At 38.4% G+C, this 140684-nt stretch overlaps 3 protein-coding genes across 4 annotated transcripts in view; 1 reads left to right on the top strand and 2 right to left on the bottom strand.

Moving 5' to 3' along the window:
* Positions 1 to 27034: 27034 nt before the first annotated feature.
* Positions 27035 to 98713, top strand: fbn3 (fibrillin 3). The gene is made up of 64 exons (XM_077534658.1): positions 27035 to 27219; positions 38275 to 38357; positions 38448 to 38549; positions 46759 to 46854; positions 48346 to 48441; positions 56551 to 56748; positions 59634 to 59759; positions 63329 to 63454; positions 68591 to 68743; positions 69012 to 69263; positions 69869 to 70012; positions 70173 to 70292; positions 70363 to 70488; positions 70685 to 70807; positions 71839 to 72114; positions 72192 to 72245; positions 72333 to 72458; positions 72642 to 72767; positions 72912 to 73031; positions 74908 to 75045; positions 75135 to 75185; positions 75264 to 75389; positions 75476 to 75700; positions 75996 to 76121; positions 76202 to 76330; positions 76439 to 76564; positions 78698 to 78823; positions 78902 to 79024; positions 79105 to 79230; positions 79343 to 79468; positions 80684 to 80806; positions 80886 to 81008; positions 81083 to 81208; positions 81292 to 81414; positions 81512 to 81634; positions 81947 to 82108; positions 82205 to 82273; positions 82342 to 82467; positions 82557 to 82682; positions 82761 to 82910; positions 83001 to 83072; positions 84148 to 84273; positions 84353 to 84478; positions 84635 to 84760; positions 84847 to 84963; positions 86608 to 86736; positions 86811 to 86930; positions 87025 to 87150; positions 87236 to 87388; positions 88143 to 88208; positions 88311 to 88436; positions 89467 to 89586; positions 89686 to 89808; positions 89913 to 90044; positions 91259 to 91384; positions 91496 to 91702; positions 91840 to 91965; positions 92081 to 92203; positions 93362 to 93478; positions 93555 to 93683; positions 93780 to 93899; positions 93985 to 94216; positions 94329 to 94482; positions 96109 to 98713. The coding sequence occupies exons 1-64, from the start codon at positions 27035 to 27037 to the stop codon at positions 96481 to 96483; spliced, it is 8676 nt and encodes a 2891-aa protein (XP_077390784.1). The 3' UTR covers positions 96484 to 98713.
* A 480-nt stretch (positions 98714 to 99193) lies between these two features.
* On the bottom strand, positions 99194 to 117662 carry LOC144027008 (cortexin-1-like). 2 transcript variants are annotated; one of them, XM_077534235.1, is made up of 3 exons: positions 117566 to 117656; positions 114720 to 114838; positions 99194 to 101884 (listed from the first exon to the last, which is right to left on the bottom strand). In XM_077534235.1, the coding sequence occupies exon 3, from the start codon at positions 101249 to 101251 to the stop codon at positions 100862 to 100864; it is 390 nt and encodes a 129-aa protein (XP_077390361.1). In that variant the 5' UTR covers positions 101252 to 101884; positions 114720 to 114838; positions 117566 to 117656; the 3' UTR covers positions 99194 to 100861. The 2 variants fall into 2 exon arrangements, with proteins under 2 accessions (XP_077390361.1, XP_077390360.1); XM_077534234.1 differs by lacking the exon at positions 114720 to 114838 and having other exon boundaries at positions 117566 to 117662.
* Positions 117663 to 140537: 22875 nt separating this feature from the next.
* The window catches only part of timm44 (translocase of inner mitochondrial membrane 44 homolog (yeast)), a 7852-nt gene continuing 7705 nt past the window's right edge, over positions 140538 to 140684 (bottom strand). Inside the window, exon 13 of the mRNA XM_077535184.1 lies at positions 140538 to 140684. This exon is cut by the window's right edge and continues 2148 nt beyond it. The gene's annotated coding sequence lies outside the window, so the exon portion shown is untranslated.

Below are 140684 nucleotides of genomic sequence, written 5' to 3'. Positions count from 1 at the left end.
TTTTTTTTCAAACGACCATGTATAGTAAGGCCTATTTTTTTTTTTTTCTTCTTTTTTTTTTTTTTTTAAACGACCATGTATAGTAATGCATTCTTTTTTTGTTTTTTTGTTTTTTCAAACGACCATTTATAGTATGGCGTTTTTTTTTTTTTTTTAAAAAGACGACCATGTATACTTAGGCTTTTTTTTTTTTTAAACGGCCATGTATAGTATGGCATTTTTTTTTTTTTTAAACGACCATGTATAGTAAGGCGTTTTTGTTTTTTTTGCTTTTTTTTCAAACGACCATGTATAGTAAGGCCTATTTTTTTTATTTTTTATTTTTTATTTTTTTTTATTTATTTTTTTTTCCCCAAAGACCAGCTCAGTGGTCAAGTGGTAGAGTGTCTACCCTGAGACTGGGAGGTTGTGGGTTCAATCCCCGGCTGGCTCACACCAAAGACTCTAAAAATAAATAGCATTTTTTAAAAAAAAAATTCTTTAAAAACGACCATGTATAGTACGCCGCTTTTTTTTGTTTTTGTTCTTTTTTAAAAACGACCATGTATAGTATGCCGTTTTTTGTTTTTTTTAAAACGACCATGTATACTAAGGCGTTTTTTTTTTTTTTTAAACGACCATAGTATGGCGTTTTTTTTTTTTTTTTTAAATGACCATGTATAGTAAGGCGTTTGTTTTTTTTTGTGCTTTTTTTTCAAACGACCATGTATAGTAAGGCCTTTTTTTTTTCTTTTTTTTTCTTTTTTTTTAAAACTGACCATGTATAGTCAGGCTTTTTTTTTGTTTTTTTGTTTTTTCAAAGACCAGCTCAGTGGTCAAGTGGTAGAGTGTCCACCATGAGACTGGGAGGTTGTGGGTTCAATCCCCGTCCGGGTCCCACCAAAGACTCTAAAAATAAATGACCATGGATATAATAAGCCTTTTTTTTTTTTTTTTTTTAAACGACCATGTATACTAAGGCGTTTTTTTTTGTTTTTTTTTGTTTTTTAAATGATCATGTATAGTAAGGCGTTTTTTTTTTTTGTTTTTTTTTAAATGACCATGTGTAAGGCGTTTTTGTTTTGTTTTGTTTTTTTCAAACGACCATGTATAGTAAGGCATTTTTTTTTTTTTCCAAATGACCATGTAAAGTATGGTGTTTTTTTTTAAAAACGACCATGTATAGTATGGCGTTTTTTTTTGTTTTTTTTTAAAAAACGACCATGTATACTCAGGCGTTTTTTTTTTTTTTTTTTTTTTTAAACGACCATGTATAGTATGGCATTTTTTTTTTTTTTTTTTTCCAAACGACCATGTAAAGTATGGTGTTTTTTTTTTTTTTATAAAAAATGACCATGTATACTAAGGCGTTTTTTTTTTTTTTTTTAATTGACCATGTATAGTACGCCGTTTTTTGTTTTTTGTTTTTTTTTAAAACGACCATGTATACTAAGGCGTTTTTTGTTTTTTGTTTTTTTTTGTTTTTAAACGACCATGTATAGTAAGGCGTTTTTTTTTTTTTTGCTTTTTTTTTTCAAACGACCATGTATATTAAGGCATTTATTTATTTTTTTTTCCAAACGACCATGTAAAGTATGGTGTTTTTTTGAAAAAATAACCATGTATACTAAGGCGTTTTTTTTTTTTTTTTTTTTTTTTTTTAAATGACCATGTATAGCACGCCATTTTTTTTTTTTTTTTTTAAAGAACGCACAATGTATAGTATAGCCTTTTTTTTTTTCTTTTTTTTTTAAAACGACCATGTATATACTATGGCGTTTTTTTTTTTTTTAAACGACCATGTATAGTAAGGCGTTTTTTCTTTGTTTTGTTTTTTTCAAACGACCATGTATAGTCAGGCATTTTTTTTTTTTTTCCAAATGACCATGTAAAGTATGGTGTTTTTTTTTTTAAAACGACCATGTATAGTATGGCGTTTTTTTTTGTTTTTTTTTAAAAAAACGACCATGTATACTCAGGCGTTTTTTTTGTTTTTGTTTTTAAACGACCATGTATAGTATGGCATTTTTTTTTTTTTTTTTCCCAAACGACCATGTAAAGTATGGTGTTTTTTTTTTTTTTTTATAAAAAATGACCATGTATACTAAGGCGTTTTTTATTTTTTTTAATTGACCATGTATAGTACGCCGTTTTTTTTTTTTTTTTTTTTTTTAAAACGACCATGTATACTAAGGCGTTTTTTTTTTTTGCTTTTTTTTTCAAACGACCATGTATAGTAAGGCATTTTTATTTTATTTTTTCCAAACGTGTTTTTTTGAAAAAATAACCATGTATACTAAGGCGTTTTTTTTGTTTTTTTTTAAAATGACCATGTATAGCACGCCATTTATTTTTTATTTTTTTAAAGAACGCACAATGTATAGTATAGCCTTTTTTTTTAATTTTTTTTTTAAAAACGACCATGTATATACTAAGGCGTTTTTTAGTTTTTATTTTTCCAAACGACCATGTAAAGTATGGTGTTGTTTTAAAAAAAAACACACAAAAAAAACGACCATGTATAGTAATGCGGTTTTTTTTGTTTTTGTTTTTAACGACCATGTATAGTATGGCCTTTTAAAAAAAAAAAAAAAAAAAAAAAAAAAAAAAACGTACCATGTATAGTAATGCATTTTTTTTTTTTTTCCAAACGACCATGTAAAGTATGGTGTTTTTTTTTTTTTTTATAAAACAAATGACCATGTATACTAAGGCGTTTTTTTTTTTTTTTAATTGACCATGTATAGTACGCCGTTTTTTTTTTTTTTTAAAACGACCATGTATACTAAGGCGTTTTTTTTTTGTTTTTTTGTTTTTTTTAAACGACCATGTATAGTAAGGCGTTTTTTTTTTTTCTTTTTTTTTCAAACGACCATGTATAGTAAGGCATTTTTATTTTATTTTTTCCAAACGACCATGTAAAGTATGGTGTTTTTTTGAAAAAATAACCATGTATACTAAGGCGTTTTTTTATTTTTTTTAAATGACCATGTATAGCACGCCATTTATTTATTTATTTTTTTAAAGAACGCACAATGTATAGTATAGCCTTTTTTTTAATTTTTTTTTTTAAAAACGACCATGTATATACTAAGGCGTTTTTTTGTTTTTATTTTTCCAAACGACCATGTAAAGTATGGTGTTGTTTTAAAAAAAAACAAAAAAAAAAACGACCATGTATAGTAATGCATTTTTTTTTGTTTTTTTTTAACGACCATGTATAGTATGGCCTTTTTTTTAAAAAAAAACAAAAAACAAAAAAAAAAACGACCATGTATAGTAATGCATTTTTTTTTTTTTTTTTCAAACGACCATGTATAGTATGGCGTTTTTTTTTTTAAAAAAGACGAAAAGACGACCATGTATACTTAGGCATTTTTTTTTTTAAACGGCCATGTATAGTATGGCATTTTTTTTTTTTTTTAAAACGACCATGTATAGTAAGGAGTTTTTTTTTTTTGTGCTTTTTTTTCAAACGACCATGTATAGTAAGGGATTTTTTTTTTCTTTTTTTCTTTTTTTTTTTTTTAACTGACTATGTATAGTCAGGCTTTTTTTTTTGTTTTTTTTTGTTTTTTCAAAGACCAGCTCAGTGGTCAAGTGGTAGAGTGTCTACCCTTAGACTGGGAGGTTGTGGGTTCAATCCCCGGCTGGGTCACACCAAAGACTCTAAAAATAAATGGCGTTTCTTTAAAAAAATTTTTTTAAAAACGACCATGTATAGTAAGACGTTTTTTTTTTTTTTTTTTTTTTTTTTTTTTTTTTTTTTTAAATGACCATGTATAGTACGCCGTTTTTTTTGTGTTTTTCTTTTTAAAAACGACCATGTATAGTATGCCGTTTTTTTGTTTTTTTTTAAAAAAGGACCATGTATAGTAAGGCCTTTTTTTTTTTTTTTTTTTTTTTTTTTTTTTTAAACTGACCATGTATAGTCAGGCTTTTTTTTTTTTTTTTTTTTTTTTTTTTTTTTTTCTTTTTTTTTTTTTTTTTTTTTTTTTTTCTTCCAAAGACCAGCTCAGTGGTCAAGTCGTAGAGTGTCTACCCTGAGACTGGGAGGTTGTGGGTTCAATCCCCGGCCGGGTCACACCAAAGACTCTAAAAATAAATGGCACTTTAAAAAAAAAAATTTTTTTTAAACGACCATGTATAGTAAGACGTTTTTTTTTTGTTTTAAGTCCGCCATTTTGAATTTATTGTGGGAATTGCGCACCATCTTTGGCCTTTTGATAAAACTTTTCACACACAAGGCTTGTCAAAAACATTTTAGATGGTCCTTGTCCTATTTGACAGTACCCCGACGTGCAAGTACCCCAACGTGGCCCAGGTTGCGAGGGCCCTTTATAGCTGCTCGCAGTTGTATTTTTGTTTTTGTTTTTTTGAAATCATAGTCAACCATTTTATTTATTTTTTATTTTTTTAAGTCTACTTTTAGTCGACTATAAATCTAGCATTTTAGTCTTTATTTTAGTCCAAGAAAACACAATTTTATTCATCTAGTTGTAGTCTATAAAAAGTAGCTAGTTTTAGTCAGGACAATAATTTTCCGCCTTTATCATTCTTGTCAGCAGACTATGTTGAACATTTCGGATCTAAAACTATTTCTCATTAAATTTACAATATATCAACAAGTGGCTACTATGGCTCCATGCTATGAGCAAGTATTGTTGGAATGTTATAGCCACTGTAGTAATGTTACATTATCACTATAATTTACTTTTTTTTTCTTTTTTTTTTAAATCTTTCACTGTGAATCCACCTCCTGTCTATTGCATGTGTTCGTGCATGTTGCACTAGCTAGCTGCAGATTTGAAAAGGGGTGTGGCACTGTGTGTCACATGACAGTGTCACAGTGAGAGATTAGATTAAAATCATGTAATTTTCATCTCGTTTTTTGTTCATGAACTAAAATGTCCATAGATTGTAGTCCGGTTTTTATTAAGTGAAGTACATTTTAGTCTCGTCTTCATTAGTGGATGAAAATGTATACTGATTTAGTCCCAGGTATTGTTTATTAATGAGGGTTTCAGACTAATCTCCTCTAGTTTTAGTCCGGTGAAAAATGTGCGTTGACAAAATTATTTTTGTTTCGTTCTCGTTGATACTACAGTAGAGTAATAAAAATACATCTTTGGTACGTATCCAGAGGTAGCCTACACATTGAATTTAATTTACAGTTGAATTTATGTCAAAATTGATATATATTGTAAAAATGCATAGAAAACTGAACCAAAATGTGGTCCTAATTTTCTTCCTTGAATGCATTCACTTTCAATTTCAATAGAATTCCTGCAAAAGCCACGTTTTCCTTCCAGCAACTACGCAAACGTTTTTCATGGATGTTTTTTTGTTTTTTTTAGGTGCGCCAAGATAATAATAGTTGTTAGATAGATTCCTGCTGTGGAAGCAACAAAAGAGGTTGCCTCATGCAACAACCAGCTGTGAGGTCCTCCTCACATTGTGTGGTTGTAGACATGTGTTTGTCTACTTGGTCAAAAGGTACATTTCCATCCTTGGAAGGCGACCAGAACATGCAAACACATGCAAGTAAAGCTGTTTGATTGTCAAGTGGAAAGTTAGCAACAAAGCCTCTCTCACCCACACGTTTACAACCTTAACAGGTAAACTTCAAGTCGGGCGGGGGTTATGGCATCACTCTTGCCTGGCTGGTGGGCTCAGACTCTCATGGCTTCACCCTGAAAGAATGTGGAGACTCTGAGGTCATAGGGTACAGGATAAAGTAGATTTAATGTGGATCAGGCCTTCCCGTGTAGAGTTTGCATTTCGCGTTAGTCGAAGACTAAATTGTCCGCAAGTGTGAATATGCGTCAGCCCATGTTGGTAAGACCTTGACATTTTGTTCCCTCCATAGTTACGCTTCAGTGGTGCTCAAGTCGAGATCCCCTCTCCGAGTTCCCCCCCTTGAATCATATGATCAGGATTGTTATCAGGCTTCTGCAAAGCGTGTTGATGAGTTGCTCATTTGATTCAGGTGTGATGAAGGAGGGAGACATCTAAAACAGACTAGATAGGGGCTCTCGAGGGCCGGATTTAGGCACCCCTGTGCGAAGCTAAATACTAGCAGGTGGGGTTTTTGTGGTCCTTTGTTAGTGCCCTTTGTGCTCTATTTTCTCCTTGTTTATGTCCACGTTATGCAACCATTTTCCAACAGGTGTTGTTGTTCTCTTTTCTGATTATCTCTTGCCATTTTTGTACGTTTCAGAATAATAACGAAGTAGATCGTCTTTTGTTTGTTGACTGTGCCGCTACGTCATGATTTTATTTTGGCAAACTTTTCATACAACTCCCAACTAAATTCCTATGAGAACACATTGGATTTTTCACGGGTATATCATTTTTGTCACGCTTCATGACATGGATTTTATGAAACGCACAATACAATGTGATCCATGAAATCATCATCGTGAAATACATCATCATTTGCACATTAATGCACACTTAATCAGACAGATAAAGTCAAACCTCAGGACAGGAAATGATTCTGATCAAAGATATTTACAAGAGGGACGAGCCAAAGTTGCTCATGCCAGCATTTCAATTGGTTTTGAGAAGTTTGTTTGATGCTCTACGTCTTTTAACAAAGAACAAGGCTACAGACATGTTATTGATAAATAAAGATATCAAATTAAAGCTCGGCCACAGTGATGAACCTGTCTGCGGTTCCTCTTCATCCCAGCTGCTTTACAGGTCGGCACGCGCACGTGTGCCCGCCGCCGCCGCCGCCGCCTCCTCCTCTGACCACCACCAAATCTTGTCATTGTCTCCGTCTGACATCATCAAATTACACTCAGCATCTGTCCTCATCATTTCAGTAATGATTATCATTATCGTGCCGCCATTACGGTCTAAAGTCGGACTGAATCATATTTGGCCAACTCTTTGGGTCGGCAAGGGAAAGGGCGGGTTGGATCAGACATAGTTGTGATTGAAGGACTCTATTTCTACAAATGATCACACTGACTTGATGGGAAAGGTGGAACAAAATGAGCTTAAATGAAAGACTATGAGCAGCTCTTTACACCTGGCGTTCTTTTATCATTACTCTATCAAAGAAACACGGCCTCGCCTCTCTGGCTGATGCTTTGATTCTTCGGTAAACGTCTCAAATATGTTGCATCATCTCACGTGTTGCCAACGTGCTTCTTTAATGGCCGTTGATGATGGGAATGGTTACCCAGCAGCAACGGCGGCCTTATGTTGCATCAGCATTGACAGCTGGGAATGTGTCAGCGCCTACAAGCCCGTTATATTGTCTTCATGTTCCCCGCTACATGTTATATATGTTAGCAAGAGGGTGGGGTTGCCATGGCTTCCTGTTATGGCAATGTGCTGCTTGAGTGCATGGTAAAATAATGCATTGGTTAATATCTGCGTGTTAATAATAAAATGCAACCTTTTATTCTCCAAATGATCTAAATTGTTAGATTTAATCTCGCACTGAATGCTTTTTGCAATGTCTCAACTCCCTCTCTCTATGTTATAGCAAAGGAGCAGCCTAAACCCTGAAATCTTCTCTGAGGTCTTACTTAAACAAGCCCTTAGAGCAGTGGTGTCCAAACTACGGCCCGGGGGCCATTTGCGGCTCGCCGTCCATTTTTCAGTGGCCCGCAGGTGCCATTAAAGACTATTTTAAGCTAATGAAAAAACTAAAACTAACATTCAAAAAACAATATTGTTACCGAAATAAAATAAAAGCGAAAATGCTTTTTAAAAAACAAAAACTAACTGAAACTACATTTTATGTTTACAAAACTAACTAAAACTAACTATAATTACAGCAAACATGTCCTTCGTTTTAGTCTTTTGTAATTAATTTAATGCATGAGCCTTTGGGGATGATTTTAAATGTGATTTTTTAGTAAGGTTTATTTTGGTATAAACCGGAAACATTATGTTTGAAAGTATGTCACACAGAAGTGACGTCATCTAGCAGCAGCCAATAGAAAAGCACCAAAAGATGACATAGCTCCCATGGTGTTTTTTAAATATTGCACATACACATTTTTTTTTTTTTAAACAAATACAGTACTAAGACTGAAACTAACAAACTAAACTAAAACTAAGCTTAAAAAAAAATAAAAAAAATAAAAAATAATACAAACTAACAGAACCACCCTGAAAAGTAATAAAAACTAACTAAAAATAAATTGGTTTAATTTACAGTAGCATTTTTCTAAATTTGCAAAAACACAAATAAATTATTTGTACAATTTTTAGGACTAAACATAATTTCTTTTCATAACATGATGTGGCCCTTGCATCCTTCTGATTTTCTGTATGTGGCCCTCAAATGAAAAAGTTTGGACACCCCTTAGAGGTTTTAAGCCCTGGTAACGTTCACTGGTAACGTTTGTTTGGTTTGTTCTTCTGCTAAGATTCCCCCAGAAACATCCTTGTTTGGTCTTCTAAATGGATCTTCTCATTCTTTCGCTTCGCTCAATCTGGACTATGCTGACGCTCTGGGGTGATGACGTTTACTGGAATGGAGGTCAATCTCTCCCACAAGTAAGGCAGACGTACATTGATGGCGCGTCAATTGTTTTCCTCTCTCGTGCACCCCTCAAATCTTGTGGAATCTGCAAGTCTTTTACCTGGAAGCATGGTCAGAAGCTGTGTTCCCAGCTCTCTGCGGGGATATTACAAGATTCTATGTCCCACTTCCAGACGTCCTTCATACCAAGGAGGGTCTTCCATTGCGTCTGGTGTCTCTAAATCTGTAGGAAGATCCAAATCACATTATTGATAGTCAAAATACACTTAGATTGCTCTGCTTTTTTTTTTTTTTTTTTTACTCCACACAGCTTTCATTTGGTCAATGTCATCTTATTCTTTGCCTTAATTCCAGCATCTTATCTCCGTATCTTTCCCCTTTGTACAACCAACCAGTCATCGCTTCTGGACTGCCAACTCCTGCTGTGGATATGAAACTTGACTGATGCCGCTCAGGAATTTGCCCTACATTGCCAGAGCTGGGGCCCGCAGCTGTAAATCACATTTGGGAATGACCATAACGAAGACGGACGGCTGGAATGGGAACTGACAGTGGGAGTTGCATTCCTGAGGTCAGTTGTCTGATTACAGTCATGACAGACGCATTCATTAAATTCCCATGCAATGTTAAAGTATGTTGAGAGTCCTCGATTTGAAGTATAATCGCATGTTATGTCACAAATAGAACATTTTCACTGACCTCATTATTAACCCGCACAAATGATTAGTGCCCATTTGTGTTCCTCTATCTACGTACTTTAATGTAGCCTACTGCATTGGACTGATTATTCATCGCCAACTTATTTTATTTCAGTCTACTGTTGATAAAGCAATGTAGAATAAAATGCCCTTTTTTCATCGTACCATCGTTCCATTGCACTTTATTGAGACCGTACTGTAACAAATAGAACTGTTCCTCAGAAACTCTTCCACCGTAGTTCTAAAACGTAAGCCGAGGAGGACCGTTATGTCACTGTCATCTGATTGGTTGACAGATGCCGGCATTTTAATGTGGAAAGGAACTCCACTGCACAAGCCCATTTCCTTGTTTTAAGTGAGTAAAAAAGCCGGCTGCCACTAAGTCATAAAAATTCTGTATATTGTACACAGTACAGTACATATACACAGTAGATTATTATTTTTTTTTTTAATTTACACTGTAAAAAATAATGATTAACATTTACATGAAAAAAAAAACATAGGAAAGTTTTTCAATAAAAAAATTCAAATTAAATTTTACAAGGAGAGTGTTGAGTACATTTTTATCAGTTTATTAAAAAAACAACAACAACAAAAAAACAACTCAATATAGTTGAGGAACATACCCTTTCGGTTGGGTGACAGCCACTCTACCACCTGAGCTAAGCCGCACCTGTTGTGTGGTAATATATTGCTGGCGTCAGGTGGAATCCTCGTACCTCCATGAGCCATTTTTGGTCTCATTTTGGACACACCAGATTACATTGCATTATAGTGGCAAACAGCAGAGTGGCATGGCTCAGGTGGTAGAGTGGCTGTCTCCCAATCTGGAGGCTATGAGTTTGTTTCTTTCTTAAATAAACTGGTAGAATGTACCCCAAACTTTTCTTGTAAAATTTACTTCGCATTTCTGAGTGATAAAACAAACAAACAAACTATAGGACAACTTGTTTTTTTCAATACAGTATCATCACCCCCAACCCCCCCCCCCCCCCCCCCGTTTTTTTTTTTTTTTTTTTTTTTACAGTGTATGTACCAACAACTGAATGAGAGCGAGCACCGTCTTTCAATTTATTTAAAATTTTTAAATTTATATTTAATTTATTTTGACTAATATTTAGTTGTTTCTCTGAGTTTTAGAGTTGAGGGAGCGAAGAGAAGCAGCTAGCGCTACATTTGAGTAGTTTCTACAGTACATGTGCAAGCTTTACTTTATTCTGTGACGCAGAATTGAGAAGAACAATCGAGTGAAACACCAAACAATGCGGGGGATTTTCACAATCACATGCCAGCCTCCAACAAGCAGCAGATGCTGGAGACACCACGCACGTTTTCAATGCTAAGATCTTTCATTTGAAAGCCACTTCAGAGGACGTTTCGACAAATGGGATGACCGAGCTGACGCTATATTCCGGGTGTGGATAAAGAGTGTTCCACTCTGAGGGGAAAGAGAAGACGATGAAGTGACATCTCGGTGACCTCATAAGATGCCTGTGGCATTCACGCGGTCTATCAATGAAGACACTCAAAGTACAACAACAAATATTGACTCAGACAGATCTGGTGTCCTTGCTGGCACACCACACAGCTGGAATTGCTACAAAATCAGCTTTTATTCCTTTACCCAAATACTTCATTTAGTTCTTAATTATCTGGTTGCAATTATAGAAACCATCAATCTAGAAATCATCAATACTATACAAAAATGTAATTTAACAGTGCTATCATGGTGAACATTTCAGAATCAAGATTCATCTATTGTAATAATATGACAAAATATAGCATGATCCGAAACTGAAACCTCATAGCATTAAGAAAAAGGCCTAGATAGCAGTGTTAATTTTGACAAGAAATTTTAATTTAGTTTTACTCTTGACTAAAATGAATTAAAGCTCTAGTCATAATTCAATCCAATTTTAGTAGACGAATTTGACAATTTAGTCAATGTTTTCCTTCAGCATACATTTTAACTTTTATACAGAAAATATTAACACACCTATTTGTAATTTAATTTATACAGAAGACACATAGAACACAATGGTGTTTTTTTTTTTTTTAAATAAAACTTTATTTCAATGAAACATGTTGAAGTGACAATAATTTGTCATAAAATGTAGTTTTCACCTGAATAAAAAAAAAAGTGCATAGATGTCTGAGCTTAATCTTACAGCTGCACAATGATTGTAAACATATTTGAACATTAATTAATGTGCAGTGAGCAGTTTCTGAGTGGTTCTTTTCTTTTACCCGAGTTTCATTCCTTCTTTTGTTTGGATTTTGTGAATTTTCGTCACTGTGTTTTCGTTTTAGTCACTGGCGAAATTGTCAGTCAATTTTAGTTATCGTCATCCTCTCAATGAATGGTTTCTATTTTAGTTTTCGTTTCATTTTCATCTGAACAATTTTTTTTCGCAATCAAAATATGACAGCAATAGTGTTTAGGTTATAGTACACTTGACAGCACTATTGTAGATAAGTGCTTGCGCTAGCGTTCAGGTCAGCAAAGAAAGCCTTGCTAGCTCCAATGGCTCATCACCGCCATAAATTGTTAAAATTGACACATAAGTCAAATTCAGAGTGACCAAATGAGTTTGTTTTCAAGTGCGAAGCCTTTAAGAATTGTCAGATTTGTCGGAATTCGATATCATAATTTTGAAAGTTGTTTCTATCACTTTGCCTAGAACACATTCATTTTTGCATGCATCATACGTAAGTGCACCAACATTAGCTGTTCATCATTGTGTGTGGTTTGTGTACAAACGTGTCAAAAGACCATTTGTGTACATTAGCAGTTCAGAGTGTGAAAAGTGACTCATCAAGTCTTTTAGATCTCCACTCTTCGCCCTACATATGTCCTTCTCTGTGATTCCAGACAAAACGCCTTTCCTTTTTTGGTTTGTGCAAGACTCCTGGGTGGTCCATTGATGAGCACTTGCACTCGGGCCTCCGGGCATATGCGGACCTGACAGCATTCGATGTTTGACCCTAAACAAACGTGTCGCAGACAGTTGCAAGGAACAACAGGATCGGTTTGTGTTGATAGCGGGACGTGAATCCCGTTTCCCACCACCGACATGGTAAGAAGCAGCTTTCTGGATTTGTTTGATCAGAACCTCAAAAGTTTGTGTTGAATTTCTTCACAAAATGATGGCTTTGCTCAAGAATCCATTGCTTGATATCGTTTTCATAGTGTGAATTAACCAATGCTTCCAACAGCTGCATCCCAAAATGAGGCGTGTGTGGGAGGGATCTAAGAGACACATGAAAGGTGGCCGGAATGCTGATAGGCAGGTATCGTTAAGAGGAAGTTCCGAGTATCTCCGCATGTGTTATCCAAACCTGTAATAATCACCACAAGCGGATCGGGTTAGGCAGCGGGGTTCCCGTCAGCTGCACATCCTGTTCTTCCATTTGTCCACCTGCTTTACTAGACTTTCATACTCATAAAACTTTTTTGTGAATTTTCCAACTCTCACACAGCCGCACGCACACACATACGCAAAAGATGACTTGTGCAATGTCATTGATGTCAGACAAAGTGAGGTAGACATCACAAAACAGTTCGGGATGCTTTTAATTTCCGATTGCTTCAAGGGAATCAGATGATGTTTAGTTTGGCCTTGACTGCCATATACGGGCTTTCCAGATGACTATTTGCTAAGAAATGTAAGCACAATAAATGACTGAAAAAGAAAAGAAAAAATAAATAAATTAGTCAATTATACAAAATGAAAAGAACGTTTCAGGGCCAAACTTATAGTGGAAGTCAACCTTTAATATTTCTTGACAATAATATGTTATATGAGACTAGTCTAGACATTTTTATCCATGTCAGGGGGCAGCCATTTTGCCACTTGCTGTCGACTGAAGATGACATCACAGTTGCTCAGGCTCAGGCAATGACCAATCACAGCTCACCTGTTTTCTGAAGCTGAGCTGTGATTGGTTGTTCCCTGAGACCTGACCAACTGTGATATCATCTTCAGTCGACAGCAGGTGGCAAAATGGCCGCCCACTGAGATGGGTAAAAACGGTTGGATTTTGCTGCTTAACTCATATTTCACAAATGTAATATTAATCAGAATGTCATGCTTAGACTAGTGAGGTCACATTTAATATATTATTGTCAAGAATTATTTTGGGGGTTTTGACTTCCCCTTTAACAGTTAACTGTAAATTTTAAAGTAACATTTTTAAATTCTTATTGGTCATCAAATTTAAACTGATATTAAAAATTTGACACAAGACTCCCATTTAGAACGTCCGCCTCCCAGTACTGAGGACCCGGGTTTGAGTCCAGGGTCCGGCCTTCCTGGGTGGAGTTTGCATGTTCTCCCCGTGCCCGCGTGGGTCTTCTCCGGGTACTCCGGTCTCCTCCCACATTCCAAAGACATGCATGGCATGGTTAATTGGGTGCTCCGAATTGTCTCTAGGTGTGCTTGTGGATGGTTGTTCGTCTCTGTGTGCTATGTGATTGGCTGGCAACCAGTTCAGGATGTACCCTGCCCAAAGCCAGCTGAGATAGGCTCCAGCACTCCCCGCGACCCTTGTGAGGAATAAGCGGTCAAGAAAATGGATGGATGGATGAATTAAATTAAAAGATCAAATCAAGTAAATGAGGAGTTCAAATGCAAAAATTCTCTTTCTTATTAAGTAAGAATCTAATTTGGGAAAAAAATGTAATTTTTACTGAAAATGTCTTTTAAAGAGGTCTTTGACTGAAACATTTTCAACCATCCTTAATCCTAACTCTTCGGCAAACTTAATCGATTGCACAGTCAGTTACTTCTTCGTTGCTGCTATCTGATTGTGAAGGTGCAAGTTTCGTCATCGAATTTACGGACATCTTCACGAACACCATAGTGATATGAATTTCGGCTTTTTTTCAACAACTTTAGACTTGACTCTCTAAAAACATAATTACAGGTTGAAATGTCTAAATATAGTGTTCAAGGAATTTCTAAGCATTATGAGAGTACAGTCCAAGTCCAACGCCAATTGACTATAATACAGAATGCCTGTTAAAGCTTAGCTGCTGTCAGACAGATGTGATGTGCATGTGGCAAAAATGCTTTCCCTCTCCCTTGCTTGAATCAACTTTACATATGGGGAAAGCGATGACCTCACCCCTTCCAACTCCCAGCTCCCCCAAGGTCTGGACAGGAAATAGTGGAGAGCACCACCCCCCACCCAGCTTGCTTGCACCCCCAAAAGAAGACATCAAAGTCTATAGAATGTAAGAAATAAAAGATGGTTTCAGAATGTATACACACACATTAATGTAAAATACATAAAACTCTCAACACGAGAGATGTTTAGTTGTTGGTGAATTTTCACCCTGTCAATTCCAGCCGTTGTTTGGATTCCTCTTTGAGGGAATGTTTTATGCGCCTTGGAAAAAGCACAAAAAAAAAGCACATCTGAAAGCCATTAGGCCCTCAAACTGTTAGCAAGCATTCGGTGGATTCTTTCCGCTCTCTTGGCATCTCGCTACATCTCTTTCGTTGCCTTATTTCTCATCTGACCGCCTTCGACCTCTTTCTCTTTTTCAGCAACAAGGCTTACTTAAGTCAAAACTCTGCTCCAGAAAGTTTCCACTACGGCCCACTGAAGGAAACATCTCTCAATCTTGGGTCACATCAGACACATGAGCCTCCATCGCTCTTCCCCTCCTGTGTATGTTTTAACAGTCACTTCCCTGTAGTCAGATTTACAATGTCACTGGGGAAGAGGATCACGTGTATGAGCATCTCTTCGTCTCATAGCAGGCCCCTCCTCCCTCCTGCTCCTCACCCTTTGCTGCCTAACCTCTCAGAAACGCACCAATCTGTTTGTGCGCTGTTTTATGAGATCACATTATTCTCATCCCCTCCGCCCCGCCCATGAACACCGCCATTCTTTGTCTGCGCTCTCGTAATACTTTGAAGTTCTGCATTCCAGTCTCAATGCATCACCAAGACTGCACAGCTGCACAAAGGCCCGTCCGTTCTTGACCGAGCCGAGCAGGTGAGCAGGTAAGGTGAGGCAACAAATGTCTGTGCTGTAGGCAAGTGATGGAAAGAGGCAGGGGGAGACAGGGGGAGGGAAAAATCAAAACAGTAGACATGGGCGGAGGACGCCGAAAAACGATAAAATTAATGATGATGACGTGATGGTGACAAAGGTGTAAAAAAAAAAAAAAAAAGTGATTCCTGATTCTCACGCTTCAATCTTTAATGTTGAAAACAAATGACCGGTGGACACTTCTGTCGTTGATGGATGCCCATCTTTTGGCGAGTTCTTTATGATGCGAAGGCTCGAAAAACTACACAAGACTGTGCATCGACTGAAGCAGATTTTCGTCAGTTGATCCAGGACAGTACAAGTGTTTTTTCTGAGTCTGTGTATTTTTTCAAGGCTTTGTGTCATAAAGCACGAGTTGAAAACGACGGGCGATGACAGCCGGAAGTACCCACATCTGCCAGTGACAACGTATAGTGATAGAGAAGTCTCTTGCAATAGCAAAAAAATACAAATAAAAAATAGCCAATTTGGAAATGATGCTCATGCTGTTTCCCGACTCAAATACTTGTAGATGAGCAACTGGTTGGATGGATGTTTGTATAATAAGTCTCACAAATCATTTACCACAATACACTTGACAGGGAGAAGACTTTGTAATTGCAATGTGCCGTAGTAACCAGATAAGCTAACTGTTAGCTAACAGTTAGCGTAAGCTAACCAATCACACTGACTTGGTGTCATGATTTTTACATACTAACACTAATAATGCACGATTTAGTGTTGGTTATCAGGAAAAGCAGGCAGGAAAAACAAATACATCGACTCGACCTTGCTAAGCATGCTAAGGCAGAGAAAATGTATAGCTAATGCGTGATCACAACACGGTGCGGTTACACTAGTCAAGCAATCCAAACTTTAGGTGTAACATGTTGTGGAAAACATTTCCATCACATACACATACATCACATGTGCCCAAGCATGGTGTGGATTGTTAAAAAAAGCCAAAGAAAAAGCAAAACACGTGCAACAAAACAGGTGCTTAACGGAGGTCAACTGGCAACTCTGAAGTTTTGTGACTTTTGGGGCATATTGTTTAATATCTAGGTCAAATGATGAGGGTCATGTGACTGTCGGTAGAATGATGGTTTAGCTGCCTCACAGTTCTGCGGATTGGATTTTGGATCTCTGTTCGGGACCTTTTGTTTTCCCCGGTTCCTGGGTGGGTTTTCTTGTATACTCATGACACCCCCAAACCCACATACACACTTGATGAACAAAATGACCCCGCAGGGTGAGACCAGCATGACTCTATAAAAAAGCCAAAGTCAAAACCCTTAAAGCACCTCAACAAATTCTCAGTCCTCCTGACCCACTGACCAAAGATTAACCTTTTCCCAATTATAGTAGAGTACATGAGTTGGACACACAAAATTAATTGTTGGAAAAAGAAGAAATGGAAAAAAATCTTATTGGTGTTGAGTGAAGCAGAACTAATCACCAGCTTCAATTTACATGGATTGATTTGACTTTCTTTTTTTCCCCGCACCTGGATGTTTTTCAGCTGATGTGACCTACATATGCACCGGTTCACCCCACTGGGCAAGCAGTACAGTATGACTAATCCTGCTCATTAATCTCCTCCTGCTGAGAATCGGTGGTGGAAGTGAATTTGGCAGCGAGACTGCTTCCCTTGATGGGCCAAACACACTCTGGAAACCGCCACAAGGCTCTGGTGGTCTCTTGTACGATCTCGTACAACGTACGATTTTTATTGCTCAACACAAACTGTGCCACCTTTAACGTAATCCGTCGGCATGACTACAAGAATGCAACGTACACTATACAGTGTTTTTACTTCTTCCTACTCCTTTTTGAACATGTAAAATGTGCTTAATGATGACCATGTATGTAAAAAAAACAACAACTTTTCTTTTAAATCTTTTTATTTTAATTTCAGTATTTCTGTTGCTGGTTTTTATGTTCAATAAAAAATAAAAAATAAAATAAAGCAAGACCCACAGACACTGAAAGATATTTCTTGACAAAGCATTCAATAACTTAATGTAGAAGGAATCCTTTTATATTCCTTATAATCCTTTTTATATTAAAAAGTAGGGTTAAACCCCTTATTATTAATAATTACTTTAGTTAGTCAATTAACAAAGAATTTATCATAAAATTAATTTCTTTTACCAATTAATTTAATTTCTCAGTAATTTTAAATTATTATTTTTTTCTTTTTTCCACCAGTGTTTCAAAGTTGCATCTTACAGTTTATTCCCTTAAATATCAAACAAATATTTGTGAAATTAAGATTCATTTGTGAACATATTTTAACAATAAATATATGTATTTCTAATGTGTTTTTTAGGGTAAAAAAACAGAATTAGTGTTTGTTTTCATAGCTACAGTGATTGCATGTTATTTTACATTCAGTATATAAGATTACAGTATATTTTTTAAAATTAAATGATATTTTAAAAATTTAGGAAAAATCTGGAAATTAAATTTAAATAAATATCAAAATTGTGTTATTTTAGGATTATTATTATTGTTTATTTTTTTAATTTTTTTTTTTTTTTTACTGTGTATGCATACTGTAGAAGAAGGCTGTCATTACTTTTACAGGTTTCTTAATGACTAAAATAGTTTGACAGCCTGTGAATGATGACTGAGTTTGTTTAAAATGGTGTTTGGTGTGACCTGGCATAAAGAAAATATATACAATATTGTATTAAAAATAGCTCTTTAAATATGACTGATGTCTTGGCTGTGTTAAAGGCTTTCGCTAGTCGTGGGATTTTTTGGGAGCCTGTCACCACAGTGCTTGTTCATGCTGAGATCTGTCCTAATCCTCTATTTGAAAATCACCTTCAAAGAATAATAATTGTGTTGTGAATTGACCCTACATGAACAGTACTGAAATGAACTGGGCGCCCATGAGAGCACATAATTTAGTGACACAAAAATAAAAAATAAATAAAAAACTAATGTCAATTATCTTATGATGTGGGCAGTAGCAAACAAGCTCCTTATATTGTTCCCTTTCTACCGGGCAACGTAACAACAATACAGTCTGGTCTGCGTTCAACAAACAGCTCAATGACTAGACATCACAACGCCCAAAACAAGTGTGACTAATACCATCTTTTAATGGGCTAACCCAATTAAAGCTAACAATAGCGGCGTGTCTTGCTAGCACATGCTCAAGTTGCGTGTTTGCTCGCCCTCTTCACTTGAATCCAGTGTAAACAAAACGTCTTTGACTGCGATTGGGGGGAAAACCCTGCCGATTTTGGTGGCTGAGGCACACTGCTCGTCAAAAGCGTATTTACCTCAGGTCGACATATGGTGTGCCTGTGTGTGTGAGTGTTTACATACGTGTAAACAAATGCGTGTGCTGGGGGAAAAGGAGGAAAGGGAGGGAGAGATTGAGAGGCAAACAGAGAACCTGGTAAAAGTATGCATCCGAGTACTCTCTCGGATGGAATAGCTTAGTTAGCGTGTACAATGGTAACTTGATGTACCGTCTGTACTTTTAAGGTACGAGCAAGTGTCAGATATGATGTTGCTCCAGTGAAGTGAAAAAAAAAAATACAAAAAAATGGCACTGTAGTCCACAACTCACTCCCAAGCGCTTACACACATTCTCCAGTTCCTGATGTGAAATAAGCCACACCTCTTGAAGGCACACATCCAACACAAATATATTATTAATGAATAAATAAATGAATAAATAATTAAATAAATAAATAAGCAATAATACTGCGATTGGCTGGCAACCAGTTCAGGGCGTACACCGCCTACTGCCTGAAGCCAGCTGGGATAGGCTCCAGCACCCCCGCGACCCTTGTGAGGAATAAGCGGTTAAGAAAACAGATGGATGGATAAGCAATAATAATTTTATATATAAACAATTACATTTTCTAATGAGATTAATCACCTTTGACAATTCTGATTAATCATGATTACTCACTTAATTAAAAATGCTTTTTATCAACATTGTTTGCACCTGCTATGTGTTAATTCTTTCTACATTTAATATTATGAGGACATCTTCAACATTTTTTTTTTATCCACTGCATCCTCTCACCCTCCTCTTTTTCTAATCAGTTAATTACTTGCATAATTTAAAATGAAAAAAAAAGACCTCAATATTTTGACATGAAAAAATATTGAGAATGTCATACACAAACATTTATTAAATGCTTTACTTAATGCATGTAGTTATATTTATTGCTCAACACAAACTGTGCTACCTAACGTAACCATTCGCTGTCAAACTAAAGGATCATCGATTATTCTTGTGATTAATCAATGAGTTAACACTTTATCTTTGATGAATATTGCTCCTCACAAGGGTTGTGGGGGGTGCTGGAGCCTATCCCAGCTGGCTATGGGTAGCAGGCGGGGTACACCCTGAAACTGGTTGCCAGCCAATCGCAGGGCATATAATTTTGATAAATGTTTTATATAATATAGTATTTTCAGTAATTACTTTTTATGAAGTACAGCAATTTATTGTTTTTTGTTCAAAATGTGGTGTTTTGGGGGAGCTGGAACACATTAATGGCATTTCAATTACTTACTATTGTGAATGATATGTGAATATATTGAGTAATGAACTTGTAATTCAACGTACCACTGTACAATTATTTTTTTATTTTCAGCTACAGACCAGGTCACCTGTCAAGAAATGCATTTTTACCTCTGTTACCTCAAAAATTTCTTTAATTAATGTACAGTAGCTTATGAAAATTTCAATGTATTTCATTATTGTTTGAATCACTTGATGGCAACCAAATAGACTACGAATTTACTGATTAACAACATGTGTGACTCTTCCAAGACAAACCTCAAGCAACATCCTGACAATAAAATCCTTTCCCCGCAATTGTGTCTCCGGAAATCCAATTGCGTTGCTTTCCGCTTTTTGGATTTAGATCATACCGACTCCCGCTGAGACCAAAAGTTTTATTGCTGTAATTACGTAACTTTCCTGACTTAACTTTTTTTTTTTTTTTTTTTTTTTTTTAGTCCTGAAAAGTGGTTTATTGCGCCAACAAAAAACATCATTGCCCTTCTTAGGTACTGGGGAAAATAATTGTCAGTATTTAAAGGTTGATGTCAAGTCTGTATAATAGTCCATTGTCCAAAATGAAGATTTATGACCATGCCAGAACTTTTGTGAGTCTACTGCTCAGCTTGTTGTCCTTAAAGATGCATCCATGGAAAACTATGAATCTTTAGTGGTCCTTCCTGTGTGTGCTTAACAACTCTTATCTTTGACTAAATTGACTTGCATTGAAAAGGACATTATAGCACAACACTTGTTCGTGGTTTTATCAAGATGTAACGCTATGTTGAGGTGAGAAACTGGCTACAGGGCTCCTTGTCAGTGGCTAAAAGATTCCCAGATGGATGGAAACTATTCCTCAAAATGAGCTGCGGTCATACGAGCCAAATAAAGTGAAGGCCGCAGCAGATGTCGGATTTCATGTTCATCATCAAATCATCCAGAGTCTCTTTGCGGTTTCTCCTTTAGTTCATCACCTGCCGACTTATGATTCTATGAAACATCTGGATGTTCTTTTAGCATACCGCCAACCACAATAATAAACATCTTGTTAAATTAGTACCTCCCTGAAGGTGTCAATCAAAATCTGAACATGCAAATTCTTTTGTGACTCTCATTAGATTGCGTGCCTACTGGTAAGGCTTGTGGTTGTACACATCTTGCCAAATGAAATGAAATTCAGTTGCGAAGCACGAAGCAGAGCTGTTTTGCTCAAGTCGCTTTGGCCAAATAGTGTTGACGTGAGCGCAGAAGGTAGCAACATTTGAGATGCGCTCAGCTGTCCTCACCAATTTACCTCCCAGATGGCCTCCGCTTTCGGTGCGAACTTCCTATCAGCACTTGTGGCAACAAAGCACAAGGATGTGTCAATCACAAAGTCTGCTCGGTTAAGGCAGTAAATAGAGAGACGCTTGGAATAGTAAGCGGAAATTTGACACTGTAACTAGGGAGCATATCACTCGAAATCTGTTAATCGTTATACAAAATTAAATCAAATGTAGTGTATATGTGTTTTAAAGTAAAACATGTAAGTTAACTTTCAATACCTTGTTGAGAAATCTCTTATAGTTACAATTACACTTAGTGATACTTGGCTTTGAGTCACATTTGTTTCAATACTTGAGTTTATTTGGCTTATACAATCGACCACTGATTTTGCGGTGATTCAAAATTTTTATTGCCGTTACACACGGTTCAATGTTGCAGATTTAACAATCAGTCAAAATGTGCATTTAATTAAAAATAAAATAAAAATAAATCCAGGTTTAAAGCTAGTAAGACCCAGCGGGCCGCCAGCCCACCATTTTACAACAATACTTAACTATTTCTATAATTTCATATGTACCTGTGAATGAAATAGTAAAGCTTTGATCTCTGTCACCAAAACACGCTCGTGCGATATATGAAGCTCACCGATACAGTTAGCGAATAGGGGCTAGGCACCTCCTCAAAATATCCACACTTTCGACTTAACTCTCGCTCACTTCCTCTCTTTGTAGCAACCAACCTCTTCCTTGACTATCACACTATGGTTTTATAGTTAAATAAGTGATACAGTGGAAGCTCAAACCTCTAAACTGGGTCACAGTTTTTGGTTGCAAAGTGGCAAGAATTGTCATTTTTTTGTGATGGTCTATTTCATTCAGGTCCGGCTTTGTCGAGTCGTGTGCGTCGAGCCAAAAGCTGAGCACGCATGTGAGGGGATGTCATTGGATATTGAACATTTTTTCATAGGAGGTGACGAAGACTCCCTAGGCATGTTTTTATAGCATTAGTATTTGTTTAAGGTCTTTTAACAAACTTTTAAAATAAAATAAACAGTTTTACAGACAGTCAGAGAGAGCAGTAACAATAGATGAGATAAAATGTCGCATGAATCAGTCTGTGTCTACTGTAAACAACCATGTTTTCTAAACTAACAAAGTTATCACCTCACTATATACACGAATAATTACACCAAAAGATATGTACATTATAAATTAGTCTACAACCATCGCTTGTGTGTAGACATAAAAAGCAGGATCACACAGGCTTTAACATTGAATAGTTTCAGCATAAATTACAGGGATGAAGTACTTTACACAGTGTGCTGCTATTTACACCCCAAACCAGGGCTGGACTGGCACAAAACTATGGGCCCTGGCATTTTGACTTAGGCCCGCCGGCCCAACAATTGTCTAACATGTTCTGCCACTGATGTTTATTGATGATGTTTCAGTTTGCTATCTATATTCGAAATTGAATAACTGGTCCCTCTAAATTGTGGGTAAAATTGGGGTAAAATGTAGGAAAATAATACTTAAAAAGCACTACACCGGCCCCAAAAGAGGCCGGCCCACCGGGCGTCTGCCCTCTATGCCAGATCACCAGTCCAGCCCTGCCCCAAACTAATGGCACCCAGAACAAAATACAGGTACAACTCTACAAAAAAAAAAAAAAAATAAATAAAACAAATCTTAAAAAAGCAGTACCCCTAACAGTATTCACAAAAAAAGCAACAATTCATTCTGTTTCTGGAACGTCTTCACATGACGTCGAGCTACTAGCTAGCATTGGCCCCGAGCTGATGGCTAACACCGAACAACAGTGTGATGGAAGATTCCAATAGAGGTCTGACAAGCATGTGAGACACCTTGTGGGGTTGAAAATGACAAAAACAGGGCGGTGAACTTCTCAAGATGATGCAGAGAAAGGTCTAGTTTCTCTTGTTGGAAGTTAACAACTAATGAGCTGCTAATGGCTAGTTGTTGCTCAATATAATGCACAGTAAGTGTCCAACTAAAGGTAGGCAGAACAATTGCGATGTTATTAAAAAATGCAAGTGAAAAATGTGATCAAATGGCTAATAGAATATTAAATAAATAATATTCGCAAACAAGGTTAGATTTAATCTCAAGGAACAACATTTGTACTGTTACTTGGGACTTGCTGCAATAATATGAACTGTACGTGTAACCAAACACAATCACATAATGCTTACTTTACCTATAAGTTGGCTTTTCAACAAGGAAATATGCTTTGTAAGTAGAGCTCTTGTGTAAACAGATATAGAACTGTCTGCGTGTGCTGCAATGTGAGAGTTTAAACTAACATTTTCCTGACTTGGAGTATATTTATGTACTGTCAAACCCCAATCGGGCTCCATTATGACCCCTTTCACCTTCTTTTGTTGATAAAGGTGGGCTCCTTTTCCACAGGCAGATTTGAATGCAAATGCATCTTATCACATGTGTAGAGTCCTGTTGCCCCGGAGGAGGGATGATAGTGACGTTAGAAAACTGCTGGCCCCTGTTAGAACAACTCCAGGAGTCTTCTTGAGGAATGTGGGTTTGTCCTGTAGACCGTTACTACCCCACAACCCCCCTCTTTTTTTTTTTTTTTTTTTTTAACTCCCTCCCCTTATCCCAAACGGGGCAATTCCCGAACTTTTCTGCTCTTTTTTTCCCCCCACTCACAAGCCTATAGTAGTTGAATATTCCATCCTTGGTGCGCATATATTCCTGCCTCTTAATTCCAACAGCGGGCTGCTCGACGTCAAGGCGCTCCGATTGTTTCAAGGTATTGAGCGCATGCTTATTAGTAATCTCGTGACAAAAGAGTGTAATGGGACTGATTCAATGACTTCGAGAGGGTGACTAGTTTCAGCGCAGTGCGCGTTTCACGGCGGATTAACACGAAGTAGATTCACGTCAAATGTGCACGTTGAGATGCTGCAAGTTGGTGCAAAAGTTTGACATTTTGTTCATGTGTGGTTGTTGTTTTTTTTAACCGGCTTTCATTGCCTTGCGTGTATAGGCTATAAAAATATATTAGCGTGACACTATCTTGATTATTTACGCTGGCAAATCAGAATTTCTTATTTGTGGCACTTTTGTTTCACGTCAGTTTTAATGATGCGGGTAGAGGCTGGTGCGTTTATTTCCATTCATAAAGTTTCTGTGAGAACTCAATGCTGCAGCTTTGCGGTATAAAATATATCGTAGTCATCCGACTTGAACACACAAAAAAATAGTTTGATTTTCATACTATTGCATTTTTTCGTTGCTGTTTTTTGTTTTTGTTTTTCAGCAACCTATTTTTTTCCCCAACATTGTAAATCTGTGATAAAAATTTGGCACTAGGCAGCACATGGAGAACTGATTTGCACATCTGCCTCACAGTTCTTTGGTTCAGTGTTCAAACCTTCTCTTCTTTCCAGGTATTTAGTCTGACTGCCACCCACTTTATAAAAGAATGCTTGCATTGAAGAGTTTATTGTCCATAGATGTGAATGTGAATTGTTGTTTATCTATGTGTGCCCTGCGATTGGTTGGTGACCAGTCTTGCTCAAAATCAGTTGGGATAAGCTTCAACCATGTTTTGGATGCTCATTAAGTATGATGGCTGGAGATTGTTGCAGCATTATTTTCAGAACATGTTTTCAAATTTAAACTCCATTTTCCAGAAATTTAAAGTCTGGTCTTTTTGAATGAGTCGGAATGTTGTCATTCAACAGTGAGAACATTTTTGAGCAATAATGCTTTACTCTCTGCATTTAACAGCTAAAATTGGTTTATTGTTCTGCTTAACCGCTTGTGCAGATTTTCTCACGCTGGTGCAGCCTTAAAAATATACATAGAAAAACGCTTTACCCAGCTTTATTTGGACTGCATGTGGTGCAAAATTGCTCTGATCAGCGTTCGTGACTGCTGTAATGAAATGTATCAGGCACAAGATTCTTTTTGTGCCGCCCAACTCTCTTATTACAAGGAGCTCTTTTTTTTTTTTTTTTTTTTTTTTTTTTACCTCAGTGGAAAAGGAGTAAAATGGAGGAACACACATGCTGATTGGAAATCATACTTTCATCTCTGCCAAATACTGTCACATCATCATCCTTGTCTGCTCATCATTCTCGTTGAACATTTTGGATTCCTCCAGAAAGTGATGTGTTTCAGATATCTTTGTCCACACTGTACGATTCTGTGGTAGAGCCATGGTTGTCTGACCAGGGCCCCACAGTTCTTTCTTCAAGCTGTGGTCTATAATGAGGTGGTGAAGAGAAAATAAACCTCAAGGCTGTCCAATCCGGTCGGTCGCAGGGTGTTTTCCAACTGTAACGCACCCCCAAAAAGTCAGAAATGGAAAGACAATCCGGCTCTTGTATGAGGTCAGCTCATTCAAAACGGAATAATTTGGAATATTCCTGTTTGTATAAATGATATAATGAACATAATTGGTCTAGTTGATGAGTAATTTGTCCTCATCTATTAACTGTTCTGACGTCTGCTTTAGGTCACCGGTTGTTTTAGCCTCACCAATTTATTCTCCACATATCAACTGTATGTCTTTGGCTCCTTCTAGACAGGCACAGGGCTTTTAGGGGTTAGCTTCCCTATGTTTAAAGCTTTGAATCCAGGGATAGTCACTATATACCCATAACTCATTGTCAAGGCTCAAATGTGGTTGTGAGTTATATAGTACACACATAAAAAGCTTCTTTCTAAAGGCATGACTTTTCATACAGCTCCTATATTGGCTCTGTCAGTCGAGACTGGTTGGATTTGCTAATTAATAGCACACAAACAAGAAAAAACAAAACAAAACTGTGCAGTACAGTGGAACACGGTCGATACTGATTTACTGGTCAACCTTAACTGTATGGGCAATGCTTTAAATTCTGTGTAAAATGAAAATAAATATTTTGTTAATTTGACACCACAGAGCAGAGTGTAGTTAGCCCTGCCAAATTTAATATTGAAAAAAAAAATTGCATAGAAGTATTATATAAAATGAGGCTTCAAAGTCGTGAAAAATTGGTCTCTTGTTTCTCTCAAATGCTCTGGCTGCTAATAGTGTGAAACCAAAATGGATGTTACTTAGCTTAGCATCTTACTTATGCCTACTTATCACTACATGTTGACATCCACATAAAACCTCCGGTGACTGTAATATATCTCACTGAGTCTTTGCCAGGTTTTCTACGCCATGACAAGCGGTGCTAGCCGTCAGCTAGCTTGCGAGCTAACTCGGATTCCTTAGCGGGCTCGTACATGGTATCACTGCCTCACTTGGTGTCATGGATGTGTGTGGGTCAACATAACAGAGACACTTCACGGAAAGTGGATTGTTAATAAAAAACAAAACAAAACGGTGGTACACTATATGACAGACATTGTCGTACTTTATACACACAATGCATTACGTTCCATACTGTGTAACATACTATGGTAGCCTGCATAATACTTGGGAATTTAAATAACGTCACAGAGCTGTTCTTTTAAATTGTGGTATTCAGGGAATACACCTTTTTTGTGGGTTGGAGATTTGGCTTGCTAGTTAGTATTGTTTTAGCCGTGCCCAAAATTTCAGCAAAACTGAAAAGCTGAAAAACATTTTAATGCAATATCTCTACAATTAAACAGTTCTCAGTTTTGGCATGTTTTCTGTATTTACCTTCAAACATGAACAGTGTATTTAAAAATGTTTTCACGATAAAAACAGCATAAAGTGCCATTCAAGTGTAGAAAAGTTTTAACCACTGTAATGTTAATACGTGGCCCATTCCAAGAGCCAAGACGCTTTCTCAGTGTAAATGTGTTTTCTGTTTTTCTAGACTTTTATCTCATTTCTCTTTTCTTTCCAGTCCCGCCTGTGGAGTGCTCACCAGGACTTGGTCTGGATCCAAGTCTAGATTGTTCTGCTCAGCCTTGGTCCAAAAGGTGATCACAGAGTCTGAGAGGGAACTGCAAAAGGCTTGTGTTTCATTCGGAGGGATCGCCGGCCGGACCAATGGGATCAGGGAAGCTGGCCCAGGTGCTGCTGGGATGGGTGGCGGTGTGTCTTGCACCAGTCCAGGTGGCGTACGCTCAGAACGCAAATGGGAATGGACCGCTCCAGGCTAACCGCTTCACGGCCGCCACAGACCAGAGAGAGGTGCAGCGGGTTCGCCGCCGTGGCCAGGAGACACTGAGAGGGTAGGAATAACTCACTGTATGTTTTTATGCACCACTTTCCCTCTGCCTTTTACAAATTAATAGGTGTACCAGTTGGATAACGATTTATTCGCTTGTACGTTTGGAAAGAACTCACCAAAGGACAGCTTGGAAAAAGCAGTGAAAATGTTGGCTTAGATGGCCTTTTTTGTTTCACTACTTAATGTGGAACATTATAATGAACCAGCTTCATTAGCAGAAGAATGGAAAAGTGCATCGACTTCAGTTTTGCATAAACGACTCAAAACCTTTGCAGACGTTTTCTTTCTGGAGAGGCTTAAAACCATAAATGACTTTACCCCCTCTGATTTCCTGGCAGCTCCCTTTCAACTGCTGTGCTTTCTGGTGCGAGGCCAGACCGCCTTACATCAAATTATGCTGCGGAATACTAGCGCATTGTTTTCCCCAAAACAGCACATGTTTGACCTTAACAAGCTGCCTGGCACGCTGAACTCGCCACGTGTATTTACAGCAAATTGACATTTCGTGGGAAAGGGAGGGGAAAAAAAAGGCAGCTATATGTCCCATGTGGGGTTGATGAGGGAGAGCGTGACCCAAATTCCCGTGTGTGTGTGTTGGTTATAAGCCGGAGAAAGTAGTTCACTGCCGCTGAGGGGTGTGCTAAGTTGAGGCAGCTGATGTAAAGTTAGTGCGCTGCGTTCAGTGTGAGCACTGTGAACAAGTGGTGCACCGTCAGGCCACCTCTGGTGACCTGAACACTAATCAGAAGCACTGACCTACATTTACAAACTAAATTCTAGAATTTCCTCCGTGGAATGGTATTAATTTATTCACAACAGTCTATTCTTTTCATTACGCCGGATTTATCTTGGCTGCAGCGCTTGTAGTGCTTTTTTATTTTTATTTTTTTAAGTAATCAGATTTCGTCCTCACAGGACCATTTTCTGAGTTGTGGTCATGTGATGTTCGCAGGCAGCCGCGATTGGTCGTTACTCAGTCCTGAGCGACTGTGATGTCATTTTCAGTTGACAGCAAGTGGCAACATGGAGAAAAACATAGATATCTATAAGAACACTAGATGTGCTCGAGGTGGAGTCGGCAGAGTTGTCGGTCAGCCATCTTAGGTCAAGGGACTGCTCTGGTGCGCTGTGCTTTCGTCAATAGTAAGGTGGATGTTTTATCCACTTAAATACTCGTAACTCGCTGAATTCTTGACAGATTTACAAACAGATTGGTTTAATAATGCAAACAATATTATCGACAATTCAAGAGAGTTGAGCAATCTACAGTTATTTCAAAGTCCTTGCTCCATTGACTGGAATGTTACAAGTGATCGAGCAGCCCTGTCCCAAGATGGCTGCCCTGTGACGATGTTACTTCTCATTGGCTCATAGCTCATACGAGCTGTCTAGTGTTCTTAAAGCGGCTGTAACCCCCCCCCCCCAAAAAAAAAAGAAAAAAAAAAGACAATTATGTTCTATACAGGCCCATTAGTCTCTATATGGTATTCTGGTTAATATTGTGTTAATGCAATTTTAGTTAAGCAGCAAAATCCAGCAGTTTTTAACAATATCAGAAGGCGGCCATTTTGCCACTTGGTGTCGAGTGAAAATGACATCACAGTTGATCAGGTCTCAGGTAACAACCAATCACAGGTCACCTTCAGAAAACACGTGAGCTGTGATTGGCCGATGCCTGAGCCCTGAGCAACTGTGATGTCATCTTCAGTCAACAGCAAGTAGCAAAATGGCCGACACCCCATGAGATGGATAAATTCGGCTGGATTTTGCTCATAAGTCATATTACACAAACGTAATATTAATTAGAACGTCACGTTTAGTCTAGTGAGGTTACATATGACATATTGTCAAGAAATGTTTAAGGTTGACTTCCTCTTTAAAGATATATATGGGGAAAACCATTTGTTTTTTGCTGCTTAATTCATATTCCACAACCACAATATTAATCAGCATGCAGTGTTTAGACTAGTGAGGGTGCGTTGAACATTATTGGTTTGACTTCCCCTTTAATAAAGGTTCATGATGTCACCAAGTAATTTTTTTTTAATTGTTTTGGAATGTAGACTCAATGGATATTTACCAGCGTCACAAAATGGATTGTGCTCCTTCACATTTTTACATACCATGTACATGTATGAACATGCATGTTTTTAAAGTTGTTGTTTATTTGAGTGTCTATGTAATGAACCTCAGACTCTCAACAGCTACACCCATAGTCTACTACTCCACCCAATAGTTTCATACTGCACTCCGCCGTCATAGTCTTCCACTTTGTGGAGCAGGCAACATCATTTGGCCTTGTGTATTTCGCTGCTATGCTAGAAAAACTCTACAAAACAAGGCACGTTTTGTTTGGCCCCGTTGTCAAAATCAGTTATTCCAATCATGTGCCCAGTATTTGGTTGTCCTTGTGCCAAGCCACAGGAAATGAGGTAGTCCTATCACCCGAAGGACCTATGAAAAGGGACGTTTGTTTCACCGTTATAGGTGACAGAGCAGCAGCAGCACACGACCACATGATGTACACGCATGCTTTTGTGTATTACTATGTTGGGTTAAACTCAAGAACTAGGGTTGACATATTGCTTGTTTATTCTGAAACGGGAATGTGGAGTGATAAAGAAAAGTAGTGGTCCAGTTTAATATAAAGGCAGCTGTCTAAGAGTCTGTGTTTAGGCTGGCTAACTGTGTCGAATAGTTCATCATCTGGATTGTGTTTCCTGACAGATCTCAACTTTTTGTTAAATAAAGTCTGACGGGGGATTCTATTGCCCAAATTAAATATATGACCTGACAGAGTAATAACCCATATTTACAATTTGTCTGGTGGAGTGACCATAAACCAAAGAACATTGTGAAATTGCATATTTTTCCTATCAAATAGTGAGTGATTTTTAATTTTTTTTCAAAACAATGAAAGAGCATTTAAAGCTTGCCGGCTTTCCAGTTATTTTTTTTTTTATGTGTTGAATGAATTAATTACATATACTGACCAACAATAAAATGTCTGCAGTGTGCCACCACCAACTCTTTTGGATATGAAATTTAACTGGCAATTTTATTGGTAGCTGCAACTTTAGTCGTTTTTACTTTCCCCAAGAGCTGCAGTTAGCTGGCCAAAGCAAATATGTGTCTAGTTTATTTTTCATTATGGTTTGTCATTGGCTGAATAATGACTTTTAATAGATTAAAATGTGGACTGTTTTACATTGAGGGAGTACTAACAAAGTGCTGTCCCTTTTATTGAAAGGAAAGAAGACATTCTATATTATAAGACAATGAATGTCTGTGTGTGTGTTTTTCTATTCATCCAGAAGGACATTTGTTAAGTCAAATGTTATTCTGATGTGGTTGAGGCAAGGACTCTTCTGCACCAGATTCATCCAAGGTCACTTTTATGGACTTTGCGTTGTGCATTGGGAACAGAAAAGACTTTCCCAAAACTATTGCTACAATGTTGTAAGCTAGCATACAAGCTGCAAAGACTCAACATTGTGATCGAAGGCGAGGTCTCAAACTCGAGACCAGGGGGCCATTTACAGGATGATATTTTGTGGCCCCCTACTTGGCATCAAAACAATGTGTTGTTGGCCGTTTTTTGTACGTGTGTTTGTGTGTATTGTAATCACTTATGGGCTACTGTAGCTCAGGCTCATGACAGGTTTCAGCGAACCATCAGGCATATAGGGCGGATGCCTGGTGGGCTGGTGCAATTATATGTGCCAGTCCAGTCGTACCTGTCACCCAGTCCCACTCGTGTCTTCTCCGAAACCTGCCATGAAGAAAATTGTTGGCGGCGAGATCAGCCAATTTGAAGAAAAACATTTTTTTTTTTTTTTTGGGTTGAGAGCAGGACCACTTATCTCAGGTGTCTAAGAGGTATATCACAAGGATTTTGTGTATTTAATGTTTGTATATTTATGAAATTTTCGATAAGTCCTAAAGAGCTTGGGGACTTTGAACTTCCTGGTAGGGAAAACTAGTGTTTAACATGAGTTATTAAAGGTCACCGATTCTCCTCAAAGTACAGCGATATGTGATACATTCAAGACCCTGCAGTGCACCCAAATGCTTTCATCCGAGTGTTGTACCGATCACAGTAGACTGTCAGTAACTGTGCGTGTGGCGGATGGAGGGTGGTTAGCGTAATGACGGCCATTATGCCGGCCTTGGGCTAACGTGCAGTGTTTATTTGCTGGCGAGAATTCTATATCCACAAATCTGTCCCTGGTACAGCCGCTAGTGGTGATGCTGACTAGTTTTGACTCACAGGCTCCCACAACACACTGCTGCTTGGTATCAGTCCATTCAGCTTTGTATCTGATCAGACTTTTGGCTTGCTGCCGTGAATGCTTTAATTGAAGTAGGATTTTTGCTTGTGGGAAGGACTGAATGTGTTTTAGATTTGAATGTTCCTTCAAATGCATCGTACAAAAAAAAAGATTATTTATAATGTCAAGGAAAGAGTCCCATAGTTTACTGTAATAACGTGTCAAATAAATGTTGAATATAGCTGATTGAAGAGATTAAATCCTAGCTGAGTTCTTATGTTCTAACGTTGTTTGAGAACCATGGCAGACCATGTATAATAGGATGAAATCTTAAACGGTAAACTAAATCTTTTATGTTGATACTTGATTGAAACACTCCTAATACATTTTCTCTACTCTTCAACTTGGCTTCAATCTACCATTACCACACCCCTCAGAGGCTGCGCTTGATTTAGAAAATTCCTCGAAATAAACTTGGGGGAGCTAACTAGCGAGCTGCCAGGCCTCAGATTCTGTCTCCCTCTGTTGGGAATTGATATAGTTCATGTTTCTCAGATGGGCTGTGACAGTGAAGACAAATTCCTTGTGTGTTTTTACATACTTTGCCAATAAATGCTAAACGTAGCCTTAGCTTGACATTTAGGACTTCCTGGTCTTAACCTAACCATTTGCAGGAATATCTATTTTCTGAATCATACAAATGTAGTCTGTGAATGGAACAGATGTAGTCTGCAGCCACACTTCACTAAGCTGGAGTTCCCACTCAGTATGGTTTGGGCCAATAAACCATAATCGACCTTGTATTTGTGGTATTAATGTAAAAATAGTAGCCCAAAGTAGCATAACCTAAAAGTAGCCTAACGTAGCATAACATGCAAGTGAATTCAACAAAAAAAGAGGAACTTGATTGTTAAAACACATGCTGCCATTAATGGAAAAAGAAAAATACTGAGGCCTTGGTTGCTCCATTGTAATTAACTTTTTTGCTCTAAATATGCCATTATCTTTCCATTCCACTTCCCTTCGCTAACAAAAATTCTTTGTAGACTAATGTAGCGACATGAGTGCATTGGTGCAATAGTCCTGCAGGTGACAAACAAACAAACAAACAAACAAACAAACAAACTACATTATTTGCTGGTTTAAGTGTGTGCAAAAGAAACGAAATATTCTCTTCCCGTTTATGACCACTGTGGCACCTGAATTGTTACTAAATCTTTGGAAAATCTTTCAACCAAACATACTGCTCAGTTGAAAAAGGGCTTTACTTCTCTTTACAGCTGCTTTTTTACTTGGCTGTGAAACATTCCATTGTCATAAAATCATCACATAACCTTGAACGTTTTGGCTCATTTTGGTCGCTACCAAAATGCACGGACAAGAAATCTATGCTGATGTCTTACCGTTACGACAATGATGTCATCACACATGTCAAAGAACTAAACTCACATCTGGAAAACACACGGTAGCCATTTTTTGATCAATATTGCACAAAGCGAAGAATTTACAGCTTTACTTAACCACAATTGCCTCCATTGCAGACCAAAAAGCTCATGAAAGATGCCACATTTTCTCTTTATGAGTCATTTTTATGCTAGCAACGCAGAATTCTGGCAACTATCCTCCTTGTAAACCTGACCCAGCTTTACCAAGCTTTGCTGAGGGGAGACTCTGTGAAAAATCAGTCCCACAGGATAGAATTAGGACAAAATCAATATCTATCTATCTATCTATCTATCTATCTATCTATCTATCTATCTATCTATCTATCTATCTATCTATCTATCTATCTATCTATCTATCTATCTATCTATCTATCTATCTATCTATCTATCTATCTATCTATCTATCTATCTATCTATCCATCCATCCATCCATCCATCCTCTTGACCGCTTATTCCTCACAAGGGTCTCGGGGGGTGCTGGAGCCTATCTCAGCTGGCTTTGGGCAGTAGGCGGGTGACACAAAATCAATATTACCACTAAAATGGCCTGAATGGCGTCTTCTCCTTACAGTCTGGATGAATTTATATTCATGATGAATGTTAAATATTTTTACTGCGGTGAATTGCTAAGTTTCCTTATTTATTAGGATTTTCTCAGCAGTCCTCAATCGTTCTCACTCACATCTCATAGCAAATGTTGCTTCAGGCATTTACAGGGCTTAACTTGCTTCAAATACCAGGCAGATGACTTTTGATCTTTGACCGGGCCACTTTCACAAACACATACAGGCTACACAGACACCTGACCTAAACGTCTGCTCTTCTTTGTCTACATGGAAACAGACTGTAGTCATTCCCCATACCGGGCCTTCGTGCTGGCCGAACAGCCTGCTGTCAACTGCTTTAATCTTTGACCCTGTGGATTCCTGCATGAGTGGACGGGCCCTCAGGCTGTGCCGATGTTGCACTTTCTAATTCTGTAACAGTTTGCTGGAAACTGACAGAAACGTCATCAATGCTTGAAGATGATCAGAACAGCTTTTTTGCTCCCATTTCTCATGAGTTGAAGTCAGAGCTAAGAGTTTTTCTATGTCTATAAATGACCCATTCCTCTCGAATATTGATCACAAATCTTAGTTTTCGTTAGTGAGCACTTCTCCTTTGCCGATATAATGAATCCACCTCACAGGTTGGCATATCAAGACAGCATGACTATTTCATAGGTGTGCCTTAGGCTGCCCGCAATTGGTCTATTATTTAGGTTCAGCCTAAGGCACACCTGTGCAATAATGATTCTGTCTATTCAGTATCTTAAGGTGAGGTGGATGTCTTATCTTGACAAAGTAGAGGTGCTCACCAACACAATTGTGAATAATATTTGAAAGAAATTGTGATTGGGTTCATAGAAAAAAATTTTTTTTCTTTTTTTTTTAGTTCAGCTCATAAAAAATGGGAGCACAAGCAAAACTATTGCATTTAAACTTTGTGCCTCTTACCCTTTGGCTTGATGAGGTATAAAGTAGAAATCATGCCAAGACGTTTTCCTGGTTTAAGGTTATTTGAGTTAGTGTTTGTCATTTGTTTGTCATTTGTCAAGTCGATGCTTTTCTCCTTTTTTTTTTGTTCTGTGCTTCACATTTTCCCCCGGATGAGATGGCAGCCATTTTCCTTTTATTACTATTAATGGCAGTTAACGAGCGATTTACGGGCCAGGAGGCAACTTCAAAGGTTGCAACGTGGAGGCGCAAGAGTTAATCTCCTTTAGATTGAGCCCTGAGAACAGTTGGACATGTCAATATTGAGGAATACCCCAGGATCTTAAGCTTTTTTTTTTTTTTTTTTTTTTTTTTTATGTCTGTCTTTCATTCTGTTTGACTGGAGTCGGCCTTCTAAAGCTCTTGAGAGCAGGCGCTGACCTACAGGAAAGACGAGGATAGAGGGGCAGAGGAAGAATAACAAACGAGAACACCTCAGGGTCAGGCGCATATAATCCGTCATATATTAACATCCTCCCAGTCTCACTGTAACAGTGGAATGGTTTCAGCGCTCTGGAGAAACAAGAGGAGAGAATAAATCAGTCGCTCATTAAGTGATGGAATGCTCACGGCTCACGATGTGTTGCTGAGGTATTTTTGAGACCTAACACTACAGCAGGGGTGTCCAAACTTTTTCCTTTGAGGGCCACATCCAGAAAATCAGAAGGACGCAAGGGCCACATAATGTTATGAAGGGAAATTGTGTTTTGTCCTAAAAATTGTACAAATGATTTATTTGTGCTTTTGCATATTTAGAAAAATGCTACAGTATATAAACCAATTTATTTGTAATATGGCAGTAGGGTTATTATAGTTTTGGAATTTTTCATTTTAGTTTTTATTTTACTTTGTTTTTTTTTTTTAATGTAGTTAGTTTTAATTAGTTTTCAGGGTGGTTCTGTTAGTTTTTGTATTAGTTTTAGTTCTTTAATAAATGCTGAGTTTTAGTTTAGTTAGTTTTAGTATTAGTTTTAGTTTGTTTGTTTTTTAATGTGTATTACTTGTGCGCAATATTTAAAAAACACCATGGGCATGACGTCATTATTCCGGTTTATATCAAAATAAATCTACTAAAAATCACATTTAAAATCATCCCCAAAGGCTCATGCATTAAATTAATTACCAAAGACTAAAACAAAGGACATTTTTGCTATAATTATATAGTTAGTTGTATTTTAGTTAGTTTTGTAAACATAAAATGTAGTTTCAGTTCTTTTTTTAAAAAGCATCTTTGTTTTTATTTTATTTCGTTAACGAAATTGTTTTTTGAATTTTAGTTTTTTCGTTAGTTTTAGTTAACTAAATTAACCTTTAATAGCACCTGTGTTTTTCGACACCTTCCCTTCTTACTTTGACCATCTCCAAACATTTTTGTTTCTATTTTATTTGAACTGAGTTAAATGCCATTTTTAATGTCGTGGGCCACTAATAAATGGACGGCGGGTCGCAAATGGCCCCCGGGCCGTAGTTTGGACACCCCTGCACTACAGTATGTTTAGCTTGTGCCCCAGAAAGTTGACCCAGCACCAAGACTCTGCTCTGGCCTCTCCTTTCCCTATCTCCGTTTTCCACTCCTCCTGCGGCTTCCTCTTCTTCTCAACATCAACTTGTTTTGTTTTCCCTCCCACATATCCCCTGTTCCTTTTCCTTTCCCACCGTCATGTCCTCCCCCAGCCAGATCCTTGTCACTCTCTTCACACTTTCTGACCAGCATGTTGTGGCTTTGGCAGTTGTCCCAAAGAATTCACTACTTCCAACTATCTCCTCTTCCTCTTCTTCATGCTGCTTTCTCTTCTACCACATTGTGCCGTAAATTCCTCTCTATGCCTCTCCACCTGTTTGTCTGTCCTTCTACCACCTTTTGCCATCTGGTAATGTGGTTGAAGGTGGGCTATTAGAGGTTCAATACCCACCTGTCATTGTCACACTGATGAAGGGTCCTCTGTCTCACTTGTCACATCTTGAGTAGAGGTTTAGACTTGATATTAGGGGTGTGAATTTCCCTGCCAATTCGATCTGTATCACGATTCGATTTGATACAGATCAATCCTGATCTGAATTTATAAGTCAATAATTGCGATTTTATTTTTTTACTCAAATTTAGAAAATACTAATCAGTAAACTTATACAAGTACAACACTAAGATTAGTATGAAAATGTATTTATCTGAAACTTAGGCTTATAACTGTGAGTCACTGTATTTAAACAGTTTGCAATCTGTTTCATGTTTCAACAGTATTGAAATAAAATATGAAGTCTTAATGTTCCATTAATATAATATTCCGTTTGTTTTTATGAATATTTCCATCAAAAATTGACGTTTAAACATGGATTCGGCCCATATTGAATTGATACAATGTTATGTTGTTAATGCACGCACACATTGAGTTCCTCCACATATTGACTTGCTTCACAGGCATATTACGTTCCCCTTCATCTGACCATTAGTGTAGATTTTAAACATAGAAGGGCCAAAACAACCCTAATAAAAATATAATTGCACTAAAAAAAAACTAGCCACCAGAGGGTGCTAGAACTGCACAAATGGAAATCAACCTGCCTTTTTTTTTTTTTTTAATAGATGTGTTGCATTTAAATATCGTGAACATGACGACGATATTGTGCCAGTTTTAATATCACGGTATTGCGTTTATCGTTACATCCCTACTTTACATCTGACACTGGTTCCAGAATGATCAATAAAAACGTTTGAAGTATTTCATGAGCAAATGATAACTGACCTTGCGAATGTTGTTTGAGAGCAGTTGACTCATCTAGAAGCAATTGTTAAATAGTAATTTGAGAGAGACAAAAAAAAGCCTTACCACCCTTTTCACAATAAACACAAGTGGTCGGTTTAGGTGAGGTATTTCTGAACTTGTAAAAACAGTTGTAAAATGGCTGTCACTCCGGTGGGAACTCTCCAAAAGCCGCTGTGATGATGTCATCTTGATGATGTCGTAACTATTGACTTAAGCTCTATATAAATATTTGAAAGAAACCCTTTTATAGGGATGACGCATCATGGGGGTAAACATTGGATGGGTAGATGTGATCTCTGAGGCCAATGACTTTACCATTGACATCACGGTGAGTATCTATCCCAATTGACCAGTCTGTGGTTACTAAAATCTTGGTTGTAGTAAATGCAACAAGTGGACCACAACAGAAATGACCACAGATATATTCATCATTATGTGCTTTGAAAGCTCTTGGTGGATATCATTCGTACAAACAGATTGTTGGAATCTTTTCAGATTGCTATGCTGCATTTACTTCTGTATTGCGAGTGGAATTGGGTTTTAGGGTTGATGCATGAGGGGTATTGATTTATTTATTTTTTTTAGTCCAGTAAGCACATGGATGATAAAGAGTCCTCCCCGTACTGGTTTGTAATGTCTCAATGTGTTGGTGTGTGTGTGAGTAATGGCTGTCATTTTCAAATTTGGTTTTGCTGCTTCCTGAAAGGAAAGCTTGTGGCCTAGACCAATCAAACGCTCCATAGACTACGATGACTCTTACATCTGTCAACTAAGCAGACTCAGATCTGATTTTTTTTGGAAACGGTTGGCCAGCGCTGGGCAAAAACTCGAGAACACTCCCATCCGTGATCTCCCCTCTGGGAATCCCGTCATGCATCACTGGGAGAGTTTTGTGTCAATGTGGTTTGTTTACTCTACAAGCATAAACCAAGCAAAGTTTTGGCCAGTTTGGAACCTAACACTCACTGTCTGTTTATTTTGGGGATTCTCTCATATATGCTGCTTGGTTTCTAACTTATTTTCTCTTTCTTTTTATGTGTCAGACCCAACGTGTGTGGCTCTCGCTTCCATTCATACTGTTGCCCCGGCTGGAAGACGCTGCCAGGCGGGAATCAGTGTATTGTTCGTAAGTTCCGCCGTCCGTTAATTAAACAACATTTCTGTTGCTGCTTTACCTGATGTTTAACGACTCGCCCTTTCTCCTTTGACCTAACAGCAATTTGCAGGAACTCCTGTGGTGATGGCTTCTGCTCCAGACCCAACATGTGCACCTGTTCGAACGGGCTGCTCTCTTCCAGCTGCGGGGCTGGAGGAGGAGGTAAGTTGACATCCTACTTATCACAAAAACACCAACCTGTAAAAAGTACACACTAATTGAATCATTTTAACTCTTTTACTGCCACACGTTATTAAAAAAAACAACCCCCAATGGCAGCGGCTTTCGAGCATTTTAACTCATTTTTCGAAGCAAACAGAATATTGTGTTCTTTTGCTGCATAAACAACATGGGTACCACATGAAAGATTGCATTCCATTATTTCATTAGAAAAAAGTATGTTTCTACCTTATTCCCTTCTTTAGTAATCACTATTTGAAAATAGGTCATTTGAGTGACATTGAGCAAAATTGAAAAGAAAAGATACATTTTCTCCACAACAGTGACTTTGATACGAATATTTTTTGTTCAGTGACGCTCCGTCAAATTAGGTTTAATGTTACAAAGGCTTTGATCATTCACGTCAGCCTTGAAAACATTCTATTTCATCAGATTGCGTCATGTTTCATTGTAATTCGCAGCTCTAGTTAGGGCCCGAGTAGCTACCGCTGCCATCTGCTGGCCATAGTTAGTGGGTGTTTTTGATTTCACAACTCATTGCACTTGGACGTTGCACTGACCACTGATATATTCACACACACACAAAAAAAAGTAGTTGACGTCACTTAACGTTTATGGCGGCATACATCGTGATTTTACTAAACGTTATTAAACGTTTTTGGAAGTCAAAAAGTTAATTTCCACAGCATTCCCCAATTGAATATACTGTTTGGCATTTTGCAACTAGTGAGCCTAATGCATTATTGGGAAAGAATGGCAAAAATCTGTTGCACTTTAATGATCTACTTTTTACTTAAGCCTGTATTTCACTGAGGGGCAAATGTTTGCGACACTAACAAATGTTGATTTCACCTCAGATTTCGTTCAAATATTTCCTAAACGTTCTATAAAGTAAGCAATGTGACCGTTTTACAATCAGGAACTAACATGTCTTAGATGCCCATTAAAGGCATACAACCACATATTTTAATTGAGACTTTTTCTGGCCACTAGATTATTTGTTTCATTTTTTTTTAATTCATTTTTATTGTGTGTTCTATACAAAATATGTATTTTTTTTTACGGAAAAAGCTATACAGTATTGGGATATACAGATCTGTCATTGTTTTATTTGATGTATCAAAAGTAAAGAGTGCTATCAGTACTTGGACGGTGATCCCCATCCCCAGAGATAACATTAGCGTCAATATTGTCAGTTTTTAAATAATTTCTTAAAAACAAGTTTTTCTACTTGGCGTTCCTTGACCATGAGAAAAGTTGCCAGCTATGTGTTTTGGTTATAATTTTTTACTGTAGTTTTCAGTTTTGTTGTTTTGACACAAACCATTCCTGGAACAATCTCCAATTTTTTCAGATTTAGAAACTCATTTTCCCAGCATAATTATCTCTCTAAAGGGATTTTTCTGCATGCAACTCAACTGGCCTAGCTACTTCTAAAATAATGCTCTTTCCAACGCTACAATTTTATTTCCCACTGGACACATCACTCTTATTGTGTGAGCAGTTACACATAATCTCTCGCCAGAACTTCAGTCGATCAATTCCAGTTGAGATTCTAGTTGCCTTGACCTATTTAAGGAGGAGTAGATGAATGTGCATGAATTCAAAATAGTCTTAAGGGAATTAGTTCAGGGTTCAACTAATAGTGAAATGAGAAGGGTGTTAGCAAATACTTTAACCCCACTTTGGGAGCGTGTAAAGTACGTGTGGATGTGTGCATTACGTGGCGTGCAGTGTGTTCAGCCTCACTGCTTTAGTAGGCCAAAATCAGCTCATCAGTCATGCCTGGCCTCCCGTCAGACCCTTTGCACATGCTTACATTCCGTGTGAAGCGTGCAAACGCCCAACTCGCACAACTTTACACACGGATGTGCGTTGAATCTTATATCACATGAATTTAAAGCAGAAACAAGAGCTGGGTGCACACACATCAGCGGAGCGAGTGTAAAAGGAAGATCTGTTTAAGACAAAACGAAAGGTGATGTCCTCTGAAGAGGAAGGCCATGGAGGATGGGGCGGGGGCAGCCTCTGACCTATACAGGATGCGCATTGATCTCTTGCAGTGTCAGTGCTTTTGCAAGAGCTATGAAGTCATGCTCCAGAATGGGTCCAAGGGCACAGAAAGATAAATGAAAGCTTAGATGAGCTTCACTGAACTGTCACTCACTCAGACACCCTGAATCCTCGCCATCCCCTCGTGATTTATGGAGCTACTTTATTGGTTTTGTGGGGAGTAGTGGGAAAAATACAGACACCGGTATGATGTGAGCCAATTTAATTTGTCTGTGGTCGTGGTCTGTGTATCATGGTCGCATTATCTTATCAAGCTTCTGAAGCGGTTTGAATGATAGTCAGCGGTCAGGAGAGAATGTTTCCATGTCATCCAGAGGAATCTAGATGCTAATAATCCAAAATTGAATTTTAAGCTAGCCATGTCGATCTTAGGTTAGTTTAGCATTTAGCATGGCTTCCCCATCTTTTCTTGTCTTCCCTTTCTGAGTTTGACACGTCAGAAGTGTATTTTATTTGCCGCCACATAGGAGATGGTTATATTTCGGTGTGACTCCCAAATGTATTTAGGCACACTAGTAGCGAGTCAAAGCTGTCGCTAGCTAGCTGCTTCTGCGTAAGTAGCACAGAGCTTCCCTTAACCTCCAGCTATAATCCGCGGTAGGTGGCGTGAACCCAGCGATGGTTTTTAGACCTGTCTCAGCGATTAGCCTTCTTCTTCTACTTTCTTTTAACTGTTTCCTCTGCGTTTGATTACCAATTTTGTTATTCAGTGTGCTAAAATGTAACACAAAATGTAAATTTTGACTGGCAAAACCACTCATTTCGAGCCTTGAGTGCTTTTAATTAGCAGTTTCTCCAAGGCTTTATACCTAATTGTCATTGGTAGATCTCATTCTCATGTGCTAACAGCCCAAGTCTATCTTTGGACTGAATCCATCATTTAAAAGGGCAATTCACTGCAGTTTAGGGTTACCAATTTTCGCTACCTTCATTATCCACGGCCTCATTTGAGTGAACTGGTTTGCTGAGTCTCAGATAACATCAACATAAAATTGCCTGTGGAGGTTTAAAGAAAACAGCAGCCCATTTAGAGAGGTTTTAATTATAAAAAGACCCCTTTTTTCCAACCATGAGTATGAGTATGAGTCGACGTGATAACCTGGAGCTCGAAGTCAGGCTGTATGTCAGACAGAGAAGTGGCTCAAGCAGCCGCAGTGAACAACGTTGAGGGTCATCTTTGTAGCCATTGCCTCAAAACCATTATTAAGAAATCATGACTACTGACATTCTTGCCTTGATGCAGAGAAACAGCTGTAATCAGACTAACAAGCTTCTGTAGGCTATTAAAAATGGCCACCCGTGGATGCTAGAAAAGCAGAGAAAGACTTTTTTTTTTCTTATATCATTAAGCTGATGTTAACAAAATGCTAAACTCTTATAATGAATTACGTGTTAAGGTATAGCCTAAGATACAGAAGAGAAATGATTGATTATATTAGAATTTGTGTAAGTTTTAGCACCAGGGAAAGTGCGTAAATAAAATGCAATATATAGTTAAGCATATTAGTTATTCAGAATAACTGGCTATAATACAAAATGAATTGCTTTAAAATGTAATTGTTGCACTTGTCTATGTTCGTCCCTTTCCTACAAATGAAACAAAATGCAGGTTAGAATGCATTGTACCGTCTATGCTTTACAATTGTAATTATAATAGCTTTTTTTTTTTTTTTTTTTTTTTTTTAAATAAGAAGGGGTGGATCTATGTGGGAGCCACCACTCTCCAGCCACCCCACTATGTCTAGGGGAATATTTTGATTAACAGGATTCTGTAGTGCAGATAATTAGCTCCGCATTCCTGCTGTTTCCACACGGTCGCTTAAAACTTGCTTTTTACTTGGACTCATTCCTCCTTGAGTGTGCTGGACAAGTATATATGTGTGCATTTTATTTAATGAAAGTCTGACTGTGGTGGATATGGAGGGTATGATAAAAAAAATGACTTAAAAGTCGTGGCGTGCACCTCATTGTCATTTTACATCCATTTGAATGAACTTGTCACTACTGTAAATGTGCCGTCTTTCTTCTTCTTAATAACAAACTATTCAATACATATCTCATAGTAGCATACATTTTATATTCATCTTTATATTAGATCAGTGCAACCAGGGATCGTCATGACAACATTGTCAACACAAATATTGACAGCATTCAGCATATTAATGTATGTCTGTATTATCTGAAAATTAGGGGTGGGACGATACGGGTAAACCACGATTCGATATTGTGATGATATTTGGCTCATGATATCGATAATATCACGATACGCGATATCTATGATTTTTGATATTTTGTCAAAACCAATTTAGCAATATATCACAATATGTGACTGAAAAAGCCAACAAATGCCCATAAAAAGGAAAATGTCTAATTATGCATTTATTCAATATACAATGTACAAGGTTCTGCATAGTGCCTCACTGCCTCTGAGCCTTTTAACTGTAAACATTGCAAAGTGAGACAAGTTAAAGTGCATAAACATTTATAACATAACACTGCACAACTGGACACATTATATCGAAATCTACAGTCAGCATATCGATAATTTATTGCAACAGAGAGCGCAACAAAATATATTGCGATATCGATTTTTTTCTCCCACCCCTACTGAAAATGTAGGCTGCCTTGTCATCAGTCTCTGTGGGCTGTGCTAATCAGAACGCAACACAGCAGTAAAGCTCCCTGGTTTTCCATCACACACACAAACACACACGCATTGACTTCCTGTGTTTCGCAGCCTCTCATAAAAAGCACCCAGATGTGTGCAGCTGAGCGACAACCTTAGCTACAAGACAGAGGTGCATTGTGGTGCTCCACAGCAAACGCCTTAACACACATGCACATCCCCCAGCAGCCCCTTGCTCTGCACGTGCAGCTTTCCAGGCACGGGTCAATGGGGTGAACCGTCTCTCTCCCTCTCTCTTGCGCGAGCTCAACCTGCAGAGGATGCAACGGCACGAGGAGGAGGTGCGAAGAGGCGAAGTAAGCCAGTGAGATCATCTTCTCCTGTCGCCAAATGTACTTGTTTGCTTCTCTCCGCTCCTCCGTGTCCTCCTCCCATCCAGCTCTTGTGACAAAGAAAACATGACACACGCTCCAGCGCTCTCCCATGTCGTGTTTGTATGAGGAGAAAAGATCAGTTTCATGTGCCGGTGAAGGCCAAGACTAGTGTTGTTCCGATAACGATACTGGTATCGGCAGAGGTGCCGATACTGCATTAAAACAGTGGTATTGGCATCGGTGACTACTTACAAGTAACATGGCGATACCATTAATTCCAACGCTAATATAGGATTTTGGATGCAGTATCTTGTGTCTTGATGGTGCACGACATTCACTGGTATGTGACATGTTCACTGCATGCCGATCTAAGATATCCTATTGGCCCTTGAATGCGCTGAACCAATGGCAGGACAGCTTTTTCATGTTGAGGAAAAAAAAACAACGTAAGTATCGGTATGGTATCGGCCGATACTGAAAAGCTGGGTATCGGTATCAGGAGCCAAAAAACGGTATCAGAACAACACTAGCCAAGACTCGGGCCTTGGATCGTGGATCTTAGTTGTGAGTACATCAGAACAATTTTCTGCTTGATTTCTTATCTCCTTGTGTGATCATTTGAGTCAATTCGACGCCAGTGTCACCAACATGGCTGATGTTCGAACCCCGAGAGAAAAACCTGACTGGTTTCCCTTGAGATGAGCTCAACCACAGAGAGCAAAGACAATTGCGCACTCAACTAAAAAGCCAGCCAGAGTCTGAAGCTGTTTGCTTTAATTTATCGCCTTGTCACAAGACACAAACCAGAGCAAAAGCAGCTTATGCCAAGTGCTTTGCACGTGAGAGCTCATCTTGAAACATTAAATGCAGAAAGTAATGAGGGCTTTGTTGACAGGGAATAACACATTTGCTCATAAGACTGAAGGGTGCTTAGCATTTAGCATTTTTAGCTGCAGTCTGCTCTGACTAGTGGGTGGCTCACAATATCTACCTTTGGCACACTGTGTGTGGAGGATCTCATTAGACCAATGGGGGTGTGGGGGGTGGGGATCCCCGACCATTTCCCCTTTGCTGCTGCAAGGCGTCCGCATGCCAGAAATGTTAAAGCAAGAGACATAAACAGATGTTGAAAAAAAAAAAAGAAGAAGAAGACGATGCATGTGGAGCGAGAAAGAGGAAATTAATGTTGAACTTGCGATTAGGATTTTGAAAGCATGAGGGTGAATTCAGGAATGTGGAGGAAGAAAGGAAGACAAACATGCAAGGACTAAAGGACAACCAGCCGTCATCCCGTTAAGCCAACATGAAAGGCAGCGGGGAGTAGGAAAGTATAGAATAGAATGAAGCTTGCAGCTTCTTTAAAGTCCATAGGATATCTCAAATGGAACTCGGTAGAGAAGGACTCACCAGCCTTCTTGAAACTGAAAGCTTCTTCTTGGGTATTGATTAATGTGAAGGAATACCACTTTGATACACACTTCTGAAGTAATTATTTGTATTTGTATTATTTGTATTTCAAATTATTATTTATCTTTATGAGCTTTATTATTTGGTCATGTCATCCAATACTAAGCTTTAAACTAAATACAGTAAGAAAAAGATGTAAACAATATGAAATAAAAATGAAAATGATTTGAAAAGAAAATGAAAACTAACTGAAACTGCATCTTATGTTTCGAAAACTAAGTAAAACTAACTATAATCATAGCGAAAATGTGCCTTGTCAATAATATCATACTTAAGGTTTTCGGGTTTGTTTTAAATGTTTTATTGTTTGTATTGATGTACGTCCGTACAGAAGGAAGGTCAGTCATTTGAGAAGTGTAGTTTGCTTTACTTTATTACACAACACTTAATTACCTTAAAAAAAAAAATTGCACTAGACAAATACATAAAAAAATAACAAAATTAAATAATAATAATAATAATAATAATAATACTAAAAAAAAAAAGAAAATGAAAAACATCAATTATAACCCTATTGCATTTTTACATGCTATGCAAAGCTATCATTCAATCTAAGCAAAACATAGAAGAGTAAATATATCATGGGAATACATACATTTCTATATATTCTGGTGGTAAATTATATGAACATTTCCTATGGTGGACTGTAAACCCCAAAACAAAATTTGGTCCACGAGTCCAAGTCCCAAGGTTTCACTCTAAGTCAATGCTTTTCAATTATTTTCTGTTATGCTCCCTCCAAGGAAGGAAAAAATGTTTGATTTTGGTCCCCTAGCCCAACTCTCTGCCGCGCCTATACATTATAATTTAAATAATAAAATAAAAATTATAATAAAAAAGACATATTACAACAAAGTATAACTTTATTAACATGTTTGTTTGTTCAGTTTGCCTGATTTTAAAATGAAATAAATAATTTAGATCAGAGCTGAAACCTATTGTAGTGGATGTACTGTTATGTGTGCATATTCTTGGATGTTTAAAAAAACAAAAACAAAAAAACCCAAAACAAGTTCCTCAGGTCAGATGGAATTGCACCGCAGGGCCCGCCCCATATTGGAGAAGGATTGCTCAATGTACATGATTAAAGCTGGTGTTTAGCGCAGAGACAGTTTTCGGAAATAAGTTGGTTGAAACTTGGTCACAGAACAAGAGAAACGTCATGAACTGCCCTGCTTCGCATCAAAATAATCATATCTTCTATTTGTCTCTGCTCTTTGTTTTTCCCTTTATTCCTCCTCCCTCGTGGTGCAAATTCCTGAGTGACTGCCGCATACAGCAGGATCTACTTATTGCTGCCTTCTGGTCTGCTTGATAGAATGTAGCCTGAAGGCCTCTGTGTCTCGTCTGTCTGCTGAAGAAACAGCACTGGAGTGTTGTGCATCCTCAATGCTCATTCAGAAACAAGCATAATGGGAATTTAGATTGGGCAAGGGTCAACTTAAACAAACTATAATGTTAAACTACATTAAGAAAAGAAGGCTACAGGGTGCACAGAAAGACGCTGTTTCAGTGCAACTAAAGAAACGTGACTCACAAAGTGTTCAATTGGTTGAAAAAATGGAAGTGAATATAATACTGTATTCTCTCATTATATCTCATTATGTATGTACCTTGTATGCAAACTATTTTTTTCTCTTTCCTATTCCAGTTCAGTCTTGTAATGTCAGATGCATGAATGGAGGCAGTTGCGCTGAGGACTCCTGTACCTGCCCTAAGGGCTTCACAGGCAACCACTGTGGACAGCGTGAGTACAATCTACATCAGTGTTTCCGGGGTCATTAAAAAAAAGCATTAAAAGTCAAGCTGAAATTAAGGTCTTAAATGGCATTTAAAAAAAAACAAAAAAACATTACACAGTAAATACAATGTCCAGAGGCATTCAAATTTTAAATACAGTGAATGTAAAAACATTGTTGTTCATGCTTTATTTTACACATAAAATTGTGAAAAGGAGTCACCATAACACAATTTCATAAATTACCAATTATAAATGTGATAAAAAAATAATAATAATAAATATATATATATATATATATATATATATATATATATATATATATATATATATATATATATATATATATATATATATATATATATATATATATATATATATATATATATATGTTTGGGGTGTGGTGACTACTTGTAATTTACAATGAACACAATGGCGTCGGGTCCACGAGTTGCTTCATTTGTGACAAGAAAAATGTACTGTTTCTGTCACCAGTGTTCAACATGAAACATTAATGCCATCCAGTTGCAGAAAATTACACATCTATGACTCAATGTTTCACCCTCCTTTCAACTATTTAAGTACATCTTTTAAACATCAAATAACTTTTATGAATTACTTACTATAAAATTACTCGATGAACTAAAAGATAGAAACACATTTGTATTTGGTAGCCATATTTGTCCACTTTGATGTTACGTTATGTGTGCGCATGTGGGTATGTAGTAGGGTTGTAACGATATCCAAACATCACAATATAATATTATCACAATATGAAGGTCACAATACGAAAATTATCACAATATTGTGGGGAGGTTGGCAATACAAACATGGTCACGATATTATTGAAAAAAATGAGCTCATACTTAAAAAAAAACACAATATTGTGCTTTTGTACATTACAGCAATGCATATAAACAATCTACAATCTCTAATATTTAATATTGAGGCAATTACTTGCTAATGCACGCACATATTGCCTTCCTCCGTATATTACGTTCCCCTTCATCTGACCAATAGCGTGGATTTTAAACATTGAAGGGCCAAAACATGCCGTATGAAAATTAAACTGCACTGAAAAACTAGCCACCAGAGGGTGCTAGAACTCCACAAATGGAAATCAACCTGACTTTTAAGATGTGCTACTTTTGATATCTTGACATGACAACGACGATATATAGTGACAGTTTTAATATCGCAATATCAGGATATTGCTGTTATCGTTACATCCCTAGTGTATAGTACGACATGGGTATTAAAACAATTTTAATTTGCATTAAAAACGAAATTAAAAGCATTAAATTTGATTTGCTGATCCCTTTAGAAACCCTCATGTATCTGGCCATAGCATTGGGTGCACCTAGATGTATAATTTAATGATATTCTCATTCTTTTCAAAGAAGCACTATGAAATACACTCCTGAGAATATTTAAAGACGAAATAAATATGTTGCTCTGTAAGTAAAAATCTTTTTTCTGTTTTTCATTTTTCTTTTAAAGCTGTGTGTGAGAATGGCTGCCAGAATGGAGGACGCTGCATCGGCCCGAACAGATGTGCCTGCGTGTATGGCTTCACTGGCCCTCAGTGCGAGCGAGGTAAGAGCTCATCCTTATTTGCTGTTGGTAATAGTGTATTTTGATTTTGGAAAACACAGTTTAGGACAAAACAAACAAACTTTTATCTCAGTTCTTTAGCAGAGAGCCATAGCTGGGAGAGACATCAAGTACTGAGTTGCTTTTCTGTTATTTTTTTAATCAGTAAAAGGCTTTAATGTGGTCGTGTTTAGTGCTCTTATCAGCCCAGATTTATTCTACAAATGATGACTTCAGTGCCTGGTTAGCATTCAGGCTCCTTCTGAAGCAGATGACTTCATGCAGCGCAGACAGACAGAGGGTGTTTGTCTCCTGCGCTTTGAGTGGAAGCATGTGGCTGCAAGTGATGGAGGGCGGGGATGGATGCGGCCTTTCGGTGGATGAAAAGCAACAGATGAGAAAACTGAGAGAATTTTTTTTCTGTTCAGAAAGGCTGGGCAGCGATCCTCAAGTGAATTGTGGGAAAACTTTACTGTGTCTCCTTGTACAGCATGTGCAAAAGTCGACCGCTAGCTTGGGTTGTTTTCACTGCTCTTTTCATAGCAGTCATTTTGATATTAATAAATCAGTCAATTGTAATACAGATTTTAAGGGTGGTTTCATTCCATTTAGTTTTTAAAAGAATCCTACTATTGCCTTTTTAGCCTTTGTGAGATTTTATTGCTTTCTTCTACTCAGTGATGGAGCCCTTGCTAGTGTATTGATTCACATACAGGAGCTGTCTTTTTCCATTGATTTTGTTGCCATAATATAACTGGAATGGGGAAAACAATAACAGGAGGGGTGTCAGGCGATTACATTTTTTTTATCGTAATTAATCGCGTGAATTCAATAGTTAGCTCACGATTAATCACAAATTTTATATCTGTTCTAAATGTACAATAACATATTTTTTCCCAAGTTTTCATACTATTGTTAACATAAAAGTGAAAGAAAAATGTTAAATCGATACTTGACTCATTGAACCATTTTCAGCAGTGAAAAGTTCATATTTTGTCTAGAATGAATTGGATTACCTCATTATTTTTCATGTACAATTAATACCTTTAAAAAGCAGTTTTCCTACTTGCCGTTTACTGATGATGACATCACCTGTACGATCGAAGTAGGTAACAGCCAATTATGGCTCACCTGTTTTCTGGGGTTCATCAGTAAACTGAGCCATGATTGGTCGTTACGTAAAACTTATTTTTAAAGGTACTAATCGTATAGACAAAACATTCACTTTTTACTACTGAAAATGGCTCAATAAGTCAAGTATCCCTTTAAACTGATACAAATATGGCTACATCTTTTAGTCATTGATACAGTAATTTTATAATAATTCATAACATTGAGTTAAAATTAAAAAGATGTACTGTACTGTAATAAACGAGAGTGATATTGATTTGTGTTGAGGTCATTTTTCTGCCACGAGATGGCATAATTGCTTGCATTTGTAAGACGTTGGTGGTGCATTTTTCTTTTTATATTAAGAGCCATCTAATCTTTAACATGAAATAACCTGTGAAATTCTGCACATTTTTTTTTATTATAAAATACAACTTGATCCCAGTCTCCACAAATATATCCATTATTATTAAATTTATTTCAGCTAAATTTTGAAGTGGACGTTGAGACTGGAATTCCCCTTGTACAGGCTTTCCAAGTAAGGGGTGGTTATTAATCGCACGTTTAAAAAATTAGTGGCATTAAAGGAACTTTCAATTAACTCAAAATTAATACACTCATTTGACACCCCTAAACAAATGTAATGGTGTCATATGCTGACATCTTGTCCTTGACCTTGTGATTGGCTGGTGACCATTTCAGGTTGTAACCCCGCCACTCACAAAAAGTCAGTTGGGATAGACTCCAGCACACCCTCTTACAACCCTTGGAAACATTTTGAGATATTACATATTATCTTTTTTTTTTTTTTTTTTTTTTTTTTTTTTTTTTTTTTAACCATACATGCATTTTGGTGACAGAGGCTCTCCACACCTTGCTTTTTCAGCCACAATTTAATTATGAAATTATAAATATATATATATCTCACCTAAATTTACTGGTTCATGGCATCTTTCCTAGGCTTGTCCTCCCGCTGTGACCATAGTAGAGGTCACAAAAAGGTCCCGCCTGACGATTCTGCACACCACATCCATCTTTTCGTCATTAATTTTCCCCTTCCGCTTTTCATGCATCCATTTACTGTATCTGTAAAAGCTTCCACAGGGCCAGCCATTTGTTTTCCCGAGTTAGCTCTGTCCGCCATTTGCCCTCATCTTTGTTTGTTTGTTGTTTTTCCTCCAACTCGTGGACATCATCTCTACTTTTTGTCTGTTTACTTTTCCCCCCATGAAACAGCAGGGTCTTGTTTTCTTTTAAAATACATTTAAGGGCTCGAGTGTGTCGGAGGGAGCCTTAAAGACATCTGGCAAAAAATAAGGCGGCCCCCTTCACCCTTCATTCCTCAACGAGCCCACAGGACTGACTGCATAGCGTTGCTTTGTGGTGTGCTCGTGGACATTTCCTGATGTAAGGAAGGGGAGAAAAGAAGGATTGATGGATGGAGGAAGAGAGAGGCACAAATAAAAATGGACTCCCCAGCTGTGTCCACAAAGCCTAGTGGGGGCAAACAGCCCTCATATTGGAGGGCAACATTGTAAAATCTTTGCTTGTGTTTTTGTTGCCAAAAGGTCCCACTGAAAGAATTTGTTTTATGACTTACTATTAATTGCAAGGTAAACACTGAGCCATCCACAAAATTAAGTACATCAAATCAATCTAACAAGACACGCTTGCACTAATTTAATGATTAAGATGTCTCCAAATAATTGACATCAATTATACACTCAACATTGCTCAAATAATGACATTTTAATTGGATGTGTGAAAATTTATCTTAAAGGAGATAAGTTTGCATTTTTCCCACAACCTCCTCAGGCATTTTTGTTAATTTTCTTATGGGGTGGAAAAATAAATAAATAAATAAATCACTTAAAGATAATATCAGACTTTCGCAAAACCACCAAACTTTCAATGCAGGTTTTATTTGAATTAGTGCATTTTTATTACAAAATAAATAAATAAATAAACACAAAAAGTTATTTATTTTCAATATACCGGTAAGTCTTGCGTATGCCAAAGATTATAAATAAATAAGATTTAACTTCATTAGTACTTTTATGTAGTTCTACAAGTAATTCCCCCTCTGGACACCTTTGTGGCCCAAAATACCTAATTGAAATCACAGTTTTCCATCTCTCTGATATTACTGAAATATGGCATTTTTAGACTTTTCCACCAGATTCAACTATTTTCCATACTAGGCTGACTGATTAAAATGACTATATGGCGAGATCATGGAGCAAGGTGACTGAGAGTGCGTATGTGAATCTGTAAACATGCGCTGATCATTTCAAAGATGAAAAAGGGCTTCTTTTGAGGGTTGTTTTCTTCTGTATGTGAAGCCTATTGAGGCTCCTAACCCCAACTCACAGTCCATTGCTTCCCAATAATCACAAAATGATAGGTTCTCCCGAGTGTCACAAATGATGTCAGTGTTGTGGAAAAACAGAACATTCCCATGGACTAAATTTGATCTACTGAGACTATAACTTGTATGATTGTACAATCGTAATAAAGTTTCTGGAATGCTGCAATCACAAGGAATTACTAATAAATCAGTCTGGCCATACTGTAAAATGTCATCGTTTAATGTTTGCCAGTGCGATTATAAAAATTTCAGTGACTTTTTGTGACCACGTGTGACTATCATGTGCAACCAACACATTTGCCAATTTGTTGGCAGTTTTTGTTGGTGAAAAACTTCTGCTCCACAATCGAGTCCATTTGTTGGTGATAAAATGCACAAATGAGCTAATTTGCCAATGGACAGAACTCTAAAAGCAGTAGAAAGAAGAAATGCACAAGAAGAAGACTGTGTATGAGAGCAGGACGGCAAATGATGACTGTGATTGGCCACTGTGTAAAAAGAGCGGCGCTTGAGGTTATGATACGAATTTGCAGGTTTCACTTGGCAAAAGGACTATCAGTGCTTCCTTTCCCGCCAATAAAGCTAATGTGACGGGAGGCAAATCCTGATAATCAGTTCGACTGGTTTTGTGAGGAAACGTTGGTGGCGAAAAAAAGGCAGGAAATTCTGTTTTCGGGATGCGTAGCTGCATATTATCAGTAACAGAGTGAAGATGAGAGGATATGTGAATATTTACTTTGTAAAGTGCCCTGAACTTTGTATGGTATCGTGACTGCTGTGATGTATTAACAGTAAACACTCTTTTACATGTCATTTGTCACAGTTTACATTATTAATCATTCATATTATGTATTGATAACTTTACTGTGATATGTATGGAAGCCAAACTCCATTTCCACCAGAGGATTATTTATTTATTTATTTATTTATGTAATTATTTATTTATTTATTGTCAGAAATCCATTTCCACCAGTACTCTCTCCCGTCGTGCCGCAACCTAGGCATTTAATAACCGTAAAAAAAAAAAAAAAATATATATATATATATATATATATATATACCGGTAATGATAAAAAATGAGGTCATGCATGGAGTGCCAAAGCAATGGTTGAAAGGGGAAGATAAAGCTTTGCAGAAGTATACAATACTTTTATGAGGTCAAATTTTAATTTCCCGTTGAGTGCAACATTTCATGTTTCATGTTTCAATTTTTAAAATGTTGCTTGCCTATATGGATGGCAGAAAATGAAGAAATAAATGAATAAATCATTTTTATTTATTCATTTATTTTCAAAAACCGTTTTTCTCCCACGGATGGTAAAAGGCTTCTTAAAAAAACAAATAAAAAAATAAAAAAATAAGTCTATCTATCTAGGCTTCTTACCAAAAAAAAAAAAAAAAAAAAAAATCAAAAGTAGGCCGATGGGAAAACTGGTGAAGATTGGCTTCTGATAGGGAAAAAATGAAATAAAATTGTTTTGTTTTTGTTTCGTTTTTAACTATCAGGACTGAGCAATGGGCTTCCATAGATATGCTACCAATTGTTGCTTTCTATAAAAGAACATTTGCACAGCATATAGACTACTGGCTTTCACAGTAGCATAATATTTACAAAAGTCATAGAGTTGGAATGCTTCGGGCAAAGCTAAACATGCAATTTATTCCAATCAAATGTAAAATGAGGCAGTTTTCTCGAAAAGAAAACACTACATCACACTGAATAATGGACACTTCTTGTTATCATTAGTGTTGCCATGTTTTTGTTGCTTTGCCGGGTACCATTGTGAGGGCACGTTTCCCCCTTCCAAAATAACCGTCAAAGCAGAGATGGATATTTTTTTCTGCACAATAACATAGCTACAGACACAATGACGTTTCTTGTTTCAAAGTGCTGTACACAATGTGAACGTTGAGTAGATGAAAGGGCCGATAAGTGTTTATCCACGCTTCCTGTTTGAGTTCAATGCGTCGCTGACGGCTTCTCTCATCTGAGCCTCACTTTTGCACACATTACACTTCATGTAAGGAACGGAGATCTTTCCCGCTTGTTTATAATAGCAGTGATACGAAGCAGAAACAGTTCTATGGTTGGAAGAAAGACACAGAGACGAACGCATATGCACATAAACAAATGTGCACATCAGAGTCATTTATTTATCAATGGGAAGAAACAAAGTGATGCAATCAGACTGCAAGACAAAACAGGTGCTACAACCAAATGACCAGCTGTATGAAGTCTTGAGACGATGTCCGGTGTGAAATCGCACGCATGTGCTGACAAACACGTGCACAACATTTTATTCATTTGACTTATTGACCTCCTCTCTTGGTGAAATCTGTATGAATAATAATAGCTTCATTATAAAGTTTCTTATCATTCCGATCTGCCTCTCGGGAGTTTTGGAAATGTCTACAATATTATGAATGAGTCTGAAATGGATTTTTTCCCCTCTTTTCTCTCGCCGTTTCTCTTTTGCTCCAATTGCTTGGGTCAGCGCCCGAGCCGCTCTTTACGATCCCACAACTGGACAGCATTGATGGGAAAGTGCTGAAGATTTTCGTTCCAGACAGAATGATTTTTTGCTCACTTCAACCGTGCTTTGCTCCAATATTCATCAGAGCTGCAAGCTTTCATGAGTACTCACATTTTCTGGATATATGTAAGGATTACAGCAGATTATCACCAGCTATAAACTGGCTAGCTAATCAATGAGTGATCAAGGTGAAAGTTCACCACTTTATCAGCTGCCTGAAGCAAACTTTGGGCCGGTTTGGAAATGGCCTTTTGAATAAGTAAGTGTTATATAAAAACCTTATGGATGAGACATAGATGTTACAAAGTGGTGAGAGAAGGTCTGGAGATTATTTTGGACTAACAAAAGGCAAACAAGACAAAATTGCTTCCCCATGTTGCTTTTTCTCTCATGTCCTGAGATGCCTGAGCTCAGGCGCCCAAGCTTCCACTGAATTTACATACAGCACATACAGATGGGACTGCAGTACACTTTGTAATAACACATATGCACAAAGAGGTAAACTATTGTATCACATTGAGGACATGTGCTGTTTTTTTTATTTTTTATTTTGTACTGTGTTGAGAAGTAGACTTGTGTGTTATTTATCTAAAGAAAGCTTTCTGTTCTTTAGTTTTTTTCACCATTATCAAAAACTCCGAAACTATGTGTTTTCCTACACACACAAATGTGTGATTTATTATTATTTATACCTGCATGCATGTCAAGAAGAGGTTCTCTTTTTTTAATCAAGGACAAACATCAGTAAATTGGCTGAAGTTTCTTTCGTTCTTCTTTCATCCGAGTTAATAATCCCACCCCTCTTTTTCATCGTTTTATTTCACTAAGTGGAGCATAACTGAGGAGGCAAGTGGCTTCGTTTAAAAGGGAAGTGGTTGGAAATGCCCTTGAGCAAGTGATTGAACCCTGATATGTCATCAATGAGGACATTTAGAGACGATGCAAGCTTCTGGTTGTCTTTATGTGTGTACCAGGCCTGACTCTACTGGGATAGGCTTCAACTTCTGCATGACCTTGAACCGGATAAGCATTAAAGAACATGGATGGATGGCTTACAGTGAATCATTTTTTTTTTATGAAATCCTACTAAAAGCCTCATGACAACAGGCTCAGCGGAGATCAAATAGAAACCAGTCAGGAATTCATTCCCAAAGTGGACTAAGACAAGACAGGTGGAAATAGAATTTCGCATGAGCCATGTTCACTTTGACCTACTTTCCCCTGTTCTTTTCTTTCCGTACCTTCTTCTTTATGTTCCTCACATGTGTGATCACTTTTCATGTAGCACCAGGAGCTGCTGAAGGCAATCAGTCTGTTGCCTCCAAAAGGAGGCCACAATGATTTATCTCTCCATCTCGGTCTGTGGGACACATTTCGCAAGCCAAACTGCAGTCTCACGTTGACATCCACTGTTTCAATGTAGTTCGAATTCCATCCATGTGATTGAAAGGAAGAACATTGCTTAAAAATGCTTTTAGCATGAGATCGCTTTGTCCGTACTTACATTATCTCCACTGTTGATGCTATCCTGTCGAACAGATACGCACATCTGTCTGACATTTGTCTCACGAAGCGCGTGCGTCGCAGGAAGCGTGTTGTCATGACTCGCATGCACTCAAATGAAAATGCATTGTCCCACTGTGGCATTCAGAGTGACTAGTCATGAGGCCATGGTGACGTGCTGCTTTTAGCTGACTATTGTGTCATATTTCATATACATGCGCCCACTGTTCACTTCCAGGTTGGAAAAAGGTGACGGGATGTTTATACGTCCATGCGTAACAGTCTCTCACAAGACTGTATTGTTCTTGTTTAAGTCTTGGTGAAAGATGCTACTTGTAAATGCTTCTTTTTTTTGTCCAGCGATTGATCCAAAGCAATTTACAACAATGAAAGTTAGGATTAATTTCAACGTCAATGAGTCACGCTATTTAAACCGTGCTATGATGCTCGGCCAAATATGAATGACTCAACCTCAGTGTCTCCTAAAATAATCCTCCTCCACAGAACCAGATGTGGTCAGTGGAGTGACTCAGAGTGTTATCATAATTCAATCAAATGTCGGCGATTAACCAATCGTTTCTGCTCTCGCCACAACAGATTACAGGACTGGGCCGTGTTTCACGCAGGTGAACAACCAGTTGTGTCAGGGTCAGCTCAGTGGAATTGTGTGCACCAAGACACTATGCTGCGCCACCATTGGCCGAGCGTGGGGTCATCCCTGCGAGCAGTGTCCTGCCCAGCCGCACCCGTGCAGACGAGGCTTCATACCCAACATCCGTACCGGAGCCTGCCAAGGTAAGATGTTCCTCATCTATAAATAAAGATGACTTGACTTGACTTGACTTGACTTGTATTGACTTTCCGCCGATCTGATTGGCTTGATCGTGATCGTCTGATTTTTGGCATTTTATGAATGATCGTGATCGCCGGTAGTGTCATAATTTGGCCAATCGATCAATGACGTAATTCATTCGCACCACAAATTACACAGTCGACACAATCCTGTTTAGTGTTTACCCTGTGGACGTTTTGTGTTGACATCGTACATGTTTGAATCCAAAAGCTACGTGGGTATTATTTATTATTTTAGGTATTTATGTAGTCACTTCCTGTCGCATGTCCTATGACGTAGTGTGTACACAGCGGTCAATTAGCTTAGCGAGCTCAGTGACTCGCTATTCCATTGTCAAAACATGTTTGGGGGGGATTCTTCGTGCTGTCGGAGATAAGCGTCGATTTGCAAGCTGTGCAACACTGCAGGGTTTCGTGGGGGACAGTCTACAAAAGCCTTCAACACGACAAATTTAATTAGACACCTGTGTAAGGAACACGAGGATGAGCATGCAGAGTTCAAGAAACGCAACTTGGAAAATTTCAAGCAAATGGCTAAATAAAAATTAGGGATGGGTGAGTACCGATACCAGGTATCGGTATCGGGCTGATACCAGACTTTTTTCAAGTAGTCGAGTACTCGTGACCCAGACGAGTACAAGCGATCGATGGCAGAGGGGGAAGACGTTAAGTGAGTCCTCCATGCCTCTAAGTGGCGCTAGCTTGCAGCAGTTTTTCACCAAAACTTCACCAGTTTGGAAATACTTCAAAATTTTGAATCTTAAACTAAAAGAGCATTTTTGTGTTTTATTTTGAGCGTTAAGACTATTGAAGAGTGATTGTGCTGGGTTTTTTTGTGTCAAAACTAAAGGAAATATATTTGTTTAAAAATATCTTTTAGTGATTTTTTTATTTGTCAAAATGTACTACTGGTATCGGCAGTTGGTATCGGTATCGGTGAGTACTGAGGGTCTGAGTGTCGGTATCGATATTGGTCTGAAAAAAAGTGGTATCGAACATCCCTAATAAAAATAAATCAAATGTAAACTAAATAGTAAATAGAGAAGACTTATATAGCTCTTCATATGTTTTCCAAAGCGTTTTACAAATCCCAACATTCAATTATTTGAAAACGTATTTCACAGACAAAAAGAAAATGGTTCCATCACATGGGCATTAAAGTTTTGGAAAGGCTAAGCCCGCCCAGAGTTATTTGCACTGAGGTACGCATGCGTCGGCCGAATATCATCTTGTATCGTGCTGTAGGTTAAAAAGATCCTTGTTTGTTGCTCCTAACACATATGCTGAAGTCACCACATCACCGGAGAGCCTTGAGTGATGTCTTACTGGAACCATTACAAAGTGCACGTGACCATGAATCCAAATGTAAGGAGTGCACTCCAGCCTCCATCGGGGTGTTGGCGGCTACATGCTTGCTTTGTGTCTCGCACAGAGGAGCAGACAGTGTTGTGTTCAAGTGGAGCAGAGGTTGAATGTGTTCAGGAGATTGAAAACAGCCTCTCGAAGAGTCTCTCAACTGCACGTGCTCAAGCGTTTTTGGATTCTGAAGAGCGTCTGGGGGGAAATAAATCCACTTTATAAAAATGTGTAGGCAAGTCGTTACACTCATTTCCCAAGGAGCCCGCCTACTGACATATCAGCAATACTGGGAAAAGTGACTCAATGTGAATTCTGGGAAAACTTTACATTTAATAAAAATGTTTCCTGTTCAACAAGCTCATCTTGCTGGAAGTTACGACTCATTCTGCTAACACTTCCATTGTTAAATCTTTTAAAGGGGAAGTAAAAAAAAAACAAAAAAAACTCACAATAATGTTCTATGCAGCCCCCTATTGTCTAAATACGGTGTTCTGGTTAATATTACATTTGTGGAATAGTTCTTTATTTTTTTAATAGAATTCTTGATGGATTTACAAACAGATTAGTTTAATAATGCAAACATTATTATCGACAATTCAGGAGAGTTAAGCAGTCTACAGTTATTTCAAAGTCCTTGCTCCATTGACTGTAATGTTATAAGTGATAGAGCAGCCCTGTCCCAAGATGGCTGTCCTGTGACGACGTTATTTCACATTGGATCACGTCTCATCTAGTGTTCTTAAAGGGAAGTCAACCCCCACGAAAATTCTTGACAATTATGTTCTGTGCAGCCCCCTAGTCTCAGTATGGTATTCTATTTAATATTGCGTTAGTGGAATATGAGTAAAGCAGAAAATTCCAGAAGGCGGCCATTTTACCACTTGCTGTCAAGGGAAAATGACATCACAGTTGCTCAGGTCTTGGGTAACAACCAATCACAGCTCAGCGTCAGAAAACAGGTGCGCTGTGGTTGGTCGCCTGAGCCCTGAGCAACTGTCCAGTGGTTTCTATTATATCAGAAGGCGGCCATTTTGTCAAATGCTGTCGAGTGAAAATAACATTACAGTTGCTCAGGTCTTGGGTAACAACCAATCACAGCTCAGCATCAGAAAACAAGTGAGCTGTGATTGGTCGTTGCCTGAACCCTGAGCAACTGTGATGTCATCTTCAGTCGACAGCAAGTGACAAAATGGCCACCACTTGAGACGGTTAAAAATTTTGCTGCATAACTCATATCCTACAAATGTAATATTAATCAGAATGGCATTTTTAGACTAGTGAGGTCACATATAACACACATATATTGTCAAGAAATATTTAACCTTGACTTCCCCTTTAACAAGCCACAAAAATCTGACAAAATGGCCACCTGAAACACTTTCAGGATGTGTTTGATATGCTCCATTATAGTGCATTAGTGTTGAATTTTTAGCCTTATATTGACTAGTTTCTATCTCTTTTACTGGTAGATGTGGATGAGTGTCAAGCTGTACCAGGTCTTTGTGCTGGAGGTAACTGCATCAACACTGTGGGATCGTATGAGTGCAAATGTCCCGCTGGCCACCGTCAGAGTGAAAAGAACCACAAATGTGAAGGTGAGTTTGATCTTATTAGTATCAATTTTACAATTGGGAAAGCTTTCCTGTGTGGAGTTTGTATGTTCTCATGCTGTATATTCTCCAGGTTCCTACCACATATGTATATAAAAAAAAAAAAAAAAAAAAAAAACATGCCTGTAACGTTAAATGACGAAGTCTCTAAATTGTACAGGTGTGAATGCTTGAGTCTAGCATGTCTATTGCGGTAAAGCACTATTGAAAATGAATGGATGGATATATTCTTGATAAAGGTCACTGAATAGAATGTTGAGAGTTAATTGAGAAGTTAAGAAGAGAATCATTTTTACTGTAGCGTATGTTGTCAAGAATCCATGCCAACTTTTTCTTAATCCCGTAATGGTAGCAAATTAACAGTAATGGTACAAGTGAAGAAAACACTTGGTTTACATCAACTTTCTATTTCTATGGTGATGACGTAACCCAAATTTGTGCTTAAGTCAGAATGCTTCATTGTTGGTTAACTAACAGGAGTGGACTGGCCATCGAGAATTTCGGGATTTTCCCGAACGGGCAGTCTATTTTCAAGCTACATTTTGACAAATTCCGTCACTGGCCAAAAAATTGGCCATGCCTGCAAAATGTAATGAAATCCAGTACATAAGAAGATTTTAATACAAATATTTTTTAAATTTAAATTTGTCATGATTTTTTTTTCTAAAATATTGGGTTCAGTAGCCAAAGACATGAAGGTCAGAAACAGTTCTCTTTCGTGTACACCAATGCAAACTACAACCACAAAAGAATCTTTTTTTTTTTTTTTTGACATGGTGATATTTTGCTTATGTACCAATACAGTAGCTGACAAAACCGTGAGAAACAAAAGAACAATTGTGACAGGATTTATCAGTCTTGGGATCTTCATGGTCTGAGTAGAAACAATCAGCACGGGTCATTTTGGGTCAGCTCGTCATGTTTCTGCCTGACTGAGGTTTTGAGGCCATTCAGATAAAGTGCACTTAAGATGTAAGATGTGGGCGTCTGATTGTTTTTGGCTCAACATGGCACCTGGTTTTTATGGTCTGCTTTTACTTGAGTCTGGGCTGAACAGTTGTTGTTTTTTTTAAACCCGTCCTTCCATTTTCCCCTCGGTAAGTACAGTCTTTTGGCTGCCAACCAGCTGTTGCTTTCTGAACGGCATGTTTAATTATGTTACACAGTTCCACTTCAGTGGAAGTCTTTATGAATGATGCATTATTTCTAAATTAAAAAGGTTTTTGCTTACATATCTTACTTACATATTCAGGTTTGAACTATGGAGTCTAGTTTGTGCCTTAGTGGCTTAATTACTTCATTACAAGGTTTGCCTCCACACTTTTCCCCATGTAGAGTGGATTACAGTAAATAGTCATTAATTAGCATGTTAGCTCGCACCAGGAAGTAAGTGGTCACGTCCATCTTTTATTTTTTGTTTGTTTTTTTCTCCAAAAGATTTTCTACCAAGTGGAATTTTTGCCATAAATTTATGGCATGTGTCGTTGTAGGTTTTCCCTTTACCTTTTGCAAGGCCATATGAACCACGCGGACACTTAAACTGTAATTATGCCCCACAGCGGTGCAGTAATTGCACATGCATATAAATAAGTGGCACACATCATAAAAATCTGATACAGCGTACAACTTGAGTTTGGGTTTCCCCGCATGAAGCAACAAGAACTCTTCAAGCCCAGCCCTGAGTGAATGAGAGTCATTTCATGTGGTGTCATAAAGCATACCACACATAGGTGGGCCCCCTCAGCAGCACTGTGCTTTGGTACTCTCGGAGGTCATTGCCGTTTCTTTTGGGGTTTATTGAGTTTTTCTCTCTCACTATATGGGACTTTAATTGAATTAGCAGATGTATATGGGAAGAGTTTTGTGTTTGTAGCTCTAATCCTTCCTGAAGAATAAAGACATAATTGCTTGGATGACATCATGCCACTGATTGTTGACTGGAAAAAGTGATTATTTGGTTGTGTTTAACAATGTTTTATGTTAGAGGAAATGTGGTAGGAATTGAGTAGGCTTGTCCTTCTGCACTCATCTCATTACTTCTTCAAAAGTAATCTCAATTTAAGAGAGACACACAATATGGTACCATCATTCCATGTCATGAAAGCTAGTCCGCTTATATAAGTGGTATAACGTTTTGCGTATTTACTATTCTTTTAATTCCTAATTTCTAGTTCCTGATGTTCCTGATCCGATACCTTGTGGTATCAGCCCGAAACCAACCAACTCTAATTTACATTGCCACCATTGCACCATGTGTACTGTTCATAGAAATTAATACTTTTTGTAGATATGCATTACAAATTCAATTTTAATATATTTTTTTAAATTTACTTTTTATTCATTATTACACCCACAATAATAATTAAAAAAAAACATGACACCCATTCCCGCCCCTAAAAAAACTGTAAGCAAATGAGACAAAATAATATTAATATTAATATTAATATTAATATTAATATTAATATTAATATTAATATTAATATTAATATTAATATTAATATTAATATTAATATTAATATTAATATTAATATTAATAGTATTAATATTAACAGTAATAGTAATAGTAATAGTAATAGTAATAATGACAACAACAATTTAATCATTTTTATTACCCTGTTTTTATCCTTCCAATGTTTTGTGGCTTGTTAGTTTATTATTTAAAATTTTAATTGAATAGCTTTTATGTTGTTCTAATAATGTAAATAATAATAATAATAATAAAAATATTAATAATAATAATAATAATAATAATAATAAAAAATATAATAATAATAATAATAATAATAATAATAATAATTGTTGTTGTTATTGTAATGGACAGCTATATTTTTAACATTTTTCTTTGATCCAAATTTGGCTACTCAAGCTCAGGATACTGTTTACGTTAGAATTCACAATATAGATAACTGACAGTCCAAATCGTTAGCTTTTGCATAATTGCCAATAATTTTTGAACGTTTTCGGAAAGAGGAAAAAAACTACAAAAATAAAAATAAAAAAAATAAAAACACGAGAAATTCAACAAACCAGAAGTTAAATGGGAAGTCAACCTTAAACATTTCTAGACAATAATGTTTTATGTGACCTCACTCGTCTAAACATGACATTGTAATTGATATACAATTTGTGGGATATGAGTTATGGAGCAAAATCCAGTTGTTTTTATCCATCTGAGGGGGTGGCCATTTTGCCGCTTACTGTCAACTGAAAATGACATCACAGTTGCTCAGGGCTGAGGCGACCAACCACAGCTCACCTGTTTTCTGACGCTGAGCTGTAATTGGTTGTTACCCAAGACCTGAACAACTGTGATGGCATTTTCACTTGACAGCAAGTGGCAAAATGGCCGCCTTCTGATTTTGATAAAAACGGCTGGATTTTGCTGCTTAACTCATATTCCACTAACACAATATTAACCAGAATACCATATTTAGATGAGTGAGGATGCATAGAACATATTATTGTCAAGAAAAATGATTTTGGGTAGACTTCTCCTTTAAAGATCACCTGTGCAATTATAAATCTACTTTGCTAATGAAACAAATGTGTTTCAGACGTTGATGAATGCAGCACCCTACCCGGCGTGTGCGACGGAGGCGAGTGCACCAACACGGCTGGTAGTTACGTGTGCACCTGCCCACGAGGTTACATCTCCAGCACAGATGGCTCCAGATGCGTGGGTGAGTGTCGCCAAATGTCCGGACAACATACCGACGCTCTTCCCATTCGTTCGTTAGCTGGCACATCCCAGCGGGCATGCGATGAGTCAGGCTAGCCTGCAGACAAACACACTTTTGTGTACTCTTCGGCATCCACAGCATTAATTTACACGTGGTGAGACACGGATACACAGCATACCTCACTGATGTGCCTCATGAAACATTACCAGGTGTTAATGTATTGTTAAAGTCAATAACAGCAAACACAAACAGGTGTTAACTAAATGATTAAGTTCAGGCTGGAAAATACTTCATACTGCAATTTTTGGCTCCCAGCATCACTATAGCTCTGGAGCCACATGTGGCTCTTTAGTCTCTCTCCTGTGGATCGCTAAAAATTGTTTGAAACTGTTATTATTGTTTTTTTCCATCCATCCATCCATTTTCTTGACCGCTTATTCCTCACAAGGGTCGCGGTGGCTGCTGGCACCTATCTCAGCCTGGACTCAAACCGGAGACCTCAGAACTGGGAAGCGGACGTGCTAACCACTCGACTACCGTGCCGCCCTTATTGTTTTTTTTTTTTTTTAATATATTTACATACACATAAAATATTCTTTAAATTAACTATTTAGATTTTAAAAAATGAATAATGAAATAGGTGGCATGGTGGGCGAGTGGTTAGCACGTCCGCCTCCCAGTTCTGAAGACTCGGGTTCGAGTCCTTCCTGGGTGGAGTTTGCATGCTCTCACCGTGCCCGCGTGGGTCTTCTCCGGGTACTCCGGTCTCCTCCCACATTCCAAAGACATGCATGGCAGGTTAATTGGGCGCTCCGAATTGTCCCCAGGTGTGCTTGTGAGTGTGGACGGTTGTTCGTCTCTGTGTGCCCTGCGATTGGCTGGCAACCAGTCCAGGGTGTACCCCGCCTACTACCCAGAGCCGGCTGAGATAGGCTCCAGCACCCTCCGTGAGGAATAAGCGGTCAAGAAAATGGATGGATGGATGGATGTAAGTTGTCAGAAAGAGAGATGAATGGTACACTATTTTTTTAAATGATCTAAAAATATCCAAAAAGGCCATATAATGCACAAAACGGAAGCAGAAAAACAGAAAATTACCACTAAATGTCCACAAAATTGGCAAAATTATCAGAGAATTTACAGTAATAAAAAAGGCAAAAAAGAAAATGTAACCATAAAATGTCCAAAAACAAAATAAGAAATCCCCCCAAATTACCATAAAATGTTCACAAAATTGCCAAAAAAATGTCAGAAGATTTACATTAAAAAAAAGGCAGAAAATAATGTCAAAAATAGCCATAAAATGTACAAAAAAGAAACAAGAGGCAGAAAATGACCGTAAAACTGACAAAAATGTGAGAAATTTGACAGAAAGCCAGAAAAGTCTCAAAATGTATGAAAATGAAGTCTGAAAAAAATTATCAATACAAAAAAAAATAAATCCAAAATCGGAAGTTGAAAGGTAGAAGAAAATGAATCTGAAAGTATTGGATGCTGCATATTTTTCAGTTACGGTGCAGCCGTAATTAGCTTTTGGCCCCTCAGTACACACTAATTAACAGACAGTTTCGTTCATCACAATGGTCAAATGTTTTGCATCTCCAGACCAATTTTTGGACATTTATTTGGCCTAAAATGGCTCTTTTGACAGAAAAGTTTGCTGACCCCTGCTATAGTTGAACAATAACTCATGCCATCTGCCAGGCTCATCCACATTTTTTTCCTCCCCACACCAAACTTTTAAAATGTGATCTGTGCATCACATCATTGGCATGACTTAAACAACAGCGAGCCTTCTCCACCTCAGTTCAACAGTCAAGTATTGAATATTCCCTCTAATTGGAAGCATAGGGCCATGAAAAACACCTAAGAGATGTCCGCTTGAGTTGGTGACGAGTGAGTCGCCCGACCTTGACTTGAACCTGCATCTTTTCCAAACTCCAAATCCAAATATGATACATCTTCATGATATGGTTTCATATTTTACATTTATCGTTTGAGGTCCATTTAACCTGGCTTCTTTTAAAAGATGACCAGCACATCTCCATCTGTCTGAAGGGAATTTAGGAAAAAAAGAAAGCAAAAACAATTTAAATGTGCGCCAGACACAACCCCCTTACATCCTCCCTCTGTCTTTGTCCTGCTTCCAAATTGGAGCAGACAAGATGTGGAGGAGACAGATAAAGGAAGCCAGTCCCGCCAACGTATCGCATTGATATCGTCTTGGAATATTGCGGGCCTGTAATCTCAGGTCCCACCTCCAAATTGGGCTGAGTTCAACGCCTGCTTGAACGGAGAAAAACATGGCGTGAACAATTCTGAGCGGCTCCTCATACGATTCTCAATTTATTTCATAAGCATTCCACATGCATTCAAATCTTAGCATTCAGCTATTAGCATTCAGATTTCAGCATTCCCACGCAATTTCTCCAGAAATTGCACTTGGTCAAGTTTAATATGGAGTAGTGGTGGTGATCTATGAAATCATGAAAAGAAAATATGTTTCTTCTGCTATTAAGACCAATTTTCATTTCAGTTGTGAGAGTTTGGGACGGGCAGCAGCGCCGTCTCTGTGACATAAGCAATATACACGTAAAGTAAAAAATCAGATGGCAAAAGAATTCTTTATTTTTCCCAACCACCCTTCCCCACATAAAAAGGCCAAGTTAAAGGGATCGTTCGGCTTTTTTAACATGAATCTCAATTTGATCCTCACCTCCCGTGTGTGCGATCAGCACTGACTTACCCCCGACAGCGTTCTGTGATACGCGTTCTGGTTCGGCGTTGGACGAGAGGAAAATAGTCCAGCAAGCTGGCTGGGGTCTCGGAAATAAAGCGTTTTTCTTCTAAAAACTATTTGTTTTCAAAAGCGTGATACATTTCCATCACAATACGCTTTTCTGAATAAAATCAGACGCCATTACCGCCAGCCACTACTTTTCTGTTTGTTCGTATCACTGCGCGGCGCCCTGTAGAACGCTAACCGACGCACTGCAGCCAGCTAGCTGATACTTCCGCCTGAAGTTGTTTGCCTTTTCGGCAACCGAACGCTGTCAGGGGTAAGTCAGTGCTGATCGCACACACGGGAGGTGAGGATCAAATTGAGATTCATGTTAAAAAAGCCGAACGATCCCTTTAAGAATTTATGGCGGCTGCAGTCATGAGGCAAGGTGACTCGGTCCACGCTGATGTCTCGCATGGATGCCGTGATAGAGGAGGCCTGAGGGGGCTGTCGCGAGGGCGTGACAGTAATCAGAGCCTAATGCCCTGTCACATGGTGGAAGCCGGGGAAAAAAGATCCGTCCACTCAGTTAGGCTCTATAAACACCTCTCGTCAAATGAAAGCATATGCTGGCGTCGTGGCGCAACGCAAAGCGCCGTCTGCTTCCAATTAAAAGCCTTCGTCATCCTCATCAGCAAATCCCGCCGACGTCCTCCGGCTCGCACCGCTCCGTCCTGTGGGATGTTCGCAGGTTTTAACTCACACGTGTCGACTTTGTGACATTATGAAAGCAATGGGAATGCGTCTCTGTGTCAAATGCCCGAGTGTGTTCGTGGAATTCAAATATTCCCACATGCTGCAGAGCCCCACTAATGTTCGGATCTAATTGGCAAGAATTGCTCCACATGGAACTGATTAATTCCAGACTGCTGGCTCATTAGTGAGATAATCGACATGTGGGCCTCCGAACATGCACTCCTCCCCCTTCTTTCAATAACGCTGAACTTTTTCTTCTTCTTTAGTGGACAGACACACGTACTGTACAGTATGAATGCTGCTTTCTTCCTAATAGCAAGAATTCCAGGAAATACCCACATTCCCCTTCCCACTCTCGTCACTTACACTTTGAACCATTGACCCATTGACCTCAACCTGTCAAACTGTTACAAATAAGAGCCCTCTCCTTTTTTTTCAAGGCCCCTAAGATGCTGGCAGTTAGTCGAGACCCCAGGAAACCTTTCACTAATGCCAACTCATAAAGAACTTCCTCCCCACCCACCATGGTGGGCGCAGGGGCGTCTGTTTCTCTTCGTGCTGCTGTTTTTCAGAGCAGCTATTACCTGGAAACTTTTCATGTGTCATACAGTGGCACGGCTGGAAGAAATGTTTTATTAGCTGAGGTTTAACAACACAGTGGCCTTTATAATTGAAATGTGCAGTCTGTTGAATCTCTGGCCACACCTGCTAACGCCTTTTTTTGTACACTCCAGACATACTCTTGTACACCTGTAATCATAATCAGCAGAGAGTGGGGTCATTAAGTAATTTGGTGTACTCTACAGTCAACAGCTGTAAACATTGCATTACTTGCATTGCTTCATACTGAGAAAATCTGAACATTTATATCATGTTTAAAAATCCTCTAAAGGGTCTTTAGAAATTTGCTTCTAAATACACGTTTGAATAGCATGGCAGCTTTAGAGTGCCTTGTTGTCTGCTATGAGTGTGTGCAGCTCATGCAGATAAAGCAACAAGAGTGAGAAGGGGATTTTTTTTTTTTTTAAAGTTCGATCTTAGATCCATTGTGTGGACTGAGGCTTTGGTTGGTATGGCCAGTTTAGAGCGCCTTGTCGTTGCGACATGGAAAAGCCCCGTGATAACCAGTGAAACATATTCCATTCACAGAATGCTTTTTAAGCAGATGTATCTTTGCAGCTCAAATATGTAGGAGTTATGTGTATGCATAAGATAAATGCTTGATGAATTATTATATATCTTTCCACATTGTAGAGGCATTTGTTTTGTATTGATAGTTGCTTTAATAATTTTGTGTTATAGTCCTTTTAAAATAATGCTTTTATAACTTCCTTAGTGGTAATGACTGGCTTTTTTTTCAGCAGTTTTTATTGAGCCCTTTCAATTCTGCCTAGCAACAAGTGATCATGCAAATATGTGCCCAGACGCTGCAAATGTTTAATGAAACAACAGTTGCTTTGATACAAAACAAAACAAAAACAAACAAAAAAAAATACATCGCATCAATAGCAATCATAAGGTTAGGATTATAATGGGGAAAAAAAAGAAAAAAATGATGGATAACTTCTATTTAAAAAAAGTGTTTTGTTTTATTCACGCTATCCAAGTATACTCCACATATAATGACATTAAACTGTCTATCACAAATGCTTTTGCAGACCAGCGTGTGGGCACGTGTTTCTCCGCACTGGCTAACGGTAGATGTGCTGCCGAGCTGACTGGCCAGTATACCAAGATGCAGTGTTGCTGTGACACCGGTCGCTGTTGGGCTTTGGGACAGATTCCCGAGATGTGTCCTGTGAGGGGGTCTGGTGAGTGCAAACACACATTTTAACATCAACATACATTACAAACACTTGACATTTTTTATATTCTACTTATGCACGTTCATAAATTTAGGCTGATGGCTCTTAATTCTTCAGTAAAAATATAACAATAATATATTTTTTTCTGAGAGTTTCATCTTTTGCTGTATTGCTGTGTATAAGCTGATACAATTACAATAATTTAAAATAAGAAAAAGATTCTAAACTGTTTGTGACTCTCCCTTATTTACCTTCTCCCTTCTTTATCTCCTAGACGAGTTCCGTCGTTTATGTATCGTCGGTGTTCCTCAGGGACACGGCCTCCCCAACGGCTACCCCAACGGATACTTCCCACACAACAATGGCTACGGGCCCAAGTTTCCCAGTCTTCCTAACGGAAATGGAGGCAATGGAGGCGCTTTCGGAGGCAATGGCGGAAGCTTCGGAGGCAACGGTGGGAGTTTCGGAGGGAACGGAGGAAGCTTTGGAGGGAACGGAGGGGGTCTGATGACCCATCACCAAATAGGTGAGTTGGACTGGTTTTTGCTATGTTTCAGGTACTCAGGCACCTTAAAAATGTATTTTTTGAAAAATATCGCTTAAAACCTTTTCACAAATTAAGAAATTACATCTTTATCTGTATGCTAATTTCTCCAATTACAGTAACAAGGTTGGAAGTCACCAGCTAGCAATTTAGCGCTAAAGTTCACTAGCTGTGTTAGCTACTTTGTTACATGCAGTAATGTTTTTTTTCTGATATATTAGTAACAGAGTGGCATTAGTTTGAGCGACACGCTCCATTAAAGTTAAAAACATTGGAAAAATATAAACATGATGAAATAAGAAATTACTTTAGATCTTCCCATGGTCAGAGCAATTATGATGATGTCATTTCTGATGAGTCATGTAGCTCACTCTTTTTCAATGACTAAAAAAGATTTTAGTAATAGGGTCATGTGTGTTGAGATAACTTAAGAATAAGTGCATATTTCTGTATTTTATGTATTGATGATCAAAAATATGATAAGGGACAGAAAAATGGCCTCTGATTCTGGAATGGCCCTTGTACTTCTCAGCTCTTAATGATCAATTTTTGCTGTATTTTTCTGATTCTGTTTCGTGTCTGGGCAGGCACCGTCACTGTGAACGACACCATTGACATCTGCAAGCACTTCACCAATCTGTGTCTGAATGGACGCTGCATTCCCACACCCACAAGTTATCGCTGCGAGTGCAACATGGGCTACAAGCAGGATGTACGAGGGGAATGCATTGGTAAGTAACATGCCCACATGCCATCATTTATCCCCCTCTCCTCCCCACCATGCATAGTGTTCCCACCACGGCATTGTACTGCCACCTTCTGTCAGTTCCTGTAACGGACCATACATGATTTATATACTTTTACTTAGCTTGCTTTATCTTTTCATTGTAGATGTTGATGAATGTGTGAGTAATCCATGCATCAATGGTGACTGTGTCAACACACCGGGGTCGTATCACTGCAAGTGTCATGATGGTTACCAGGGAACACCCACCAAGCAAGCTTGTATTGGTATGTCAGAAAAAAAAAATTCTTAATTCTACTTTAAATACATGTTGATGATTTCATTTTGTCTGCGTAGATATTGACGAGTGTATTGTCAATGGGGTGATGTGTCGCAATGGTCGCTGTGTCAACACTGAGGGAAGCTTCCAGTGCATCTGCAATGCTGGTTTTGAACTCACACCTGATGGCAAGAACTGCATTGGTAAGGAGGCAAAAACAACCATCAACTTAAATCTGAATATATATGTGAAATAGGGTATGTACTGTATGTATGTGGATATTTCAACCCGATTAAATATGTTTACTAGACATGTCCAAATTCAAATTTTCCTTAAGAAAAATATTAAAGGCCGATTCTTTGTCTTCTTAACCTGCTTTGTGGTCTCCTACCACTTCAGATCACGACGAATGTGCCACCACCAACATGTGTCTGAATGGCATGTGCATCAATGAGGACGGCAGCTTTAAGTGTATCTGCAAGCCTGGCTTTGCTTTAGCACCAAATGGACGTTACTGCACTGGTATGTTAATGTATTTTTGAGATCAAGAAATGTTGAGTCCTGAAATAAATGATGAGACTGAGAATGATATATTCACTTCAGAGTTAAATGTAAACTGTCAGATACATTGATCAGCCAAAACATTAGGTACGTCTTGATATATAGGACAAAAATGCAGGATTTTTTTTTTATTTTCATTTTCTTTCTTTTTTTTATGTACATCATCTGGAGCAGTTCAGGGTTAATAATAATATGAATCTAATAAAATGGGGAAAAAAAAACCATGATATTCAACAGGGATGCTGATTAATAAATTTATATATGCATATACAGTGGAAGGTCAGCTTTTGTAATTGATCCATTCCAATAAGTCTGACTATAATGTAACTGTAGGAAAACTGAAGCAATATTTCCCATTGGAAATAATTTAAATGAAATTAATCTGTTCCAGACAATCAAATATGTTAACGTAAAATTATGGAAGATAATAATAGTTTAACATACAGAAAAGAATGTGAAATAAATAATTAATGAAATTAATAAATTAACTTTTAATGAAGCCTCTTAATGGTGAAGCAGGAGATGTTACAGTTTGGAAGAGGAGCCAACCATTTTCTTACCTTGTTGTTGTTATTTCTCTTCTATGATGCCGCTCACCTTCTTTACCAAGATTACTTGGAAATTCCTTTGTTCCCAGGGTGGTTTATTGAACAACAGTCACTTTAAATAAATGAGCACAAAGAAGTTCTGACATGTGCAGGGTGACTCTAAAGTTGTGTAACGATTCCAGGACAGAGTGGCTTAGTTCTACGGGTATACGGATGAGTTTGGTACAGAACATTTTCAACTTTAGTGCATGCACCAAAACTGGGATGACTAAATAGTCAAAAACTAAAAATTGTGCAATCAGAGAATGGAAAAAATGCTGATATTATTGAGGCAAAATCTGATTGGTTAAAGAAACAGTTCCGATGCCAATGCGATTTAATTGGCCATTTAGAAGCATACAGTAGAACCTGAAAATTGTACTTGACGTTCCGTCTCTCCAACAGACATCGACGAGTGCCTGACCCCTGGAATTTGCATGAACGGCCGCTGCATCAACTCGGAGGGCTCCTTCCGCTGTGAGTGCCCACCGGGCCTGGCGATTGATGTGGACGGGAGAGTGTGCGTGGACACGCACATGAGGACCACCTGTTACGGCGCCATAAAGATGGGCACGTGCTCACGGCCCTTCCCCGGAGCGGTGACTAAATCGGAGTGCTGTTGTGCCAATGCAGAACATGGATTTGGCGAACCCTGCCACCCATGTCCCTCTCGGAACTCAGGTAGAACCCCAAATGGGTTTCTCATTTTCTCCATTGCTGAAAAAGTGTGTCAATTTCAACTGTATGTGCTCTTCCAGCTGAGTTCCAGGCTGTGTGCAGTAGTGGTATCGGCATCACAGCTGATGGTAGAGGTCAGTATGACGGTCATCTAAGGTCATGCTAAGAAACACTTTGCTGCTGCAGTAACCGTAAAACAATTCTTATCAACTTAATCCCAGATATCAACGAGTGCGCTCTTGACCCGGACATTTGTCAGAACGGCATTTGTGAGAATCTGAGAGGAAGTTACCGCTGCATCTGTAACATCGGCTATGAGTCAGACACCAGCGGCAAAAATTGCGTTGGTGAGTCTATTTTATTTATTTATGTGTCATAACACGTCAAAGTGCGACTTTTTAGACCACCAACTGTGTTGGGGCGTGTATATTTTCAGACTAAATATAAATCTTAATGTTTTGCTCATTTGCCACATTCATCTTCAAATGACATTGTAGTGCAGCATACAGTATCTTAACTCTCTTTTTCAGACATCAATGAGTGTCTGGTCAACCGCCAGCTTTGTGACAATGGCCTGTGCAGAAACACTCCTGGCTCGTATACATGTTCCTGCCCAAAAGGTTTTGTCTTCAAGCCAGAGTCTGAGACATGTGAAGGTGAATATGCACACACACACACACACACGCATCCTCAATTCCATCTGTTTTTGATAAAAGCCATAACGAGGTGACCTACTTTTCACTGTAAATATGTCGATCTGCATCCTGACCTCAGGTGTGCTTCTTTGTTGTGTGTTCCAGATATCAATGAATGCGAGTCCAGTCCGTGCGTCAATGGGGTCTGTCGAAACGTGATTGGGTCTTTCAATTGTGAGTGCACCCATGGGAGCAAGCTGGACTCTACAAACACCATCTGCGTGGGTAAGTCGTTCCACCACCAAGGGGTCTTACAAAACAAAGTTTTATGCTCAAATGTCATATTTTATTTTTAAGATGGACAACTGGGCCCCCAAAAAAGGTCAAATGCATATATAAATAAGAGATATTTCTGATAGTAATAAAAAAATAATTCCCATTTTTAATTATATTATTTATTATTATTGTTATTATTACCATTATTATAATTATGAATGAGATTAATGAATAAAAACAAACAAACAGTAAATAATAGGTTACAAAGCCCTTTTAACTTGTTGAATAAGCGGTTAAGAAAATGGATGGATGTTAACATTTTGAAAAGTAGGTCATAATTTAGCAACAAAAGGAAAATGCTGATCCCGGGTTAATGACAAACTGATCTAAAGTGTACTATTATACTACTAATAGTATTATTATACTACTAATATTTTCCTTGGCTTTAACTGCTTGGGAATATATCAGTACATTTTTTGTTCCTGGAAAAAGTACCGTTACCTGGCAATCTATTAATTAGCCCTATAGGGGACATCAGTGTTGATTTTAGGTGATTTATTGACTATATATTTGCATGCAAGGCCACAGTGTACCAGCTGCACACTGTGTTACATTATGCAGTCAGCCAAACCTACAAGTTGACATGTACTACATTTTCTCTGCTATTAATAGTCTTAGCTTGTTTGGAGGTTTGATACTTTTGGAAAATTGCTTGCTGTTGCTGGAAGCAGAAGGTATAATTAGTCATCGAATAAATGCTAAGATTTGCATGAGCAGCCACTATCAGAGAGCTATAAATGCTGCTGCCTTTGGTTCATATCTGCTTTTAATTTGAGGGATCATCACTCATCCGGAAAGATGAAGTGGAAAGTAAATTGTGGTTTGCTGTTAGGGTGGTCTTGTGGGAAAAAGTGCAACTAAGTAAGTCACTGCAGTAGTAATGCAATAAAGAAAGAAAGTATCTATCTATCTATCTATCTATCTATCTATCTATCTATCTATCTATCTATCTATCTATCTATCTATCTATCTATCTATCTATCTATCTATCTATCTATCTATCTATCTATCTATCTATCTATCTATCTATCTATCTATCTACCTACCTCTCTCTCTCTCTCTCTCTCTCTCTCTCTCTCTCTATCTATCTATCTATCTATCTATCTCTCTCTCTCTCTCTCTCTCTCTCTCTCTCTCTCTCTATCTCTCTCTGTCTGTCTGTCTGTCTGTCTGTCTGTCTGTCTGTCTGTCTGTCTGTCTGTCTATCTATCTATCTATCTATCTATCTATCTATCTATCTATCTATCTATCTATCTATCTATCTATCTATCTATCTATCTATCTATCTATCTATCTAGCTAGCTAGCTAGCGATCGAGCTGACATCACAAGTAAAAAATGGCAGCCAACCAGGGAAAGGAAGCTCTCCGCTCATTGAAAAGTATTGGACATTGGATAGTTGTTAGGCGTATTTGATTTGTGAAGATTGTTTTCATTTCAAAATATGATGAAATGTTTGAGTACTATAACAATCTGCCTGCCTGTTTCAGTGTCACAGGCAAAAGCAATACAATATACACCCTTTGTTTTCACCATGTCAAGGAAGGATTTTCATTGTGTTGCATTGCGGGAATAGCAGAAATGCATGGATGTTCGGAATTGTCAATCGTTAGCTAGCTAGCTCTATCTAGCTAAAGTAGCTGTCTACGGTATTTGTCTGTCTGGCTGTCTGTATACTTCTCAAATACATAGTTTTATGTACTGTGTTTGCTGCTGAGGTACAAGAGGTATAATGCTGTTGAATGTCAAACATAGGTCCACCAAGTTCTGTTGAAATTTGCGGGTAGCCCTACTCGCTCTTCAGGTGTTCTGCTTTGCCCCCACAGATAGCATGAAGAGCACTTGTTGGCTGACCATACAGGACAACCGCTGTGAGGTGAACATCAACGGGGCCACACTCAAGTCTGAGTGCTGCTCTACTTTGGGAGCAGCCTGGGGAAGCCCCTGTGAACCCTGCGAGATTGGTCAGTGAATACATTCATTGTGCGAGATATTTTAGAAACTCAAAATAATGATTAGAGGACAAAAACTGTATGATTTGTACTTTTATTAGACACCGCCTGTTCACGTGGATTCGCACGCATGAAGGGCCTTGTCTGTGAAGGTAAGAACAACGGACCACTCATTCAATCATTAATTGACCTACATACCCTAAAACAGACTTCAATATTGTTCCCTATAGACATTAACGAGTGTGAGGTGTTCCCTGGAGTGTGCACCAATGGTCGTTGTGTGAACACGCAGGGCTCCTTCCGCTGCGAGTGTGCCGAGGGACTCACATTGGACAGTACTGGGCGCACATGTGTGGGTAAGAGGATACACATGGGATGAGACATGAGAGCCAAGCACTAAAACAAAAATCCTAACCTAATGACCACATTTCTCTTTTGTAAGATATGCGCAGCGAGCAGTGCTACATGAAATGGCACGAGGATGAATGTGGTGAGCCTCTGCCTGGCCGGTACCGAGTGGACATGTGTTGCTGCTCTGTGGGCGCCGCCTGGGGTGTGGACTGTGAAGAGTGTCCCAAACCCAGCTCACCTGAGTACAGGGCCATCTGTCCAAGAGGACCTGGTTTTGCTAACAGGGACATCCTGACTGGCAGGCCCTTCTACAAAGGTAGATTTAGAACAACTGTTAGTTATAGTCACTGAAGGCTTGTTCACTTTATGGGACACCATTACAAGGGTGCCCAGATTATCAAAATTAAAAACCATGGACACTACAGTTTAATTGACAATCAAATACAATAAATTATCACCAGGAACTATTTATAACAAATGGCCTATAATTGCTAGTCAACCTGGTGACTGGTGGTTGTGTTTTATTACGTTAGCATTTTTTTTTAGCTGTGCTTGTTCCTTGTTTTATTACAAACAAAATGCAAGAATTTGTGTATGCATGTTTTCCACAGATGTGAATGAGTGCAAGGTCTTCAATGGTCTGTGTACTCATGGAACTTGCCGGAATACCATCGGAAGTTTCAAGTGTCGCTGCAACAGCGGCTTTGCTCTGACGGCCGAGGAGAGAAACTGCACAGGTGCACGAAGACGAAAGAATGAACGTATTATCGGAAAGATACAAGTTATTCAACTACGTTTGATTCTGTTTGTAAATTAGACATCGACGAATGCCGCATCTCCCCGGACCTGTGTGGTCATGGTACATGTGTCAACACTCCTGGCAGCTTTGAGTGTGAATGCTTTGACGGTTACGAGAGCGGCTTCATGATGATGAAGAATTGCATGGGTAAGTCACACACATAATCACTATGGTCTCTTGCTTTCTTTTGTTAAAAAAACAGACATTTTAATTTATTTTTTTCTCCTCCCCTCTTGTCTTCCTGACGGCTGGCAGATATCGACGAGTGTGAGCTAAACCCCCTGCTGTGTCGCGGTGGGACCTGTCTCAACACTGAAGGCAGTTATGAATGTGAATGTCCCCCCGGACACTCGCTCAGTTCGGATGGATCGGCTTGCGAAGGTACGACATCACTTTGGAGGGCTTTAAGATCAATACTGCAAATGAAGAATATTTTTGCATATGTTGGCCCCGTACCCTTATAGCACCCTCTTTATAGTTATAACAACCCAATTTAATGATGTCCAATACAAGAGCCGTAGCAAAATGAATATCTTTGTTTAACAGGAGGCTCGACCCTCACTTAGAGGGACTTTAAGGACAATGTCACAAAAGATCCTGGATTTACGGCAACATTTTACAATGTTCTCTCTTGGCCTCTTTGCGGAATTCGGTTGCAAAGTATTTGCGGTAAGCATCCAAAAATAAACACTGACAACACGGCTGACCTTGACTGAGGTAGTAAAGCTCAATTTTGATTGACGATGTTTGCAATGTCAGTTGTAGATTCCAATGGTAGAATGACAAAACAACATAAAAAAAACATTTTCATCCAGTTGTACTTTGTTTAACTCACAACATGCCATTGCGCGGAACTGGTGAGCATTTAAAATATATTGTCATAGCTTTCTGATATTATGGTTACAGATTGTATGTGCATCGTACAGATATTGTTTCTGTATTGGATCTCATAAGATTGTGCAGCATTAACAGCCCAAAATGTTCTCTGGCAGTCCGTGCATTTGGCACCTGGACACCACTAATCACAACGCAGTTACAGAAACCATCAATCTATGGAAAAACACATAACAACACACAACTTGTGTTTTGGTCGTCAAAGTTGACTTTATTTTATTTATTTTTTATTTTTTGCTCTGATCAACCAATCAGAGCATAGGAAAATGTTGACATCATGGAGGCCCAGCTCACTGAATTTGTGAGGGCGAACTTGAAATCTGATTGGTTAAAGAAACAGTCCCTTTGCTAACATACATCTGCATGTGTTGCAAATGAGGGTCGCACCAGATACTAACTGGCTCCCCACAATTTCGCTAAACTGCACATTTCAGAGTGGCCTTTTATTGTGGGCAGATTTCGGCACACCCATGCAATAATCAGACTGTCTTATCAGAATCTTAATATGCCACACCTGCCAGGTGGGATGGATTATCTTGACAAAAGAGAAATGTACACTAAAACAAATTTCGACAGATTTGAGAACAATATTTGAGGGAAAAGCCTTTTGTGTATGTTTGAAATCTTTGAGCACAGCTCATGAAATATGTAAGCAAAAACAAAGTGTTGCGTTAATATTTTTGTCCAGTGTATTTAAAGTTAAATCAGACGGCACTATAGATTCTGAAGGCCCTGGGCAGATTAAACTGACGTGGCAGCACATACAATGAAAATAGCAGTGGCCCTAGAATTGAACCCTGTGGAATACCAGAGTGTATGTTTAACTTTTTTTCTTTTCTTTTTTTTTTCTCGATATTGCTCGTAGTTTGAAGGGATTACAATAATAAAGAAATCACTTGATCTACCATCATAACAGCCACAAGTTGACCACTGAGCACACCAAATTCCCTGCCTCTGGGGTTCGATCAACCTCAGGTTAAAAACCACGTTTAGAATAACAGATTGTTGCCGTTTTGCCACTTCAAAAAATCTTATTTAACTAATTTGCTCCTTAAAACGTATAAATATGTTCTATTTTAAATGTTTTAAGTGTCCCAAATACGTATACTTTTTTTTGTTTTTTTTTGTTTTTTTTATAATAGAGCATACAGAAGTCTTTGATGAAGCCTCTCAACTGCAAAGTACGGTTGAAAAAAATAGTAGTTATTACACAAACGGCCAACAAGTGGTGGCAGAGTATAAGAGCTCAACCAGGGCCATGTTGAAAAAAAGCTCAATTGCTCAGAATTCTAAATAGATTTCTGAATAATGACGAAACTTAGCTATATTCTAATGATAATTGCTGCAAAACGGAAACAGATAGAAATATACTTTTTTTTTTCCTGATGAAAGAAACTATTTTAATCTTTCTTTTAGTAGGTTCCTTGTTTTATAGCAATAGAACACAATATTCTGTGGGCCTTGCAAAATCAGTCATAATTCAGTAAAACAGCCGGGAGCAAACAGCATTGCTGCTGTGAAAATGGCTGGGAGTGAAGGAGTTAAAGACTTGTCACGAAGTCATTATTTTGGTTAAGAAGAGTAAAGAAATGCGTTCATGCATTCAATTTTTCTAAACAGATGTGAATGAGTGCCAGCTGAGCGACAACTTGTGCAAGAACGGCCAGTGCGTCAACATGCCGGGAACCTACCAGTGCTCATGTGACACCGGCTACCAAGCCACACCAGACAGACAGGGCTGCGTTGGTGAGTCCACACACTAGTCCACACTTCAGTTAACATTCCCTGAGCATGATGTCATCCTTTGTACAACCTGTTATTTAGATATTGATGAGTGCACCATCATGAATGGAGGCTGTGAGACCCACTGCACCAACTCGGAGGGCAGCTATGAGTGCAGCTGCAGTGAAGGTTACGCGCTCATGCCTGACCTCAGGACGTGTTCAGGTAAACAAACCTCGTCACGCTGTTTCCTCACGAGTTTAGCCTGCAATTGATGATTCTAATCTATCTTCCGTTTTAACTAGACATTGACGAGTGCGAGGAGACGCCAGACATCTGCGACGGAGGCCAGTGTACAAACATTCCAGGGGAATACCGCTGCCTGTGCTATGACGGTTTTATGGCTTCTATGGACATGAGGACCTGCATCGGTGAGAAGAAAAAAGATTTGAAATCTTTCTCAGGCTGTGGTTCTATTTTAGTCATCTCTTCACTGCCAAAAATCACACGTGTTTTTTTATGGGTCCATTTATACACACACAGATGTGAACGAGTGCGATTTGAACCCAAACATCTGTCTCCACGGCGACTGTGAGAACACCAAAGGATCCTTCATCTGTCACTGTCAGCTTGGATACTTTGTCAAGAAGGGATCCACTGGATGCACAGGTGCGTATGTGTGAAATGTGTTGATATACATGCAACTAAAACAAGTGTTAACCAGTATATATTATTATTCTTAAAGATTTTTAAAAAGGGAATTCATGTTCCTGTTAGGTGGAATCCTCTCAAAGCCTCCACTTTTCAGGAACCTCCAAAAACGGCACCTTTGTTGAACCATTCACATTGCATTTTCAAAGAGAGCATTTTCAACACTTTAGTGGATCAATAATTAATATAAAAAAAAAACCAACAGACCAATGTGGGGACTGACTATTCATTAGTATTGAATAGTGAAAAAAATATGAAATTGTCCAAATTTGGAAATAGTGACAATGTGTAAGATACTAATGTATTTTAAATAATTTGTATAAATAATTTAAGTATTTGTAAATAATAAATACTGGTAAGTATGTTGTTGTTGTTGTTTTTTAATTCTTTTTTTTATCGCTCATTAATCAAAAATGTTATCACTTAACACTTTTCAGCAAGAAATTCTTCTTCACTTATATTAGCATGTGACTGTTGAGAACTCGAAACCCAAATAAAGTTTTCACCGGTAATCGAGGACAACAATGGTTCATGTACAGGAAAGTGCATCACAGCATCACCCCCAATAATCTTTTCATACAATATTCTATTTATGACCTGTGACCAGCAAAGGGAAGAAGAAAAAAAAGTTCACTTCTTTAATGTTCTAGTCATGCCTGAAGCAGATTTCTAGTGATTTTTGTTCAATATATTGTAACTAATGGCATGTGTGATGATCCAAGAGGAAGTACTGATACCTGGTATCGGTATCATGCTGATTTATTGACACTAATTTCAAGGTGTTATTTACTTATAAAGGGTTCTGATACCAGTCACTGATACATAGAGCAAAAAAAAATGGACTTAAAATACCGTACGTCTTCCTTGTTAGTAGTTGGGGCATCAGTGATTCATAAAGGTCTTTGCTCACAATTATCTATTATTGTGTTACTTGAATTTTTTTGTATCATGAATACTAGTGGTATTGGTACTTAGTATCGGTATCGGTGAGTACTCAAGAGTAAATACTCAATATTGGCATCGGTCTGAAAAAAACATCGAACATCCCTAGTTAAAATTTTAACGACAGAAATGGTGATTCTGTCACACACTAAAGTATGAATGATTTTCTCAACATTCTCATAGTCATAATTGTAATGCCAATCAATATTGATTTCTTGAATGTATTTGCAGATATTGACGAGTGCGAGATCGGTGCTCATAACTGTGACATGCACGCCGCATGCATCAACGTTCCCGGAAGCTTCAAGTGTCGCTGCCGGGACGGCTGGGTGGGAGATGGCATCAAGTGTATTGGTGAGTATGCAGTATTTCCATTTTTGTTTCAAATCTGATCACCTTTCTTTCCATCGTTAATTTCTCTCTGTGCGTTTAGATCAGGATGAGTGCGCCTTAGAGGACCACAACTGCAACCTGAACGCAGACTGCGTCAATACGCCGGGATCTTACAGGTGCACATGCAAGGACGGCTTCAATGGGGATGGCTTCTCATGCTCTGGTAAGACTTAAAAAAAAAAAAAAATCATACCAGATGTGTTATCACTGACTGTGCACCGCCCTCTTGTGTCTCAGATATGGACGAGTGCGCCGACAACGTCAACCTGTGTGAAAACGGCCAGTGTCTGAACGCTCCGGGAGGCTACCGCTGCGAGTGCGAGATGGGATTCACCCCGACGGAAGACAGCAAGGCCTGTCAAGGTGCGCACATCCGCCTCTTCATTTGATGACATTATTTTGAATTGGAACCCATATTTCATATTTTTCCTCATCGTTTGCCACAGATATCGATGAGTGTAATTTCCAGAACATCTGCGTGTTTGGAACGTGCCAGAACCTTCCGGGGATGTTCCGCTGTGTCTGTGACGATGGTTATGAACTGGACCGGAGTGGAGGAAACTGCACAGGTTAGACAAAATGAGACTAATTTTATATCCTCACATTGGCTTTTCAAGTTGAGATGATACACACGAATAAGCTTCATTGTGTGTTTGTGTACCACAGACATCAACGAGTGCGCCGACCCAGTGAACTGCATCAACGGGCTGTGTGTGAACACTCCAGGAAGTTACCTGTGCAACTGCCCGGCCGACTTTGAGCTCAACCCTACTGGTGTCGGTTGTGTAGGTGAGGCACAGGATACTCATTTTTACTGTAATAAAAAGCAAATGTACACAGCAGGATGCAACTCAGTCAGGGTAGCCTGGAAAAAGTCATTTATTTACAATATAGATTCCCTAAAGTGTATAAATGATATTATTCTACAGTATAATATATATTCAATAAAAAGATTGAAATATTTCTTTTTTTTTTTATTCCACGAAATATATGAGGTACGTATTGGATCTCTTTTATTAGAGATATATATCTTTAGAAGGAAATGGCTCATTTACAGTACTGACAAGTTCATTCAAATGTAATATAAAATATCTCATTCAGATACTCGTGTGGGAAACTGCTTCCTCGACATCCTCGCACGCGGCGATGGCGGAATCTCCTGCAGCGCTGAGATCGGAGTGGGCGTGACCAGAGCTTCCTGCTGCTGTTCTCTGGGAGGAGCCTGGGGCAACCCGTGCGAACTCTGCCCTGCCCCCAACTCCAGTATGCACCGCCTCCCGCCCAATCTGAGTCGTGATCTTAAATGTTCAGTCACCTGCCCGATTTGAATTCAAAACAACTTTGTTTTTTTTCCAACAGCTGAATATCGCACTCTTTGTCCCGGAGGAGAAGGTTTCAGACCCAACCCCATTACTGTCATCCTAGAAGGTAGACCTTCCATCTTTCTTTCTTAGCTGTACAAGGAAGTACAATCAAGCATTTGATTCGTTTTCTAGATATTGATGAGTGCCAGGAGCTTCCAGGCCTGTGCCAGGGTGGAAACTGTGTCAACACCTTTGGTAGCTTCCAGTGCGAGTGCCCAGCAGGTTATTATCTCAACGAGGAGACTCGCATCTGTGAGGGTAAGTGAGAAAATTCACAACCAACAACAACCTCTGTTACTATTTGTTCTTTTTTATACGTCTACTAAGCGTACCCCACCTTTCTGTAGACATTGATGAATGCACCACCCACATCGGGATCTGTGGACCTGGTACCTGCTACAACACTTTGGGCAACTACACGTGCGTGTGTCCCCCTGAGTATATGCAGGTCAATGGAGGAAACAACTGCATGGGTACGTGACATTACACATCTTTTTTTTTTTTTAACTGGAATTCTCTGGCGCTGATTCTGTTCCGTTTGTGAAATTCAGACATGAGGAAAAGCGTGTGTTACCGCAACTTCAACGACACATGCGAGAACGAGCTGTCCTTCAACATGACCAAAAAGATGTGCTGCTGCGCCTACAACGTCGGCAAGGCCTGGAATAAACCGTGCGAGGCCTGCCCAACTCCCGCTACCTGTGAGTGGTGCCCACTAAACTAAAACGGCTCACTAAGAAAGAATTCCAATGCATTTTTGTTTATGTTGTGCACATCCTTTTGTGTTTTAGCGGAGTATCAGTTACTTTGTGGGAACCAGGCACCTGGCTTCATCATTGACATCCATACTGGAAAGCCAGTTGGTAAGGTCATGACTGTGCATGTTACAACACTTTACATAACGCTACAGCTTTTTAGGATTCAAATCATATTACAAGACTAAAGTCTATTTTGTATTAAAAAGTCATATTTTAACAAACCTGCCCACTGCTAAGGATGTGCGAGTACCGCTGCCGGGTATCAGCAGTATTGGGCCAATAGTAGGCCTTATTTCAAGGTATCGGTATGTGTGTCGATTATGTCCGTTTTACGATCAGGAACTAGAAATTAGAAGAATAGGAAATTGCCAGTAATTTCATGAAATTTTAAAGGAAAAAAGGCTATGTTGGAATGTATAAATCTTTCTTTAAAATGAGCTGTCATTGTTTTTTTGTTTTGTTTTTTTTTTTCCAGAGAAATTTTAAGATGTCAAAAGTTGTAGTGGTATTGTTATGTCATTGTCTGAAAAAAAATGGTATTGATCATCCCTACTCATTTCCATCAATATATCAGCTATTGTTTAAAAAAACATGATACAGGTAATAACCTGTGCCCATGAAAGTATTCTATTGTTTTATAAAACTATACTAAAGTAGCTTTTTATCCTGTAAACATACTTCAAAAAATATTAAAATAATAATACATAAATAAATAAATATACTTTTAAAAAAGCACATACTGGTACACAAATGTATTCTTGTAATATTAAAATTTTCATGTAAAAAAAAAAAAAAAAGTTTTTTTGTTTTTTTTTTACTCTTGAAAATATATAAAAGTATATACCAAAAATACAACTTTATTTTCATAAGATTCCAAATTTAATATAATTTAGTATAACTTTCTTTTTCTTTTCAGTGTGACCTTAATATTTGATAAAAAAATATATATATATTGTCCCTCAACATTTAAAAAAATAAAAATAATCTGTCCGCATACATGCTTCCACTTATGTCTAGTTCAATGTAGCCAATCAGAAGCCAGAAAAAGCAACAGCAAACACCTTGAAAAAGCACATGTATTTATTCCTTGTTGAATATGTCAAAAATCAACATGCATATGGACAATATGAGCTAACGTCTATCCATCAATTGATCCATCTTCCGTTGTCCTTCTGTCCAGATATTGACGAGTGCAGGGAGATTCCTGGTATCTGCGCCAACGGCGTGTGCATCAACCAGATCGGGAGCTTCCGTTGCGAATGTCCAATGGGCTTCAGCTATAACAACATACTACTCATTTGTGAAGGTAACCCTTTTCAAATAACAGTCAAAAAAGCAAACGCGCCCGTGTTTGATGTTGTTGTTGTATTTTGGGTGCTTTGCAGATATTGACGAGTGCAACAGCGGGGACAACCTGTGCCAGCGTAACGCCAAGTGTATCAACATTCCCGGCAGTTATCGCTGCGAGTGTTCGCCAGGGTTCAAACTGTCACCTAGTGGGGCCTGTGTGGGTGAGTGCATGCTCCCCTTAAGGTTTGTCAGTGCACAAAACAAGGATGATATTCATCGATTATCATAGCACTCAAGCAAGTGTAGAAGAAAGATTAGCCCCTTGTTTTATTTTCAAATGAAATAATCTCATCTCATCCTATCCTTCGATCTGTCAGACCGCAACGAGTGCCAGGAGATTCCCAACGTTTGCAGCCATGGAGAGTGTATTGACACCCAAGGCAGCTACCGGTGTCTCTGCCACAACGGTTTCAAGGCGACCGCAGACCAGACGATGTGCATGGGTGAGAGGGAGGATCAGCAACTAATCTTGTGACTGTTTTTTTTTTCGATTCGCTCAGTTTAACTTGGACATTTTATGCATTTTTAGACATTGATGAGTGCGACAGACAGCCATGTGGCAACGGTACCTGTAAAAACACTGTGGGCTCCTACAACTGCCTGTGCTTCCCTGGCTTCGAGCTAACCCACAATAATGACTGCATGGGTGAGTAATGGATTACAGTAAAAATGACAATACATGGACTCCCTAATTTCACTTCCCACTGATGTGGTCACAGGCGCTCATGGTGACCACAGGATCAGTGATTAAACAAAACATAGAACTGATAAAGTGACCAAAAATGTGTCAGAAGGCCACACTAAAAATTGTTTATGTGCACAATTAAGGGGCCGGCTGATTATCATTTGGCTAATTTAATCGGCCGCTATTAATTAGATCTATTAAAATTGTTAATAAATGATGTATTTATTTTTTTAATGAACACATTTCAGCATAAGACAAGGATAATCACATTAAAAAAAAAAATGTTTAAAAAAATCTCGAGATTTTTTATTGTGGAGTTTAACACAGCCAAAATGTGTTGAAAGTATTTCAAAGTTGGATTTTGAAGTTGGGTTAGGATTTCAAAGCGGGGGTCACAATTTATAACAGCAGGTTAGGTTAGCTTGCATAAAAATCTGCAAAGTTTTTGCTAATTTGTTTTTGTTTGTTTTCTACATTGAACATTGAACAACTAAATCAAAGATAATGACATTCAAACATCCCCTCTGGAAAAAATTGCCTGCTAATTGCGAATGCCAAAGCACAAAGTACTGTTAAACAATCAAATCCTCTGGCTTTCTTGTTAGCATTAAGAGATCACGAAATGAAGTTATTTTATTCATTAACTCTTTTACTGCCACACGTTATTAAAAAAATAAAAATAAAAAAAAATAAAAAAAATAAAAAACCTCCACAGTGCCAGCCGATTTCGAGCATTTTAACTCATCTTTCAAGGCGAACAGAATTTGTGTGTTTTTACTACATTTACAATGTGGGTACCAAGTGAAAGATTGCATTCCATTCTTTCATTTCTTTCATTCCCAGCAGTCCATTGAAAAGAGATACAATTCTGCCATCTGCTGGCCATAGTTAGTGGGTGGTTTCGATTCCACAACCCATTGACCAAGGCAGCACTGCACTTACTGGACTGTCTCAGAAAATTAGTATACTGTGATAAAGTCCTTTATTTTCTGTAATGCAATTAAAAAAAACAAAAATGTCATACATTCTGGATTCATTACAAATCCACTGAAATATTGCAAGCCTTTTATTATTTTTTAATATTGCTAATTATGGCTTACAGCTTAAACAGAACCCAAATATCATATCCCAAAATATTAGAATATCATGAAAAAGTATACTAGTAGGCTATTCAACTAATCACTTGAATCATCTAATTAACTCGAAACACCTGCAAGTGTTTCCAAGTGAATCCAGAATGTATGACATTTTTGTTTTTTAATTGCATTACAGAAAATAAAGGACTTTATCACAATATTCAAATTTTCTGAGACAGTCCTGTAGACTTCCACTTCCCATTGATTAAAAAAAAAAAAAAAAAAAAAAGTAGTTGACGTCATTTAACGTTTATGGCGTCATACATCGTGATTTTACTAATCGTTATTAAACGTTTTTGGCAGTCAAAGAGTCATATACTGTTTAAAAAATAAATCAGTGAATAAATCGGTTTTCAGGATCCCAAATAACAAAATCAGCATCGGCAAACAAAAAAAATAAAACAAAACAAAACACTGAGGCCGTAACACGAATGATGACATTCAAACCTAAATCCTATTCACCTGGCAGACATTGACGAGTGCAGCGCCCTGCAGGGTCAAGTGTGCAGGAACGGGCAGTGCATCAACGGGCTGGGTTCCTTCCAATGTCTCTGCCATGAAGGATATGAGAATACACCTGATGGCAAAAACTGTGCTGGTAAGTCTGATTCACAAGTTTAATACAACATGTTAAATTTTCATATTTAAATACGCTTTATAATTTCCTTCCAGACGTCAACGAGTGCGTGAGTCTTCCTGGCACGTGCGCTCCGGGAACTTGTCAGAATTTGGATGGATCCTTCAGATGTATTTGTCCTCCGGGCTATGAGGTGCAGAACGACCAGTGCATTGGTACGATACAGACATAGACGCTTGGCACGAAGCACAAAATAATCTTGTCTTCTGCAACGTTAAACCAAGTTCTCATGTGCTGACGCTTTGCCAGATATCAACGAGTGTGAGGTGGAACCAAACCTTTGCCAGTTTGGCACCTGTACCAACACCCCTGGCAGCTTTCAGTGTACCTGCCAACCCGGATTCGTGCTCTCTGACAACAAGCGACGCTGCTATGGTGACACAAAATTACATAGATAAGATTTTGAACTGTGTATGAACTGTAAATAGCAATCCATTCATTCTCATCTTTCTTACGACAGACACACGAGAGAGTTTCTGTTTCACCAAATTCGAGGTAGGGAAGTGTTCCGTCCCGAAAGCTTTCAACACCACCAAAGCCAAATGCTGCTGCAGTAAGATGCCTGGCGAGGGCTGGGGTCTTCCTTGCGAGCTGTGTCCCCGAGAGACCGAAGGTGCGTAACACACGTGCACACATCCACACAGTTTGTTTTGTGTGCGTGTGAGGTAATCTAAAAAAATTAAGCCTTCGCCACTTAACTCATTTACTCCCAATAACGTATAAATACGTTTTTTAATGTTCTAAGTGTCCCAAAGACGTATTTATACGTTGTTGTTGGTTTTTTATTTTATTTATTTATTTTTTTTATGCTAGAGCATACAGAAGGCTTTGATGCAGCCTCTCAACTGCAAAGAACGGTTGCAGAAATGGTAGTTATTACACAAACGGCCAGCAGGTGGCAGCAGAGCAAAGGAGATCAACCAGGGCCATCTAGAAAAAATTACTTAGAATTTTAAATAGATTTGTGAAAACTGATGAAACTTATTTCTTTTCTAATGCTAATTGCTGCAAAACGGAAACAGAAACATACTGTTTTTTTTCTGATGAAAGAAGAGATTTTAAACTTTCTTTTTATAGGTTCCATGCTTTTATAGCAATAGAACACAATATTCTGTGGGCCTGTCAAAATCCAGTAAAACATCCGGGAGCGAACGGGACTGCTTCTGTGAAAATGGCTGGGAGTGAATGAGTTAATAACATGCCCCACTGAAATATTATTTTATTATTTTTTTAAAAGCGACTTGGATGTTCATGAATATGTAATTTTTTTAAGTAACCTTAAGAAATACGTGAAGAGGCTTAGTTAATTTATGCGCATGATGACATTTGTAAAATAATGAAAGTGACCTTTTCATTGTGTTTTCCAGCTGCTTTTAACACATTATGTCCCTACGGCCACGGAGCGCTTCCCGGACCTGGTGATGCTCGTGAGGGTGCGTGTGACATCAGAAGACTGAATTAAGACAATCTGATGGATTAGATTGAATATATATATACTGTGTGTGTAAAACATACTGCATTTTTTTCTCCTGTAGATATGAATGAGTGTCTGGATAACCCGGGCATCTGCCAGAATGGCATCTGTATCAACACTGACGGTTCGTTCCGCTGTGAATGCCCCTTTGGATACAATCTGGACTTCACAGGAGTTAATTGTATCGGTAGGTTACTTTCTATTTTGATTTGGTGATACATGAAGTGAAACAATTTCTATATCTGCTGAGAAATGTTTGGTTATTATTATCACGACTGGTTTTATTTAAGGAATTACTGACATAAGCCAACTTATTCCAGTCATGAGTAACTATTGTCTTATGTTTATTTAATATTTTATCTCCATTAAATGGTTGTTCTGTACTGAATTTTGGCTGTAATGTGTAATATTAGATGAGAATACATTTTCATTACGGCTCTACTGCCTCAAAGTAAAGAAGCATTTTGTCCCATTTGAACGTTTTATTTCATTCCCATCTTAGAGGGCGGCCATTTTGCCACTTGTTGCTCAGGGCTCAGGTAACAGTCAATTACGGCTCACCTGTTTTCTGAGTTTGGTCATGTGACATTCACAAGCTGAGCCGTGATTGGTCATTGCAACTGTGATGTCATTTTCAGTGTATAGCAACCGACAAAATGGCTGCCCCTAAAAAATTGTCAACTTTGGTTGATTTGTATGTTTTATTGGGACATTTTATATCCATAAATGTAATTTTTTAAACTTGAAACATGTATTCAAATTATTTTTGGATTAAAATAGACAATTATTTTAAGTCTCTAAAATTTGTAAGGAACAAGAAATGTAATTTGGTAATTAATAAAAAAAAAAAAAAAAACAAAAAAAAAACTTGGAGCTACCTGAATGTTATTGTTTTTGTTTTTTTTGTTCTTTCTTCCACCCCTCCTGTTTTTAATTTTCATTTTATTTTATGTGATTCATATAAATTGGATTGACTGTTTTATGTCTTGTTCTTCTATGTTCAATAAATGTAAAAAAAATTTTTTTTTAAATGGCGGCCTGAAATGGTTAAAAATAGGTGGATTTTGCTACTTAATCCATATTCCACAAAAATATTAATCATTGTCATGTTTAGACTAGTGTTGCCCTTTTAAGTAACCAAATATGATTCCATGCCAAATAAAAGGCAATGTGCAAATGTACGGATGTGCGCTTATGTCCACTTTTGTCTTGTGCAGACACGGACGAGTGCTCCATTGGAAACCCGTGTGGAAACGGAACTTGCACCAATGTGGTGGGAGGCTTTGAATGTTCTTGCCAAGAGGGCTTCGAACCCGGACCTATGATGACTTGTGAAGGTCAGCCATACACATACACATTATGATTGTTATGATACTCCATGTACAGTTTTTTTCTTTGTTAAAGTTCCGTTGAATGACACCAATTCCTATCTACAGACATCAACGAGTGCTCAAAGAATCCTTTGCTGTGTGCCTTCCGCTGCGTGAACACCTTCGGCTCCTACGAGTGCATGTGCCCTTCCGGCTACGTCCTGCGAGACGACCAGCGCATGTGCAGAGGTCAGAAGATTGTAAAAATCCACTGCAAGCATTTAAACAACATTTTACCGTCTGATGAACATTTACCGACTGTGTTGGCCTGTTGTCAATGTCCGTCCCATCAGATCAGGATGAGTGCTCCGAGGGTCTGGATGACTGTGATTCCAAGGGTATGACGTGTAAGAACCTGATCGGGACCTTTATGTGTATTTGCCCACCTGGCATGCAGCGTCGGCCTGATGGAGAAGGATGCATGGGTGAGAAAATATGTTGCTGCAACTTTTTTTTCAGACCTAAACCAATCCTCGACTCTTGTGTAGTCACCAACGCCAAGTAACAATACCACAAGTACTTTTGATACATAAAATTTTCCCCAAAAAACCCAATGACAGATGGGTCATGGATGTCCAAAGTTTTTCCTCCGAGGACCAAACACAGGACATTCAAAGGACTCAAGGGCCACTTAAAAATGTTTCCACTTCAATTTATTAATGTGCCAAAATTATTCAATGAAGCAATTAATATCATTTATATATGACAGTTATTTTGAAAAACTGTCATCTGAACAGCTTTCTATAAATTGATAAGGACAAATAATTTGGATTTGTCAAGATTTTGGGGTGGTCGTGGTCCTACATCCCATTCCAAAACTTATTCACTTATTACTCATTATTATTCACTTATTAATATTATTATTATTATTACTATTATTATTATTATTATTATTATACTCACTTATCCAATCTCTGCATTCAGACCCCAAAAAAAAAAATATGGGTTATGTTAGCAATTTGACCTTGATACGGAGCAGAATGTTGAGGGAACCATTTTTGTTTCTCAAAATGAAATTTTAGAAGCATATTTATTTCTTTATTGATAATAGTGTTATGAGAAATGTTAGTATTTTCGTTGGAAAGGATTCATTTGAATATTTACATATCTGAGAGCTCTACAGTATTTAAAACATATTTAATAGTAGTAGTCGTATATTGTTTTTCCTTTATTGATAATAGTTATGAAAAATCAAATAAATAAATAAATAATAATAACAATAATAATAATAATAATAAGAAGAAGAAGAAATAAAAATTAAATAAAATCAGTATTTTCGTTGTAAATGATTCATTTGAATATTTACATATCTTCCCCTTAAAATTGCATAACATGAAGAACAATTCTTTTCTAATTTTTAATTCTTGATTGTACAAGAACTACAAGAGGGATATAAATTGGGAGACATATATGATATATAATGGAAAAGAATACTTTTAAAGGTAGAACAGTTAATTTTTTTTCAGTAGTTCAATTTAAAATGATTTATACACTTGAACAGTACTTACGAACAACTAAGTAAATCATAGCTGAGGTAAAATATTAATAATAATGATAATAATGAAATATGATGCTTTTGGGATGTATATTGTACATGTATGTCCGTTTCATGTCTCAATGTCCTTGTGTGTACTTGCAGACTTGAATGAGTGCAGAGCCAAGCCTGGCATTTGTAAGAACGGCCGCTGCGTCAACACTGTGGGAAGTTACCGCTGCGAGTGCAACGATGGCTTCGAGCCCAGCTCCACTGGAACCGAGTGTATTGGTGAGACATTGATTACCGACTCCAATATACTGTAAAGGAGAAGTCATAGTAATTAAATTGAGTTGAAACCCACATTTATTTTTTTTTCTTACCTCCCCCATCCTCTTCCAGACAACCGTAAGGGTTTCTGTTACATGGAGGTCCTGCAGACCATGTGTCAGCAGTCGTCCACCAACAGGAACAGCGTGACCAAGTCCGAGTGCTGTTGCAACACGGGTCGAGGCTGGGGCTCGCAGTGTGAGCTCTGCCCGCTGCCTGGCACCGTCCAGTACAAGAAGATGTGCCCTCTTGGGCCCGGATACACCACAGATGGCAGGGGTGAGTAGATGATTAGAACAACCTCCCAAAAACATGTGGCTGAATGAACATTTTGGTCATATTTACGAAAGTCATGTTTGGCACATTTCTTGCTCTTGAAGAAAAAAAAAATTATCACTTGTAAACTTTGCATCTAGATATCAACGAGTGTCAGGTGATGCCAGATCTGTGTCTCAATGGTCAGTGCATCAACACGATCGGATCCTTCCGTTGTCACTGTAACGTTGGATACAAGACTGACTTTACTGCTACGTCATGTGTCGGTAAGGCCAATCTCTATTGAGAATAATGTTTCTTATTTTTTTCCCATATTTTTAGCTGTTTTGGAAATGCTACAGCTCTGTTTCTTTTTCTCCTCTATGTTTAACGTGGTTCCAGACATGGATGAGTGCTCGCTGTCTCCCAAGCCTTGTAACTTCCTGTGTAAAAACACAGAGGGCAGCTACCTCTGCTCCTGTCCAAGAGGATACAGCCTGCAGCCTGATGGAAAGACTTGCAAAGGTACGATTTCAATAGGATTTGGATTTTCAATTCCTGAGATAAACAAAGTGGGGCGAAATAATATTTTTCATGGGGTTTCACATCACTGTTTATATCAAGGACGGGCAACTGAAATGCTGGAGTGGGGCCACAAATTTTGATCTATGCCGCTTGGAGGCCACACAGAATGATGCACTTCCCAACCGGATGTATGATAAAAATGGCACTTTAAATATGAACAAAATACGTGCAAACATGAAAACTATGTTCTTTTCACATATTAATACAGTTTTCATTCATTAAAGTTAATTACGGCACAAAACCTCTGAACAGCAAAGCAACATTAAGTGAAAGAGCTTATTTTGTGCATTTTTTTTTTTAAATAAACTCACTCAAAATGTTAGTATTACTGAGCAACTATGTTTGTTATGCATGTCATTCCAAACCCTTAAAAAATGATTAGGCCTACTTACGTTATAGTATAAGTCCAGGTACATGTGCATCTGAGCCATGTCTACCATCTAGTGGTGAATGGGGATATTACAACTTAAAAATACAGTTGACTCCTGCATAGTCACGTTTGGCGCCCATGGATTTGCATATTATTACAACTGTTTTGTTTTTTATATATATATATATATTATATTTTTATATATATATTTTTTTTTTTAATTTTTGGAGTGGGTTTTTAAATAATAATAATAATAATAATAATAATAATAATAATAAATACAAAATATGAAGAAAATATTTAAAAAAATTGGAAATTAACCAAGGGGTCTCTCAGTGTATCACTGTTTAATGCTCATATTATGACTTTAGTCTAATTAAAAAAAGAAACTTTATTCTCAAATAATGTATTTTTTCATTATATTAATGTGACTTAACTCTCTGTATGATTTTTTCTTTTCAAATTAATATTACAATTTTAGTCCCCGAACAGTCAGAAAGACTTTTTTTTTGTTATAGTACAACATTAGTTCTACAGCAGTATAACCTTATTCCCATGAATTCTTTTTCAAGAAATAAAATTTTAGTCCTCTAATAATGTGACTTTATTTACTCATTTAAAAAAAAAAAAATCTGTTTTTCTAGTAATGCTGCAACTTAGCGCTAAAAGTTTAGCAGCGGTCTGTGCTCATTGTTGTTTGAATGCAGTCTTTGTTCTCTCCTTCTAAGATCTGGACGAGTGTTCCACCAAGCAACACAATTGCCAGTTCCTTTGTGTCAACACCATTGGAGGCTTCACTTGCAAGTGTCCTCCTGGCTTCACTCAACATCAAACGGCCTGCATCGGTGAGCGCAAGATTATGTCCACTTACTGAAAATCATCCTTGGATTCAATAGTTAACACTTTATTGTGATGTTTCAGACAACAACGAGTGCATGGGTCAGAACAGCGCGTGCGGTTCTCAGGCTTCGTGTGTCAACACTCCTGGTAGCTTCAACTGTGAGTGCTCGAAAGGTTTCTCTTTGGACAGCAGTGGTCTGGAGTGTGAGGGTAAGTAACGAGAAGTCGGTCGGATGTGACCGCAGCGGGATAACATGTTTTGATGTTTCAAATGTCAAAACACCAAAACACGCTACCACTTGTCAGATGTGGACGAGTGCAGCAGTAACCACCGCTGTCAACATGGCTGTCAGAACATGATGGGAGGTTTCCGCTGCGGCTGTCCTCAAGGCTACGTGCAGCACTACCAGTGGAACCAGTGTGTCGGTGAGACGCACTCACATCTCATTGTTGGACACTTGCACGATCTTCTTCATAGGTTGAACAATCATTTCTATTCATATTATCTCAGATGAAAACGAGTGCCAGTCAGGCTCAATGTGTGGTTCGGCTTCCTGCTACAACACGCTGGGCAGCTACAAGTGCGTGTGCCCGTCCGGCTTCGACTTTGAGGCGTCCGCTAGCGGCTGCCAGGACGTTAATGAGTGCTCCATGGGAGGCAACCCGTGTATGTACGGCTGCTCCAACACGGACGGAGGTTACCTGTGTGGCTGTCCTGGAGGCTTCTATAGGGCTGGACAAGGGTAAACTATGTGGCGAATCTCCAATGCCGAACACAATCTCTTCTGGAATAACTATATATATATATATGTGTGTGAAATAAATGTTGACAATGTTGTCCATGTCTCCATGCAGTCACTGTATATCAGGCTCAGGCTTCCCAAGCCAACTCGGCGAAGGCGACGAGGACGACAGCCTATCTCCCGAGGCCTGCTACGAGTGCAAGATCAACGGAGGAGGAAAGAACGGACGACATAAACGCAACGCGAATGAAAATGAACTGGATCATGTAAGTTAGTTATATAGAGAGTCTATTGATCAATTCAGAATGTTTATAAACGGTAGACGTACTGACCTGAAATGAAGGCATGACTTTTTTGAATGTTTTGGATTGTGCCACCGCCAGATGTATATTTTTTTCAATTTCCTTACAAAAGGATAAAGCAAGTGGACTTCATAAATAGTTGTAGGCCCTATACCAAGACTGCTTGGATTCAGAGTCACTTCTTCTAAAGTAGTCTCCATCATTGGTGGGGATATCAATCAAAACTTGGTACTTATTAGGGCCCAAGCAGCTGCCGCCGTGAGGTCGGTCTTGTTTTTCGTTCGAATTTCGAATGTTGTTCTTCTTCTTTATTCTCCGTAAACGATCGCGTTTTTGGGACCTAAACATTCACGAAAACTCACCAACATTGCACACTCTTCGGGACTGGCAAAAAATGTGATATTATGAAACTGCCAGAACAACGTGGCTCTATAGTGCCCCCTAGTGTGGAAAAATATACACCAATCCCGGCACATTTAACCGTGGGCTACGAAAATTGGCAGGCATCTGTAGCACCCAGAGACGCACAAAAAAGTCAATGGAAGCCATTTCCTAAAATGTGCAGGAAGTGAGCTATGAATTTTTGAATGTCCAATTTTGGCCCATCAAATTTTGTGTTTCATATTTCCTTTGCAATGAAAAAAGATATGCTTAATAACTCCTGGTACGTGCTCCAAAAAAATCCCAAACTTCACATGTATGTTTATAGTCATGGCCTGAAGGTATCACTATGACAATATTCAGTTAGAAATACAGCGCCACCTAGCACTTGAGGCAAAAATAAAACAAAATAACTCACATACGGTATTTTGTACAAAATTTGGATGCTCATTGTAAGTGTGATAACTAAGTAATTTATGAATATTATTTTACTTTCCACCACTCAAAATGTTCAGTGGCATCAGACCTATCCGACCAAACATATGTACTTTTTGATTTATTTATTTATTTTATTTTTTTGATGGCCTCTATAGACAATAAAAGCAATATTGTGCAATGAATACAACAAACAATCATGTGTGTATATACACATATATACTTTTACAAAAAATACCAATCAGGGCAACTCATTACCTAAAAATAAAAAAGGACGCTGATTTTTTAAGATCTTCACATTCGCCAAAACTCATTGAGCTTTACACACTCATCACACCTGGCAAAAATCAAAATCAAAACAATCCATATGTAAAGGTTTAATTTGCCATTTTCAAAGAAATACTGCTTCCAATGTGCAGTACCCCAACGTGGCAGTAACGTGGCCTGGGATGCGAAGGGCCCTTTTTCTAGCTCTAGCTCTAGTTTCCCAGTAATTCAATTCCTGTGAATTATTTGTTTGCTTGCCTGACAATTCTGGCAATTGATACCTTGATTGAAAAAAACATACCAAAAAAACAGCAACGACCTTACTGGGGCTCTCACAGGACAAAAAGAAACAAGAGGAACTTATAAGCAATATTGATAATGGAATCAGAATTGCGAAATTTTTACCATAAAAAAAATGCTGATGAACATTCAGGTTCGAATTTCCAATGAAAACCGAGGGTAGAAATATCCGTATATCACCCAAATTGAATTTGTGATCCATTCCAGGAGCCGGTGAGTCTGGCCAGCGTGGACACGCAAGCCTCCATCCCCATGAACCTTTCTCTGGCCTCGCTCCTCAACAAGGAGCCTCTCCTGGAGCTGCTGCCCGCCCTGCAGCCGCTGGAGCGCCACGTGCGCTACGTCATCACGCACGGCAACGCCGGCGAACACTTCCGCCTGCTGGAGCGCCGCGACGGCAAGAGCGTGCTGAGGCTGGGCAAGAGGCCGCCTCCCGCCGGCTCCTACCGGCTCGACATCGCCAGCCTGCCGCTCTTCGGGCCCCGGAAACGAAACCAGCTGGAGGAGCAGCACGACAAGGACTACCTACAAGGGGAGATAGGGGGCGCTCTGCGCATCAAGCTTCACATCCACCTGCACTGAAGGCTTCCCCTGGACTGACCCCCCTTCAAAGCCTGAACCTTTTGAGTTGTTTTAACCCACCCTTGTATCCTGCAGAGGGTTAAACCGAGGGCGATGATAGACTACGGCAATCAGCCCGACTCCACCACCACTTTGTTACTGTTCATGTTTTGTGTGATTTACATTTTCCTTTTGTTTTTTTGTTGTCATGATTATACTTGTGTCCATCCTTCTCTTCCACAACAAGCACTCCTGTGGAGCAGATCACAGCGAGGTGCGTCGAGCCCCCGAATACAAGCGCGTCTCAATCAAGTAGAATATTATTTCAACTTTATTTATTTCTGTAGTTCAAATCATACATCTCAAGAAATGAGAATATTGCAGAACAATTAGAATGATTTGTTAACATTTGGATTGGAACTACTGAACTAAATCAACTTTTCAACAATTTTCCAATTTATTGAGGTGCGCTTGTAAAAGACGTAATGGCACACAAGTCCATGAAGCACTTTTGTAGGCAGGCAAGTAAAAAACAAAACAAAAAAACAAACAAAAAAAAAGCACAACATAGAGGAATTATGAGTTTAAAAAAAAAAAAAAAGTGCTGAGAGCTGCCAAATGTCTTTCTTTGTGTCTGACAAGCAACGAGGCACCTCTCTGGGAATTCCACTTCCAAAATCACATCTCATTGTTTTTGTGTGAGAGGACTGCAACAGAACATTTCAGGTTTGCATGTGTTAGGTTACCTCAGTGCTCGTCACCCGGTGCGATGCTGACATGCAAACCAAAGAGGGTGCTATCGTCACGAGCAGGGAACTTTACAGTGAGCAGCTTTTCCAAAGAAGCTAGATCAGGTCGCTTTTGTTTTTATTTCCCTTTTTAGGGATTTTAAGGTGCATTGATTCTTAAGCTAGGAGGCAATAGTCACCTGATCAGAAGTGTGATCTTAATGCGCACCAAAAAGTAACAAGCTGTAAGTTAAATGATTACAGTATCAATTCATGCACAAAAAATAACATCTGTCATATCATATTCTTCATTTCTCATATTCATAAAAGGTGCTATAAGTAATCCTGTCTGCTGTACAAAGAACACAGTCTTGAATCTGGATTGCAAAAGTGACATTTGTTATTAATTTTTGTGCCAGGCTTTATTATTGTTGTGTTTGTTTGTACTTTGTATTGTCTGAGTGCTGAAAAAACAACAAACAAACCAAAAAAAACAACATTATTAAACATGCTTCTGAAATTGTACGGAAGAGGATTTAGGGCCACTGAAGAGAAAAAGAAGGTTGGCAGTGAGAATGCTGACTTTAAAGTCAGATTTCCGACTTTAAAGTGAGAATTCTGAGAATAAAGATAGAATTCTCTAAAATGAGAATTCTCAGTTTAAAGTCAGAATTTGCACTTTATTAGCGCTACTATTGTTCTCATTTTGAAGTCAGAATTCTGAGATTAAAGTCAGAATTCTGACTTTAAACTGAGAATTCCGAGGATCAAGTGAGAATCCTGCCAAACTATTTTTCCCTCTTTACTAGCCCTAATCCTTTTCCGTATTGTATATTAAGTAAAATGTATTTTTTTTTTTTTTTTTTTTTTTAATGTCAAGCAAAAGCCAAAGTAAACAATAGATTGAAGGCCTTATAATGCGATTGACTGTTGTTCTCATGGGGGAAGTTTTGGAGATTTCAAATGATCAACACTCTGATGTCAGCATAATGGGAGCTTACACTGTCTATCCAATGCTAGAAAGGTCAGTGCAAACTTGACCACGTCCGGCTCGGCTCGTAATGGTGCTAAATGATTCAAGGTTGCCGCACATGTTTATCACACATAACCATTTTGTCTATTTCTAACCTGGAAATCTTTGTAACACTTTGTATCTTAATAGTGTCCTTGTGTCTCTTGTTTTTTCTTCTTTTGTCTGTTTTTGACATTTCAGTGCCAAACTTGAATAAGTGCCATCAGCATCGTCACCCACTTGCACTGAACTATGATGTGCTATATCAGCCAACAAACCAACAATTTGGCTTGAAGAGAACTCTAAAGTGACAATCATCCGTACACAGCACATTTATTAGTTGAAGAGCGATAAATAAATCACATTGTTTGTAATATTCTGATTCTCATTTATGTGCAAAGACAAAAAACAAAGACACTGTGTCTTTGGCAGTCGATAAGATCTGAATGATTCACATTATATTGTAAACTTTTGTCCAGTGACAATTTGCAATAAAGTATTGTGGGTTATATTTTTAAGTGTGGTTTCCTGGCAGTTATAATTAGTCTATAAACTAGACTAAGTTATTTCTAGAGAAATTGCATGGAAATGCTGAATGCTAAGATTTGAATGCATGTGGAATGCTTATGAATTCAATTGAGAGATAAATTATGAAATTATGATCTCCTGGTTACTTTACCAACTGTGCCATGGAGCAGTATCAGACACATGGTAATGATGATAAGTTACATGTATGGAAGTGGGTGTGAAAAGTGATGCTTAGAAAAAGTTCTATGTCTGTCCCATTGAAAATGAATGGGCAAAAGTTGATCTTTAACGTTAAATTATGCGAGTACTGTAAGTAATGTGGAATCAGACTACATATATATATATATATATATATATATATATATATATATATATATATATATATATATATATATATATATATATATATATATATATATATATATATATATATATACCCATGAAGATGTCAATTTTTTTCAGCTAGTTGAAATTTGAACACTACAATTTTTGTATTATGTGGGAGTTGTTAGGCGGCAAACAAGCGTGGAGAATAAAAATCACAATAACACGTGGGAATGCTTCAGCAATCTCACAATAAACAGCACATACACAATTGAAGAGGAAATGTACTTTTTTTTTTTTTTTTAAACTGATCATACCCAGTGTATCAAAACCAAAGCAAAAAAGTTTGAAAAAGATGTCATTACAAAACAGAAAGACAAAGAAAAGCAATCAGCTTTGCCTCCCTCAAAGACACGGCTGAGTCACTACTTTCAAAATCGACAGTGCATTTTTACATAATCAGGAAGGACGGGAAGATAGCAAAAAGGAGACTCCCAAACTTGAGTCAAGATTAGAAAAATAAAGCAATATTTTACCCAAAGGTTGCTTTTGCTTCATCACCACAATTGTCAGGCAAATGAAACCAAGAACAAAAACTGTACTTGCAATAATAAGAGATTACGTCTATGGATATATGTATATATTGGATCAATATGGCTTCTCAAGTTATAGACACGAACACACAACACTGATTAGAATCGAAGGAGACACAAACTACCTGCTGTGGCTTCAAAAGCATCTGAAGTTTGCAGTGCTACGCAAGGATCAACGTCTACAAATGCAATCAGCACAAAAAAAAAGTTAGCATGTGCAATCCTTGATGAGCACATAACTAATGGATGCTTTCGAACAGCCGTGATTAATTAAAGGGCTTAAGTGTAAACTTGCCAGTTTTGCCTGCCTATATGTTAGGGGTGTAGCGAAAACCTATTTGAATCAGGAAAGTGGTTTTCATTTGAACAAATTCAATCGAATCGTTTTATTTTAAAAAATGGACCGTCATTTAATCATTCAGCATTGTCTTTTATAAGCAACCGGGTATATATTGGTTTGATGTGGCTGATGATTCGTTTCTTCTTTGAATTTAGTTAGCTAGAATAGCTAATAGCATCTTACAGTCCTGTTACGTTAAAATACCCAATTGTGACAACATTCAGTTTGTTTTATAGGGCTGGGTTTAAAAAATAGACATCAAATCGGTTTTCCTTTTCAAGCAAAATATCGAGTTTGTGATCAAAATCGAATCGATAACCAGCCTTAATGTTTTATGATGTCAGCAATTTGAGCAAGTTAATCAACTTGGTATTATTTTAAATGCATTTTTTGAAAACGTCACCCAGTATCACACTGTCGTTTGAAGTCGGAGCCCACAATGACACGCTACGCCCACGTTTTTAATAGAAATTCTTCAAGACTATTATTCCATCTGAGCTGTTTTATATTCTCTCGCTGTCTGTTGAAAAACCCTGCCTCAAATCAATGCGGGTGAAGATGATGAAAATTGATTCATGTATTTCTATGTAGCTCACGTGACGCTGTGCTGTGTGCTGTCAAGCTCGTACAACAGGTCAGATTAAGGCAGCTTCATCATTTTGGCTTTTTGTGGTCCTGCTGGTCAGTATGAGTGCAGCTATGATACGCCTCATATTTACACTAACACACGTCATCCGAAACCAGGACTGTTCATACTGTACAAAAAAAAAAAAACTCCTTGAGTGTGTTCACAATGTGATCAATTGCCCACATTTTCATTTCAAAGCCGTGAAAGATTGTATCCGTGTGCGACGTTACCCTTCAGGAACCCCTCCTACACCAACGCGTAATCAAACTGACCCCTTTCCAGCCCCTCCTTGTGGTCAGTCCAGGATGATGCGGGCATGCGACTGTAGGGGTCCAGCAGGATCCTGAAGCACCTGACCAGCAGGAAGACCAGGAAGAGCATGAGGAGGCCCACGAAGGCCAAAGCCGTGCGCTGCTCGGCGTCCACGCCCACCAAGGCCAGCGGCGGGCTGCCGCTGCCGCCGCCGCTACCGCCAGCGCCGCCGGGCAGGGAGGAGCCGGCCGGGGACAGCAGCAACTCGTAGTCCAGCGTGGGCCCATCGCTCATCCTCCACGGGGCCCGGAGGCAGGGCTTGCACACCGACTGGATGGTTGGTGTATTGGGGGGAGGTGAGGAGAAGGAAGGGAAGGTGTTCATGAGCGATGGATTGTGGGATTTTTGTTAATCTGGTTTGAAGTTGAAAGCAAAGATCGTGTTTTGATTTGAGTTATTTCCAGTTCAGCGCATCCTCTGGGGTCTTTTGTCAAACTGTGTTCCTAATCTGATGTGACAACGAGCCACACACGTATGTTCCTACAGACTATTTATGAGGTGACCGCCCTTAGGCGGCAATATTTTTAGGCTAATAATCAGAGAAGACAGGAAGTCACGGCAAGCCAATGTCAATGTTCTGGGAACTGATACGATGCTAATTAAGAAACAGCAGCGGTGTATGGACGCTAGCTCACCAATACTGATAAGGTGTTCTACGGTCTTCAAATCAATTCAAAAATACATTGCAAAAAGTCCTTCTACTGCCTAGCAAGACGAAAGAGTGATAAGTGGGTCAGAGGCGTCAAGTGTCCGGAGAAGTTCTTCTCACCATTTCCCTCAGGGATGAGCACCACATACACACAAAAAAATAGCAAGTGTGAGTCTGTCGAATGTGTGAACTTCATTCATAAAAGATGAGTCCAAATAGTTGAGTCTTAGTATCTGTTCAAGGTGACGTCCTCTGCAGACATGGCGTCAGCAGTCGATGAGTTACAGCACCTCACATTTACTCGACACCTGAAACAAACGTTGGACAAACTGTAGTTAGTCTCAACGAACAAAAGGGATGCTTCAATGTTTCCCCCCAGTATTCTGTTTCCAGTCAATTTTTCCAAAACGTCACTCCATCCAATGTGTGTTGTGCATACACAACGTTGAAAAAATTGTGTTTTTCTTGAGCTCGGTAAAGTCCTTAAAATCCTTTTTGGGGAAGAACATGAATCATAAGTTGACATCGTTTAGAATTTTGACTGCTTTAGTGCTCACATCATTATGATGAAAAGTGTCACTCTTGATCTTTACTGCATTTTCTGACTCTGACAACCGTTGCCCACTCTTGCTACTATTATGGTTGTCATTTCTTCTCCCTTTCACTGAGATAACCCCACTTGATTTTCATCGCTGCGTCATAAAGTTTGTTTTGTTCTTCCTGAATAAAGTCTGCATATGATTAGATAGATAGATAGATAGATAGATAGATAGATAGATAGATAGATAGATAGATAGATAGATAGAAAGAAAGAAAGAAAGAAAGAAAGAAAGAAAGAAAGAAAGAAAGAAAGAAAGAAAGAAAGAAAGAAAGAAAGAAAGAAAGAAAGAAAGAAAGAAAGCTAAATAGCTAGCTAGCTAGCCAGACAGACAGACTGAAAGATAGCTCTAGCTATCAGGCCAGAGAGACAGACAGTATAACAATACATTTTTCATCCTGTGAAAGGAAATTAGATTGTCACAGCAGCAATATTCACAATAACACCAATAAATCAATAATGCATAGTAAATAATGTGCAGTAAGAAGATGGAGTATTCCATTGCATGAGAAGGCAGGAGCCCTCAAAACAATCATGATTCATAAATTAAGCATCTGGATGTGCTTTTTGGGGGGCGTGAAACAGTGGTATGGTGGTCGTCTCCCAACCCAGAGGTTGTGGGTTCGATCCCATGCCATTGTGACCACGTCAAAGTATCCTTGAGCAAGATACTGAGCCCCCAATTGTTCCTGATGCTGAGTCATCAGTAGGTGAAATTGGTAGTCAAAATGTAAAAGTGCTTTGAGGGCCTTGTAAGGTGGAAAAGCGCTATATGAATGAAGTGCCATTTACCACATAAGCGAAACAATGATTTATTTTAATCAAAGAAAACTTTATTATTATTTTTGGGGGATTTTTTTGGGCGCGAAAATCTTGAGGCCTGGAGCGATTGCGTGTGTTTTACCCTGTTACGTCAACCCAAATTAAACTGTAAGTACCTGTACATTGGACCACCGCTGTTCATGGGGATCTTAAGCTTGGAGAGCTCCCACAAGATCCTCAACAGATCTAGTGGAGCGGGCCAATTTTGCCAACCATGCAGTGATGATACGTTATGACATCCCCAAATTAACAGACGTTCAATTGTTTATAATGAACAGCATATGGACGACATTAAGTCACACCTTATTCATTTCATCCTTCTACCGTATTGCTATCATTAGTACCCTTAAAAAGTAATAAGTGACAGTGATGTTAGCCATCTGTGCACACACACAAACCTTGTAATGAAGCCACATTAGCTGTAATGAATAGTGATTATGGTCGCCGGGATGGGATTACATCAACCCTCATTTGTCAGTGCACGCTTACACGGACACTCATTGGGTACCCTATTCATCCCAAAAGGTGACAAGAGGGGCGACAAAGTGGAGCCTCATCAATAATCCAAAATCACTCATCTCCTGCGAACGACCGGGTTTCAAATCACTGGAGACACGTGACACCCACACGGCTTTGTGGCTGATAAACAATGAACTTATGAAGCTGAAGAGAGGAGGTGATTGATGAGATGGACACATTGCTATGGTGATTGATTAGCAGCACACACGAGAATGTTTTTTTATCTGTGGCCATCTCCAGGGTGCTTGTTGCACCGAATGGGCCTGGAAACACAATGGAAGGATATAATACTACGTGTGGCTGAGTAACAAAAAGGCAAAAATAGGTCAGACAACCTTGGAAGTTCTTTCAAGGAAATTATTACTTTGATGGACAGGGTTGTAAACAGAAGGTTGTCACTTTGTCCAGTGCTGAAATGCCCTTGAGCAAGACACTGAATCCCTAATTGTGCTGCTTGGCATCTCATCTGGAAGTCATTTCATTAGGTACACCTGCATCTGAGAGGTATGGGATGTTATTGTCACTGTGGTCAGCACAACGTGAGTAGGCCTAATAACTACAAGGGGAAAACAACACAGGAAATGGGAATAACACGTAAAAAAAACAATTGGGGCTTCTTTTTTTTTTTTCCAAATATTCTGCATTGATAGCACATGCTTTAGCATTGACTAAAACGTAAACTTCATGAATATTGGTTGAGAGATCGGCGAGTTACAACTTTGTTTCATTATCCTTGCTTTGCCTGTGATGGGAAAGTTGCCCACCCAACCTGGCTGCCAGGTAGGCATAGGTTGTTTAGCTGGGCTGCTAGCTAGCTAGCGAGCTAGCTGGCTTCACGTGCTATAGGAAAGATGCACCTTACCACTTGGAAATTCTTAATTATGACCGAGTTCTGTTCATGTGCTTTTGTTGTTGTAGCAAATATGGAAGCTGACATACCTTTTGCCTCTGAAACTGAACAATTTTGGCAAATAATGAGTTGTAAAGGGGCGGACATTGAATTGAGTATGCTACGTAATTGTGTAGATTAGAAAACAACCTGCTAGCAGACGATAACACCCTTATAAGTGTTAATGTTTCTTGCAATTCACAAATCCTTCTGTGAATGAAAATACGACGTGAGGGGACGTTCACATGCAATTTTCTACTGGACATGTGGTATTTACCATAATTTCGATACCACATGAAGGCAGCAATTATTAACATCTGTGCCGATACCGGTCAAATAGCCCCATCTTGGAGGCCCACAGAGGTAGGAAACACCTGCAATAGCTAATACATGACACATAATTACCACTGAAAAGGCAGAACGAACAAAAACAGCTTTGTTTTTTACTTTTTAATTGTGTGGAAATGATGAAATCATGCAATAACAAGCATGGCATGTGTGCATGTATCATTAGGACGTATCGCAGGTAGGGAGGAGTAGGACATAGTTAGCTCAGCTTATTTTCCTCTTCGTTAAATCCAGCTCCCAACATCAACCCCCATCATCTACCCCCCTTTTTCTACGCACATACACGTTTCACTTGACTTGTTTGACATTACTTCTGACAGTAGGCTGGATGCTCATCAGTCTTCATGAAAAAGCTCTTAAATGGCCACCTTCTTTTACACATGTACGTACTGTACACGCAAGCACAAACTCACGCGTTCATGCACACACATCTTCCAAGCCAACGTCAACATAAGTCATCGGACCTGAAGACAATGTTACCTCTCAGGTGACCGAGGAGTCATACTTTCCTCTGTACACTCACACAAATACACTCCCACGCACACGCACCCACACACAAGTGAACAAAAACAGCCAAGCATCAGTGCAGCTTGAGCTGCTTTCAATTCGAGTGATTTTTCATTTGGACTACAGGAAGTAATCTAATATCACACACGGAAAATTAATACACATTACACAATGTTGCAATAAGGGCGTGTGCGTGCATGTGCATACAAAAACAAATTAAAAGTGCATTCAAAAGCATTTACAAACAAACACAGGAGACACTTTGAAAGCAAAGTAAATAAATAAAAAGTAGCTTACTAAAATTACTAAAAGAAAAACAAGATTTTAGAAAAAAAATATTTAAAAATGCTTTAAAATGAGAGGGAGCGGGAGCCAACTTATTCAATTTGTGTGCGGCATAGCAGTAAAATGCTGATTCACCATGTTTGCTTTGAACTCTGGGCAGCTCTACTGGGTTTCTATTCAATTCGTATTTCAAGTGTTCAAGTAGAAAAAGTTAATTGATTAATCAACAATTAATAATTAATTAAATAAATGAAAACTATTTTGATAATCAATAAATCATTTAGAGAGTTCAATATAAAATGATGAAAATTCTCTGATTTCTATAATCATTCATGAAAGCAAACTGATTCTCTTTTTTTTGTTTCCGTAAATCAAAATATAACATTTGAACAATGATCATGCACATGTTATAGACAAAACAGTAACTTAATCATAATAACAATAAGAATTTATGGGGAAAAATAAACACTGTCATGTTATATACGTGTCATTTGAAATGTAAATGTAAAAACAGAGGCATTCAAATGAAAACAAGCACTTTGATCTATAATGTAAATTCAACCTAACACATGACCCCTAACTACTATTTTCAGTAGTATTTTTGTCCGCATATTTTTTTTACTTGCTTATTTTATGTTTGGAATTCCTCGTCTTTATATGGTAATAAAAATGATCCCATTCAAAAATCCGTTACAATGCAGGAAATGAGGCAAGAAACTCTGTCTAAATCCTTTTTAATTGCATTCCATTTGAATGCATTGTTGCCAATGCTAAAATAAGAAATGGCCACTGCATGAACAATGACTGAAATCTCGCTAATGATAGTAAAGTCAGGAAGTTGAGATTAAAACCACTATGGGGAGAAGAAATGCATAATCGAAACAAAAATGTTGGGTGATTTGAAGCTTCCGTGCTTTTTTAAGTCTAAAAAATGGGACTTATCGGAGGAAAGAGGGCAAATGCACCACTGCCATGAATGCACAGAGATTAAAATGGAGCGCCTCCGGTCACAGGCCACATACAGCAACTGCCCCCAAGTTTGATGCTTTTTGGGTCTCCCTGTTTTTCTCATGCTGTCCCTCCAAGCAAGGCCCCATCTGGCATGCATACACACACATAAAAACACGCACGCTCGTGCAGCAAAACAGAGCTACAAACTGGCTCACTGCTGCCAGCCTCGATTTGTTATTTATAACCCGATCAAAGACATTGTTCTGACATTAATGAAATTGTAGAAGCATTGAGAGACCATTTAAGCTGCACGTGTGAGCACCTCAAGCAGTAAAAAGTTGTGTAGCTTTTCAAGGGCACCTTGGAAGTGATCTGTTGGTTTGGATTTAGGGCTGTGTAGATCGATCCAAGTATCAATAGGATTGATACTAACATGAGTATCTGAGTCATGCTATATATATATATATACCCTTCACAACTACTAGTTGAGCTAAGTATTCTTGTAGCACAACATGTAAGTATTGTTTATGCAATGGAACTAGACTAGAGGAACGTCGGTGGCTGACGTTTCGCTGAATGCAGAAGAGTGACAGGGACTAAGAATATGAAGATTATTACTACTTTGCACATTTAAATAACCGCCCAGGTATGTTTCCATTGAGGATATTATAATATGGCATAAGCATAATACCAAAATCTCAAGTATCGCACAGCTCTATTTGGATTACCTTGGAATCAGAATTAAATTAATTGGCCAAGTATATAAAAACAAACAAGGCCCAATCTGTGCTCCTTTAACTCATTTTCTCCCAAAAACGTATAAATATGTTGTTTTTTTAATGTTTTCAGTGTCCCGAAGACGTATTTCTACGTTTTTGTTGTTGTTGTTGTTTTTAATGCTAGAGCATACAGAAGGCTTTGTTGCAGCCTCTCAACTGCCAAGGACAGTTGCAGAAATTGTAGCTATTACACAAACAGCCGGCAGGTGGCAGCAAAGTAAAGGAGTTCAACCAGGGCCATGTTAAAAAAAAGCTCAATTACTCACAATTTGAAATAGATTTGTGGAAATTGATGAAACTTATATATATTCTAATGATAACTGCTGCAAAACGGAAGCAGATAGAAATATACTTTTTTTTCCTGATGAAAGAAGAGACTTTTAAGAGACTTTTTGATACATTCGATGTTTTTATAGCAATAGAACAAAATATTATGTGGGCCTTGCAAAATCAGTCAAAATCCAGTAAAACAGCCGGGAGCGAACGGGATTGCTTCTGTGAAAATGGCTGTGAGCGAATGAGCACTTTAAAGGGGAGCACAGTGTGAACCTGGAAAAAAAAATGCCCTTAGCAAAACAATGGCAACATAGATACAACAATTTTCTAACAACCCAAAGGGACTCACCAGCAGCTATAGACATATAGTATTTGCAAACCTAATCTTATTAAATTTTATTAAATATTAACCACATTGCCACTGTCCACACTGCAGTCACCCTCAGTATCCAAAGTGAAGTGAACTGCTTGACGGAAATGTGTCATTGATATTGACTTGATGTGACTATTCATGAGGTCATGAGTTCATCCATCACCTAAGGGACCTGCCACCTGTAGAGTGCTGCTAATGAACACGTTTGCAATTAGGTCACCTTGAACATAAAAGATGCAAAAATAGTGGGGGGTAAAAAAAAAAAAAAAAGTCCAAGGTCTATAAATGAATGCAAGTATTCAGACTGAAGAAGCCTTGGAGGTATTTTTAGCCACTGAGAGAGACAAAGTGTCTGTGGAGTCATTTCTCTTTGCACTCTTAGCTCACCACCAGACGTCTCCTCACGCGTCGTAATTCGCCGGCAGACAGGCGCGAGCTACAATAAGGATGATAAAGTTTGACAATTAAATACTCTATTGTCTCCCTCTCTCCTCGCAGCCGTAGGTCGCGCTTGGACAAGCAGCAGAAGGAGGGCGTTTGCGCGCGAGATGCCCGCAGAAAGACAAACAGACGCGCGGAGGGCGAGCGAGCGAAATGTTCTTTCAGCCAGTGTGCATGCAAATGAGGAGCACTCAAGACTGCTGACCTTTTAAAACGAAATGTTACCTCAGGAAAAGCAGCGCACTTTGGATTAACCCTTCATATGTCATTCATTTAAGGGATTGCAAATTTAAGAATTTCTCTTATTGTGTTATAATATGCATTATTGTTGGTTTATTTGATCAGGAATTATAGGTTAGAGGTGTGTTGACTTACAAGGTTGTCAAGATACAAAATGTCGCTTAGCCGATTTTTTGTCTTGCGTTAGAAGCAAAAAAATCAAAGCTAGGTGTACTCCTCAGACCGCAATGCTAGAGTTAGCGGCAGCAGTTTTCATATTGACCCTGACAATCCAAAATACACACTGGGTACCAAAAATGCACTAGAAACGCCTGAGACATTGTCATGCTCATATTTAGATGGGTGACTACACTCTGAGTGGCTCCTTGATTAATTTTGTTTAAAAAAATATATATATTTTTTTTTTTATTATTTATTAATGATTTATGGGGGGGGCGGGGTTCTGTAGAAAAATATATCTTGAAAGCTATTTAGTGTATTTTGACAAATTCTTTGGGTACCCAATAATTTATTCATTTATTTATTTATTGTAATTCAAATGCATTTTAATTGTATAGTTGTAATATCAGCATCCACCACTAAATTGCTATAATGATATTAAAATGTAATGTGAAGGTATATATATATATATATATATATATATATATATATATATATATATATATATATATATATATATATATATATATATATATATATATATATATATATATACATATATATAAATCACAGAATCATTTGATTATTTGTACTTATTTTAAAATAATTTACTTATTTTTAATTTAAACGTGTTTTTGTTGATATCCTTTATTTTCTTAGCTGACACAATGTAGTAAATCAATTCGGGAAAGGAAGCAAACCTTATAATAAGGCAGTCAGTATATCCATGTGATTTCTTCGAGCCAATCGGTGAGGAAAGGTAATGGTAACAAATGAAAAAGTTATTATTTTTGGCATTTTGAGGGAAAGTTTTTTTTTTCGGAGGTCATATCATTCTTAATTGATCCACAATTTCTGGGAAATATATGAAGTAGTTGCAAACGTCAGACTTGGGACTGGCATCGTGTGTGATGTCAAACAGCTAATTTGGAGGAACCATCAACAAAAGATTAACTGAGTGGCTTGCTTTCGTAAAAAAAATAAATAAATACATACATGAAAGCTATGTAAACTAAAGGTTCAGAGCAGTAAACAAAACTATTTCCCATTTCAAAAAATGTGAAATCCGAACAAATTAGAAGCCAACCAACATCACACAACACAACCAATTGTTTTTATGGCTTCCACTCTATATCGATGCGTGCCTTATATGGGGTTATGCCAAAAAGATATGTACTCCCCCAACACTTTGCCCTCATCAGGGTGATAAATGGCGACTGGAAAAAAGAAAAAGTGTTCCACTGCTGTTGGAAAGCGTTCCAATCAGCTCACAGAGAAACTTGACATTGTGGCAAAGCAGACAAATGAGCGAGGGATATTGAGGGCAAGACAAATGGAAGCGTACACAGATGAAGGAGCAAGGGGAAACGAACAAGCTCTTTGTGATTCTCAACAACAGCAAGCAATTCCATCTGGGAACCTGCCCTACCATCTATCATTTGAGCCACAGCTCAAAAGAACATGAAGTCTATTTCCTCTATCAGCATTTTTAAGGCTTTCAAGGTTGCTTCCGTTTTAGCATTCACAATTCTCGAGATTCCACATCACAGCTCGTTTTGTACGTTTCTGACGCACTGGACTTAAATAAGGCCGATTTAAATACAGCAGCTGGGCGGAGAAGTCAGTGCCCAGTGTGTGTGGATGTCTGTGTGTGTGTGTGTGTGTGTGCCTTTCTCCAAAGACGTCAAGCGGGATCAGATTTCCAGACGTCGCCTCGGGCCCGTTGTGTCATCTCCTCTGGTTTTGTGGCACTGTCCATTACGGCACGGAGCACCAGCGTGTCTCAGCTTCAATCTGAGCTCTTTCGATACGGTTTGAGCTGGTCACCAGTCAATAATCATGGGATAAGTCATATTAGATACACCTGCACCACCTGAACTGTATTAGATATCTTGCCTTTCGAAAAGTATTAATAATTTGGAGCTTGATGTTGGCTAAGGCTGAACAGAATGTCATTCTTGTTTTTCAATTCCTCCCACTTTTTTTGAAACGCATCTCCTTCCGTATAATTCAACTGATTCACATAATTCTAATTTCAACATATTCTAAAAATTCCCGTCATGAGGGCCAGTATTTTTATTATTTCAAATATTCACAGTTTTTCCAAAATTCCACATTTTTCACCACAAAATTCTTCATTCATTCCAAATGAGGCCCGGTTTTCCCCCCAAAATTGTTCACCGTTCATTCCCAATGCTGCATTTAACATTAACGTACATGTTTACATCATTCTCATTTCAAATTTAAATCATTCAGCTCATTCAATTCACCTTAGGAATGATTTTCAATTTTCACTTTTCAAATACCCACAAAAAACTCCCTATTTATTCTCAATAAGACGTTCAACAAAACAGTTTCACATCATTTACATTTGAAGTTTAAATCATTCAACTAATTAAAATCACCTTGAGAACAATTTCCAACATGCCAAAATTTCCCACTGACCAAAAATTCAACTTTCACTTTGAAATACTCACAAAAAAAAATCCCTATTCATTCTCAATGAGATGTTTAAAAAAAAAAAAAAAAACAGTTTCACATATTTTCCATTTGAAATTTAAATCAATCAAATTCAATGCCAATGTTTCGCAAATACCAAAAATACCCAGTTGTTCCCACCAAAAAAACAAAACAAAAAAAAACCACAATAATAAAATAATAATACAAATCTTGATATTATTTTAGGACATATTCTCCACCATTGCAAGCCACATCTTATTTATTACTCCCATCACAAAATTGTCAAAATATTTACATTTTCCACGTATATTGACCAATTCAAACCATTAAAATTTCAACGTATTCAGCTCATTCCATATCATTCCACATCATTCAAATATTTCCACATCATTCACACATGCTGTAATGTTTTTTTATTCAGCCTTTTAGCTTTCACACTCAACTTCTCCGGAAATTGCAAATATTTAGTTTAATAATATGTTAATTATAGTAGTTTTGCATGATCTAAAAAACAGCACTGCAGTGTCTAATTGGTGACCATGAGAGAGGCTGAATGCATTCCAAACAGTATTTTGTTCATACTTTGCATAATTTTTAATTCAGTAAATCAAAACAATGAAATACTTTTTCATGAAGCAATGTGTGATTTCAAGACACGACTACCAAATTTATTGCGAAATCTACAGCGCGCACACACACGCCCACGCACGCTATCGCTCTTGTCCACCAGCAGTCGCAGCACACCTCAATCATGTGCGTCATATCTGACCATCAGTTCCATCAGTCCCTCTCAACACTCCGCAGTGTTGTCACTTGCTTGCCTTTATAAAACTGCCCTTATCACCCTCTCAGCACCCCCTCCTCCTACTCTCCAAAGCCCCCAGTCCCTCCAGTCAGAGTTAATAAACGTCAGCCCAATCACCCCCACCTACATCCTATATTTAATTCACAAATCCAACACATGAAATATTCATACAATGAGGTCCACAGGTCCACAACTGGTAGCAAGCAGGTCAAGCAAAGAGAGGCACGAGTTGGGTAAATATTTTCTTCTGTATATTTTCGGACCACACAATTAATGTAAAAAAAAATAAATAAAACAATGTTAGCTTTTACACAAACATTTAATTTAAAACTATATTTGTCACACTTTTTTTCTGAAACTATTTTCTTCAGTAATTGGAAGTCTTGGAGGGAAAACATTAGGAAAAACACAATACTGTACCGACAGATAAAAGTTGAATTAAGTGAAGGCATAAGTGGAGAGAGGTCAAAATGGACGGATATAGAAGCAGATAAGAGGAGGGAGAAAAGGCGTTAAGGAGAATGCTAATGGCTGAGATTCACTCCTTCATTCCGCAGCTACCTGGGGAGCTCGGGAGGTCGCACGGCATCAATCAGATACATCTGGAGGTCGAATGGAGAGAACAAGCAAAGAGGAGAGGAAAAGAAAAATAAAAGTGAAGGAAGATGAGAAGCATTGCAAAATGGAGATGTCAGCACTCTTAAAGTCTGAAAACAGCACTTCCCTTCCATCAGGCAGCCAGTCTGTCAAATCCACCGGGACAGAACGGAGACGGTGCCAAGCCGTCATTCCGGCCCACGACGAAGACCATATATATTACATGCTCTACCCACACAACACAACACTCAAGAAGAATCAAGCTGGCAGAGCAGAGAGTCAGCAGGAAAGAAGCGAGAAAGTTTTTGTGGCAGATGTCGCGAGGATGCAGATGATTGGACAGGAAGTGGAACCATTTTTTCGGTCAACGTTACAGTCACATCGCAAAAAGACCGAGACAAAAGACTTGTAATCACTGTTGCATTTGTGTTTGATAGGTTTGAGGTCAGGTTCATCAAGTTCTTCCATACCAAACTCAGTTATAACAATCTTTCGTTTACAATTTGGGGCATCATCATGCTCAAACATTGTTGTCAAATATACGGCGTGTGGGCCAGAACCGGTCCATCAGGGGTCCAATCTGGTCTGTGAATATGGAACACAAACCTCAGTTTTTCTCTAAAATGAACGGTTATTGCTATCCTTGGGCACACTGACAACCACTTAATCCACATGATCAAATTTGGTGGTTAGTCAGGATTTGGTTGCTACAATAAGGCAATAAATGAGAATATTTTCAGAATTTAGAACAAAAAGCCGATATTTTTATCTATTATTATTTATAGCTTATTAGACCACGGGCATACTGGTCCGGTGTCGGTGTCAGATGCAATCGGGCTGCCAGATCGTATCGGGGTCGCCTAATGAACACGTTCCGCTACATGATTGGCTGGAATTTATCCAGTTGGCATCAAACATTAAAGATGTAATTTAATAACAAAATGTACGGACTGAAATTGTAAAAACGTAAATAAACCTAAGGATATAAACGCAAAATATATTGAATAAATAATAAAATAGATTGTAAATACATCCAATAATTGTCTCAGATGTGGCAAATATTGTCAGTTTAGATTGTTAATGTGTTCCTATTATCATTAAGACTGTTTTTTGTGATTGTGATTGATTTGTGAATAGCTAAAAAATAAACCAAACCGAAGCTAACTTCATTAGCGCTGCTGTGCTGACGTCACCGGCAAGTGCGAAGGCGCTTCAATCTATTTTTTCCACTCTTAAAGTATCATGCTTTTATATTTTTAGGTTTATTTACATCCATGCAAGATCCTGCCTCATTGTCCAAATCACATGAGGACACGCAAAGTCACCAACCAAGTTAATAAGGGAAAAGGTGTTATTCTCACAACGTGGTCATTGTTGTTGTGAGGTGACCTAAGGCTGGATTGACACAACATGGTTCAAGGTTCTACGAGCCTGTTATTGTCTAATGCGGTAAATTAAAAACAAACACCTCCAGTAAATCAAAACGGCAGTAAAAGCATAGCGTGTTAAAAATGGTTTATATGTGGCACATTAGAGGTAAATGGACCATTAAATTAGGTCATCGATTTCTCGGCAACCAACGGTATAACGCTGAGTTTGCTTGCAAAACTACCCAAAAACAATCTAAAATTAGTACTGTTTTGGGCAGTAATGCTTACATTTGTGTTGTCAGGTTATACGGAAGGTCTTTTTTTTTTTCTTCTGCCTTGTGTACAGTATTTGGTGTGCACTGCTGGAATGACAGTCAAGCCAGCCACAGAAGCATGAACAAGACAAGATTGGGAAAAAAAAAAGGGACAACATGACAAACAAAACTGAATCAAATCAAAACAAAATCACCAAAAACACATAACATGGCACTTTGGCTCAATAAATGTTAGGAAACATTAGACTATAGGCTTATGCTGGCAAGTAAGGCCAACCTAGGATGGCAGTACAGTATAGGCTAGTCCATGTAATGCACTTGGGTGATAAAATGCTAATTCGAACCCTAAAGCTCAGCGAGACCCCGCTGACAAAGGAAGCCACCAGTTGGACTCGTAAGTGGCGCTTAAAGGCACAAGAAAAGACAGAATCGAGACACGGACACATCACCTTGCTGAAGTGAAGGCCGTCTGTGCAGCTGATTACATTATTGAGCTTACGGCGAAGCGCAGAATGGGGGCGGTGGGTCGGAAAGCCTCGCGCACCAGAAGGGGCCAAACACATTTGGGCTGCAAAAAATGGGAAAGATTATCTGCACACTTTCTTTGCGGACCATCAGCACTTTTCATTGACACATGTCCTCACTTTTTTTTTTTTTTTTTTACTTAGGATTTCCATTAATAGACTCTCTAGGAGCTAAAGCATGATGGGTGGGTGCCTGGCAAGGTGGCGGGGGGTGTCTTTAAATGACACCAAATGGGTTGTTTATGACCTTGCGTGCTACGGAGCCACATTACATACAGCCAAATTGAATCACACTCACTGTGACTTTGCTATTATTTCAGGGGCAATAAACTGCAATATCAAAAAATATATAGACATGCAGGTCATTTTCCCCACATTGCCACTTGAAAAAGTCATTTTCGAACTGAAGCGTATTATAGCATTTAAATTACGGCTGTCAAAACAAGGAGGCAAAGACAATTTGGTGTCTTAAAGAGAGGCCTGACAGCGTCGTAAAGACAGCGCCGTGGTGGGCGATGAGGAATAAATGACAGCAGATATGGCAGCAAATAACACAGACAGGCCGTGGCACAGTGTGTGTGCTGATTCACTGATGTGCTTTTTGTGACGTTGTACATCCTCAGGCGGGCTTTGCGAGGCAAACCCACCAGGGTTTTCATTTTCTTCTGCCACTCTGCTCCAGTTACAGGTCATTACGGCAGGACGCTGGCGAGGGCTTCCTGGAGATCAGCATTACCGCGGCTCTTGTGGTCTATTTATCACCAATGGTAAGCTGAGAGTGCACAGGGAGGCGATATAGACACTGACTACAGTATATAGGCTGCCTATAGGCTCGGACCAGGAGTCATTTTCCATCCATGAAAAAAATATATGTGACCACAGGGACTTTTTTTTTTTTTTTTTTTTTTGCCGCATTAGACTAAAGTGTAATTATACATCCACTGCAGTAGGTGGCAGTGGCGCTCTCATTGTCTCAATTTACAGCAACTATTTTATAGACAAATTATACTAGTTATATTCATAGTCTAGAGTTGGGGCAGCAAAAAATATTTTTTCCTTCCTGGTGGGACGTAACAAAAAATAATTGTGAAGCACCACAGACAAGTCCAAATTTAGAGTGACATGCCTTCAGAGCAGTACCACATTTTGCCACAACATGCTAGGCAGCACTGAGGTCGACAACGCAAGAAGAAGAGGCAGAGAAGGTCCCCAAATCCATCTGAGGCTGATGCTCCACGTGTGTTCAAATATCAGTTGTTTATATTGCTAAATTCTAAATTATGTTACCTTGAATATGATGTTTTACATTATATGTTAGTCTTGAGCTAGCATACTTTCGGTAACAAAAATCACACGGTTTGGTTTAACATGTTGGTCTATTCTCTGGTTTTAGTTTTTAATTTTAGTATAAATGTCACCCTGGGGGTGAAAAATAAACAGCTTGTTCCTCTCATTTGGCAAACTGTGATTGAGTGAGTGAGAACAAGTTTGAAATGCGCGTAAAAAAAAAAAAAAAGTGTATGTCGGAAAAAAGGTTACGTCTCTTTTAACAAGTCTGTTTAAAGTATCTGATTTTAATTCAACTTAATTCATTCATGTACTATTCAGAATCATAAATAACTGATCACATTTACAGGATGTTTGCAAAGTCACTTATAAAAATACAAAAGCTAAGGCATTTTTTAGTATAGATTACTGGCGGTACATACTGTATTCATTCTACAGTATATTGAAACATGTCTGCCAAGAGTAATAAAAGTGCAAGGTGACTTGCAGAACAGACTGTATACGTGAAAACGAAATAAATACACACATCCCTCAGTCGCTTCAGTACAGAACTACATCTGCAATAATAAATACATTCTTAAATGAATAACTGTCTTACAGTGTCAAAAACTGAGCTAATGTGCCAGTAACACAGATGTCAGGATGAGTATGCACATCCAATTTTGTTACCGTCATTTTGTGAGCTTCCCTCAAAAGTGTAACCAATGCATGACATGCACTTACCAATACTGGAGATTTTGATCAAATTTAACTAGTCATACAAAAGTAAGAGAAATACAGGAAATGCAAATTAATACTCATATATCTGACATATACACCCAAGCACTCCAAAGTACCAGAAAGACAACGGAGCATCACCTGACATCATTAAAATCATTTAACCAACACTAATTATTGTTACCAAGAGGGTGATTATTCAGCAATTATTCAATTATTCACACCAGGTCCAGATTTCCATTGCCACTTATTTCCCATCACGACACCTTATGCACCTCTTCCGTCCAGCATCCTGCACTTTCAAAACTGAAATGACATCATGATGGGAAAATGAGATTTACTTTTCTGAGTGACAGTTTTGAATTGAAGATTGATGCAAATGATGAGGCATCTTCCTGCGAAATAATAAAGAAGTCTATCTGGTGGGGTAATTCAATAACCTCAAGGTGGCTTGCTCCTGGCTAAATGGGATTCCACACAAACAATTTCATGGCATGCTGGTGCATGATGTGGCAACCAGGCTGCAAATCAACTCAAGTAAGGCTAAACTGGTAAACTGTTATGTTAGTGGTCTAAATATTTTATATTGTAAGTTTCTACAGTAGTTTTATACCACTAACCCTGTTTTGCAAAACTTTGATGTGTCATGAGAGAAAACTATCCAACTGAATTGGCAGAAAATGCAACTTTCTTGCATGATGTCATTCTACGTTTATTCCAACTGTTTAGCGTTATTCTTTCAAAGAGAACAGAAATGTTTCACGAACCTGACGCCACGCGAGGTTCCTCAACGGCAGCCTCAAACTTTGTGATGCTGTCCTCCTCCTCCTTCTTTCGTGCTGCTGCTCAGCGGCGCTTTTGCACAGACTGGAAACTCCCCTGCAAAAAGCAGCCGCTCTCTTCAAGCCACGCCCACTCCGAGTCGGCAGCCAATCATGCAGCGACTTTCTCTGCCTGCTTGTAATGATATGAACTAATGATAGGTAAAGCCTGCGGTTTTGTTGTTTATGAAATCTCACTAGTAGCCTAATCATAACATTAGGTATATGTGGCACAATTCAAATTACACATTTCAAAATGGAGTCGGCTCCAATTTGCAATCATTAATCTTTTATTCCATGGATCGGTGCAACTGTTGTTTGGAACCACCCACTTTTTAAGTGAGCAAAAGTATTGGAACTCATTATTGGATTAACTTAAAGTGAATAATATTTACTGTAACTGACCAAACTGTTACATTCATCATTTGAAATACTTTTCCAGGCCTTTACTGCAGCCTCTCTCAGTTCTTGTTTGTCTCTGGGGGATTCTCCCTTCAGCCTCTTTGAGAGGTAAAATACATGCTTGATTTAAGGTACTTCCACTTTTTCCCCTTGATGAAGTCCTTTGTTGTGTTGACAGTAAGTTTTTGTCTTTGTGTTGTTGTGCGCTTCTCCCTACATACATAAATAAAATGCATACCTGATTGGAAAACCACAGCCTATAAATATCTCAAAATTGTTCGATTCAGACGAGCCATTAACACGTTGGTGCTCTTTCGCAACCATAAAATGACATTTAATAGACCTACTAGACTTATTATTGTGCAGAGTTAACATCCCTCGATGTCTGTCCTTGAAATGTCTATTAGCACGCTTCAGACCAGACTGTTGTAAAATCGCTGCAGGCCTCCATTGGGCTTGTGCTATGCATGGAGGGAGAATTAAAAAAAAAATGCTTAAAAAGTTATTTTTCTATGACCTGTTAGAAAAATCAATTAATTGCAAAATGTTAATGTGGAATTTTGTTTTGCATAAAGCTGAGTAAAAAGGTTACTAACCTAACTCATCATTTAACTCATTCGCTCACAGCCATTTTCACAGAAGCAATCCCGTTCGCTCCCGGCTGTTTTACTGGATTTTGACTGATTTTGCAAGGCCCACAGAATATTGTGCTCTATTGCTATAAAAACATGGAACCTACCAAAAGATTAAAGTGTCTTCTTTCATCAGGAAAAAAAAAGTATGTTTCTCTCTGTTTCCGTTTTGCAGCAATTAGCATTAGAAGAGAGCTAAGTTTCATTCTGAGTTTCAGTTTTCACAAATCTATTTAAAATTGTGAGTAATTTAGCTTTTTTTTCTACATGGCCCTAATTGATCGCCTTTGCTCTGCTGCCACCTGCTGGCCGTTTGTGTAATAACTACCATTTCTGCAACTGTTCTTTGCAGTTGAGAGGCTGCATCAAAGCCTTCTGTATGCTCTAGCATTAAAAACAAAAAAAAACAAAAAACGTATAAATATGTCTTTGGGACACTTAAAACATTAAAAAAAAATGTATTTACAAGTTATTGGGAGCAAATGAGTTTTAATGTCCCCCCCTCCCCAGAAAACAATGTCCAAATAATGCTCGGGCAAAATTTTGTTTAAATCTTCTGCTTTGAATATTTCCAAAGCATATCTCCTGTCCCACTCCTACTCCCTTCCCTTCTTTCCCTCTTCCTGCGGGGGACGTAGTGACATCTGCGCAATCTGTGCCGCCTGCTGCCAGCCTTCCATCGTTGACGCCAGTTGCTGCTGGCACGATCCCCTCGCACGGGTTCCAGGTACAGTGGGTCGGCGCTGGGGAATTATTTGTGTGTTCACAGTGAGGAGACAATTACAAGGAGGACCAGCCGTGCATGTGGAGAGGCCTTAATTAGATTTATGACTGTGGCCTTTTGGATGTTGGGGTAGACCCTCCACTTTACTTATGCAATTAAAGAGGGGGTTTGTCAAGTTTGCAGAGGACATGGGGTGCTAAATGCAGACTGTAGCCCCTTTGAATTGATTAGCAGTGAAGAAAAAAAAATGCAAGAAATTGGAAATTGCTGAAACAGAACATGCAACAAGATTACCTTTGACCTTGGTCACATGTGGTGCCATCTGCTGCCTCATATTCAGTCGAGCAACTGATCCAAAAATGACTCAATTTGCAAAGAGGACAAGTCGAGAAAGAGTAATGAGGTGACTACAAACACATTCTTTCATGTAATTAACAAGGAGATTTCCCATTTATTTTGGGATATGCTATTGCTATTTCAACCTATGGAAATGTCGTAGCGAAAGGTGTATGGTTGTCATGAAGTGATGGAGGAGAAATTGCTAACGACAATCTTTGACTTCAGTTACTTGTGGAATCTTAATAGCGTAATAATCCACTCTGTACAAACTTACTATTTCTGAAAAAAAAATGTTCATGTTTCACTTTCCTATGTTATTACGTGTGGTTTCTTTTGTTTTTGTTTTTTTGCTCAAGACATGAGCTTAACGGTGTATAGAGGACCAACATTGCCAAATATATACATACATCCATACGTACATATATAAAAGTGAAAATAAAAAGAGATACATAAATATAATTTAAAAATTCCAAAAAAATAAATAAATAAATGGAAATACAAACAACAAAAAATATGTACAAAAATAAAAAATAAAATAAAAATGAGGCAAAAGTACAAAAATAAAAAACAAGATCTAAAATAAATAAATAAATCTAATTGTGGAAATAAATACAAAATTAATATGTAAATAAAATTAAATATAAATAATTAAAAACACTCCACTCTTCATCCATCCATTTTCTCAACCACTTATTTGGGCATTCATATTTATTATTTCATGCTGCAGACAATGTCCCCGTGCATTTCATGGTGACATCGTCTGCAGCAAATATGAGAGAATAGTGTTTTTATTTATTGATTGCTATTTATTTAATTTTATATATATATATATATATATATATATATATATATATATATATATATATATATATATATATATATATATATATATATATATATATATATATATATATATATATATATAGTTACTTTTATTCATTTATTCATTTATTCATTTATTTTGACAGTTTTGGTCCTCCATAAAAGCATAAACGCTTAGCGTAAAAATAGGCGCATCTTCATTGTCGTGCTGGGGCAATTGTAGTTTAGCGTGAAATTGGTCGACCGCTCTGCGCCAGGTGTTCCAGCATATTTTATAGAGCACCCCCACCGCATCCAGCAATTCAGTGACAAAAAGTAGACTAGATTTTAGTAAATTTTTAGTAAAACCATGGCGAAGTGATACCGTAGCTCAACTCAACTTTATTTATAAAGCACTTTAAAACAACCACTGCTGTATACAACTGAAATAGGTCATGAAGTAAAGAACAAGATAAGTAAAACAAGAACAAAACAAACATTATAAGTAAGTATACAAGTAAATAAATTTGACATCAATAAATTAATAACAAGAAGTAGTTGAGTTAATACGTGCATGTGGGCGGACACAACGTAGCGTTCAAACCTTTGACCACTCCAATGGACTTACATCTAATCAGACGCTACTTTTAATTAAAGCAATTTCCTCTTGAAACAAATTGCCAGCGTCACATTAGGGACTTGAAACGCTCGTGAGCGTGTGAATAGAGAGACTTTAAGTGTGGGTGTGTGAAAGTACACCACAGATTCTGCAGTGTGTATCTCTCTGAGACTGTTTTCTGTAGGAGGCTCATTTAGACCCTAATCTTGTTTGTTGAATAACATGTCCCATCTTATTAACCTTAAGCATATAATTCTGATGTATGTGTGTGTTTTATCAAGGATCCAATTCAAACATTCATCTTTTGTCGATGTGAATATGTGTGTGGGTGGAGGGCCAGGTGGCCATAACCAATCAATAAGGCTGATAATGAGATCTAAGGGGTGTTGCTGTGGCGGGCCCTCGGGCGTGCGGGGGCTCATCTTGCGTAAAGAGCACTGTTGTCCTATTAGAGAACACGCACATCATTACCCTTTTCAGCCAATACAACAATGACAAAACAGCATTTACTCTTCTGCCAATATTCCTTTTCTTGTGCTTACATGAATCAAGTGTTTACTGGAGGATGTACACTCGCATTCAAATGAGATCCAATACAAAAGTGGCTGAGTTTTAACTGGTATCGATACTCGCCCATCCCTAATGGCATGTATTCTTTATCATGAAAAACGACTAGTATCACTACAGCTTACCCATGAGTTGTGACCGTCTCTATATGTCAGTATTATAGTGCCCCCAGGTGGCCAAATAGTTGCACATTCACAGTGGATAATATATGCAGAAAACGCTTAGATTCATAACATTCAATTTATGTTATTGTTATGTGCTGAGGTTGGATCCCAAAAACACAAACACAAATACGATTTTAACTGTTTATTCACATCGAGAGGCGTGGAAGAAACTTGACTAGACAAGAAACAACGAGAGTTGCACAGAGGAACAGAGGTAATAATTTGACAAAAACACACACTTCTCAGACACAGGCTTATATAGACAGCGAATCGATCAGATTGGTTGTGGCTAGAACTGTGGGTAACAGGACTGACATGGAATTATCTGATTGGCTGTTGACTAAAGAGATTAAAGATTCCTGACATCACGTATTACCAGTTGAAACTAGATGCTGTTCCATCAGTTCAAAACAGACACTTGACCACACGGTCATGACCCAAACATAACCCTTGCATGACCCAAACATAACCTTTGCATGATCCAGTCATGACAGTTATTGCTCTATGTTGTTTTATAAAGTACAATATTATAGAGTGCTGTTTTCCTTATTAATTAAAACTTAGTAGGACTGTAACTGATGAACGGATTTGAATTCATTTTGAATTCATTTCAATGAGGAACAACAAGTGTTTTAAAGGGGAAGTCAAGCCCCCCAAAAGGATTTTGACAATCATATGTTGTATGCAGCCCCACTAGTGTAAATACAGTATTCTGGTTAATATTGTGTTAGTGGAATAGGTTCGGCAGCAAAATCCAGCCCTTTTTATCAATATCAGAAGGCAGCCATTTTACCACTTGCTGTCGCGTGAAAATGACATCACAGTTGCACACATCTCAGGTAACAACCAATCACAGCTCAGCTTCAGAAAACAGGTGAGCTGTGATTGGCCGTTGCCTGAGCAACACTGATGTCATCTTCAGTCGACAGCAAGTGGCAAAATGAGATGGATAAAAATTGCAGGATTTTGCTACTTAACTTATATTTCAAAAATTTATTATTAATCAGAATGTCATGCTTAGACTACTGATGTCACAAATAACATATTATTGTCAAGAAATGTTTACGGTTGACTTTCACTTTAAGTTACGCACGTGGTCATGGAATGAATTAAACTTGCATCTCAAGGCACCACTGTATGTTCTGTTAATATAATCAACAGGTTATTAAATATAAACATATGTACTGTAGATACAGTATTTTGGCTGTCATCAGATTCACACTTCAGTGTGTTATTAAAATGAATCACACCAAAAATTTGTATTCATTATATACTGTACATACAAAGGTAATTAACTTATCAGACAAGTATTGCAATTTTGACTGGCAGCAGTAGAAAATGCTTTCTGGTTTTAATACACACAGGCATGTTTACATAAAAGGAAACTATAAGGACACGCTTGGAATACGTTCATATATGGGACGTGTGTGTGAGTGTGTATGTGGTCGGGATTTCACGGGACGCTTGGAATCTCCTCACTCTTCCCTGAGACTCCATGTCTCTGGAGGTCGTAATCCATCCCGTGGTGAGAGCTGGCGAATGGATCATGACAAAAACATGAACAGAAGAGCGCATTGGCCTTCAAAGTGATTGAGGAAAAGTGAGTTGACTCCACGTGAAAGACATCAAAAGCTGCTGGGAATGCGAGCTGGTTTGTTGCCGCTGACCTTGTGAGTCCCAAGTCCCCTGTGTATTATGTGTGTGTGTGCGTGCAATTTACTGTACAGGGTTTCGGCTGATGGAGCACGGAGGAACCTTGCTAAATTGTATAGCGTCAGTCCTCCAACTGAAGGTTCAGGTTAGTCTAACGTTCAATTAATTCTGCAGGGGATGCCGAGCTGAATCAGGACATTTGTCTGCGAACTGTGCACTTGAATGCAAACCTTTACAGCACTGGATTCCCTGCGTGACTGTTTTTTGAGTGTGGAGATGTGAGTCCTCTGCTGTCAGGGTCATGGAGAGGAAAGTTATTGTTTGCCTGGTTATTTGCTACAAGCTGAACGAGATGTACTTGGCGGGAAATAGGATTCAATTGCTACCTTTTAGTCCTGTTTTAAGCAAAGTATTCAATTAGAACGTTTAACACCTGACAACAAATAAAATGCTAACTCCCAACTCCTCGAAATGTAGCATTTTCCAAGGTAAAATAGGAATCTTGGCTTATCTAGATAATGGAGAGATGGAGGGATAATAGAGTATCATTATTATTATTATTATTATTATTATTATTATTATTATTATTATTTATTTATTTATTTATTTATTTTATGATTGGCCAGGCCAAAGATAAAAAACATGGCAGGCATTTGGCAGTCTAAATAAAAGACCTATCAAAACCTCCTGTAATGGCTGCCAATAGTTCAACATTTGCATCGAATTGATACACACTAAATTAGACATTAAAGGGATAGTTTGGATTTTTTGACATGAATCTCTATTTCATCCTCACCTCCAGTGGTGTGCGATCATCACTGACTTACCCCTGACAGCGTTCTGTGAGTTCTGGTCTGGTTTTGCTCCAGAGGAAAATAGTCCAGCAAGTTGGCTGGGGGCACCTAAATAAAGCGTTTTTCTTCTAAAAAATAAAAATAAATAAATATAAAAAAAAAACACTATTTGTGTTGCATCACAAAACTCCCTCCTGAAAAAAAGTCAGACTCCATTACCGCTGAGCACTATTTTTCTGTTCGTTCGTATCACTACACTCTCCCTTTAAACTATGTATTAGTCTGGCATCAATGTAAAAAGTCAAAGTATTTATTTGGATAAAACTTTGTGGAATGAATAAGGAAATTGATGAAAATATGATTTGCACTACCCTGTATTTGACAAAGAGTAGCATCATGATATCAGCGACAAAGCAATAATTATATTAAATAAAATCACAAGCGACAAAATGCATTTGCTACTATGTCAGAAACAGCTACAGTATAATTCCATTAACGCTCCCCGACATCAGAACTAAACCATCCATCATGCCTCACTTATGATGGCAACAGTTTGCCTTTATTGCAACATTAGCTCCACCTATGACCTTGGTGAATGTAATTTAGGGATTCATTTTATGCCCTGGAGGAAAATGTGGCCGAGTTAAATGCTTCATTCCTTATTCGGATAGACTTGAAGTATGTACATGTTTCAGATGAGTAAACAATTCCTATGCTGGCTTGTCTAAGTGATTGGACAGACTTCCTCAATTAAAAGTTCAAGAATCTGGTCCACTCACTGTAGTCAATAAAATTCGATAAAATGTGTGTTTTTAGAAGTGAAATTGGTTAAATAACTCCCTGAAAAGTGAAAACTTCTAAAGGTGCTCTAACGTGCCCACATGTGATACAAATTCATGAATGAAATTGAATTGAACTAAAATGAGAAGACACCTGGTTGAGCTAAGGTGACCGATAGTCCACTATTTTAAATTATTTGTGATTATCATCACCAGCGGATTCATTCTGGCCACATGCATACCGCCATCGGCTCTGGGAAATTTATCAAACAGATATTAATACCAAATGAAGGAAAATCCTTGCGACCAGTAACCAGTCATACTGTCGCTATGCATCACTTTCAAGAACTTTCAACAAAATTACTTATATAATAAACATACTCCTCTAGAGTAAACTAAACTTTTCTAATCAATGAAACTATTGGGCATATTTAAGTTTTCTTAGCTCAAAGTTAAACCCAGTAACCAAAGCGGTCTGGATAATCAGCGATTAACACGTGTTTAGCAAAGAAGCGCTAGCTTGTGAACCGCCATAATCCGTCTGAACCACACAATCCAGAAAGATGACATACAGTTCCTCACAACGGTTGAAAGAAGAATGTAAACAATAGACAAACAACAGTGAAAGAATTACAATCATGCTTTAAATAAATGTGTTGTTGTAAGAGGGATAATCAGCTCATGGATTCGGATTGTATTCGTGGTCTGGACTGATTATAGTGGCTAACAAGCTAACATATTTCAGGCTACTTGTTAGCAAACTTCTGAGGCATGTAAACCAAAGAATCCATCCATCCATCCATCCATTTTCTTGACCGCTTATTCCTCACAAGGGTCGCGGGGGGTGCTGGCGCCTATCTCAGCTGGCTCTGGGCAGTAGGCAGGGGACACCCTGGACTGGTTGCCAGCCAATCGCAGGGCACAAAGAATCAAATATTGAAATCAAAATAAGACTTAAAGACTTTATTCCATTTGGTATTTTTGACCTGAGGCTAAAATTGAGATATGAAACATTAAGTTGCTAGATTAAACCAACAAAATAATCATTCATGTGTTGTTGTTTTTTTAAATGCCAATTGAAAATGAAAAGAAGAAATTATATATGGACACAGTTAACTGTAGTCCTTTCTGTTTTCTTTTATACTCAAGTTTCACTTTAGACAGAGGCTACTATAAACATTTGATCAAGATTAACTCATTCACTGCCAGTCATTATAGAAAATTTTTACATTTCCAATACTCACGTGATATTACATTCAATAATTATATATAAACCGAATCTACCAAATAACAGAATAGACTCCCTACTTTTTGTCCCGTCCCGTTCTTTTATAATTGACAGCAGAAAAATGTAGGTTTGCCAAAATACAGCCATTTCTCCCATGGACTCTGAAACTGTGTTTATTTCCTATAAAATGGGGCAATGATGTCATCTACCGGTGGTTGGGCATCAGTAAAGTTGTTTCCAAGTTTGATATTTACAGTGGAGCATGCTCAGATTCGCCCCCATTTAGCACCGCTCTAAAAAATACAATTGACAAGTATACTTGTCAAAGGCAGTGAATGAGTTAAATTCTTCGGTAAAACATTTTTATAAATACACTATGCAACAAAAAGACCTAATAAAGCTGTGGTTGTGTAAAATGGATTTACAGGAAAGAGTAAAACAACAACAAATGGAAACTAACAGTGACATATTCTAGCCATTCACAATTCAACTCAACATAAGGGTCTGTCACTGGGGGGAATTTATGACCCATAAGGTAGAATGTAAATGTTGCCTTTGGGAGCCCACTCGGACCGTGTGAAGTGAAGCAAGTGCACGCGAGTGTTTCCACGAAGGGTGGGAGGCTTACAAAAACCAGACGTTGTGCTGAAGCCTGAAGGGGACACATTAAAAATTTAAAATTGCCTCAACGCTCTTAATCAGCTTGCAGTAGAAATGCAAAATCGGAGATGAGTGACCAGTTTTGGATATTTTCATCTCGGTGTTTAATTTCCGCCCTTTGCATATTTTATCAAAAGACCCCTCGCCTCCCTCCTTAATCTACCCCCTCATCTTACTTCCTCCCCCTGCTGTCTTCTGGCCGCTATCCATCATCCCATCTGACTTTAATATGCTTTACACAGGAATATAAGCCATTCATCACTCCGTGCCGAGGCCCGGGACATTGCCTTGCTGCACATTTCATAGGCCAGTAAGCCTCGGCAATAGAACTGCTAATGCCTCTATTTAGACCGGCAGGCAGGTCAGGTACGATCCGTCACAGGGCCGACCACGCTGACTCTGTCACGCCCTTTATGGTCCCATAAGCAATTTCATAGTAAACATCTCTTCGTCTCTCTGGACGGATTGGCAAAGAAGTGACTCTTGACGTGCATACTCCTAATGTTTATTGACAATAGAAACACGTTTTTACAACTTCATCACAATAATTCAACTCGTGATAATGACAATGCTTGCAGGGTAATATAAACAAGAATTAGGGCTCCTAATGGAGACTTTGCCGCTGGCTCTAAGTAGGGTACGGAAGCACACTGGGAAATAAAAGTCTGTTGGGACAATGAAGTCACATTATCAAGTAACATTCATGCATTGCTTTTAAATGACTGCAATTATTCCTTGAAGCATGATTAGCCTTGCGGGGATTCTCAAGAGGACCGCGCTGTGGATTAAATGTGTCAGGCTGACATTAGTGTAATTTGGCAAGAGAGGAAACTGAACGATGAAGAACATTCAAGTGTGTTAACGTGACTTTTGTTGTGAGGCTCTGCAGGGTGACGGCGACTTTTGGGCTTTTCTAACTGGGTGAAGTTTGTTGCAATGAAGGTGTACGAGTCCAAGAAAAAAAGTGTTTGTTGTTTTGAGATTATAGTAATATTAAGAGGGAAAAAAGGAGAATAAGGTTGCAAGGTTACAAATAAAGCAGAAACATAAAAATAAAAAATAATCACAACTTTCACAATATTTTTCTTAAAAAAACAAACTATTTTACACTTATAAATGTAATTAAATTCATAATAAAATCATTTTTTTCCCTAATTATTAATATTAGGGGTGTCAAAATTAGTACGTCAATTGGAGTTAATTTAAAGTTCCTTTAACGCCACTGGGTTTTTTTTCAACGCGATTAATGACCTTACTTGGAAAGCCTGTACTGGGGGAATTCCAGTGGCAACACAGCAGACACGTCCACATCAAAATTTAGCAGTAATAAATGGAATCATAATGCATATATTTGTGGAGTATGGGGTGAATTTGTATTTTACAATTTTAGAAATGTGCAGAATTTCACAAGTTACTTCATGTTAAAGATTAGATAGCTCTTAATATGAAAAGAACAATGCACTGAGCTGTAACCAATGTCTTACAAATGCAATTATGCCATCTAGTGGCAGAAAAATGACCTCAACACAAATCAATATCACTCTTTTTTTTTTTACAGTACAGCACATATTTTTATTTTAACTCAACTTTATGAATTATTTATGAAATTACTGCATCAATGATGAAAATATGCAGCCATATTTCTATTAGTTTAATATTTTCCCCTCTTTTATGTTAGCAAGAGTATGAAAACTTAGAAAATATTTTGTTCATTTAGAACGGATATAAAATTTGTTACTAATCGTTTAGTTAACTCTTGAAATCAAGCGATTAATTACAATTAAAAATTGTAATCACCTGACACCCCTAATTAATATATATATCTATATTATCAAAAAAAGGTAATTAGGTCACAATGTTACAAGAATGTTAAAAAGTTATTTTAATTAGTTTTAAAAGTTAGAAAAAAATTAAAAACATGTTCAATTGTGCCTTGAGATGCAAGTTTAATTCATTCCGTTACCACACTCTTAACTTAAAACATACAACATTTGTGTTTTTTTTTGTAGAGGATAAAGAAAGCATGACTGTGAATGCTGTTGTGCTGACTTTCTACATGCACTGTTTGTGTTCAAATATCCAATCGATGCTGCGACTATCAATGTTAATTGTTAGCTTGTCTAAGGTGTTTGTGGTTGCTTTAAATATACAAGGTGTAATTTTCTTAGTCGTATACTTTGTTTGACAGTAAACTTGATTGTTGAGTTCACTGCCCATACAGTGCTCTTAATTCAAAATTTGGCTCATAACTCAAAGCAAATAAATAAATACTACTATTAAAAACTTTTTTTTACTCGGTTTTTATTTTTAATTTTCACGATAACCTTTAAAAGTCCTTCAAATATTGCAAAAAGCAAACTTGAGTGCGAAAAGTATCAACTTGTTTCGAGCTCATTTCGGGAGTGCTTAACTGCTGCTTATCACAGGTCATCAAAATTCCTGCATAGCTTAATGAAGCTTAATGAAAAGATGCTGTTTAATGATTACTGCACAAGATGTAGAACTTTATTAGGGTCATAAATGGCGCAAAATGAAAAATGACGGTTATTACGTCTGCCAAAGAGGTTATGTTTTCATTCAAATTTGTTTGCCTGTGAGAATAGTGAACATAATGTTTGTTTATGATTTACTGTATTGTGCTGATCTCATTGGGGTCATGAGTGAGTTCATTCCCGATACATTCCAGTGCAAATCTTCAGTTCTTTTTCAGCCTTAGTGGAGGTCCTGAAGTGTAATAGCTTTCTGTGCACTGCACGCTTCCTCTTTCAGTGGTTACTTTGCACTCACTCTCATCTAATGTTCCCACTCAATTTTATTCATCCATGTTATGAGTCCCCATTTTTCCCCACTTGTCCTTATTCTCGTTCCACCTTCCGCCTCCATTCATAAATCACCTCACCTCCTCTACCTTTCTGACCCTGACTGAAAACTATTGATGAGAGGAAGGAACTATTCATTCACAAGCTCATCCACACGACCTGTCACACTGATGTGAGAAGAGGAAAACGACTACATTCTGAAGTTGGGGGGTGGGGTTGTCACATCACAAGTCTGTGGACTAGCTTTGACCTGGAGACTTCCAGAAGATTCTTTTTTTCATGATTAACAGTCAACAAATGTCTTTATGCTAATGCACACAAGCCACGGTGACTGTGACAGCGTGGAAAGTTAATCTAAGCGTACCTTCATCATTCTGTTATGACCTGAGGTGGATGGTTGTGGTGTATGGACCCAAAGGCGGAGAAACCAGGCAGGTAGAAAGGCAGGAATAACTATTTACTTGAACTAAATAAGGGACTGGATGGAACGTGAGAAGACCTGGCATGATGACTGGACCGAATGTGGACAGACTTGAGTTGGCGTGACGTGGACACTTCAGTTGAACGTGGCGACTTGAGCAGAATGTGGAAACTTGACCCAATAGCAAACGTTACTACTAAGCACTTGTGGCAAACCAGGACAGGACAGGACAGGACAGGACAGGACAGGACAGGACAGGGCAGGGCAGGGCAGGGCAGGGCAGGGCAGGGCAGGGCAGGGCAGGGCAGGGCAGGGCAGGGCAGGGCAGGGCAGGGCAGGGCAGGGCAGGGCAGGGCAGGGCAGGGCAGGACAGGACAATACAATACTCCCTCGACACGTGAACAAACCCCACTGACTAAATACAACACTAATGAGACACTAACAAGACACATCTGGGAAACACAGCAGGCAGAAGGCACTAATTAGGTCAACACAAACTGGGAAGGGGAATGACACACAGGTGGACCTACTCGGACATAACGAGACAGGGGAAACACACAAGAACACCGGACAAACACAACACACTCACCAAAATAAAACCCAAACAAAACTGAAACATTTGGTTTATTGATTGGTGGTGGAGATCCGGATGCAACCTGTAACCCACCCTGCTTATCCTTTGGCCCCAAGTCCCTTCCTGATTGAGTCCCATGGATTAGCTGCCACTGTGGCTCAGGTCTTCTGTCACCGAGTTTGCACACAGGACCTGTAAAACCTGCATGCTTGAGACCTCCGCCAAGGCTTGCTACACACAACCAGTTGCATAATCAATGAGAAAGCTTTCTGTAATTTCATATGAAGCCAAGGAACAAAATTTCTTTCATTAACACAATCAATAACAACCTGATCTGATGAGATTTAACCATGAGTGTCTGAACATGTTAAATTGGATTATTTTTTTTATTTATTTTTTTGGCTTGAATTTAAATTGCTTCCAAATGCCCAATTTGATTTGGACAAAACTTGCTTTGACATTGTAGCTTGACCCAAATTTAGGCAAATTCGACACATATGTGAAGTTTTATCCACAAACCAGTGGCAGCATGGTAGACAAGTGCGGTACTATACGCATCTGCCTCTGAGGGTGGAGATTTGAGCACAGGCTTGATCTGAAATAAGCAAAGGACCACTGCAGTGCAAGCAAAATAGCATAAACATAACTTTGTAAACGTAATCTTAAATATTTCATCATCAGCATTATACTAAAAATTCTAAAACCCTTGACTGTTTTTTTTGTTTTGTTTTTTGTTTGCTTTGTTTTTTTTTTATAGTAAACCATCCAAAGGACACACCTTCAAGAAAATGTGTCTAACATTTGTATCTAGTTTAGTTTAGTTTAGTTTATTTGGGCATGATACATTAAAAAAAACAAAAAACATTACATTGTGTTGAAGCCCAAAAGGAGTAGGCTGAAGCAAAAGCTTATAGCCGCCTATACCATCATACATCATACAGAAGCCCGAACATAAAAAACATCAATCATAAACATCAATTGAAGATGAGAAACAGAAGTACAATACCATTGGGGATAGTGTCGAACAGCAAGCAAGTAATTTGTTTCATTCATGGCATTTTAATTTGTTTTGTGTATTTTGTTCTCAACTTTCTAATTTTTTAAGTTAAAATGATGATTTATTCTGCCAAGGATGTTTCCATTAACTTTTCATTAGAATCCACAGGTACATGATGAGTAATAAATGATCTGCACTTTTTTTTTTTTGTTCAATTGGGGTTCTTGTGGCAAATACACATGAAGCTCACCCATTTTAGAGCAGTAAATTCCAACATTCTTATTTTCTTTTGTGTCCTTTTTTTTTTGGTCAGAGCTCTTATATGCAACCTGCTCCTCCTGCTGTGATAAATGTCCCTCCCTATTTTTTTCTGTCCGCCTGTGTGGGCCCAACTGTGGGCCAAAAAGTTAATGGCCTTGTTTGACACTCTTCCAGACGACTTATGAAGCAGCGCGCGTCTGCAGCGAAGCGCCACATGTATTTACAGCCACGCTTCCATCACGCCGGTGTACTCAGAGTCCTCTTGCACTGGCGAATACGGGCACCGGGGCCACTAAATCTTACGACATATCAGGCCTCTGGATAGGAAAGGTAAACACAGCCCTGACTGGAGTGGGGGGGACAGAGACGGTGGCCGATCAATAGAAACAGCATTTGCATCCATTGTTTTGCCTCCTCTCAGCAGAATCACTTTTCTCATAAAGGATCTGCTCCCTGCAATTAGACTGAGCAAGCTGATGGCGTCGCGGGTTTGGACAGAGGATTTAATTTGAGACAGAGAGGAGTGATGATAATGGAAGTGAATTGTAGACATATTGTGTCCCTGGAGGGACAGAAAACTATTTAAAATGACCAAATGGAAAATATTCAGGTATTGGGAATTTGACATGGCACCGTTCTGTAGAATCATGCAACTGAATTAATTGGAACTCGACATTTGAATGCAAACTATAATCACCTATTGTGAACACAAAAGGCATTGTTATTAATGCAAATACTACACAAACTCTTAATTTAAATTAATCTTTGCAGAAAGTGACACATGCTGAGCTTGAACTTGTTCAATTTTTATGTGGTTGTGGAGCGCACGGCCATTACTTGCACATATTTAACGCAATCACTAAATTGGACCTATCAGAGCACTTAAAAAAAATAAAATAAAAATAAAATTAAAAAAAAAAAAAAAAAAAAAAAAAACCTTGATAAATGTTAATTTTCGGCAAACAAATTTGGAAAATTGTGAGTTATAATGTCACTAGTTTATGGAATACAGTACACGAAATGACATGAACCTGACCTATAAAAAAACAATATCATTTATTAAATTAATGTGTTTATTATTTGTAGTCAAGGGAGCAATTTTTTAAAAAATCCCTCATTGTCTATTTGATGAAATTGATAATATTAATCAGACAATTGTATATCCCTAATTTTTATTAGTCGCAGTTGTGTCTTGTACCTCTAGTAGTAGGATTTTAAAGAAATTACTGCACCTGAGGAAAATCAACCTATCAGGGACGGAGCCATGACTGACAAGGTGTCAGTCATTTACAGTACATTCAAAACTGCCTAACAAATGAGTTTTTCACCTTTTCGATTTTTAAAGAGGAAGTCAACCTTAAACATTTCTTGACAATAATGTTGTATGTGACCTCACTAGTCTAAACATGATATTCTGATTAATATTACATTTGTGGAATATGAGTTATGAAGCAAAATCCAGACGTTTTTAGCCATCTCAGGGCAGCCATTTTGCCACTTGCTGTCGACTGACGATGACATCACAGTTGGTCAGGGCTTTGGCAACGACCAATCACAGCTTACCTGTTTTCTGAAGCTGAACTGTGATTGGTTGTTACCAGAGACCTGAGCAACTGTGATGTCATTTTCACTCCACAGCAAGTAGCAAAATGGCTGCCTTCTGATATTGATAAAAACTGCTGGATTTTGCTGCGTAACTCATATTCCACTAACAAAATATTAATGAAAATAACGTATTTAGACTAATGGGGCTGCATAGACATTACTGTCAAGAAATTTTAACTGGTTGTACATTCCCGCCACAAGTAAATATTCAAAACATAAATCATTTAGTTTTGTAGTAACATTCCATGACAAATATGTCTTGATATCAACGTCGCAGCCAGTGCTAATGTCAGTTGGTTTACAGTGCTAATGCTAGCTTAGTATTGCTGGCGCTGTGATTTTGTAAAAGCCAGATATGCGTTCTGTGTAACATTTTATCATGACTAGGCTATTTCCTAATCACATCCCATAATGAATGGCCATTTTTGAGAATTTCGCTCGCGCATGTTAATGAGGGACATGATTTTGGTCAGCGAATCGAGGAAGGGGAGAGATTAGTGAAGTGAGGCTACATTCAAATCTTGCTAGCACTGCAGACTTCCCCTGGTAATGTAAAATTGAAGTGCTTCTGGGAACTTTTGTTGTTGACTAATTTGTAGTTTAGTTGACTTACAGTACAACTATACATTGTTACTCAGTGCTGCTCATGTGATTGAGACAGAAAACAGCAAGAAAAAAATGGCTGTCAAAAACATGAAGATGAGACAGTTTGATGACCTGAGTATAGTGAGCAGTCGGTCTGCTTAATTCATCAGCATTAAGGCATGCAGAGTCACACACGGTGACACACGTACTGTAAGAGCCATCATCCAGCATTTGCACCGTAATGTGAATCGTGGGAGTCGCAGCACGTCTTCCACGTCTCGGCAACCCGTGGACGTGCATGGTGGGACAGACACGGCGCAGATCAGAGTACACTCACAGCCTATTACGGCAAGAGCACCACCATCTATCCCTGCATAAATTAACTGCCAGCTTTGCCACTCATCTGCAATGCTGAACAAGTACGAGTTCTTCTACTGCATCTGCCTCCTACTCTTTTCCGCAGCATTTTTTATATTATTATTATTATTAAAAGTGAGGTCATTTCTGTTAATAACTCATGCTCTGATATCACTGGCAGATCTTACGGGACCTGAGTGATGTACGAAAATGAGATAAGAACATATGACTTTCCTTGGGAAACAAAAAGCTACTCAATATTATTAGATCATGAACATGGTTAGACTTGCAATAATAATGGAAAGCTTTATGAAAAGATGAAACAGATAACCTTTGGTAAAATAAGGTAAAAGTGTCTAAGCAAAAGGCGAAAGAAGCGTCACCTGCAACAGTTTTTTTTCCAGACCTTTATTGAACCATGGCATGCATTTTTCATTATAAAAACCTCAGGCCACACCGTCAAACAAAAATGCCAGAAAAAGTATCAATACGGAAATAAAAAATTATCCCGTCTTGATTTAATCATAAACAGCTTAATTGTGTCTACTGTGCCATCTAGTGAAAGAGCATTTAATTGTTCTGCCTGTCACTATATGCTGCTGCATTGATAGATGATTTTTTTTTTTTTTAAGTAATAATTTTAGGACCAATTAGTGTCTACCTTTGTTTTTATTATTATTATATCATTTTATTCTGCCATATTTTGTCTGATTCAAACCGTTCCAATTTCAACATGTTCCAAAAATTCACGCTTTGGCGGCTATTATTTTTCTCTTTCCTAACTTTCACCGTTTTCCCACAATTCCAACTTTTTCCCCAAAACATCTCCATTTATGCCGAATGAGACATTAAAAAAAAAGTCACTCCGATTTGAAATTATACTGTTCAGCTCATTCAATTGACCTTGGGATCAATGTTCAGCACTCCCTCAATCCTCACATAGCAAAAAAGTTCACATTTTTCTTCTAAATATTGGATATTTTTCACAACAAAATTTCTTTAAAAACTTACTATCATGAGTTTACCATTCATTTTAAATGGCACATTCAAAATAACAGATTCAAATAGTATAATTCTATATAATTGCATTAATTCATTTCCCGCATGCTAAAAAACACTTTTCACACACATATTACATATTTTCACAAATATTATTTCACCTAATTCCATATAATTAAATATTTGAAAACATTCCACTCTCCAATTCCATATCTTTCACGTAGAGTATTTGTTTGCTGTGAATCCTTTACCGTTCTGAGGGGCAAACATCTAAAGTCAAAATGCATGATGTCATAAAATTCTGAAACTACCAGCAAGTCTCTAAGGTTGCACAAAACTTTTTGAAACCCCCCGCCGTGCATGACATCATGCAAGATCAGCAAACAAGAAAGGATTAACGCTTTGACTTTTTTTGTGACACCAAAAGGAGCAGCCTCAACAAGAAAGGAAGTCGTTCCCATGAGATAAAACACAAATTCCTTCCTGACCGAGTGCTTGAACAAAAATGCAACAAACAGTCCTGCAGAGTGCACTTTTCCCAGTGTGTCGATCAAATGCCATGTTGGCACGGGGCCTCTGTGCACTGCCAAATCTGGGTCAGATGGAGCACCCATGTGTAACAAAAACACCCACTAGTACATCTGTGTGACCTTGATCAAGCTCTTTCAAAAAAAAATACTGTCTATCAGAGTAATCGCACAAGTTTTAATGTTCACTTCAACTCACATCAAGAATGTAAGTATCTTCCCATGTCGCATTAAACTCGCAATGCAATTTGTTTTCGCCAAAAGACAGACAATGAAGAAATAAAAAGGGAAAGGAGCTTCAGTCCCGAAGGAGGCCGAGCGTCACGGGAGCACAAGGGCGCCGTAGTTAATAGGACGTCAGCCAGATGACAGGAGATGAAAATGGAGCAGCTGTTTAAAAAAAAATCTGAAAGCCACATGACACTTTACATGTGAGATATAAAACGAGTGCAATGTCAGGGACGCAGAATAAAACGTCACAAAAATGAGCCCGAGAATTAATCACGGAGCTTTTGCAGTAAAAAAAAGTACTTTCTTACATGCTGATGCTTTCAATATGTTAGATTTCTTTCCTGTGCATTTTGTATTTTCTGAGCTGTTGTCACTCAGCCTGTCAGCCCTGCTTGCATCTGCCAACTTGAATTCCAGGCCTCAGCATGATGTCTGCACTCACCCGTCAAGTGAGAGAGTCAATGTGACACTTGTGTCCCACTTTCATGGGACGTGACCCAGCAGCACTGCTCTGTGGGTGCGCGTGTGTACGCCCATGGAGATGTGAACGCACAACCCCGATTGTCCGGCCTTTTTCTATGGTCTCTTATTGCCCCTTTAGTGGTGATCACCTCATTCCGTTTCCATCAATGTCAGATAAAAATGAGTACACCACTTACATTTTTGCAAATATTTACATACATCTTTTTCATGGGACCACTTTGACACAATGAAATATAGTCAGTGTACAGCTTATACAGCAATGAAAATGAATTATTCCCTCAAAATACAGCTTAGTTGCTGAAGCCCTGGCAACAAAAGTGAGTACACCCCTAAGAGAAAATGCCCAGTGTCAAAAATTTTGTGTGAGAGCTACACGTTGTTGCCACTGGAATCCTCTTCTACTCAAGTGTGCTTAATTTGGACATTTTCAGTTTAAGGCAGGGGTGTCAAACATACGGCCCGTGGGCCAAATCAGGCCCGCAAAGGCGTTTAATCTGGCCCGCAAGACAATTTTTTCAAGTTAAAAAAAAATGTAATGTTGGACCAATTAATCAGCCGGTCACAATCAAAACTACATAAATTCATAATATCACAAGCAGTCCTCAAATGAGCAATGCAACTTGTACGCAGAATCGTCCTGGATGTCATTGTTCAACACACAACCTAAAGTTACGGTTTGTTTCTTTATTTATTTATTTTTAATCATTGACCAACATAAACTGTTAAATACGACACAAATTCAATTACGGGTAACACAAATACACATGACAAGGAACCTTATAACTTCAATAACTGCGCCACACAATGTCATGATTAGGGTCATGCAAGGGTTATGTTTATTGTCATGACTAGAGTCATGCAAGGGTTATGTTTGGGTCAAGACCGTGAGGTCAAGTGTCTGTTTTGAACTGATGTAACCAGCATCTAGTTTCCACTGGTAGGGCGCTATGTGATGTCAGGAGCTATGTGATGTCCATCTATCCATCCATTTTCTTGACCGCTTATTCCTCACAAGGGTCGCTATGTGATGTCAAGAATCTTTAATCTCTTTAACCTAGTCAACAGCCAATCAGATAATTCCATGTCAATCCTGTTTCCCACATGTCTAGCCACAGCCAATCAGATCGATTCGCTGTCTATATAAGCCTGACTGAGAAGTGTGGGTTTTTTTTTGTCAGATTATTAGCTCTGTTCCTCTGTGCACCTCCACAGCCCAAGTTAGCTTCGCGTCTTGTGATTCTCGATACATTCTTGTTGCTTCTCATCTCGTCATTTGTTCTACGCCTCTCGATGTTATGCGAATAAAGAGTTAAAATCTTTGTGTCTGCGTTTTTGGGATCCAACCTCAGATCGTAACAATGAGTACCACTGACAATGTCATTAAATGCGCTCATCACCATGAAAAGCTACAGCCACTTACATTACAGCTAGGTTGTGTTCGTTCCTGCTTTTCATCCATCCAATCAGATATGAAAATCAGTCTGCAAAAGATGAAATGATGAATAATCATTAATCACTTTTAAAAGACATCCTTTGCAGTTTGCACGTACATAAAACAATGGATGGAGATTTTGTAGGAATTGAGTCTCCACGGGGTGTTGTCACATCATGAGGAAGACCTTGTGGTGCACACACACCCACACACACGCACGCACACACGTTTGTGTCAGCTACTTTCTGGTACAATGTGTCTCTAATCAGATCCAGCTGACCAATCCCCTGTGTGCATCCTCCAGGGTGGCTCCTGTGAATATCCGTGTGTGGAGATTGTGGCGAGGGGGGGTTGCATTTAGAGCGATGAGCACTACATTGGAGGAGATGCAACATCAGCACAGCTCAGCAACAAGGAGGATCCATCATGAGGGGACAGTCTTGGGAGCAGAGGAGCTGCTTGGTCCTCCACCCACACAGCAAGCAAGCATGCGGGCTTGTTAAAAGCCGATGCTCAAAATTCACACTCAAGGCTTCTGGAATCAATCCTGTCGATTGAAACGGGAAGCTGCAAATGCATACAACGTTGCATCGTACTAGGCTGTCAGATAGCTGCCACAAGCGATGAACTATTACGGTGTGAGCCTTGTGCACCTGAACTCATCTGCGACGCACGGCCAAGGAGGCTCACAGCCTGAATAAAGAGCAGCTCTTTTCCAGGGGGATTCAGGCCTCTACTTTGACTACTTTAATTCAATCTTCTGTGAATACAAACACGCAATCTTTGAAGATATGGGCGTGACAGTTTGGATGAGGATCTGGAAATAGACATTTTCAAGGTGGTATCGGGGAGAGTGGGGTAATTTGGGTCAAGGGGCAAATAGTTCCATCCGTATTATTTAGAAAACCATAGAAGGAGTTGGTCATGTGACCACATATTTTTGAAGAGACATCCATTTCGGTACAAAAACAAAAAACAAAAAAAAAAAAGAAGAAAGAAAAGACATAGTTTGAGAGGTAAGCACATAGTTAAAAAATAACAATTTTTTCCCCTCCATAGTAACATTTCTATGATTATGGTTTTTTGATGGATGTGTTTGAACAATTATAGACAACTTTGAAAACAGGTCACCCGTTTTAGTGCTTTAGTAAGCTACTTCATTATGGAGAGAAATTTGTGTCTTTATTTTCAATCAAGCAAATCCCTTTTTTGTTTGATTGAAAATAAAGTCGCAAATTTCTCTCCATAAGACCATACGTCAGGTTGGAAAGGAGATAAAAATCTGCAGGATGGCCATAAAAAAAAAATAGGGATAAGAAAATAAAAATAGGCTCAGGCTTACCACTCACCAAGTCACAAATCTGGGTGTTCTGCTCACTTGAGTTATGTGTCTCCAGAATGTGTCTTCAAACGAGAATTGTGACAGGCACACCTGAGAAGATGAAGTTGGAGAAGTCTCACAAAGACAGAGAAGATAAAAAAATAAAATAAAAATAAAAAACATCAACAGGAAAAGAAAAAAAGAATGAGAGGTCTCTGAAACCTGCAAATCAAAGTTTTGTATTGAATTTGTCTTCCATTTATATAACATTATCGTTTGTAAGATTAATTATCTTTTTTTTAATTCAGTTATCAATGGCATACTGGGGGCAAGTTGTGCCACACAACCACTTTCCCCCCCTCCTAAAGCTGTATTTCTCAAACAGTTTATTGAAGGTCCTAGTGATTGCTCCTAGGGATGCACAACATCATAAACTATATCAACGTATCTTTGTTGGAGTAATTCCTGTAACCCACTTGCGTATAAGTAACTTTAAGTAAAAATTGGCAGTACTTACCCTACCCTTTCCTAACCTTGACTACTGACGCAGTCACGTGTTACTAACTGGGGGACTAGAAAGTTAACATACTTTTTCCTGCGGGAACATGGCCTTTTGCAAAGCTTTTAATATATTTTCTGTTATTTAAATATGATTGTTTTAAAAACTAGTGTCAAACATAAGTATAGTTTTAAAAAAGGTGTTCTTTAGAAATTCATTAATAACAGTAATACACATTACACAGAACCACTTTAAAAAAAAAAAAAATCACAAAATGGTTCATTTGACCAAGTAACGAAAATATACGCAATTCATTCGCACTCAGTCCTGGTGATGGACAACACAGCTAGACTAGACAGGAGCGGGTTTAAAAAAAAAAAAAAAAAGAAGCTAAATGCTATTTTTTTTTTTTTTTTGCAAGAGTGAAGAAATACCATTAGACCTCTCAAGTTTCATTGGAGTGTAATGAGGAGCAGCGAACGTTAGCCTCTGCTGTAGTTTGCCACTTGTCATCCGTTCAAAGAAAGAACACTAATGGTCATTAGGTCATTGAACTAGCTGACATCTACACAAATAGGCTACTGTAAGTGCA

The sequence above is a fragment of the Festucalex cinctus genome, chromosome 10 (assembly GCF_051991245.1).
Source record: "Festucalex cinctus isolate MCC-2025b chromosome 10, RoL_Fcin_1.0, whole genome shotgun sequence".
NCBI lineage: Eukaryota > Metazoa > Chordata > Actinopteri > Syngnathiformes > Syngnathidae > Festucalex > Festucalex cinctus.
This window is presented reverse-complemented; position numbering and strand designations above follow the sequence as displayed.

Coding starts and splice junctions, on each gene's coding strand:
- fbn3 (XM_077534658.1), top strand. CDS start 27,035: ATGGGATCAGGGAAGCTGGCCCAGGTGCTGCTGGGATGGGTGGCGGTG. Junction 75,390..75,475: donor TACTGGGCGCACATGTGTGG/GTAAGAGGATAC, acceptor CTCTTTTGTAAG/ATATGCGCAGCGAGCAGTGC. Junction 82,468..82,556: donor GGAGACTCGCATCTGTGAGG/GTAAGTGAGAAA, acceptor ACCTTTCTGTAG/ACATTGATGAATGCACCACC.
- LOC144027008 (XM_077534234.1), bottom strand. CDS start 101,251: ATGAACACCTTCCCTTCCTTCTCCTCACCTCCCCCCAATACACCAACC.